Source organism: Elaeis guineensis, chromosome 10 (genome assembly GCF_000442705.2).
Source record: "Elaeis guineensis isolate ETL-2024a chromosome 10, EG11, whole genome shotgun sequence".
Lineage (NCBI taxonomy): Eukaryota > Viridiplantae > Streptophyta > Magnoliopsida > Arecales > Arecaceae > Elaeis > Elaeis guineensis.
The window spans coordinates 2,695,577-2,831,634 of record NC_026002.2 but is presented as its reverse complement, the minus strand read 5'-3'; the positions used below and the strand labels follow the sequence as shown (position 1 = coordinate 2,831,634).

Sequence of the window (136,058 nt, the reverse complement as noted above, 5' to 3'; positions counted from 1 at the left end):
AGAAGGTAGTGCCATGAGGACAGAAAGGATGTAAAAAAAGGAGAACCTGTAGCATGAAACAATGAGGTTTGCTTCTTTCTTCTGTCTTTGCTTCATTTTTTCAAATCCATTTTTTATTTTTTAACTTTTTTTTTGATCCAAGAACTATGATGAATACATGTTAATTTGTTCTTCATCTTTGGATTATAAATCCCTAGAATTTTGATTTCATTTGCATATATACAACATTAAATACAATCCATATTTTGTTATTTAGTTTTAACAATCTTTGTAACTTGTCTCTAACCACTCCATCTCTATAATTTGTTTCACTATTTAAACATTTTTATTATTATGTAAAAAGAATGAAGCATGTTGGATTTTCTTACCTTTCTCTCCCAAATAAACAAAAAAGTTCCAGTTACAACATTATAACACAAATGAATAGGTTTTCCTTTCATTTTTTTAAAAAATCAGGTGCACATAAAATGTCGATACACCCATATAATTAAAAATATCAATAAATTTTAATTATTTGAATATTTGATACAGGCTCCCTCTGGGTAAAATCCTGCATCCGCCCCTACATGTCCAATTCATATTTATGGATAAAAAATGGTAAATTTATCATGGCTTCAGTTGGCCTATCAGAAAAAAGTCCCACAATTGCAAACAGGATTTATTCATAGATGGATAAATCAGACCTCCTTATAAGCAGACGGTATTCAAAGAAACCTTGTTGCTAACTTTGGTCCCATTTCTAAGACAGAAAATATGATTTTCCTCATGTAATGATGCAAAAGAGGTGAGGGCTAGCTTTGGCGCAACAATAAGGTTGGACTATGGTGCCCTGGTTGTCACGAGTCCAAAACAAGGAAATAGCCTCTCCACATAATAGGTTAAGGTTGTGCACATATGACCCTCCCCAAACCTAGCAATGTCAAGAGCCTCATGCACTAGGTTGCCCCCTTTTTCTTAACAAAGCAGAAGAAAGGCCTTCGACATGAAAAGGTTAGTAAGTTTGTTTCATCCATGGACCAGCTGCTACTTGAGGCATACCACTGCTCAACTTCAGATAGTGAAATCAAGAAAACAAGTACACTTTATCATTAGACATGCAAAGAAAACCAAATGCCTCAATGCATGAAGTAAATTTTTGGAGGAACCAAGAAGTTATCACAACAGGGGCAGGTGACCATGCTATTGGAAAAGCATACCTGAATTTATGGGACTCCATCGTTGGAAAACGAATGGAGATGACTTATTGAGAGCTGAGTTGGTTGCACTGTTATTCCTAAAAAGTGGGAGATATGATCTCTGGAAAAATCCTGGGGTCCATTTGCTAACACAAGATAGTGCACCAAGCAAGAGTATAATTGACACCAAAAGAAGTAGAAGAAGATAAGATGGATTTATATCTGTATGGAATATTTTATAGCTCTGAAGATCAATGCTGCTCGACAATGATTGTCCAGCCTCTGCTAATGCAACTCCCAGTGTCCAAGTAATACTACCAGAACCAATGACCACTTGTTATCTTTGATCTGCAATCCCTCTCTTAATAGTGAAGCAATGTATGGTGCCCGAAAGCAATACTGTTCTATGAAAGGTTGTGGCACAACACTGTTCCTTGCAACTTCCCATGTTTTCCCACAGAATTCCTTACCCAATTTTAGGACATCATCAAGGGTAGCCTTGGAAGTTAAGTTGAAAAACCGAAAGACCACAAAGAAACCAGACATCGCATAGAATTTTCCATGTGGACGAGGTAAATTATCACCAAGAGCGCATGGCTTGAGTTTACAATCAACTGCAGAACTTGTACTAGACCATTCAGACAGATTAATGCTATTCTTGCAAGAGCACTACATTCTTCCAATTAGGAGCACCAAGCAGTTCAACAACCATTCCAGCCATTCCAGCATGCCCAGAACTGATTCTCCCTCCAATCAGAGGACTTCCTTCTTGATTAATTGTAGCACAACGAGAACAGGTATACTCCTCTCTGTCCGATCTGCAAACATGGATGCCTAAGCTCAAGTTTTCCATTACTAAGCCAGCGACAGCAGTGCCTGATAACCTTTTTGAGAAGATGGCTTACAGATTTGTCGAATGCATCATTTAGTCCATATCCAGACAGAGAATATGCACTTAAATAATGACTCACGGCTCCAATTCTCAAATTTATGCTAGTCTCATCATGCATTGGCTTCTCGGTCTCAAAAGTAACTTGCAATGATGAACCACCCATATCAAGTGCACCAAATGTCTTTTTACTTGGTGACGAACCTAGCATAACCCATATGATGATTAAGAGCTATCCATCCATAATAAGCTTCTTCCATGCCAGTTATGATCTTGACCCAATCTCTCTTACACAAAAATGATGAACTTTTCAAAATATTCCATGCCCTGTCCAGAAGCCACTCAGAATCAGAACTCAGTAGCCTGCGAACCCCAGCTGTAGCATAAAGAAAGAGAGAGGCATTTCTGCGAGCGCGCTTGGGTATCTGTCTCTCAGCCTACTGAAGAAGTGGCATTATTGCAGCCTTCAACCCAGTTTCGTTGTGGACAAGTTTATGAAAACCAGGTTCCGTTTCCATACGCTGATAAGCACGGCCACTTCGTGCACTAAATTTTCTTTGCGGACCTTCAGGTAATGATCTCAAGACAATAGGTAAGCTAAGCGGCCTTTATTTCCATTAATAGACCACTCATAGACATAAACTCGAGTACCAGTACTTCCGCAATCAAGTATGATGATACTCCGATGTTTCATGTGACAAATAAGTACTGAGATATCTTGAACATATGTAAATGAATAAATAATAAGAGAATAGCAATAACACCTACAGCTGCCCGTATCCATTTCCTTCTTTTAGTTGGGGTTGCTAGAGAGGACTTCTCCTTTGAAAGGCTATATCCAGTAGCACCCTCTCTCACTAGAGCACGAAGAGGTTTTGCATGGCCATAACTTCTAACAGTTTCAGGGTCAATGTCACCCTCCACCGGATTTACTTTCAAGAATGTTGGCAGTTCATGGAGATGATGAAAGCCGCATGCTGGTTTTCTCTTGTGGTTGAGTGAAGCCAAGACTATGATTTTGGCATGCTAGGACAAGAAATTACATGGAGAAACTAGGAATCTTGTTGGATTGCACTTGTCACAAGCTGATTTTCTTCACTCGATAATCGTCTAGAGAAATTCCAGAAACTCGTATTTGTATGTCTGAAAAAATAATGAATCGGGACACGTGGCACAAAATATTATCAGCATTTCCTCTATCCAGTAAATACTAACAGCAGTGACTAAAAAAATGACAAACAGCATGAATAAAATTCAAATTCCTGATAGCATTCAGAAACAGTAAATAAATGCTCTGTCAAACAAGCAAAAGTTTAATAGTGCTTGACTAGAAGAGTTATTCGTTGGTACATAATAATGCAATCTAAAAGGTTAAAAATTTTTTCAAAGAATGCACCTGTAACTGCCACTCAGAGAAGTAAACAATAATAGTGAACCAACATCAGATATAATATTTTGGTCAAACAATGGATTACAAGCATAGAACAACATAATGCATAAATCAAGTAACATAAATTTCACAAGAAAGCCTAATTTCTATATTTTGAGTACTCAAGCAATAATTTGAAATCTAACTGTTCAAATGCAGTTAGACGCCTCGAAGGTAATGCTGTCTTATCAGAAATATCGATGAGACACCAAGAGGAGCATCAGGGGACAGCTGGCTACTCCATATACTCAATAAAGGTGTCATTTCCATCATGGAACAGGTTTTAGAAATGAGATGATATAATTCTCTCTTATGAGAATATGGATGAGACACCAAGGAGGAGTCTCAGGTGGCAGCTGGCTATTCCATAAACTCAATAGAGGTGTCACTTTCCACACAGAGCAGCTTATCAAATGAGCTTCCATTATCCTTGGGTTCAAAGGCTAATCATAAAAGTGCTGCAAATATAGTGCAAATTTGTAAACATAGCATACAGAACTTTCCATTTTCAATTCAAAAATCAACAAAAGGCCACTGGAACAAATACAAACAAGCTCTCATGGTTAGGCTATCAACAAATAGTTTCAACTGCTCTCTCTCACCTTCATCTACCTTATCACCCTCACCTGCTGACATCAGCACATCAACAACCTAAGTTTATGCAGGCATCATAATTTGAGGCATAAACATTGTCTCCTGAAAAAGAAAAAGCAACTTTTATTTCTTCTTGAGTGGTTAAATTGCCTAATTCACTTCCCTTGCCAGGCTAGCTAGTGGAGAACTAATGCTGGATTGGCAGTTGGAATAAAAGAAGTCATGAAAAATGGTATGTCTAAAAGATTCCCTAATTAGTGAACTCTACTTAAGCACATTCTCTTCATCCAAAACCCTAATCCTAGATTCCATAAACCTTATCGAGTCTGGAACCTGAAATCTAGGCCTTCTCCTATTCCAGATTTAGCACACTGCTCTAGCGTATCCAGTATACATATCTTGATACAGGTCTATAGCATTTATGAGCCCAGAACTTGTAATCCACTACCATAATCAAATAGTGTCAACTCCAACCTTTGTCTTAGAAAAGATGGCAAGCTATCAGTTGTTCAGTCCCTTCATCTATTTATTCTCTTTCTAGTTTTATTTCTTCTGTTTATTGCTTTGTTGAAAACCCTCTCAAGAGTTTATGCCACCACTACCTCCCTCGAACACAATGAAGCCCATCTCATCGGCACATGCATGAATTATCATGTAATTATGTAGCTAAGCCCCATTCATTTATTTTACCTCTCTAATTGCTTCTTCCATTACTTATCTGTTGACAACCCCTTAAGGTTTTATGCCACCACTAACTCCCTCCAACATAATGAGCCCCTCTCATTAGCACACTTATGCATAACATATGTATGAAGTATCACATAATTATGAACTTTCTAATTTCTTTTTCCTTTTATTTCTTTGTTTGACAACCCTCTTAACTGTTTCTACCACCACTACCTCCTCCAACATGGTGAAGGCCCTCTCATCAGCACACATATGTGGAATTGCATAATCATGTAGATTTGGTGCCATGCTTGAGTATACGTATGTTTAGCTATAGCCAGTTCAATACTTTGCTGTTTCACTTTCCCTGTTAATCACATCAAGAAGCATCAGCATGAATGTCCATTTTGTCCAAAAATCACTCATCACCCATTGGAAATGGTACATTCCATTCAAAAATGTATTTCTTAGAACATCATATACATGATGCTATGACCATGGAGTCATGGGCCAAAGGACAACAATGACATCAATGTCTTAAATCCTACAAGACGGAGGTATCCTGATTTTTCCAAGGAAAGAAATGCCTGCTATCAAGCCGCTGTTGGGCATCTATCTGGTCAAGCATTACGATAGTACCCTCTATCTCTCTCCCATCTTCTTTACTTTGTTTCTTTCTTTTCTACCTTTTTCTTTTTTTTCTTCCTTACTTCCTTTCTTTGATTCCTTTTTTTTTTTTCTTTCCTGTCATCCTTTCTTTTCTTCTCCCTTCCTTCCTTTCTTTGTTTTCTTTTCGGCTTCTTTCTTTCCTTCATTCCTTCCTTTCTTTTCTTCTCCCTTCTTCTAAGTCTCCTTTCATTTTCATTCCCTTCATTACTTTTCTGTTTCCTTCTCCATTCCTTCATTTCTTTTCTGTTTCGTCCTTTTTCCTTCCTTTTATTCCCATTTCTTCTTCTTTTCCCAGATGGATGGATTTTAGAGTCCCACCCCTATCCCGGTACCAGTCCTATTTTCCACAAAATGGGACGGGATGGCCGGGACACCCGCTATCTATTCGGGATTTAAAATATTGATTGGCACTATATGAGTCAAATGCTGTAAATTCTCCTCCTTCTACCTATTCTTCTTGACCAACAAGTCATGGGACATGCATCTTAAAGGTCTGTACTCCCACTTTTGAGTGAGCTAACATTAAGTGCAGGATACAACTTAGCCACAAATTTCAATTCAATCATTTTTGCATCTCTCGATACTCACAAAACTGTTGATTTGATAAATCCCTCGGGTAACATTCAGTACAAAACCCAGTCAGCTTTCCAATTACGAGTGTAACACCTTCAGGCAGCATCTCTGCCACGGCATTGTCCGCCACTACCACACCTCGCCAAGGTGAGGACATTAAGCACTACTATTCCCAACAAAATTCAAATGCTGAAGCAAAAATTATTAAAAAAATAAAAGAAAAAAAAAAAAAAGGAAAAAGAAACGACCAACAATGCTTACTATCTGTTTCATCATAATTCTTTGTTCTCGACACCACCATACTTTTTCCTCCTCTGTCCTGTCAGCGGTTTTCTCCCTCCTTAGCATGAATCCCTGCCAGATATGTCTCAAAGCCCAGCTGTGAACTTACACCACCATCCTTCTGTTTCATGCTATCCCAGGCCATTCCCAAACTCCCCGCTCATACGCAGCCTAAGAAAACTAAACTGAAAATGATAACATGTAATCTTTGATCTCTTTTTTCATATACCATCAATGATCCAATGTATCCCAGAACTGCTACTGCAAAACCTAGAACATTCCTTTGCCCAAGCTATGGATCACATTCGCAAAGATCAGCAGATGTGCCTTCTAACCAAAATCCAATTCACATCCAAAATTTGAAACTTACAAGGCTATCTAGTACTGTATCCTACCTAATACTGTATCCAATCTCACTCTCCCTAAATCCAAGAAACCTATTAAAAGAATTCATCTTTAGGTCTCTCAATCCTCTTATCAACAAAAAGGCTCTTCTGAATACCATTAGTACACTGCAGATTCGAATTATCCCTCCATTACTAAAAAAACTAACCAGATCAAGGGCCGCCCTGCATTACCCAGAACACATCTCAACGTAAAAATCACGTTCGAGATCTAAAGAGGAGTAATCTCTAGAACCAAACTCCAACCAAACAAAACGAGAGGCACCGTCGATCAAATCCTGGACCAAAGCAAAAACTTGAAGGGATAACGAAAAGAACATTGTCGTTTTTGCGAATCCTTGAAGAACGACGACTGACCTGTGCCTTTGGATCAATCCGGCGGCAGGGGAGCACGGGCAGCGACCGTCCGCGCAGCTGGTCGAGAGAGAGAGAGAGAGAGAGAGAGATGGGTTGGTGATCGATGGGGGGAGGACGGGAGTAGGAGTAGGAAAAAAGTGAAAAGATTTAGACCGAGAGCAGCCTTACGGCGATCTAGACGTGAAACCAAAACAGACCCAAACCATCGTTGGTGGGCGGGGTTCGTCTTTGGGTCCCTAGGGCGAGGTCTCTGTTATGCCTCTGCTCTCCACCGTATCTTCTTTGCATCTAACGTATACCCTATATAGTATCTTTTGGGCGGGGTTCGCCTTTGGGTCCCTAACGTATCTTCTTTGCATCTAACGTATACCTTATATAGCATCTTTTGTTTAAGATGAGATTTGATGCATTGCATAGGTAATATTATTATGATAATATGATTGTAAAAAAAATATAATTATTTGATAAAATTATAAAAAATTTTATATTATAGTGTTTGATATGTGTAATAATATTGTTGTAAAATTATAGAAAATTTTATATTGCAATATTTAGTATACAATTTAGATTACATGAAATATAAATTAATTTTTCTAAAATATTCTCATACTAACTTATTGATTATTATTTATTTTTTAAAGAAATAACTTAATTTTGAGATTAATCATTTTTCGTGATATCACCCATTATGTTTTCTTTTCTATTTTCACCAACTGAGATTATCCATAATTTATTTTGATGAAGATATTTTGGTTCTAACATTATGTTATTCCAAAATTGCAAGATTGTAAGATTATATATAATTACATAGCCACCTCCTTTTAGACAATCAAATTATCTCTTTTTGAGATAATACTGCATTACATGTAATGAAGCATTATCTGTGAAAGTAACGAAACAAACAATGTAATCTGTTTATCTGTTATAAATTACATGTAATCCTGTTAGAATTACATGCTACTAAATGCCCTCTAAGGATCATTACTAACTTGCATAATTTACTATATTTTATTTTTGATTTTTCTCAATATTAAACTATTATAATAAATTTTTATTTCATTATTTGTGACTTTTAGTTTTCATAAAGGCTTTTTGTATTTAAATCAAATTGAATGGATTTCTCACTTTGTTGTACTTGGTAAAGTTTATGCCCCATACTTTATTTGTGCTTTCTTAGATTTATTTTCTTTTGTGGACAAAAGATATAAAAAAAAAAGATATGTTAGCAATGTATAGACATAAACAAGCAAATAAAAATTTCAAATATAAGAGTCCATGCCCATTTTTCATTTATTGATATCAAATTTCCTATTTTTGTTAGCATAATTTTACTCTTTATTTACTTTTATATTAGTTACTTTTAAATCTAAGTTTACTTTCATATTTTTAAATATACATCATGCATTGTATGTGCTAATAAATTTAAGTATGTGATATTATTTTACTCGTAATGGAGGGGCACACCCAAATATAATAGGCAAGTTCAAGTACTTGGATACACCATCCAAAATTCAAATATGGATTATTTAGTTCTTGAAATTAAGGGATGTGACCATCAAGATAAAGCACGATTTATCAAAAAATAAAAGAAAAAGAGATTTGTTAAGAAATTTTAGATCAAGTCTATATCTAATTCGACTTAAAGTAGCCTTCAATTAAAAACCGAGACAAACTTTTATTATGTTCAAGTTTAATTGCAACTCCTTCGCAGTTGAATATAAGTGTACTTATATTTAAGCTAAATTCAAATTATTGAAATAACCTTTTATCAGATTAATCAAAATATTATTTGATCCAACCGGTTAAAAACCAACTTATAGAGACCTATTGCAAACCCTATTAGAGGTTAGATCTTGATTTCATTCATGTTCTTGAACCAAATGTCATAGCTGAAAGAAACAGAGAAGTCCATAGGAAAGGAAAAGAGGAAGAGAAACATAGTCCTAGTAACGTTTATTTCCTTTTTGAAATATTCAAATGTATGGTAAATCTGGAAAAGGCACATATTTAGAAATATATGAAAAATATAAATATAATAAATAGAGATTCTAGATAGCATAGAAAAAAAAAAAAAGAGAGAAAGAATTGTTTAAAAAATCATATATGTTGCTGGTATGGATTTTTTTACAAAAAAACCATGAATGGGATCAATTACCTGACATTCTTTGGTGCACATAGAGAGAACAAAAATATTAGATTTTCACCCTAAAAGCTATTAATTAGAAGATTATTTGAATGCAAACTTTAAAGATTTTTTAATAACTGGAAGAAGAAAAAAAAAAGTACAACAACGTATTATTCTTAGAGTTCTTCCTAGCAATTTGATATAATCAAAACCCTTGGATTAGTATTGGGACCCGTATTGGCCGGTAATCACTACAGTACGGTATTAATATATGTTGGGGGATACCCACCGACCGACCGACCGACTATCGGAGGGCCGACCGGCTGGCGGCCCGACCGACCGACCGACTATCGGAGGGCCCGACCTCGGGGCCCCGACCGACCGACCGACTATCGGAGGGCCCGACCGGCTGGCGGCCCGACCGACTAACCGACGGCCCGACGAACGACTCTGACTGGCCGATCGTAAGTCGGACGGCAGGCCAACGGACGCCATCACGGCTAACCACGACCATTCCACGGTCTATTCCCGACCGACTGAACCCAGAGGTCCGGTAGCCGACCCACTTGAAGCTCGCCGACCGACGGAGGAGTCCGACGCCACTCTGTTGGCCACCGACCTGGGTCGGCCGACTCCACCAACCGCCGTACGGCCGCCAGACGTTGTCAGCTCTGACACGGACATGCGGCACAGTTACCTAGGGGCATTGTCCCGCCGAGAGCCGGGTCAACCCTGGTGATTAGACGGCTACACGGCGACATGATGTTTTCACGGCGGCTCTGACAGCCTACAGTGAGTTGACAGTTCCTCACTTGTCCGCGCCATTAATGACGGCGCCATACCTAGCTCCACTATATATACCGGGGAAGGCAACAGTGCAAAGGGGATCCGCCCGTCTCTCCCACATACGCAGGCTCGCTCCTCTCTCTTCCTCTCCTCTCCTTCTCAGAGCTCTCTGTCTGCATTTCACTGTTGCCCAGTCACCTCCTGACTTGACCGTCGGAGGGTCCCCGCCGGAGCCGCCTCCGGTCAGTGCGGACTTCCTTTTGCAGGTGCACGCTTCCCGGCGATCGGGCGACGAGGCGATTGGCCGCAACAGATTGGCGCGTCAGGTAGGGGACAACATGACAAAGACAAGAGCTCAACAATCGAGAATCACTGGGTCGGCAAGGCGTTCTTCCCGCCGGGAAGAGGCCTCTCCACCACCACCGACGGCGGAGCCTAGCTCTCCGCGCCCTGCAGTGACTACGGAGGCGCAGATTGCGGCCACTGTACGACAGATGACCGTACTGACCGACGCAGTCAAAAGCCTCCAGCAACAACCGGCGGCCCGACCTATGCCTTCCAGGAGCAGCCGCCGACGGTCGCGCCGACCCCTGCCGCCTCCAGGCGAGCACTCCCAACAGCGCTCCCACGGGGAGGAGGAGGGTCGACCTCGGCGCGACGACCGACGGTCCCAGCGGCCCTCTCCTTCCCCGTTGGAACGGGCGAGGAAGGAAAAGCGGCCGCGCACACCGTCGGCCTCTCCTTCAGAGTCTTCCGGAGGCTCCACTCCTGGGGTCTCCCAGCATCGACGAGCGGATGACTACGAGCGACGGTTCGAGGAGATCGACCGCCGACTCGCCCAACTGCAAATGGACGGCCAGAAGTCTTCGAACGACGTCGACTTCCAGACCGCCCAGCCTCTCTCTCGACTGGTCCTCGATGAGCCGATTCCCAGTCGGTTCAAAATGCCGAACGTGGAGCCATACGACGGCTCCACCGACCCAGTCGACCACCTCGAGAGCTACAAAGCTCTCATGACGATTTAAGGGGCAACCGATGCTCTGTTTTGCATCGGCTTCCCCGCCACACTTCGCAAGGCTGCCAGGGCTTGGTACTCCGATCTTCGATCGGGCAGTATCCATTCCTTCGCGCAGCTCGAGCACTCGTTCGTGGCCCATTTCAGCACCAGCCGAAAGCCGCCGCGAACGTCGGATAGCCTTTTCTCCCTCAAGCAGGGGGAAAACGAGGCGCTCCGACACTTCGTGGCGTGATTCAACGCGGCCACGCTCGAGGTCCGGGACCTCAACGAAGACATGGCAGTTTCAGCCATGAAGCGGGGCCTGAGGTCGTCCCGATTTACTTATTCTCTGGACAAGACCCTCCCCCGAACGTACGCCGAGCTACTGGAGCGCGCATACAAGTATATGCGCGCGGACGAAGGAGCGTCCGACCGACGCCTGGTCAGCCCAGGGGTCCGAAGGAGAAGCGAAGAAAAGGTCGGGAGCCCGCCGAACCAAGCAGGCCCCCGGCCGGTAGTCGGCTTTCTCCACCCCGACAGATCCAAAAATCACCCCGCCGACAGACTCCGAGGTCGGTGCGTCCCAGGTATGACTCCTACACTCCTCTCTCCGCTCCCCGTGCGCAGATCTTGATGGAGATCGAAGGGAAAGAATACCTGCGACGGCCTCCGCCTCTGAAGGCAAAGGGCCTCGACCATCGGAAGTACTGCCGGTTCCATCGGAGCCACGGCCACGACACCGAGCGATGCATCCAGTTGAAGGATGAGATCGAAAATCTCATCCGCCGAGGGTATCTCGGCAAGTTTCGAAAGGGTCCGCCGACCCGACCGACTGCCGATCGACGCCCCCAGCCGACTGAAGAGGCACCGACTAACCAGCCGACGGCTGGAGTCATCAACATGATCTCCAAGCGGCTGGGCCCGGGGACGTCTGCAGGAGGAGAGCCGACGAAAAAGCCGCGCCCGGACGACGTGATTACCTTCTCGGAAGACGACGTTCGGGGCATCCAGACTCCCCACGACGACGCTGTTGTTGTGTCGGCGACAATAGCCAATTATGATGTAAAACAATTTTTGTTGATAATGGAAGTTCGACAAATATTTTGTTTTACTCGACCTTCTCCCGAATGCGACTACCGACTGATCGACTTAGTAGGGTTCCACGCCCTTGATCGGCTTTGCCGGAGACACCGTCACGACAGAAGGAGAAATCACCCTGCCCGTGACGGTCGGTACCGAACCACGGCAAAGAACGGCTCCCTCATTTTCGCGGTCGTCCAAGTTCCTTCGGCCTACAACGCCATACTCGGGCGACCCGGACTGAACGCCCTCAGGGCGATCATCTCGACGTACCATCTCCTTGTTCGATTCCGACCAAAAACGGAGTCGGGGAGATGCGCGGAGATCAACAGCTCGCCCGACGATGCTTTCAAATCTCCGCCCAAAGCGACGAGACAAAGGATCCCCTGGCAATTGACAAACTGGATCAACGGGAGGAGGAAGAGCGGGGTTCGCCGGTCGAGCAGCTCGAGGCGATCCCGATAGGAGAAAATCCCGACAGAAAAGTTTGGATCGGGTCTCAATTGCCCGACACCGAGCGACATCGACTGGCAGATGCTGACGGCCAACGCCGACATATTCGCATGGTCGGCAGCAGATATGTCGGGCATCCCTCCAGAAACGATTACTCACTGACTCAACATCGACCCGACAATGAAGCCGGTGAGGCAGAAGAAAAGATCCTTCGCCCCAGAGAGGCAGAAGGCCATTGACGAAGAAGTGGACAAGCTGCTCGAGGCGGGCTTCATTCGGGAATCCACGTATCCCGATTGGCTCGCCAATGTCGTCATGGTCAAGAAAGCCAACGGGAAATGGGGATCTGCATCGACTATACCACCTCAACCGAGCATGCCCGAAGGATAGCTTTCCACTCCCGAAGATCGACCAGCTGGTGGATGCGACGTCCGGATTTCGACTGCTCACTTCATGGACGCCTTCGCCGGGTACAATCAGATCCGGATGGCGCCTGAAGACGAGGAGCACACCGCGTTCGTGACCCCCAAGGGCCTCTACTGTTATCGGGTGATGCCCTTTGGATTGAAGAATGCCGGCGCCACCTACCAGCGACTCGTCAACAAGGTCTTCAAAGACCAGATCGGGCGTAACATGGAGGTGTACGTGGACGACATGCTGGTAAAGAGCACGCAGATCCCGGACCATGTTCAGGATCTCGAGGAGACCTTCCGCACCCTTCGACGACACCGAATGAAGCTCAATCCGACCAAATGCGCCTTCGGGGTGACCTCGGGGAAGTTCCTCGGATTCCTCGTTTCTCAGAGAGGGATCGAGGCCAACCCTGAGAAGATAAAGGCGATCCTCGACATGCGTCATCCGAACACCAAGAAGGAGGTCCAACAACTGAACGGGAGAATCGTCGCTCTTAGCCGATTCATTTCCCGATCAGCTGAAAGGTGCCTCCCGTTCTTCAAAACCCTGCGCCAGGCGAACGGTTTCTCTTGGTCGGATGAATGCGAACAGGCCTTTGAAGACCTGAAGAGGTACTTGGCTTCCCCGCCGCTGCTCGTAAAGCCGCAGATCGGGGAGACCTTGTATCTCTACTTGGCCACATCTTCTGAGGCGATCAGTTCGGTGCTCGTTCGGGAAAACGAGTGCCAACCCATCAGCCCATCTACTACATCAGCAAAGTGCTCCACGGCGCCGAAGCCAGATACTCGGAGACGGAAAAGATGGTCTTCGCCCTGACCGTATCCGCGCAACGGCTCCGACCATACTTCCAGGCCCACGCCATCGTGGTACTCACCAACCAGCCCCTGAGGGCCGTACTGCGCCGACCCGACACATCCGGACGACTCGCTAAGTGGGCAATGAAGCTTAGCAAGTTCGACATTCAGTACCGACCAAGGCCTGCCTTGAAGGCTCAGGTCTTGGCCGACTTCATCGCCGAATGCCCGACGACCGACCAAAGGTCGGGGCTGAAGGCCCGGGACGAGATTCGGTCTCTGAGCGGGACCCGATCTCCACCTGGGTACTTCACATCGACGGAGCCTCCAACGCTCAGGGAAGCGGGGCCGGGCTCCTGCTCACGAACTCGGATGGGGTAGTTACCGAATACGCCCTCCGGTTCGACTTCAAGGCCTCCAACAATCAAGCCGAATACGAGGCACTCCTCGCGGGCTTGAGGATGGCGAAGGAATTGGGCGTCGACAGCCTCCGGGCATTCTCCGACTCTCAGCTGATCGTGGGGCAGGTCAAGGGCGACTTCGAGGTGCGAGATCCGACCATGATCAGGTATCTTCAGAAGGTAAAGGATCTCGTGGCCCGCCTCGAGTATTTCGAGATCTCCCACATCCCCAGGACGGAGAACGCCCGTGCCGATGCTCTCTCCAGATTGGCAACGTCGGCCTATGATTCTTTGGGTCGGACGTTTGTCGAAAACCTCCAACAGCCGAGCATTGATCGGGTCGAAGAAGTGCAGCAGCTAACGTCCGAACCAAGTTGGATGGACCCGATCGTCCGGTACCTGTCCGACGGGACCAGTCCCGAAGATCCCACGGAGGCCAAGCGACTCCGATGGTCGGCGTCACAATATGTGATCATGGACGGCCGACTCTACAAGAGGTCGTTCTCCCTCCCTCTGCTCAGGTGCTTGGGACCGACCGACGCCGACTACGCTCTCCGAGAGGTTCACGAAGGAATTTGTGGGAATCACTTGGGGGGCAAGTCCTTAGCCTTCAAGGTCTTGCGACAGGGCTACTACTGGCCGACCATGAGGAAGGATGCGGCAGAGTTGGTCCGAAGGTGCGAGCCATGCCAGAAGTATGCCAATATTCACGCCAACCGGCCAGCCAAATCGCTCCCATTGTCGCTCCATGGCCCTTCGCTCAGTGGGGAGTCGATATTCTGGCCCCTTCCCACCGGCGTCGGGCCAAAGGAAGTTCATCGTTGTCGCCATCGACTACTTCACGAAGTGGGTCGAGGCCGAGCCCTTGGCGCAGATCACCGAGCGGAAGATGGAGGACTTCGTCCAAAAGTCCATCATCTTCAGGTTCGGATTGCCGCACACCATCATCACCGACAACGGACGGCAATTCGACAACCAAGACTTCAAGGACTTCTGCGCCAGGTTCCACATTCGTCATCGACTAACTTCAGTCGGGCACCCACAATCCAACGGCGAGGTTGAGGTGACGAACCGAACCCTGCTCCATGGACTCAAGACCCGACTGAACGAAGCCAAAGGCCTCTGGGTCGACGAGCTGGGCTCCGTCCTGTGGGCTTACCGAACGACCCCCCGCGTCCCAACCGGAGAGTCGCCGTTCAGTTTGGCCTACGGGACAGAAGCCATGATCCCGCTCGAGATTGGCCTGCCATCTTCAGGGTCGAGCAGTACCGCGAGCCGGACAACTCCGAAAGCGGAGAGCCGACCTAGATCTTCTCCCCGAACTGCGAGATGAGGCTCAAATTCGAATGGCCTCCTACCGACAGAGGGTTGCCCGGTACTACAACGCCAAGGTCAGACCAAAGCTCTTTAAACCTGGCGACCTAGTCTTGAGGAAGGCGGAGGTGTCGAAGCCCTTGGACCAAGGGAAGTTGGCTCCCAACTGGGAAGGGCCCTACAAGGTTGCTGACACCTTCGGGCCGAGGGCTTACCGGCTGGAGACCCTTGAGGGGAAGCCCATTCCCCGGACTTGGAACGCCGACAACTTGAAGCTGTATTACCAGTGAATTCTGTAATTCAATCGTTGGAATACAAGTTCAGTTTGAAAAATCGGAGTTCTAACTCTTTGACTACTGATCACGCTCAGCCCCGACGCATCGACGCGGATCTGGCACCGACGACACATCGGCCCTTACACGGACCGATGCATCTGCGATGACGGGAGTTTATACTCCTTCTGCGGTCGAATTTTCGGGCAGAATCCATCGGCCGACTGGCCGATCGGGCCCCGACCGAAGAAAGGCTAAAAGCCCGCGCGGCTATTGCCGCGACTTCCGACCAGGCTACGGCCGGTCGAGGGATATTCGGCTTACCACCGTCTATCACATGATGCGACCTCAGTCGCACCCACTACTCGCCGACCGACCTACGGCCGGCTGGACGACACTCGGTTTGCCACCGTCTGTCGAAGGACATGAGAACCCGACGCAAGAGCTTGGGGATCCGACTTACTATCGCTCCCCCGACACTGCGCCGGTCGATGTTCGACTGAACGCATCTACGGAAGTCCGACTACCGAACCTTTACCAGGTTCGGTCGGCTCCCGACTTAACAGACGCGCCCGAATGGCGACTACGATTACTGGAAACCGACCTAAAGTCGGGATACAAGCTACTTCGGAACTGTGCAAGCCGGTTAGGTCTTACCGACCTACCCGGGTTGACGACTTCTCTAAGTTGGTGACTAGGGTTCGACATTACAGCGATAAGAAACATTGCAAACAAGAAGCAAAAGAGAAGACAATTTCACTCATTGATCAAAAAACATTACAAAGTCGGGCCGAAGCCCGATTACATGTATTTTCAAAAAAGACGAAATAAAGATAGTCGGCAGCGCCGATCACCCGTCCTGATCGATCTCTTCGACCGACGGAGGATCAGGGATGATCGGCGTCTCGGCCATAAGCAACGATTGATCGGCTGCCGAGAGATGGGCTTCGGTCGATAAAGGAACTTCGGTCGGCACCTGCTCCGGGACGGCTTCCTCCACCACGATGACGCCTCCCGACGGCTGGTCGGCCATCTCTTCCGTTCCTTCTTCTTCGGCTCCTTCCTCGGCGAACAGCGGGACGACTCGGCTGACGTCCACCTCCGGGTACAGGGCATGGACGGCATCCCGACCATCCTCGAACCCGACCCGGTAGGAGGCGAAGCCCGACTCGAGCATCTCCTCCTTGTACCGGTCGGAGGCCCGGAAGTCCTCAACCGCACGATCGGCCGACTCCCTCGCCGACCGTGCCTCGTCCTCAGTGTGGGCCAGCTCCTCCTTTGCCAACTCCGCCTCGGCCCTGGCAATTTCGGCGTCGATTTGGGCGATGGACAAGTCCTCTTCGGTTTCCGCGAGCTTCCCCAGGCTGGCCCGAAGTTGCTCGCGTTCCCCTTGGAGTTCGGAGGTGGCACCGTCCCGTTCGCGTCGAAGACGACGCACGACCCGACCTTTGTGCTTGGCCTCCTTCTTGGCCGACTTTAGTTCGGCCATGAGCCGGGAGACCTCGTCCGTCAACTTGGCCTCCCGGTCGACCGACTCCTGCAGTTGGTCGACCAGTCTCCCTCTCTCGGCCTCGGCCGCTGCCGACCTTTCCTTGAAGGCTGCCCGAACGTCGCCGAACCTTCGGTATCCGGCCTCCAGCTCGGACATGGTGAAGATCAACTGCCGACAGAAAGAAGCTTTGTCAGAATTATGTGGCAAACGAAAATTCTTCTAAGGTAAAAGGTGACGCGAAGCTTACCTCCACCATCGACGGGTAGAACCGCGACAGCATTTCGGTCACTTGCCGAGACCGCAACGACTGAACGTCGGTAGGGAGGAGGATCCCCTGGCACAACCTCCTCGCAAGGTTGTGGTCGGCCAAGGCCGACGCACCCTCAGGGTAGTATGCGCTGGGGGGCATTGATCTCTCCTCCTCCGAGGGCTCCATCGGGGCTTTCCCCCGATCAGCTGCCCCGACCGACGGGGCTGGCAGCGATGGGACGCTGGAGTTCGACCCGGCGCCCCCCGTTGCGCCAGCGGACGCCTCCGGACGATGTTCGGCTTCCCGAACGACATCCGGCTCCACCCGCGGCGGCGAAACCGCCGACACCCCTTCGGCCACTTCCTCGGTCGGCCTCTCCTCGACTCGGACGGTCGGAGCCGCGAGGGCTATGATTGGCTCCGACCCCTCGGTCGCCGACGCTTCCACGGTCGGCTGAACTGGGGCTGGTCTCTTGGAAGGGCGCGAAGGGCCTGCCCCCGACGCTGGCCTCTTCCTCGCGGCGGCAAACTGACGAATTTCGGCGTCGGTCGGCCTCATCCTCGGCGGTGTCCCTGCAAAACCGACCAGTGTCAAAGGCCGGACCGGAACTACCCTAAAGCCGAACAAAAAGAAAAGCTAGGGGATCGGGCGATACCTATTCGGGGGACCAGACTCAGGCCGGCATCATAGAGAGCTTGCTCGGTAACAAGCTCCCTCTGCTTCGGGACCGACATATCTTTGAGTCGGTGGAAGTCCTCCCGGTCGTCCACGTCGACCCGACTGTTGTCGTTGGCCTCAGTTCGGGGTACACCCCAGCGAGAAGGAAAGCCCCAAGAGGAGGAAGAGGAAACAAAGAAAAACTGATTCTTCCATCCATGAATGGACGATGGAAGACCGGTTATGAAAGCAAGACCCTTCCGGGGATTGAAGAGCCACCACCCTCGGGCTTTAGGGTGGGGTCGGAGCACAAAGAAGGCCCGGAAGAGGGAAACGCGAGGGTTGGTCGGCAAGAGCTGACACAACAGCGCGAAAGAAATGATTAGCCGGACAGAGTTCGGCGCCAGTTGCGCCGGACAGAGTCCGTAGTAATCCAGCAGATTCCGGACGAACTCCGGAATCGGAAGTCGAAGACCCGCACGAAGGTCCTCAACGTACAGCGCCAGGTCGCCAGGCGGAGGGTTGTTGACCCGACCGCCGGCCCCTGGGGCGAGAGCCGAAACTGCTCCGGGATGCGATAGTGCTCCCGAAGCTGATCGACGTTCGGCCCCGAAAGCGAGGAGGCCTCATCTTCCGGAGCCGATCGGGTGTCGTCGGTCGGGTTCCCCGACCGAGCTCCCTGAGTCGGTTTCCTGGTCATTGTGCAGGACCGAAAGAAGAGAAAGAAGAGAAGAAAGCAAAAAGGGGAAGGAGGACCACGAACCCGATGGACCCTCCGGAGGTAGAGAAGAGCTCTGCCCGCGACGACCGAGAAATCGCCCGGACAGAGTTTCCCCCAGCAAATGGCAAATGTGGGTCAGGGTCCGGGAGGTCCTATATATATAGGGCCGACCGACGGCCGAGATGCTCCCGCGCCGACCAAAGTCCTCCAGATGCGCGACGCGTGGCGCCCGCCGGTTGGCTGAGGATTCGGCGCGCTTCGCCCGGGACGCCCGCACCGCCCTATTAAATGCCGGAGCGGACGCCGGCCAACCACCATGACACGCGGCGCGCGGGGTTGGCTCCGCAGTCGGCCGCCCGCGCCGGTCCGCGTTCCCGATGGGACGCCTCACCCACGATCGGCGCCGAATATCCGATCGACTGACGCCGTATCGTCCGGCACCCGATCTTCTGACACCGACGTGACGGCTGACGACGACAAGACGCGGCGTCTGCACCGGACGCCGGCGCGACTTCTGCATCGACTAGACGTTCGGATCACTTGGGATTCGTGAGGTGTCAGACAACGGATCAGCCGGCGGTACGGTCGGATCTGCACATGCGACAAATCCACTCCCAGTCGTCCGGTCTTGCTACCCGAATGAAGGCATCGGCCAGCTCTCCACCCGACTTAGGAGTGGAGGGGGCAACTGTTGGGGGATACCCACCGACCGACCGACCGACTATCGGAGGCCCGACCGGCTGGCGGCCCGACCGACCGACTATCGGGGCCGACCGGCCCGACCGACCGATCGACTATCGGAGGCCCGACCGGCTGGCGGCCGACCGACTAACCGACGGCCCGACGAACGACTCTGACTGGCCGATCGTAAGTCGGGCGACAGGCCAACGGACGCATCAGCGGCTAACTGCGGCCATTCCACGGTCCATTCCCGACCGACTAAACCCAGAGGTCCGGTAGCCGACCCACATGAAGCTCGCCGACCGACGGAGGAGTCCGACGCCACTCTGCTGGCCACCGACCTTGGGTCGGCCGACTCCACCAACCCCGTACGGCCGCAGACGTTGTCAGCTCTGACACGGACATGCGGCACAGTTACCTAGGGGCATTGTCCCGCCGAGAGCCGGGTCAACCCTGGTGATTAGACGGCTACACGGCGACATGACGTTTTCACGGCGGCTCTGACAGCCTACAGTGAGTTGACAGTTCCTCACTTGTCCGCGCCATTAATGACGGCGCCATACCGTGCTCCACTATATATACCGGGGAAGGCAACATGCAAGGGATCGATCCGCCCGTCTCTCCCACATACGCAGGCTCGCTCCTCTCTCCCTCTCCCTCTCTCCTTCTCAGAGCTCTCTGTCTGCATTTCACTGTTGCCCAGTCACCTCTCTGACTTGACCGTCGGAGGGTCCCCGCCGGAGCCGCCTCCGGTCAGTGCGGACTTCCTTTTGCAGGTGCACGCTTCCCGGCGATCGGGCGACGAGGCGATTGGCCGCAACAAGCTCTACATTGGCCGGGCATAGTAGCATACAATGCTACATGCTTTTCTCATGACATTGTATCGGTCTTCAAGAAGCATATATTATATGGATTGGCACTTCTCAAGGCTTGTGTCGGAAAGAAGATCTCGGTCTGAATTTTGATGGAAGCATTTCCACTCTATTTCCCACAAAAGAATATTCAAGCGATGATGCCGGTGGCCTAGGTGCACCGAGTGTTATTAAGGGTGCATTTGGTTAGCCATTAAAAAAATATTTTTTTTGCTTTTTGATTTTTAAAAAACAAAAATCAAAATGCAATGTTTGATAACACCATGAAAAGCAAAAAGCAAAAATCAAAAAAATCAAAATAATTGCTTTATATGCAAAGTAAAAATTTTTTGCTTTCCAAAACTTGCTTTTCTATTTTTTTTGCTTCCGCACATCTAAAACGTCAAACCAAAAAGTAAAGAGCCCGAACCCTTCTCCTTCGTCGAGCTCTTCACCTCCCCACCCCCTTCTCCCTCCATTTTTGAACCTTTCTCCCTTATCGAGCTCTTCACCTGCCATCCTGAAACGTTGCTTTTTGCTTTATAGCAACGTAGTTACCAAACATACTTTTTACTTTTTTATTTTTACTCAATAGCAAAAGTCAAAAAAAATAAAAAAGTATTTTTTAAAAATCAAAAATCAAAAAGTGTAACCAAACGCACCCTAAGTGTCTTGAGGCATGTTTGTTGCAAAGGCACTTACCGAAGTGCCCAAGTGGCTGTCTGTAACAACATTGTCATGTAACTTCAATTTAGTTCTGCTGAATTTTTAGACTGTTATCCTGTAAAAACTCTAGATACTGGCAAAATGGACCAAAGAAACCTTGGGGATCAAAAGGATCTTTATATTGTTTCCTTTTCTTGCAGTATTCGTCTTTTAAAGAGCACCTAGGCTTTTACAAAGTGAATTAGAATCTAAAAAGTAAAAAGCATCTTGTGTGACAGGAAAAAAAAATCACTTATAGGTACAAGTTGCTCTATACACCTCCATGGCACAAAACAAAAATAGCCCTTTAACACATATATTGAAACAATGTCCCAGTAATGTCATAATTCTGTTATGATGGATCTCTCCCGAATTGCTATTCATTACTATTTGCCTCAATCCGCTAGATTGGAATTATTTGGAACTAAAATAATGACCATCATGCAGTTGTTACCTGCTTTTCTAATAGAAAATAATAATAACAATAGAAAATTTATAGCATTATTTATCCAAATCTTTGTTCACCAAACAAATTTTTAAATAAAAAAGGTTATTTAGTTGAGTTATGCAAGCGTTGAACAATAATGACTATTTCCATTAGACAATGATCATTGTAGTGGGATATGAAATTTCCCTTATTGGTACATTTTACATAACATAACAGAGCCCCTCCAAAATTGTTTTAAGACCATTCTAGCATTCTGACAAGCATTTTAGACCTTTTGTTGAAATCCTAGTCCCTCTCTCCAGTTACTATTGCCATTTAAATAAATGTTCTATGTATAAAGAATATGACATAAGGTCATAATTCATTTTTAATAAGCTGTCTCCTTGCTTTTAGAAGATCCCTGCACAGCTATTTTGCACAGCATTGGATCCCTTTCCTTGGAAAACACATTTAAGCAATAAAAAATTTCAAGTCAGACCCATCAAGGGACATGTGCAGAATTCCATATATGCTCAAGGGCATGATGGTGGAATGAAAGTCCAGGATGAAAGCAAAAGGGAACAATGCAAAGCAGATTCCCTTGTGGCTTTTAATATAACATCATTGATAGTCTCTTCAAGATATTGTTTTCTATATATAGGATCATAAGATCATATGAATTATTTAGATTCTTGTAGTTTCCATTGTAATCCACAAATGTCTTGACACAATTTCAATCAGAATATTTTAATTTAGTTTGTGTGATCCATCAAGTATGTGGCCAACATATTTACCTGTTATGGCAGAGCAGAATAAAAGGAACTTATTTTTCCAAAGCCTTTAACTTCTGCCACCCCAAAAATGGGGGATAAGAATGGTTGTTGAGCAATTGATTGATTTAAACTTTCAGTTATTACTTTACTAAAACATGCCTAACATGCATCCTGTGTCATACCTAAGGACATAGTATTTGTACTAATGAAAATGGGTGGCACATTCATTGTCTCACTGATTAAATTTTAATCATATATTATGCCAAAGATCACTTAATATGTTGAATAAGGTTGACTTTCTAAAGGTTGGAATTTAGAAAACTAAGCTGTAGTATTTTCTATGCTTAAATTGGTCATCATTCTGCTTACATCTAAGAATCTTTTGTGTATAACAAGTGTGTAGCAAGTGTCAACCCTGTAGTGAAGGCAATGAAGCAATTATTTCCATTTTTCTGAAGACCATTCTGAGATGCTGGCAGTCCATGTAGATAGATCAATACGATCAGAGCGTATGGAATTTAATTTTCTGGGGCCACTCAGTATTACTATGTGGTCAGTATAGGGAGAACATCATTATCTAATAGTGCCAATGATTGTCCAAAGCTTGGATAAAAAGGTGGAGATATGACATCATATTAACATTGATATGTGAAAATGGAGCTAAGAAATGAATCCTTAAGGACATAGTTTGCTCTTCATTTAAGGAGTACATTTTCCTTAGTGGTTCTTCTGCTTCTTGTTAGTGTTATTATCTGGTGCATCTTCTCCAATTTACTGTTGTATTGATTACCAGATCTGGATATTGTTTTATTTTTCATTTTCTTTTGTACAGATGCTTCAGCTATGATAGTACTGGCTTCTGCAGATGAAATGACTGAGGTTTTCTTTGGCAAGAAGGGTGTAGTAAGAGGTCTATATTTATATCTATATCTATATATCTATATCTATATCTATCTATATCTATATCTATTTCTAGTTATCTATATCTATATCTATGTCTATATCTATATATCTAAATCTGTATACACACATGCACACACATATTTGTATATGTCTTTTAGCTCTGAGCTGATTTACTCCATTTGTTTACTAAACTATTTCTTTTTTTAATTATTTTTTAGGATTGTGTAGGGAAGCTGTTGTCATTCTTCAATCAACATTATTGCCAAGTCATATTCAGAAGCTCGAGAAGAGTCTCTCAGGCATGCAGATTTTGTTTCTTAATATTCTTATTGTTCTTATGTGCCAACTTTGATAGATCACGGTTGTTGATTTGTCATAATCTTAAATAAACTATGAGCAATTTTCTATAAGCAACTGTTTCTGATATACATTCAGCAGTGTGCAAGCATATGCCTATGTGTGCATTTATGGTTCTCTGTCTGTTGCATGTCCAATGAGGTTTAGGTATTTGTAGCATGCATCAATGCTGTTGATCTGGCAAGAGCATCATAGTTCAATAAAACTGTACAATATTGTTAGAAGATGAGTGTGAGCCTTGGTGCAACAGTAAGGTTGCTCCATTGAGACCTCCATGGAAGCAGCTTCTCTGCATGTGGAGGTTGCTCCATTGAGACCTCCATGGAAACAGCTTCTCCGCATGTGGAGGTAAGGCTGTACATCCAACCCTCTCCAAAGTCCAGACTCCAGACTCTACAATAGTGGGAGCCTTGTGCACCAAGCTGCCTTAATAATGCTTACAAGATATGTGCTGCAAACAATTTGAGTAACTAATGCCTAATCAGCCAAATTCAATAGCATATTAATGAGGTAAATAAGAATAAGTGTAGTAGGTGCTAGTGTTGATAATATAATTATAAGCAAGGTATGCCGTCTCGGTACCAAGCCCTGCACCAAGGGCACACTATTACCATGTTGATATGGGGGTGGCTTGGGGTACCAAGTGTTGGTACGCCCTTGGAACCACATACCAGTAAGTTTTCTTCTCTACCTAAAACCAAATACTTGTTCTAATTAGTTACAGTCTTCACCATTTGTATCCATTAGGGTCACTGTCAATGCCTCAATGGATCTTCTTTCTTTCTTCGTTTCAATCATAATTCACATTTCCATGTCCTTTTTTTGTTATGTCATCAGATTTGCCCTCACTTAAAAGTATACTTTAGCCATTCATGCCGATGACAATTTTATTTCATTTGGTGTGCACTTCTTTCTTGCGTCTTGTCAACAAAGCTAAGCATTTTATATACTCATCTAGCTTGAACACAAGTTTAATTTGACATTTGAAATTCTTGCATTCAGTCTGATGTTCATACAAACGGTTTAGAGTTTAGATTGACTTTATAGTCAGGACTTGGAGGTTTAGTGATCCCATCTGTGCTGATAATTTACATATTATGTCTGAGTCTTTCTCTGATGTGGCTTTAATTTGGATCTAGAAATTATTCTTTCATAACTTAGGATTAGAAGACATCTCAATTTATGGTAAAACCTGTCTGTATGTTTCTGAATTCATTTCATAATCATGTTTATGGCTGGTCCCAGGTTATCCAGACTTCCTGGTGGTATATTTATGTAACACCAACATAAGCTATTTTACAAGACAGTAAGAGACTCTATGATCATGATTTTAGTTTTCTTTCCTTACCAAAAGTTTAAGTCTTAGGTCTTCTTAAACTGAAATTTCATATCTGATATGTGGCATCTCAATTTCTGCAATATATATGGTTCTGTTTGTTTGCATAATAATCTTGTCTCATCATTTAATATGCATGTCCCCTCGATTGAATGTTCCTATGTGTCAGACCAAATATCTGTATTACATTATTGTCCATATTATCCTCCTTACCCTTTGCAAAGCTGCAGAATAAATCAAGTTTATCTTGACAAGTAATTATTTCTATTATCTCAATTTTGTTAAAAATAAAAACTTTATTAAAATGAGAAATAGAGATGAAGGTGGGGTGAAAATTGAGGATCATGAAGTTGCTAAGGATAATAATTTTTGGCATTTGGGATTGTTTATTTGTAAAGAAGGAGAAATTGAAGAGGATGTTATGCATAGCATCAAGGAAGGCAGTACCATCCTGAATCATATTGGGGGACCAGTATGGTTCTGCCCTTAGTTTGATAAATCTGGTATGTGGGGGGAGAGAGAGAGGCTGAGAGAGGGAGGGAGAGGGGTCTTTCGAGTTCCTCACTTAAGAACTTTGAAAACAAATTTAGGGGTGGAGCCCACCACTTCCAGAGGATGAGGGCTCGAAAGCCCTCTCCCTCCATCTCTCGGCCTATCTCTCTCTCTTTCCCTCCTTGCCTCCCTCTCTCTTTCTCCTTCTCCCTCTCTCTCTCTCTCTTTCTCCCTCTCCCCTTCCCTCATCGGTTCTAGCTCGAAATGTAACGACATGGTGCTATACCTTATCGTATCGCCGGCCAATTGGTATGGATCCCGATACTGGCAACAACGTGTCTCGCATAGGATAAGGTAGGTTGGATAAAATGGAGAAGTGCAATTGGGATATTATATAATTATAGTATACTTGCCAAGTTATAAAGGAAGAATTTATAAGACAACCATGAGATCAACTATGCTTTATGGTATAGAATGTTGGATAGTAAGAAAACAATATGTGCACAACATGAGTGTGCCAAAATGAGAATGCCGAGATGGATATATGGTAAACATGTGCACAACATGAGTGTGCCAAAATGAGAATGCCGAGATGGATATATGGTAATACAAGAAAAGATAGAATAAGAAATCAAGTCATTTGTAAAAAAAAGGTTGAAGTAGCATCAATTGTGGACAAATCGAGAGAAGGATGACTCAGATGGTTTGGACATGTACAATGTAGACTGAGGGATCTACGAAAGAGAGGTAGAGGTAGACCAGAAATCATATGGGATGAAATAGTAAGGAAGGGTTTGTTATCTCAACATAGCTCAATATCTTTTAGAAAGTATGGTCCTAAATAGAGTGGAATGGAGGAAAATGATTTATATAGCTGATCCCAACTAGCTTGTGTTAAGGATTAGTTGAGTTGAGTTGAATTGAGCATCTCAAGTTTGTGTCTTCTCAAACTTTTGGTACAGCAAAGTTGACACTTGATCCTATTTAGTTCAATCCATATGTGCTGTCATCTTTTCCTGGCAAGAGATAGAAACTTCTAACTTGTTCTGAAATATTCTATCTTAAGGTTTGGTGTTGACTAAATGCTCTTGTAACGACCTTACATCTTAGATTTTTATTGTATGATTTTTCTGCTCTTGTCATTTTATCGTGATGTGACAGTGACTCAACGTCTACTCTGATCCTCAATATTTCATTCTTCTTCTATTTTTCTTGCCATTCTCAACACCTCATTTGTTTATTGCATGGTATATTTTGTTTTCTTTGAACACTCTAACATGAATTTCTTTTCAATTAGTTCCATTCTTCTCTTTCTGTCTATCTAGCACATTTCAGCTGTTGTCATTTAACCAGGTAACCATCATATTGTTCAATCGTAACCCCTCTGGTCTTATTCTCCCTGCTGCTGTATGCTGCTATTCAATGTAATCATCATTTTTTCTTATGTGTTTGTGCTTTTCTTGTTTGATGGGATTGTCAAATTTGTATGAATTTAACAATCTAATTCTATTCTTGACATCTGGATGTATGGTTAGAGCTCAGGATACTGGTTGTTGATGCTAGAGAGCAAGTTCAGATATGACAATAATATCTCATTATTGTTATTGCCTGATTGGAGATTCAAAATAAATTGCAACGGATGCTTATTCTAATGCATATATAAAAGAGTTCACACATTTTGCTATCAATGTACTTCTTTCACAACATAATGTAATCTTCAGTTTCTTTCATGTGCAGATGAGGCAGGGCATCTGGTTCTTGTTGATTCACAAGTTTTTCAAGGAGTTTCTGAGCCTCTGAAAGGGAAGAATATTGTGAGCTACATGAATTGCACTTATCAAGTATCATTTATTGTTTTTCACTTCACAAATGCCATTTAGTGACATTGCTGACACTTCTGGTCACATTTCAGGTTATCGCATCGGGAAGCCCAATTGCAATGCGGAGGGCTCAACCTGTTCTGTCTGGTAGAATCAATTCCAACACCAAAATCATGCAGAATTTGTAGGCTGAAAAGTTAAAATCTTCATGCTTTCATCTTTTACCGTATCTTAGCTATGTATCTGACTATTGGTTGATTTGAGCAGCTATCAGTGAAAAGGTTTTTTCATTTGAAGGTGAAGTTAGTGTGGGAAGGTATTTTCATTCTGAGCATCAGATTACATATTCCTAATATATCCTTGGCCTATGTACATATATTTTCAGGCCAAACATTTTGGTTTTCTTTTATCTTTCATTGGGATGACTGTTTGCCTAGTTGGACCTGCATGGGCCATTGTTTCTATAGAAAAATGACCATTTGCCTAGTTGATAAATTACGGCATCTTATTTTTACAGTTAAATTTTTTGGTCCATCTCATTTTTTTTTAAAATTTTTTGATCCATCTCAAAATTTTCTTACTTTCTCCTTTTCTTGCAGAAAGATTCGAATGGTAAATGATCTGCTTGAGGGTATTCATCTTGTTGCTTCGGTGGAGGCAATATTTCTTGGTGTTCGAGCAGGAATTCATCCATCTATTCTCTATGACATAATCTCAAATGCTGCTGGAAGTTCTTGGTAATTTCACCAGATTTACTGTTTTATGGCTTTCTTTGAGACACAGGTCCTACTAGACTTTTTCTTTCAAAGAAAGTTATAATGAATAGCAAGAATCCAAATAACATTCTGTATCTTTCCAAATACAAACCTCCACGCTAAAACTTAATAAAATAGAGAGTATTCTTCTCCCATTTCTTCATTCAAAAGCAATACATATAAATTGCTTGAACAACTCCCACAAAATTAAGGAAATGTTTGAAAACAAATCCCTTAGTTATGCCGGGGTTATGCTACTACTAATTTGAGAAAAATCCCTGTATCCATTAATGCTGGATCTGGTGTCCAATCTTCCCATAATTGAATCACTACTTGGTCAATGCACAGTTGGATTTTGGATTCAATAAATTTTCTCATTTGGAGCAGTCTTGGTGTTATCAGTTTCTGTTGATCTGACTTGGTTGAACCATGTTAGAAATATCTTCATCACTAATTATTCTTTTGTTAACAAATCTAAGGTAGGAAATTTGCCCTATTGGGCTATGGGCCCCCTTTAGTGATTTTATCGTCACATACTTCTCTTCTCCACTGTTATTACGAAGGTAGCAAAAGACCAACACCATGCATCTCAGATTAGATTTCATTAGCTGTTATCATGAATGCAAAGTAAACGGCTGTATTCATTTTTGCTAAATGTGAAACCTTTTTTCCATATCTAAAGTTTACGTTGTAATGCTATCTTAAGGGATGGGATAGATTTGGCCATTTTAGGTGTTTGTTTTGGAATAGTTAATCTCTAGGTTTGAAATATTGGTGGGATGGCTGGGCATCCCACAATCCTAAGTGTTGGGACGGACTGTCCCATGCGTCCGGATGGGATGAATCAGGAAATGGACCGGGATAGAATGTGGGTGTTCTGTTCTATGGAAAAACTATGATAGGCCCATTGCATGATATCTAAGACCTTGATTAATCTCCTTGTCCCTTCTCCATATTCAGGATACTTTCTAACTTAATAGCATCTGCATAAGTTCATAACCTATAAAGGACAGAAGTCAGAAAATAGCTGTGGCAAATTGTGAAGTTTGTATTGAATAAGAAACCTACATGGCACAAGTATTGAATAAGAAACCTACATGGCACAAGATTATGTTATATAAACATGGTGGAAATATAAAAATTAGACGATGGGCTAATGATTCTTGGGATTTTTTGTCCGAGTTCATGAACTATATGCTCATGGGAAGTAGTGACACTACATGTATGCTGTATGAAACATAGGGATATGTGCATGGTTCGGTTCGGGTCGGTTTAGGATCAATCTTAAAACCAAACCAACTTGAATCAGTTTTCTAAAACCGAAAAGGAAACTGAACCGACCACATGTAAAATTCAGTTCAAATTGATCCCAAAAAATCAGTTCGGTTAAGTTTACTGGGTTGTGGGCTATTGGGCTTCTATCAAACGGGCAGCTTATGGAATAGGCTAAATGGGCTGTTATCTATTTTAAGTTCTAATCATGCTAAATGTACAGCTTATGGATGGGCTAAATGGGATAGGACTACAACCTCCTTTGAGAAAATAGGGCAGCTTATGGTTTATTATTCATCTGTACACACACACACACACACACACGCACACACACACACATACAGGTTGGTTTGGTTTAAATAAGGTTTTTCAAAATTCAAACTGAAACCAAACTGGTTTCCTCAGTTTCTAAAATTTTTAAACTGAAACCGAGCCGAATCTGAAAAAATCTGGTCCAAGCTGAACCGAAATTAGTGGTTCGGATTGATTTTGCGGTTTGACTAGTTTGGTTGCACACCCATAGTTGAAGAGGCTCGAGAGTCTAGACTATTGAGCGGTTTTTCATTTTTTACCTCTTTTATGGGCTATGATCTTCTTATCAATATTGTTCTCTTTGAAGGACAAGCTTTGGAAAAACTTATAGGCTTTGTGGCGATGAAGAAAATATCTAGTGATCCTCACATATGGAATTGGTTATGACTATTGTTCGGATGTGCCTATGATTGTTGAAGGAGAGAAATGTGATGATCTTCCTTAGTTGGGTTAGTTCTCAGTCATTTTCATAAGATGAGGATACTGGGTTCATCGACTTTTCTGGCCTGTTTCTGGGGTCTTCCGACATGTTGGATGGTAGCTAAAGTGCTGAAGAGGGGCTTCTTCCTCCTTCACTCCATGTTTATGACATAATCTGATGACTAATGGGCATTCTTCTTCATAGGACCAGCTATGTTTATAAGTATTGGACATTGACTTCAGGGATCAAGCCTCTTTCATCTGTTGGTTGTGAATCAGTTGTGTGATGCTAGTTTTTTGTATTTTTGTTTGGTTTCTGAGGGCTTCTTTTCCTCCCCTTTCATGTATATGCCCTTCTATTCATTCCTTCCTTTTCTCTTTTCTGTAGATTGGCAGTGGGCAATGTCTTGGTCTTGCTTATTTCCATTTTACTTTTTGTATAATGAAATTGGATGGTGCTCTTTTTGCTCATGAAAGAGCAAACATTGGGGCATAAACAGAGTAAATTATCTAAACTAGAAGACTTGGCGAACCTCTTGTCTAAAATTTTCTTCCAAAGTGATATTTATTATGCAAATTTATATTTTGGAAGACAAAAGTTGCAATTGTAATTTTAAGTCATAAATGATTTCAGGTCTTCTTACCTTTTAACCAGATGTCTAGGCTTATCCCCAACACTTGCCAATAGTTGTTTGGCCAGAAATTGGACACTAATTAGGAGTTAATGATATCAGGTTGAGAATTTGTTGTAGAGCATTCTCAAACATTCCTTGATTCATAAATAGGACTGCATCTTAAAACATGAAGCTTGCTGCTTAAAGCTAGTCGAGGCTATAGTATCCCAAAATTCCGGCATTAAATTTTAATTCAGTGAAGTAGGATGAGATAAACTAAGGCTCCATTAAAGTCAGCAAGATGCTCCAAGCTGATGTACCATTTTTCTAGGATTTGTTCTCTTTCTTTTGCTATGATGCTGATTATGTAATGTTCTTAAAAAATTTTTTGCAATCACTTCAAAATGCTATGAGACAAATGCCTTGTACTTGGCTCATGAAAGCTTCTCAAAAATTGATACACGAATTTTCATAATGTCAAATGAAGAGATATTAAGTAACTTAAGTTGATCCTCTTATAATTTATATGTAGAATGTTCATCAACTTGATGTCTCTGCCACTTCGGATAGCCACTTTTTTGTAGTAATTTATTTAAAAAATTGGTTGGTACCTAACTTATTGCTAGAGAAACCTTGTAGTCAATGTCAACATGCTTGAGGTTATCAAAATAACTAGTTTTGTGCTGTATCTATTTTATCTCTTTAGATATTTTCATTCACAAAGATTTTCAAACACTTTGGTAAGTTTGCTTGTGTTATCATACATGAATTGTATTTGTGTAGGATCTTTGTGGAGACTGTTCCCAAATTGTTGAGTGGTGACCACTTATTGACAAAATCTTTGAGCACTCTAGTAAAAAATGTGGTAAGAATTCATTATCTAATTATGTACCGTAGATGATTTTGAAATATAATAATATTGCCTTTAGTAATCAGATTTCTTAATGCTCTAGATGATGGTCGGTGTTTTTTTTTCTTGTTTAAGACATTTGTTGCTTGTCTGCATGGTGTATGTGTTTTCCTTTCTTTCATATGTATGTCTATGCTGATTGAGAGTGACATAAGACCATACTTATTTGTGTTCCACATATCTTTGCCTTTCTGCTATAAGGTACCCTATGTATTGGATTGGATCATTGTGTTTTTAGTATGTTTGACTTTTAGTTGATGTAGGCCATAGTCTATTTATTTCTCAAAAAGAGCGGTATGTACCATTTGTTGGACATAATTCCTTAATCATGATTTTTTAATTACTGATTAATATTGGGTGGTATGAGGTGTATTCTACTGACCCTAGAATCAATGTGGTACGAAGGCTTGGCATGAGGTATAACATGCCATACTGTATCAGTATGTTACAAGTATGGGACTTGATACCAAGACTTAAAACATTGGCCCTAACAAAGTCGTGACTTGATGTACTAGATACACAATAAGATAATGTTGTTTGTTTTTCCTCTACTATGCATATACAAGCATTATATTTAATTTATATATAACAAGGCATAGAGACATTGGAAGAATCTCAGTTGGTTTCTTTGGGCAATCGAGAGAGAATTGAGATTCTAGTATCTCGTTCCTTAAATTTATCATATTTATGGATATGGTTAGGAGATCTAATTCATGCGACTACCAACTGTGGATGATAACTACAACATAATGGAAACCTTTCATAGTTGTTGGAGTAGTGACTCCATACCAACATTTAGGTGTCTCATGACATTGACAGGGTGACCTGAGAACATATCTGATAAAACTATGCTGTTAGAATGGACTGCATTCTCAATATGTGATAGCCTTTTCATGTCTTGTGATTTGCGTGATCCATGTGAACTAGTGTGAGTTATTGTCACTATGATGGCCAAGCTAGGTAGGTCCAAACAGAGTTTGTTTAGTGGTTGACTGGATGTACATGATTCATGTAGAGGATGGGTGGAAGCTAAAAAGGAACCACTCCCTGACATGAGAATAACTTACTTGAGTGATTAGCATGGATTAGACATTTAAATAAAGAGTTCTGATGAGTTTATTGTTGGCTAAAAATGAAACAATGATTAATATGAATTTCATTTTGAGAAATATTTCTTGGAAAAAGAGTTTTTTCATTGTTTGATTGAACCCAAGAGTCCTTAGATGCACAATATCAAGGAAGCCGGAATCAAAACCGGTATTCGTGTCGGCCAGTCGGTGGTACGAGGCGGTATGGGTCTGTACCAAACCGGTGCGAACCGATACAGGGAGAAAAAGGGAGCCGAGGAGGAAAAAAGAGAAAGAGAGAGGGGAGGAAAGAAAGAAAAGGAGGGGGGAAGCCGCCGAAGGGCCACCGGCTGGCCGTGGTGGCCGCTGGACGGCATAATCGATGCCTGCAATGCTGCGAGTGTGAAACAAGGACGATACCATCGGGTGTTTCGATAGCCTCTTCGCTAGCTGCACGCCCCTCCGGTATCATCGCTTTCCCTCTCTCTCTCTCACTTTCTCTCTCGTTTAAACATCCTTTTGGGCGATATCGAGCCACGGAGGCCTCCACGGCCCTTCAGTGGCCTCGGCAGGCCACCGCCGGCCTTCGTGGTGGCGTCCCATCTTCCCCTCCCCTCTCCTCTCTCTCCCTTCCTCTTTTTCCCTCTCCCCCGTCAAGTGTTTCGATTTACCTATCCAAACCGTCTTGATTTGCCACGGATACGGCTTGGAACGCCTGGAACCATCCGGTTCGGGATGGTTCAGTGAACGGTGCACGATATAGTTAGTGGTTTAATAATATTACCATTTCTTCACAAGGACTATGGGATGTTACTATGTTAGTGCAAATGCTTGCATTTTCACATAGAGGGACTTACATCTCATGATCATTGCAATGCTATTTTCACATGTGTCATCCAACTTAGTTGTTAGGTTACATGAGGTTCGATAAATCCAGCTAATTTAAATTGATCATCTTTACACCTCATAACCCTTTGAGGCTTTGACTATGGCATCATTTCTAGCGAACTGCTGTGGTCTGGCCCCACATGCTTAGTATATATCCAGCTTATGTGTCAATCTAGGGCATGAATGAAAAAGGCTAGGCGGAAGTAATTTGTACACAATTGATGTGGGACTAAATACACTCTTATAAGGTTTTAAATACTGGTTGGAGTCTCTCCATCTCAAGTATCGAGACAGGATGAGTCAAGAAATGGTTTTGGATGGGACAAGACTGACTTCATTTTGAATGTCATGTGGAAAGGTTTTAGTCCTATATTAATTGTGCACTAGGAAGATCTTGGGTACTTATGATGTGCCAAGAAATCTAAATAATATCTTTTGGCTAGCCTTTTTGGGTGAGGCCTTAGGTTGTTAAAGACCGTAAAGGAAGAGGCTCAAATTTATTTGAATTTTGAAAAGTCAAAATAGAGAGGACGAAGACTTGGGGATGTTCAAATGGAAATTCTGGAAAGGCATTGTGACAGGTCGCTTTGGTTTAGGTTTTAGTCCTTGTGGGGAATGAAGGGCTTTAGCTTCACATCAGATTGATGGGAATCATGGAATAATGCTTGCTGATGGCAACCATATTAATGGTTTTCTTTTTGTTGATAGTATGGATAGGTAATGGATTTATGGTTGCATACACGCACAGGCTTCATATTTTCACTCACTTGTGTGAAGTTACATTATTATTTGGGAAGTGCATTGTACTCCTTGCATGTCTATTACTAGACTTTTTTTTTCTAAAGAAATAAGGCTGTATGCTGTGCATCTATTATACCTTTCTTTAGACAGTATCGGTAGCACTGATAATTAATAAACTTGTTATCCTGTTATGAGAGTTTGAGATATAATAGGGATGCTTACTGAGTGCATCCTTTATAAAGATGATTAAACGTCTATCTGAAAATGCGTAATTTTATTCTACTCAATTGGCTGATGAGACTCGAAAGTAGCAGATGAAAATTTAAATTGTAGTTCACCAGATCCCTAGAATAAGTCTACGATAGCCTAGGTAGAATGTTAGGTGGAAGTTTACAATGAAGATAAAGAGAAGCTTCTATTAACTGTGGACCACTTTGAAAAAAGATTGCTTTCTGAAATAGGAGTCCATTGTGAATGTCCGAAATTGCCATGATTATTAAAATAATTTTTTTTATTCAATAACTTTGCCTTATGAAAAAGTGTATGTTTTCTAGAATTTCTGTTTGAAAAAGGTTTAGGGCTTCTGTAGTTATAGGAAGGTTTTGCAAATTTTGGAGCTATCTTGGTTAGGAATGTTGTGGTTAAAATCTTAGGATTCATGATCCAGATCTACAAGTTGTATCAGTATGGCCTAAGTGATCTAGATCTGATTCTATTGAGAATTGTGTCCTAAAACCACTCGTGTGATGATTGAGTTCGTTTTTGTATATGAATTATTGATTAATGAATAATAGTTATTCTGGTATTTTTCATCATAAAGTTACATCTTCCTTGAACTCTTGTGTTGTGATGAAGTCTTTAGAACTATGTTAGTGCATGATAAAGAGAGGATTTATCGTATAGTTCTTAAATATATTCGCGACCAAATGATACGTTATTACAGAACGATGACGTTTATCGAGTTGAGATCGTTGTGTGCCATATGGGTTGATTGTCCTCTTAACCAAGGAGTGTGGTGACATTGGTATGGCATACAGGTGAGATGTAGGAATACATCATCACTGAACAGGTGACTCACCTACTGAGTGTTCTGCTGTCAACAACTGCTCGCGAAGCACATGAGTATAAGTATTCTTCAGACCTGAGATCACTATAGTGACTTGCAAGCAACTCACTGTACTTTGGTGCCGGACTATTTGAATTTTTAATGCAGTGACAGAAGGCTACTGAGTACAGTCAAGTACTTGCGAAGTCTGTGTATGGATCAAGATGGGATTGACCCCTTCGGATTATTGGAGTTGATGTATCGCTGTATTTCAATTTAGTAAAGTCTTGGCCAGGGTAATCCATGAGATGGATTTGAAAGATTGAAATACAATGTGGATGAAGCAATCTCGGTTGACAGTTAACCTGAGACCATCCTAGAGCATTAAGGGACAAAAGGATGAATTATGCGGTAACCATGTGTATGGATTTTGGAATATTTCTTTGCGATAATTCGATCTATCTGGACGTCGGGAATCATTACTAGATGATATCTCGATTAATGCAGAAATCGGTTTCTGTGCTACTGGCTTAGTGTTTGAACCTCTGAAGTCACATACACAAGTCGGATATCGTAGGAAAGTATTGGCCTATGTTTATGTGTCCAATTTGGAAGTACTTGACTTGATTGAACGTATAAGCTAACTTGATTGAGAATTAAGTTATGGATCAAACGGGATTAAAGAGTTGACTATGTCTAGCTAGCACTACACATGAGGTTCAGGTTCAATTCCGGAGATGAACAGTTTCTGATCTATGATCTATGGAGTATATGAGAGATTGGATTTAAGTGCTAATTAATTTTCGATTAGATTTGAATTAATTAGGCTTAATTGGATCCAAAATCTAAGTTAAACTTGGTACAAAAGTCCTAAAAAATTTGAGATTAACGGTCTTTCGAAATTATTTCGAACCAGCTTCGAATTGGATTCGAATCGGATCCGTTTTGGATGAGATATAAGAAATCCTACTTGTACTAGGATTCTCCTCTCTTATGGGCCGACCAGCAGCTGGAGCTTTCCTCATTGTGGGCGTCCCATATGGGTGAGGGATTGGATGTAATGTGGTTGTCATATGTGATGGCAATACTATCTCATGTAGAAGTCTTTGTTTCATGAGTATTGGACTGATTCAAAGCATGTTTGAGTTAGGAGTCCTATATTTATTGGGTTATGGGATTCATCTATAAATAGAGAGGATCTCTACCTATGGATGCATAGCAAACAAATCAGATTGAGAGAAGAGAGAAAGAGAGAGGCATGAGAAGAGAGAGGTCCTTCTCCTTGGCCTCTCTCCTTTGTTGCCGCCCCTTCTCTTTTGGCATGGGCCCTCCTTAGGCACCTCACACCAGCACATCTCCTCCCTTATTTGATTGGATTGCGAAGATCGGAGTTCATTCCGCTTTCTTATGGCGTTTGGCATGTATGCGAAGTAGATGGTCTGCACATCCAGGCCTCCGCGAAGGATTGTTTCAGCTTTTTGGAGATTTGATCTCTGGTTCCGTTGCTAATCAAGTAAGGATTTGATCCTTATTCATATAGATTAATAAAAAAATTTTAGATGCAACCTGGGCTATCTGAAGAGAAACAGTTTCTCTTTCCTTCAATTGGTATAAGAGCATGACTGAAATATATGCATGCATATCTGAATTTTTCTGGATTAATTACATATTGTATGTAATTGGAATTTAATGTTAGACATTAACTCTGATTTAAATCTATTTATATAAAATTTTTGATTTGATTTTAATTGGATTAGATGAGCTGAATCAATTGTTGATAAATGTTGTTATAAGTTTGTTATAATAGAATTTTGCTGTTGCTGAATTTTTGATGGAATAACAACGTGAATTAAAATCTATTTTAAATTTGTTTTAACAGAATTTAAATGTTGTTGTTTCCATTATGAAGTAGAGTTTATTTCAGATCTGAATTGAATCCATTTTGATGGATATTTAGATCTGAATCCTATCGGAATTCAGCACTATGCGAAAACAGATTTTACCAGAAATTTATTCCTTATGTATTCATGTTTGCATCTAATTAATTTTTTATATGATATCAAATCTAAAATTGATATTTTATAATCAGTATAAGATGTGTTTCAGATCTGATATGATGTATATGATACATCGAATCTAATTGGATTAGATAAAGAACATTATTGATAAGATCAAAGACATATTCATGACAAAAAATAGTTTTGTCAATAATTGCATGTTGATGTGATTACATATAAAATTAGATTTCAGATCTTAGTAGTCTAGTACTCGGATTGATGAGATCACCAGACCGTCGGATCATAAGAGATCGAAGAGATTAATCTCTCTTTTGCCTATTCGATGGGTTCTCTTATGACGTGTAAGAGTGTCGTGATCCAATTTTATGAAGAAGAAAAGCGAACAAATTTTTGTATATTGTTTTGATCATAAATATATTTAGATTAAATCTAAAGTGATTTATGATTCATTACAATAAGATAAAATTCCGATATAAAATTGTTTTAAATCTGAATAGCATGTTACATATGATGTAATTGATATAGATTTAAAAGTTATCATGACGCATGAGATGTATGTGTGAAGTTTAGATCATACCTATATATGTTTAATTATTAAACATATTATAAAAATTTATTTTTATGAGTTAAAACATATGGTATGCTTCACTTGAAATCTTGGTTGAATATTCTACAGACTGAAATATACGTTTTACACACTTAATTTTGAATTAAGTTTTGAATGATCTAGATTTGAGAATTGAAGATCATTAAGACACCACATAAATCGATGGGCAAAGGGTTAGCTTGAATCAGATCCTTCTAATGGGTTAGACCTAGGGTTAGAGACACATATGGATCAAGTAGAGAAATTGATTAAATCTAATCGAGTGTTGAATTAGATTAGGTTAGAATTTTTCTAAATCAATCTCAATAGTTGAAGTTTGATCAAGTCCATGTGTTTGACCCTGATAAATGGACCATGATCATGGCTCCGTGGTTGAGCCCGAATCTTCTGGTGGATCAAATCAAAACTAATTAAGCAGTTGGTGTCTAAGATAAGTTTGACGGATTCAATCAAGTGATTTTTAATTGGGAGCTATTTACCTAGATGCGTCTATAGTGAGTTAAGGACACATCCCTCCCACTGATCTCACTTATTTGGCCAACATGGTAGATTATGTTTTGATTAGGTCACTAGTCGATTCGTGCAGACCCATGCCATTAAGGTGAATCAGTGTGACTGATTTAGATATCTTTGGACTAGCTTGTGATTAAACTTTTATATGACCTGATGAAGTCAGTGGGAGGATTTGCAGCTTGTAGGTCATCTTCTCTTATTCTCAGGTCAATGAAATCAAATCCTCTAAATTATTAGGTCAATAAAATGATAGAATTACGAGATAATTTGGTGATAGCCTCCCATTAAGGTGCGTGATAATGAGTCCAATTTTTTAAATAGGTATTGGAGGCGTCACACGCCTGATGTCTATTACATATTGGAATTATCATTTATTATATGACCATCATGATATGCTTTCAGATCAATGCTCAGGTTGGCCGAGCCACACTCGGACCTGGATATCCGTTTGTTGGATGCACTTGGTGTTTCATGCTAATGGCTGGACCTAACTAAGATTTTCAGTGGAAGCGCCACATGCCTGCTGAAGAGATGTCTGGGGCAAAATCTAATTGCTAGAAGTTGTTTGGAGAAACAATTGATTATGAACCTATTCATGGATGCACTAGGGTTTGCCGAGCCACACTCGGGTCTGAATGTAATCTGTATGGATTCTAGTACCTGCTAAGGAATTAGTGTAATTCCTCGAATTGGAGTAAAGGCTACCAATTCGTAAAAGTAATAGGAGGATCTTTAGACTAAAGTCCATGTCTTCAGGGTTAAAAAGTAATTCATATACTAATAGGCTTATATTTTTTTTCAGTTATGGCCAACATACTATCCTTTCGTTCGCTGTTGGACAGTGACAAGCTCATCGGACCCAACTTCGATAGTTGGTATTGAAAGTTGAAGATCGTGTTGGAGTACGAGAGGATTTTATACGTTCTTATGGATGAGGCACCTGAAGAACCTGCAGCCAACGCTCCTCGTGCCGCGAGAGATACTTACGTGAAGTGGCTCAATGATCGCACGACTGTGTGTTATATGATGAGGGCAGCTGTGAACGACGAGTTTAGTCGTAAGTTCGAAGATGCGTAGCCAGAGGAGATCATTCAAATATTGAATGAGCCCTTCGGCATCTCTGAGGATGCGGAGAGACATAAAACTTTCTGCGCAGTATTCAATGTCCGTATGCGAGAGGGGGTTTCAGTCACCGATCATGTATTGTACATTATTGAGCAAATTAAACGCCTTAGCAAACTTGACTTTTCGTTGCATGAACAGTTAGGCAAGGATGCTATCTTCAATTCGCTACCGAAATTCTACCTATCCTTTCTTAGTCATTATAGAATGATGAAGCTTGTAGTGAACTACCATGGTTTGCTAGGGTTGCTGCAGACTTTTGAGAAAGATCACCAGCTCCAAAAGGAGTTAGTGAATTTAGTGGGAGGATCATCTGTAGGGTGTCGATCCTCTAGAAGAGGAAAGAAAAAAAGGTGCAGAAATCTTGTGCCGTTGATCCTAAGTAGAGCAAATCGTCAAAAGTTGACGAAAGCTAGGCAGAATACTTCTTCTGTAAGAAGTTGGGTTATTGAAAAAAGAATTATCCTGTTTATATAGCCACCCTTGACCCAAACAGACCTAAGAACAAGAGAAAGAAGCAAGCGGTTGCTTCACAAGGTACTTATATGATAACTCTTTATAATTTTTCTATTTGTGATACTACTACTTGGGTATTGGATACCGAAAGTCCTATTAATATATGCAATTTGTTGCAGGGACTGCAGGTAAGTAGGAAGTTTTGAGAGGGCGAGCGGTTCCTTAACGTTGGAGATGGAAGTCTTGTTCCAGTTCTGGCCTTGAGAACTTTGTAGCTTGTCTTCGAGTCCAATAGTGTCATGTTAGATGATTGTCATTATTGTCCCTCCTTTTTGATGAATGTTATCTCTGTAGGCCTTTTGGCCAAACTTGGTTACAAATTTATAATAAAGGATGATTTTTGTGATATCATTATGAATAATACTGCAATTATGCGTGGACAATTAAAATACAGTATATACATAATATCACGGTCTGTTAGTGTAATATACACATCCATCAAATGCCTTAGATTAGATAATGTTAGTGAATCCTACCTTTAGCATTGTAGGCTTGGTCATGTGAACAAGAATAGGATTGACAGGTTGATCAAGGAACGTATCTTTGAGATAGATGATTGTGAATCATTATGAACCTACGAATTCTGTTTACGTGGTAAGATGACTAAGTCACCCTTTAAGGGAAAAGGTAAAAGAGCCAGCGATGTCCCAGGTCTAATACATACTGATGTATGCGGATCTATGAACATAAGTGCTAGAGGAGGATACTACTACTTCATTACGTTTATAGATGACCTATCGAGGTATGAGTATGTCTATTTTATGAAGCATAAGTCTGAATCATTTGAAATGTTCAAACGATTCCGTGTTGAAGTAGAGAAACAGACTGTGAAGAGTATTAAGACCCTTCGGTCAGACTGAGGAGGTGAATACCTCACCAGTGAGTTCCTGACATATCTGAAAGAGAATGTGATTCTCTCATAGTGAACCCCTCTTGATATACCACAACATAATGGGGTGTCTAAAAAGAAGAATCGAACTTTGTTAGATATGGTTCGATCGATGATGGACTTTGCAATGTGCTAATCTCTTTTTGGGGATATGCTCTAGAGTAGAAACTGCCTGCTATATTTTGAATAGGGTGCCAAGCAAGTCTGTCGATAAAACTCCATATGAGATATGTACTGGGCGTAAATCGATGCTCTCACACCTTAGGATCTGGGGGTGTCCAACTTATGTCAAGCGTTTAAAGACAGATAAGCTTGGACCTAAGTCTGACAGATGCTTGTTTATAGGGTACCTAAAGAAAACTAAAGGATGCTACTATCTCACTGCAGAACAAAAGATGTTTGTCAGCAGCCAGATAGTCTTTTTGAAAAAGGAGTTCCTTGATGGAGCTAATGCCTGTAAAATTGAACTTAATGAAATTCATGAGGTGGAAGGATCGACACACACAGAATTGGATTTGATTGGTGAATCGAATTCGGAGCCAGTAGAGGCGTCATTAAGAAGATCCGGTAGAGTACTGCATCAGTCGGACAGATACTACGATTTCTTGGTCCAGGACGGTGATCCCATTGAACTTGATGAGAACGATGAGGATTCGATCACCTATATGAAGGCCATGCAAAGACCCAACTCTCAGAAATGGTTTGAGGCCATGAAGTCCGAGATGGAGTCCATGGAGATCAATGGTGTATGGACACTAGTTGATCCATCAGAAGGGATAAAATCCATCGGATGTAAATGGATTTTCAAAAGAAAAAGAAGAGCGGACGGGAAGGTAGAAACCTATAAAGCCCGTTTAATTGCCAAGGATTACCGTCAGTGTTATGGTATTGACTATGACGAGACGTTCTCTCCTGTGACAATGCTCAAGTTCATCCGGATTATGCTTGCTATCGCTGCATACTTAGATTATGAGATCTAGTAGATGGATGTCAAAATTGCTTTTCTTAATGGAAAGCTGGAAGAAGAGGTGTATATGATACAACCTGAAAGATTCACATCCACAGATGAGTCGAAAGTGTGCAAGCTAAATAGGTCTATTTATGGACTTAAGTAGGCGTTTAGGAGTTGGAACATGCGTTTCGATAAGATGATCAAAACGTATGACTTCGTTAGGAACGGAGAAGAGCCTTGTGTCTACAAGTGGACTTCTGATTCTGTAGTCATCTTCCTTGTGCTGTATGTGGATGACATACTGTTACTAGAAAATGACATCCCTACTTTGCAGAGTGTAAAGCTGTGGTTATCATCACAGTTCTCCATGAAGGACTTGGGAGAAGCATCTTACATCCTAGGGATGAAGATCTATAGAGATAGATCTAGAAGGTTGCTTGGATTATCTCAATTTACGTACATTGATACCTTGTTGAAACGGTTCAACATGGATAATTCCAAAAAAGATTATTTTTCGATAAACTATGGAATTACTCTTTTCAAGAAGAATTGTCAGACAATTTTTGAAGAGAGAGAGCGTATAAGTAGAATACCATATGCTTCAATAGTGGGATTTATCATATACGCTATGATGTATATGAGACCGAATGTGGCCTATTCACTAGGGATAGTGAGTAGGTACCAGTCTGATCCGGGTGAGAAGCATTGGAAGATTGCGAAAGCAATTCTTAAGTATTTGAAAAATACTAAAGATCAATGGCTTATTTATGGAGACATCGATCTGAAATTTGTGAGATATACTGATTTTAATTTTCAGTCAGATTGTGATGACAGCAGAAGCGTGTCGGATTATGTATTTATCTTAAATGGAGGAGCTGTTTGCTGAAAGAGTTTCAAGCAACATATAGTGGCCGATACTGTATGTGAAGCGAAATACAATGCTGCATCGGATGCTGCAATATATTCTGTATCGTTATCACCTAGTGCGAGAGATCGTGAATTGAGGTGATGCCGACCTTCAGAAGATCGACGGAAAGGAGAACTTAGCCTACCCCTTCACTAAAGCTATCGAGATCAAAGAGTTCGATGACTTTAAATGAAAGATGGGTGTAAGATACCGTCTTGATTGGCTTTAGTCCAAGTGAAAGTTGTTTAAAATTGTATCCTAAAACTAATCGTGTGACGATTGAGTTCATCTTTGTATATGAATTATTAATTAATGAATAATAGTTATTTTGATATTTTTCATCACAAAGTTATATCTTCCTTGAACTCTTGTATTGTGATGAAGTCCTTAGAACTATGTTAGTGCACGATAAAGAGAGAATTTATCGAATAGTTTTTAAACATGTTCGCGATCAAATGATACGTTATTACAGAACGATGACATTTATCGAGTAGAGGTCATTGTGTACCATATGGGTTGGTTGTCCTCTTAACCAAGGAGTGTGGTGACACTGGTATGGCATACAGATGAGATGTAGGAGTACATCGTCACTAAACAGATGACTCACCTATTGAACGTTCTGCTGTTAAGAACTGCTGGCGAAGCATATGGGTATAAGTATCCTTCAGATCTGAGATCACCATAGTGATTTGTAAGCAACTCACTGTGTTTTGGTGCCGGACTATCTGAATTTTTAATGTAGTGATGGAAGGCTACTAGGTACAGTCAAGTACTTGCGAAGTCGGTGTGTGGATCAAGATGGGATTGATCCCTCCAGATTATTGGAGTTGATGTATCGCTGTATTTCAATTTAGTAAAGCCTTGGCCAGGATAATCTATGAGATGGATTTGAAAGATTGAAATATAATGTGGATGAAGCAATCTCGGTTGACAGTTAACCTGAGATCATCCTAGAGCATTAAGGATCAAAAAGATGAATTATGCGGTAACAATGTGTATGGGTTCTGAAATAATTCTTTGTGATAATTCGACCTATTTGAACGTCGGGAACCATTGCTAGATGGTATCTCGATTAGTGTAGAAATTGGTTCCTGTGCTACCGGCTTAGTGTTTGAACCTATGGAGTCACACACACTAGTCAGACACCGTAGGAAAGTATTGGCCTATGTTTATGTGTTCAATTTGAAAGTATTTGATTTGATTAAATATATAAGATAACTTGATTGAGAATTAAGTTATGGATCAAACGGGATTGAAGAGTTGACTATATCTAGCTAGCACTACACATGAGGTTCAGGTTCAATTTCGGAGATAAACAGTTTCTGATCTATGATCCATGGAGCATATGAGAGATTGGATTTAAGTGCTAATTAATTCCAGATTAGATCTGAATTAATTAGGCTTAATTGGATCCAAAATTCAAGTTAGACTTGGTATAAAAGTCCTAAAGAGTTTGGGATTAACAATCTTTCGAAATTATTTTGAACTAACTTCGAATTGAATTCGAATCGGATCCATTTTGGATGAAATATGGGAAATCCTACTTACACTAGGATTCTCCTATCTTATGGGCCACCCAGCACCTGGAGCTTTCCTCATTGTGGGCGTCCCATATGGGTGAGGGATTGGGTGCAATGTGGTTGTCATATGTGATGGCAATACTATCTCATATAGGAGTCATTCTTTCATGAGTATTGGATTGATTCAAAGCATGTTTGAGTTAGGAGTCCTATACTTATTGGGTCATGGGATTCGTCTATAAATAGAAAGGGTCTCTACTTATGGATGCATAGCAAACAAATCAGATTGAGAGAAGAGAGAAAGAGAGAGAGGCGTGAGAAGAGAGATGCCCTTCTTCTCCTTGGCCTCTCCCCTTTGGTGCCGCCCCTTCTCCCTTTGCGTGGGCCCTCCTTGGGCATCCCACTTACTGGTGTGAGGTGTCACACCACCACATCTCCTCCCTCGTTTGATTGGGTTGCAAAGATCGGAGTTCATCCCGCTTTCCTGCGGCGTCTGGCGTGTATGCGAAGTAGAGGGTCTGCACATCCAGGCCTCCGTGAAGGATTGTTTTAGATTTTTTTAGATTTGATCTCTGGTTCTGCTGTCAATCAGGTAAGGATTTGATCCTTATTCATGTAGATTAATAGAAAATTTGTAGGTGCAACCTAGGCTATTTGAAGAGAAACAGTTTTCCTTCCTTTCAGATTCTTGGATTGAGATCACTTAATGCTATAAGATCTGGATCCATATTACAAAATATTCAATCCCCTGAATCACAAGTTCGAGCTTGATCATGTTAGTTACGTATTAAGCCATGTGGAAGTCCACTATCTATAATTTATTTGGCCATATTATTAGAATTATCTGTTTATCACCATTAGCTTAGAGCACAAAAAAATTGTAAGCCTGGCAAATGTTTTTAACTTCTAAAAACTTGAGGGAAAAGTTTTGAGTCAAAAGCGAAAGGAAAATTTCATATTTTGAAACCATTTGTTAAAGTCCAGTTCTTTTCTTGAGATAAATATTCTATATAATTTTAATTATAAGTAGTAAAACAAATATCATGAATAAGTAGACATGTCATTTGTTCCATTAGGCATGCTATCACTATTATGTATGGTTTTATGGAGGAAACATGACTTGTTATATATATGGCATTATCCTTTATTGTCTAAGGATTCTTTTTTCCCCTCCAATTTTCACATTTCTTTTGTATTTTTATAATTTAGATGGAATTGGAAAAAAGATCTTACAACTTGTGATTCAATGCATGATTAAATTTGATTTAACCCCCTCTACTTTTATGACATGACAAAATAAAAAAAAAAGGTACTAGAAGGTGAATGTGTGTGTATATATATTACAGATAGAATCCAGGGAAGAAAGAATTGGAGTAAAGCAGTAAATCTGGTCAATGGTATACATTTTGTGTTTCATGAGTGAATCTCATTCAATTGGCCATTTCTCAATTTTCGTTTTTCATCTCTTTCCTGATCTTTACAACATTGGTTAGGAATAATTTGAGGAATAATACAAGAATTACTTAATCCTCTCAAAGTTACAGATTTTGTTTTGGACAATTCATAATGTTCTAAACTTCTAATCGCGCTTTGCTGTGCCGGTATTGGACCTTGGACCGGTTGGCCAGCGGTATGGTTTGGTATTCCCCCTATACCATTCCGTGCTAGACCCTAACCAGCATAGCTGAGAAGGGGAAAGGGAGAAGGAAAGAGAGGAAAAGAGAGAGAATATAGATGCACGTAGAACTTTTCAGGGTTTGTTAGTAGCATGACATGAAGCATAATCTGCGAATATAGCAAAAAGAAAACATAGTGCAAAATTAATTTAGGAACGGATTGAGTTTATACAGGTGTGTGTATGCATGTGAATGTCTGCATGTGTACTTGTGTGCTTGTGTTTGTGCATGCATGTCCAGATTGGCCATGTCCACCTAGGTACTCTCAGCTATTAACATGGTGGCTCTCATATAAGTTGAAATGGCCCCATTTTTGACTGTCATTAAAATCGCTAATGTCGGCCATCCAATTCTTTCTTTGCGGAAAAATTAGTCTAAGGTTTTAAAGGATAATATGTGGGAGATGGGTGTCTAGGTGCATGCCTAGGACATAGGCATTCCAGGCACCTAGGCTGGTGCTCAGCATTTTAATGCTACAACAGCAGCATCTACCACTGCTGATAGAAGCAGCCTAGCGGCCACACCTTTAGCAGCAACTGTTGTCAACTGCAGCTGCTGAAGATAACAGCAAAGGCCACAGCTGACAAAAGCTGGCATAGCAATAAATCCTAGTGACTGAAGTAAAACAAAATGGAGAAGAGAGAAGAATAAAAGAAAGAACAAAAGGAAAAAAAAAAAAATCTCAGGTAGTCAGTCCTCCCTGATGGTTGCTGCAGCTACTAGTGCCATTACTATCTCCTGCTTTGCTGACTGCTGCCCTGCCCATTGGTGCCACTGCTGCTGCTTTTCTTCTCTTGGAAAAATTCTGTCCTACTTTCCTTTCTTCTTTTGGACAAACTGAGGATAATACTGGAGAGGAGAGGTCAGTGGGGGGAGTTATAACTTAAGTTAGATGAATCAGACACTGTTAGTCAGAATTGATCAGTTATTAACCTGACCCGTTCTCTCAGTTCAGACTAGTTGGGCCTTCCCTAGATACTCATTTAGGGCTAGGCAGCTGCCCAAGCACCCACTAAGATATGCTAGAGAGTGCAATTCAACTCATCATTGCAGAGAAATGCTTGCTATTTGTGTTAATTCAGTAATCCCTTGTTGTGGAACTAGATTAGAGTGGTACACACCTTGAAACTGATGGTCACTTACAAAGTTATTTACATTGAATTTCAAATTGCCAAAAGTATGGGATTAGTGTAGGAAAAAAATCAAGAAATGTGAAATCTGGCTGCTTGAATTTCAGTTTGGAGATCAAATTTTTATTCTTCTTGTTTCAAAAGCTTTTTAACAGCTTTGATTCCAACATGTAATTGTGCTATGAGAAAAGTATTATAGCCATTTATAAAATGTATGTTATGCCTGTTAGCTGGGTCTTCTACTCTTTTAATAGATTCATGTTGTTGCCCAGTAAGTCGGCTTGTTTACAATTTTACCAAGCTGTATACATGCGAGTGCTTGTTGCTTAAGGTTGATAACTTGATATGTTTTTCTGCTTAACTCACTCTTTTTTTTGCATTTCTGATGTGAAATAAGGGGTTTGTGATGGAGATGGCCAAAGCAGTCACGTTTCCTCTTCCGCTTTTAGTCATTGCAAATCAACAGCTAATACAGGGTACTGGATACTAGTTACTAATCAAAGCTGAACAGAGTTTCTTCAAATGCTTAATTTCAAAATCAAACATGCTTATGCATTAGAATTTTCACTTGTCCACCACATTTTTGCAGCCTCTTCATCTAATGGTGGAGACATTGCTTCTGCTTCACCATTGAAGGTGAATCACAATATATTCGTTATTTCTTTTCGAATAGGCTGTTGAATTTTTACTTGAATTTGTTGGGTTGTCAAATATACTCTTGTATCTCTAGTCTCTCATAGTCTCATAACTCTTACACAGATCTGGGAACAAATGTTTGGAGTTAATATTAGAGATGCAGCTAATCAGAAGTCCTACAACCCTGGTCACCTGGCAGAGCAACTTTCTATGACATCAAAAGCTGTAAAAAGAATTGGTTTTATTGGTCTTGGAGCAATGGGTTTTGGCATGGCAACACATTTGCTAAGGTCAAACTTCTACGTCATTGCTTATGATGTAAGAATTCTATTTTTGTTAATTTTTTTTTGCCGATTTCCTAAGTAGTTTTGAGTTTCTGAGCTGTTAGGAGCCATTGACTTAAAATATGTTGATGCTGCAATTTTTATTTAACATTTCATATAGATTCTTTTGATTGTGCTTAGGTTCAATTTAGGTGCTTTAAATAACATTAGCATAAAAACAAGGTTTTGTACAGAGGGTACTTCAAACATTGCACAAGGGATGATCTCTCCAATGCAATCAATGTAACTAGTGTCTAGTGCAATACATAATTAACTTATGTATGACATATGCGAAATTGCGAACTAAGAACTAAGATAGACAGTCATTTTAGTTCAATATGACTTTCTCTCTCACACTGTCTTTCTCTTTTTAAATGCACCTTATAATTATATTATATAAGATGATTTTTGAACAAACTTCTGTGGTCTTAAGTTTATCTCTATTCTTTCTTTAGTATTTCCTATTTTCCTCTACATTGACTCATGGGAATTATTTTGCCCATCCTTTTTATATCTATTTTATTTTATAATTCATTTTAATTTTCTATTTTCATTTTCTATACTACCGAGAAGAATAAAGTAATTCTCTCAACCTGTTGAACTTGAATCTCTTAAGGAGATCTTGGAAACATATAAAACTTGGTGAAAGTAGGGTCTCATGTGCTCTTTTCTTTCATCAAAGAATAACAAGCTAAGGTACACAGCCTCTATTTATGCTAGCGAGTCCATCCTTGCATAGTTCGGGTAGAATTCCTCTTCTAGCTGAAAAAGGACATAGCTTTCTCAAAATCAACATAATTAGTGAAAATAATCATGAAAAAGCTAAAACCCTGTGGAAGATAAATTTCGACTTCTACATCAACCTTGCCTTCAATTGGTCCACCTAATTTTCTTGGATTAGAAGATATACTTGGTCAAAGTTTTTCCCCAAAGGGAAACTTATGCTTTTATTGGCCATTTTGGACCTAAATGATGGAATTTAGTCCTGATTGCTTCATGTGCAGTGCCAATATCCCTTTTTTTTTTGGGTTGGGGTGGGGGGGGGGTTGCCATGTTGAACAAGTTAGAGTCACCCGATTTCAAAAAAAAGAGGACCTTAATCGGATATAGTATGGGCATGTTACAGCTTGATGAATGTTGGCATGCGATTCTAGCTTTTGATGTGGCGGATCTCTCTCTTGAACCCTATCCAGTCCTCCTGTGGTGGCTTAAGTGGTCTATATCAAGTTGATGATCCTCTTGGATCATGACATCCTTGTTTGATCCAAGGATTCAGGTCCCAATGGGACATCGGGATGGAGTATTAGCCCATATGTTAGGACATGGTGTCCTGCTAGCATCCCAATCGGTATACCTTCAGACATCCTCTGTCCTAAGTGTCAGGACGCGGCAGGACGGCAGCGCGTCACGTTCCATAGAAAAATCGGGACAATCCCATCCTATAGGATTTAAAACCTTGGTTTGATCCATCATTATATCTCTCATGGGTCTTGTTCCTTAGAAATTTTGACAACCTATAAAGACCTAGTGCATGGCAGCAATTCTATTCATGCTCAAGCCTCAAGTTACATGATACTGCTATTTAAGTGGCTTAGCTGCTGCCAATTCTTCAAATCATGCAGCTGTCCCAACATACCATTTTACTGAAGCTTTCTTTTTTATTCTATTATTCTTGTTTCAATTTACCATGTATATCTTTCATTTGTTTCTTGCTTTTCCCTTTAATCTCTTCTAATTAACAACTTCAATCATCAAGCCTTTTCATATCGATATTGGCCTTTAGTCCATTAAGTGAATGACAAGTGGATCCACTAATTTTCAAGAATATTCTACAAGTGCTATCAACTTTCTATCAATCATTTTGAATAGGTATCATGTTCCTGCTAAGACAACTTTGGTCAAGAGAGGAGCCATTTTTGGAACCTAGAATGCTAGTTGCTTGGTAGGGATGCCTATTTACTATTTTTTTAGTTTAACATCATGCATTTGTGAAGCTTTGAAGCATGTCAAAATCACCGAAAATCTACAAAGTCGGCCAAAACTGAAACCAAACCAAATTTTCAAACCTTGATTCAATGGGCTCCACTAAAGTACTCCTAAGAATGCTCAAAACAACAATAGGGTCTGTCAGATAAAGGAGACCAGCTGATTGGATTCTCTTCATATAGTATTCTTGTATCCCTAATAGATCGTATTTTTCTAGGATTCATAAGTCATCTTTGCACTTTCTCTTCAGTTAAGAGCCTGTTAGGCTTCTATGCTATTTCCATCCAAGAAATTCTTTGTGCATCGCGGGCGGTGTAGAAAATCCAACGTGGAGTGATCGCTTTATGTGATCGGTCCACGTAGTCATCACCTCCCAACATGCATTTAATGCTTGCAGTTCTACTTTTTTGTTTGAAAATTTTGAATGATGAAAATATCCATGCTCTTTGAAAAAAATTATGATATCTTATGTCCACATTATGATATTTTACATGCAGGAAGTCATAATTTTGATGCAGGATGTCATAAATCATAATATGCCATAGGATGTCATAATTTTTTCCAAAGAATAGGGGCATCTTCGTTGTTCAAAATTTTCAAACAAAAAAACTAAATTGCAGGCATTAAATGCGCGTTGGAAGTGGTTGGACAAAAATGTCCGTTCTATATTATGACATTCTGAACTATATTATGACATCTAAGGTCATATTATGACATCCTGCATACGGAAAGTCATAATTTGATATAGTATGCCATGGATGTCATAATTTCTTGGGTCATATTATGACATTCTGCGTATAGGAAGTCATAATATGCCACAAGATGTTATAATTTTTTCGAAAGAGCAAGAGTATTTTCGTCATGCAAAATTTTTAAACCAAATAGCAGAACCGCAGGCATTAAATGCACATTGAAAAGCGATGGCTACATGGATCAATCACATAAACGGTGCACTCCACGTCAGATTTTCTACACCGCCCGTGGTGCACAAAGAATTTCCCATTTCCATCCACCCATTTTCTCTCTCTGATTTTTTCTTTTGGAAGAACATTTGTGTGGGAAAAGGTCACCAACATATTAATCTCTTCTGTTTTAGGAAAAACCGAAGTCATAGTAGCTTTAAGATTTGGAGATCACACACATGAAATTTTGAATATTCTAATATTAAATATATAAAAAGCATGAAAGTACAACATAGAAAAGTAGGAGTTTTGTTTATCAAGTCCAAATGAAGTAGGCAATATCTGAGGACTTTATAAGGAGGCTTCTCTATTGAATAGATACAACCCTCTTGTTTGCTGTAAGATATAGATATAATAAGGTTGCATGCTAAGAGAGCTATCTGTTTATGAGTTATCAAGTTATATGATATTAAAATAAAAAAGCTATCATGGATCTTATAGGATTAGAGCCCTCCACGAGGTTTGTTGTGCCGGTGCAATGCTTTATCTGGGTGTACTTTATCATACCAATATTGCATGGAGATTCGTTATGCTGAACTAACCCCATATTTGGTGCACCGATGCTATAACAGCATGTTACCAGTGCAGGGTCTTGTATCGAGATGGCAAACCTTGTTCCATGCATTATGTTAACTACATATTTTTGATATAAAAATGCTGAAATGCCCTTAATTCAATAGTTGTATGAAGATCTGGGAACCGTCTAAGTTTGATACTCCCTTGCCCCCACTTGGGGGTCCTATCTTAGGTCTCATAGCCTTGATAGGAAACCAAGGTCGCTGTTAAAATTAGCATACTAGCCATCCAACAGTCAGATCCAGTGTTCTCCGAACCATCCCGAACTGGATAGTTCAGGGTGTTCTGAGCCATATCGGCTGCAAATTGGAATGATTCGGCCGGTCAAATTGGACACCAGACGAGGGTGAGGGAAAGAGAGGAAGAGAGAGCGAAGAGGGGAGGGAAAGAGGGAATAATGTTGTGGAGGGCTGGTGGTAGCCCATCGAGGGCGTTGGAGGGCCACAAAGGCTTTTGTGGCTCTGTATTATCCGATAGGATGTTTAGTCGAGACAGATAGAGAGGGGGGAGCAAGGATATCGAAGGGAGGTGCAGCCTGCAGAGAGGGCATTGGAGGGCACCAAGTGGTTGCCGTGGTCATGGACGGTGGAAAAGATGTAGGTGGAGCTGCGGCCATGGAACGGGGGCGACTGTCTCTATTCATTGTATTTTTCTTAAAATGATGATAAATACTGAAGCTGATAATGAGTTTGTCGGCTTCACTTAAGTAAAGCCATCAATGAAAACTGTTTCAGAATTTTTTTCAAAAAATTAGAGAAATAGTGAAGCTGGCAATGGATGTGCTAGTTTCACTTAATCCATTGTCAGCTTTAGTGTGGTCGGATTTTTTTAAAAAAATTCCGTAAAATAAGGGCAATCGCTACTGTTTCATGCCTGTAGAGCCGCAGGTCATGATTCCATCGTCCGACAGCCATGGTGGCCAATCGGAGGCCCTCTAGTGGCCTCTCCATCGGCTTTCCCTTCCTTCTTTTCTTACCCTCCCCTCTCTCTCTTTCGGTCGAGATTTCGCGGAGGAAGTAGATGCGTTGGCGGCCCTCCAAGCGCGCCTGCGGCTCACCTATGGCCATTGCCGGTGTCTCCTTCCCCCTCCCTCCTCCCTCCCCCTCCCTCCTCCCCCTCCCTTCTTTCTCTCTTTTCTTCCTCCCTTGTTTCTTTCTTCGCTTGCGTGTCGGTTCACGTCGGTCCGGTCCAGTATGGACCCTTACTGCCGGCCGGCCGGCCGGCACGGATTTTGGTTTCGGTTCTGCGAACCTTGGTCAGATCCATGATGGAATTCTTTATGGATGGTTGTGGGGTGCATTATTTATTAATCATAGCTGATTTCACTATCCTAAATGCTTTATAATGTGGCAGCCCCACAACTGCAGATGGTGTGAGGAGAGAAAATAGTTCTAAGAGAAACACTACTGAACCAAACTAGCATAAAATATATTTTATCATTTAAAATGCAGGACATGTGGGCCTTGAGGGAAAAAAAGAGGCTTCAAGCTCCACAATCAGCCATATGTGACATTTCCCATTATATATTAGTAGATGGTCTCAAGGCAGGTTGAGTGAGATGTTTGGACTTTGGAGTAGGCATTCCGTAGAAAAGCTCCTTATGTAGCCAATTATTTGCTTTGCACTTTCTACTGTTAAATACATACATCTAGAGTTGTGCTCGGTGATCTAATAAGATATTTAAAATTTGCTTATTGTCGTGGAAGATTTGAATCCATTATGAGGTGCAATTCTGCTACAGCATATTCATTAAATCCCAAAAGGTTAACCCTTGGTTTGGTGCCCTATAATGTTAGATGGAAGTGGAGTACTTAATTGCCCTTTAAGTTTGTTTTGCATTGGCATATACCATGCTGAGTAATTACTAGCAAGGTTTTAAATCTTGTGGGATGGGGGTGTCCTGGTTTCTCCATGGAACAAAATGCTTGGCTATCCCACTCCATTTCGGCACCGGTCTCGGTCATGCATGTTAGTAAATATCCTCTATCTCCCCTTCTTCTTTCCTTTCTTTTTTTCTTTTTCTTATTTTTTTTCCTTTTTTTCTTTCTTTTTCTTCTACCTTCCTTTCTTTTCTTTCATTTTTATTTCTTTTCTTATCCCTTTCTTTCTTTTCCTTTTTCTTCTTCTCTCTTTCCTTTCTTTTTCTTCTCCCTTTCTTTCTTTCATTTGTCTTCTTCTTCTTTTCTTTCACTTTTTCCTTTTCTTCATCTTTTCTTCCTTCCTTTCTTTCCTTTTTCTTCTTCACGTGGATGGGTTTTAGAGTCCCAACCTTGTCCCGATTTTGTTTTCTCGCAAGAAAGGGATGTGACAGCCAGGATGCCTACCATCATGTCGGGACGTAAAACCTTATGCTATTGAGAAAAATAATGACATATAAATAGTAGTAAATTTATGCTCTCTTGTTTATAAAACATTTTATTTTGTATCATCTGTATTTAATCTATACACTCAGCATGGACAACCTATTATGTGTAAGTCATCAATAATGTGCTACAAAGCCAGTACAATTTTCTGATACTTATGTACTTTTTATTGAAAGTTTTCTACTTTTCTTAATCTTACTAGTTTGTGCTTGTTTGATTTTATGTTTGTAGGTGTATAAGCCAACTCTAAATAGGTTTGCAGATTTAGGTGGCATAGTGGGGTCCTCTCCTGAAGGAGCAGCTAAAGGTATCTTCAACAATAGACCTCTACATATAGAATCTACATTAGAAAGAATGAAAAAAAAAATCTGCTCAAGCAGCATCATTGTCTTATTATATAAGGTTAACATTACTGTAGTCACTGAATGCATTTTATAATTTACATTACTGAATTTATTTTTTTGAAATCTTCTTACTGGACTTCGCTAATGCAAAACAAAATGGAATCCCGTGATCTATGCAATGTATGCATATGATATTTTCAACTATATGTGAGATGGTACTCCAAAAATATCATTATTTTTTTCGCAAGTTTTTGGTTGGCCATTTTAGTGTATTTGATTAAGAGATATCTTTCTGACTTGCAACACAGGAATTGCTCTTTGGAATAGTATATCATAAAAGCAACTTAGCATTCATTTGTGTATATTTTCCAGATGTGGAAGTGCTTATTATCATGGTCGCAAATGAAGCTCAAGCTGAAAGTGTTCTATATGGAAATGCTGGTTCAGTGTTTGGTAATTTAAGTGTTTTCTTTGTACTTTTGTAATTAAACTGTAGTAATTTTGTTTTTTTGATTTCAGTATCCTAACTTACACAATATTTCATTCATTTAATTCACTATGTCTTTCTAGCACTTCCAGCTGGAGCAACTATAATTCTTTCTTCTACAGTCTCCCCAGGTTTTATAACTCGTGTTGAGCAAAGATTAAAAGGTTGAGCTTCTCCTTTTCATGGTTCAATACTTCAATTAGCTGCAAGGAAGTAATATTAGTAGAGCATACATATGAACAATATGTTTTCTTATTCTCATTTATGGTGGCATCATAGTTTTACAAGTTTTCATGATCTGCTCATCACTGTTAAAGTTTCTAAATGTATTAGTTACTGAAAAAGTTGCTATGCATTTGTGGTAACTTAGTAGTTGTCTCCAACTCTCCATTATAAGATTATGATTTTATATGCTTTTCATGATTATGCATCAATTCTTTATGAGATAAAATATGATTATTTATTTGAGAAAGGATATTGATGGGTTAGTTAGAAAAATATTGGTAAGTACTTGCTGTTGCATGTGATATATGGTTTTGAATGGGTAAAGAAATGGAAGGTTTCTTAGCTTTAAACAAATAGGTTTAGATGGGGCTCTTTATACAATATTTAGTGATTAGGCATGTTTATAATGCAACTAAAAGATAAAGTAGTTGGAATTTCAGACCAAACTGCACTATCCTATCTATTATGCTGATGAGCTGGAGAAAAAAAGGGAATCAATTCTGACTTGATATTTTTAACTGCCTGAAATTTGAGGTTCTTTTTGGTATTCTGACCCTTCTGTGTGTGCTTACTGCTATTCTATTGGTCAGAATTGTAAAGGTAATTGAGCTGTGTTGTGTCTCATATAGAAGGAAAGGAGAAACACAAGGATAGGCAGCCAAGTTTTTTCTGTGTCACGCACATTTTGGATAAATGCAGTTTATGTACTTCATATCATTTCTCCTTTTGTGATTAATGTTTATTATTTAGCACCAGATTATATCTGTTCAGGACTGATACAGAAAAATTTCAAGTCATTCATATTTTAAATTTGTTGTCAAATGTTTCTTGGATTTTCACTCTTAATAAAAGAAACTTTAAAGTGCAGACAACATTCCAGCAGCTGGGATTCAAAGGAGTGCCACTTTAATGCTAAAGAACTGTTTAACATGATTAAATGTTAAAATGAGTTCTGTTGTCATATTATAAAAGGAACAACTAAATTTCGGCTTTGGTAAACCAGGGATATCAACATGGTTTTAACCATAAATCAGCTTCTTAAATCTTAATGATTTCTATCCTGGTCCTGCAATGTTTAGTTTCTGACTGAAAAATCTTCCCCAGAAAAGGAAGAAAAAACTGTAGATTTGTTCTAACTATGCAGTGTATGTGAATTGCATATAATACTCTATTTATAACATCCAATTCTGATCCCAATATTGCTCTCAAAACTAAACTTTACCATAAGCTGGAGGTTTTGATACTTCCAAAATGGAAAGCATCATCCTACCAAGACTCCTAATAAAAACTAATACAACAAAATAAAGAGACAAGTGGTGCAACAGAAACTAAAAAAAAGATAATTGCTTCTCATGACTGAACTAGATTTCAGAGACCACAAAAGTGACAAGAAGAAATCCCACTAAAGGGATGAAAGCTCAAAATTTTGACCAGCTTGATAGAATTTTTATCTGGAGCAAGGATCTAATTGAAGAATGAGTAAATGTGGTTTAAGGAGGTAGAATAAAACTTGATGACCCATTCCATTGCTATCTGATTCCAATAAGGAAAATAGAACCTCTATCAGTTTCAGAAAGATTTTTAAAGTGTGATCGAGAGAAATATGAAGGAAAGGTTACCTGAATTTCTAAATTAGCTGCATGATGATGAATCTTCAAACAGTTCAATAATGCGATGAGGTTTTTGAATGATGGATCAACTTAATCTATGAAAGGTCTAATTGTATTGACATACTTAGCCTATCCATTTAGCAAGTCATGGCGGAGTAAGGATTTTTGAGAAGAAATCTGCTTATTTTTATTAGCTTTACATGTGAAAGGTATGAATGGTGAATTTGAACAACATGATTATGATAATTTTACAATCAAGGAGAACTAGGACTCTGGTTCTTATTCATTAAAAATGTCATAGTTATAGGTAAGGTGAAACTTCATTCAAAATGGCTGCTGGTTGTGGATGATAAATTTTATTTTGCATATTAAATAAATATGTTGTTTGTTCAAAGTTTTCCAAATGCTTTTGGAGAAATAGTTTGTCCACTCTCCAATGTCTGATAAATTCTAGAGCCTGATAGATGAGTAAAGGATTATGAGCTTGACATAGTCCCTTTCCATTCCCAAACACCAACATCAAGTATTGGACATAATGGAGGGAGAAAGTTGCAAATTATCGTGTTTACACAAAGGGATTAAATCTCAAGATGTTCTACCTTAGGTGATTCACCGTCCAACTCTGAAAGAAGTAAGCAAGAAAAAATTGAGTTCAGCAAAATCATGGGAAAATGCATTAATAATGAGAGAAGAAAATGATTTACAAAAATACAAAAATGATATCCGGAGGCTTGAGCAGCAGACTGCGCAATTGCGGCTAATGACATACTTCCCAGAGTTTGCAACATTAAAATGGGGCACGAATAAAAGTTTTGCATCATGCCTTTCTGATGGAAGAAAGAACAATAGTGCACAGTAGTTGAAGAAGATTTTTGCCCAGGACTTGGGATCTGATGACATACAACCCGAATGGGAGTGCGTGATGTGCTTGACTGAAGAGATGTCTGTTGTTTTCCTTCCTTGTGCCCGCCAAGTTTTCTGCACCAAATGCAATGAGCTTCACAAGAAACAGGGTATGAAGGATTGTCCTTCATGTAGGGCACCCATTCACCAAAGGATGTCTGTAGTGTATGCTCTGCTGACTCTTAGCTTGCATATACATTCTGCACTCAGTTGAGTTAAAGAGTTAGAAATAATTATATGTGAGACTTAAAAATGAATAATGCATCCTTGAACATTTTACGTTGGATATGGACAAACAATTGTTCAACAAATTCCGATCTTTTTTTGGTACATCTATTGTTCCTTCCATATTCTGATATTTATAAGTAGTCGATGCCTTGAAGAGGATAGAGATGCCAGTTGCAACTTTTCATTATATAGAAATATCATGCAAAAAGCATGGCATATGCTGGTAGTTTGGCATGATTAATTCTTTTAGATATCTTAATTATAACATCATATTTGTTAGCAATGCCATTAAAAATCATCCAAGTCTGGTTGTTCTTACTTTGTGCTGTTATATTGACATTATTCCTTGGTCTTCTTTCCCCTTCCCGTATTATTCGTTGTGCCAACAGGTATCTCAAGACCTAGTGTTTTATGTTTTTTATGGCAAACTTCACTCATTCTGATTTACCCTCTTGAGGAAGTGGTGGTTCTACACTTGCATCTGCTTTGATGTGCACACAATTGTATATGATCCTTATCTTGCACTAGGGTACAAATGACCCTTTGAAAAGTTATGTTTATATAATGATTAGCATGTGTTTGTTATTTGAATTAAGATGTGGATTTGAAAGTATAAGGGATCTAGAAGAGTAATCCATCTGAATTTTTCCTTGGTGGATTTAAACAATATTCTCAGTAGTTCCTCTGTTCTGTTTCCTTCCAATTTTTGTTGTCAAATACTAGGATTTGGGCTTCAATAGGAACCAGTGATTCATAAATCTGACCTTCAGATAGGTGAGAAATAGCATAATCAATTATGTCAATCCAAAGAATAAAAAAGAGTTATGGCTTCAGAATCAATATCTAGTTGTAATCTAAATACTAAATGAATGTCTCCATAATTTTAGTCTATATATGGATCTTTAAAAAAAGCCAATAACTGTTACCAAAAAAAAAAGGCCAATAACAAGTAGAGTTGGAATCGGCTAGTAGCAGTCCCCTTGGGTTTTATTTCATTATAAGATCAATACCTAGAAGTTTGAAAAATGTCATAATAAATGGCTGGTAGGGTCTAGGGCTTACGTAGCTGAAAACACAAGGGGGGAGAAAAGATGAAATGACTCAAGAAAGCAAGCCTTAGGTTCATGATACTGATCATCAGTTATGCATGTCAGTTTGATTCTACTGGACTTTCGAGAAAAAATTGCTTAAAATCAGAAACCCCATGACATATTTTTTCACATTTTCCTTTATAGTTAGAACTTTATGTAATAAGTGAAAGGAAAAAGGAGTGATAATGTACTTGATTGGTGTCACATGACATGGAAATGATTGTTATGAAAAGCAGCTCAAATAATCCATTAACATGTAATGCCAGGGTCCATTTTTCATAATTAAACTAATTGAATTTGACGTTTCAAAAAGCTGTGCGAGTTGACTAAATAGAATTTCCCATGATTTAGTCAAAATATAATGACAAATAACCCTTATGGAATCATAATTAAAGTAATGAGCTGCATTTTTCCAAAAATTATCAGTATATAACATTATAACTCATATATGACAATTAAAATACATTTAAAGGAACAACACCTCTCTTGAACAGTAAAAAAACTAATTGTATGATGACATGTCACATGTACACGTTCAACGAGTGGCATTAATCATGCATTGTTCATTATGGAAATGAACTCTAGGGCACAATAATTTGACTTATAGGAAACTAATAAGTTCAGAGTCTTTATGAACACACAGTTAAACAGACTGAAAGGTTATAGGTTTCTTTTCGGAGATAATCCATAGCAAAATGTAAAAAGCACATTCTATGCAACCACTTTCCGTGAACTCTTTCAATTACAACAACCGGTAGCCCCAAAGACACTCCATTGGTTCTAAATTCAATCCTAAAAACCATTTACGATGGTGTTTAACAAGATGCATCGAAATCTGTCCCTTGCCTTCTAAGTTATAAACATGTAATACTTAATCTCATCAACCATCTGGCATATCCTTTTTAATATTTCAACTCCTATGGATGACTTCCTAACATTTAAGATTCCTAAATCATCCCCAACAATCCATAAACCTCAAGGCATTTTATGAGTTTACAGCTATAGGAAACATAACTAGTATAGAAGTACTCTAAATTTGCCAATCCTGGTAGATTGAAACAAGGTTTGCCGTCTCGGGCCGGTACACCCTGTACCGAGCCGGACCCGCTTGGTAGATTGAAAGGATTTGTGCAATTTACCAACTTAGGGTAAGATTTTCGAGCTGAAATCAGATATGGAAATAGTTCATGTGTGTCTTAAGATCTCGAGAATTTGAGGTCAAATCTGAATTTAGGATAGGCAAACAAGGTCCAAAATCCACCTCAAGATGAAAATTCCAGTAACTTCTTGATATGCTGCAAACTGAAATTTGCGAACACTATAATCTCACATGAAAATATTTAAACTCTGAAATTCTCTGGTCCAAAAGACCTGTATTCGATCCTATTGCATACTAAAAATAACACCCTAGCTCAATTTCTATATCATGACACTAAAGGATTTAATGCACGGCACCTAGAATTGTCTTCCTTGTAGTACAACTCTAATTATCATCCATGTTTAACACCTCTAGAAGTAGAACTAATTCTTGGTTTTCTCCGTATTTTAATATCTACAAGTGGACATTTCAACCACTAAGGGCCTGTTTGGATATTCCTATAAGCAAAGTTCGCCAAACTGGTACCGGAGGGTGTACTAGCCGGTGACCGGTTCGACACAGTGCCATTCCAAGGCATTTCAAGTTTTCATTTTTTTTTTTTTTTTTCAAATTTTGAATTGAAGTTGGCAGATAGTTTGCCGACTTCACCAAAGGAAAGTTGGCTAATGGTTTGCCAACTTCAATTTGAAATTTGAAAGTAAAAAAAGGGTTTCGAAATAGAGAACCGCAATTGCGATCCTTTGCTTTGTTTCCTTTATCCCTTGTTTCGCAAATGACAGAGGATGCGTGTGGGGGGGGTGGGGGGGTAGGAGAGAGGAGCTTACTGGAGGACCCAAGGGTGATTGTGAGTGGGGAGGGCATGGAATTGAATCGTGAGAAGAGGAGAGCACAAAATTGAGTTGCGGGGGAAGGGAGCGTCGGAACCAAGTCGTGAGGAGGAGGGGAACACAGAATTGAGTCTTGAGGGGGGAGGGAGCACCAGAACTGAGTTAGGAGGGGGGAGGAAGGTCGAATTGTTTTAAGAGGTGGAACCGTGCTAGTCCCTGATCGGTCTGGTTCAATACATCCTAGAACCATGCTAGCAACTGGTCCTAAGGAAACACATGAATAAGGAATTGGATTATCTCATTATGGCCAAAAATGGTACATATCATGCATCATAAATGAATTGTGAGATGTTTTCCCAAATTTGAACTTGCCTCTAGTTAAAGCTGCTGATATTCACAGTTGACCTGGTAGGACTATTACACTTTGTGCTTCTTTGATGTCAATACTCCTGTCACTGCTTCCTTTTGCTAGTGCTTGTTGTTATGTGAAGTTTTATCAACATTGTATAAAGTACTGAATCCTGTAACAGGTGAGAACAAGAGCTTAAAATTGGTAGATGCACCTGTGTCTGGTGGTGTCAAAAGAGCAGCTGATGGAACACTTACGGTAATGTCTAGTCTATCTAATTCCTGTCTCATGAATAATTTTCTTATTAAGTAATAAATATAGGGAGATTAGAGATTAATTTCTATACCTGATTAACTGAAACTGCTCTTTTTAAATTTCCTTTTTCAATAGATAATGGTTTCAGGAACAGATGAAGCTCTCTCATGTGCTGGTTCTGTTCTCTCAAGTAATCATCATATGGACCATTTACTGCTGGAAAAGATATTATCTTTTATTCTTTTATATTATTTACATGAAATATGGAATGCGATGGGTTCTTATCCTATGTAAATTACAGCACTAAGTGAGAAGCTGTATGTCATTGAAGGTGGATGTGGAGCTGCAAGGTAAGATGTTTTAACTTAACAAGCCGGATAATTCAGGGATGTATTTTCAAATACATTTTTAGCGAACTGTGAGGAGTTTTAACTACCTTTGTTTTTCTTCCAGTTCTGTGAAGATGGTTAATCAACTGCTTGCTGGAGTTCATATAGCTGCAGCAGCAGAAGCAATGGCATTTGGAGCTAGATTGGGTCTAAACACCAGAATGCTTTTTGAAATAATTAAACATGGAGGAGGTTATTCTTGGTTTGTCTCTTATTCACATTATCTTGCCCATATGTTATATAAAAATTGGTTTATGATTTTTGCTGCAACAGACATACTCATATCCTACCATTGGTATGCTAAAGTAAATTAGGTGTGAACATCAAATAAGCTACTATAGAGCTTAACTTGATATGCAATGTAAAGACTTCACAAAAGTTTCCTATTCTGTATAGTTACGGAACTTTATTTATCAATGGATAGATGGCTAAGCATCATAGTGAACATTTTGTATTCTTTGTTAGATGAAATGTTTGGAGATTTAGTGTTGATGAACCTTCTGTTGACTATATCTCCTGTCACACCCCCGACCGGAGATTATCAACCAGAGGTCGTGGCAACCGCCGCATACTCTTGGAGAACTCTCCCTACAAGCATGCAAGGCATTTCATCACGATATCATAAAACAATAGCGGAATAAAATTCAAATAATTGATATTCAACTTTAGTTCAAATAACTAAATCAAATATCTTACAAAATAAAATTTCACGGTCTTGGATCAAATTTCAATAAATCCTAATCTAAAATAAAAATATTAAAGTCTGCCTTTAGTTTGCTCTTTCATAATGAATCCCCGAGTCAAGTTAGTCCTCTGAATCTGTAAAAATAGTAAAATATATATAGTAATGAGCTGATAGCCTAGTAAGCAATGAATACTTTAGCCAAACAAATTCAGTAATAATAATATTCTGAAAAACAAGCATGCACGGTGCATCAATTCAAATATATAGCACTACTCAAAATAAGATCCATGCAAATTCAGTCTTCTCAAAATTTATTTTGATTCATAAATCAATTTCTTTCAAAACATCCGATTCACCTCGACAGCCACGAATTATGATCATACTTTGTAGCTAGACCAGATGAGCTCAACATAGCCAAAGTGTATAACTCTCACTGACAGGATGTCGATCTACCAGGGCATATAACCCCACTGACAAGGTATCGATGTACCAATGCACAACCTCCATTGGTAGGGTATTGATATATCAACGTACAATCTTGACTGGCAGAGTATTGATGTACCAGCATATAACCCCCATTGACAGGATATCAATATGCCAACATATAATTCCTATTGACATGGTTTTGATACATAGTCAGACTGCGAGTTAAAATTCATTTCGAATCCGATATCTTTTTCAATAAAATTAGTTTCATATTTCTATCGAACCAAATAAAAATCATCCAAAATTAAAATCAATCGATTTTAACTCCATTATAGAATCCATGCATTCGATAATGCATTAAATAATATTCTATAATGAAGTAAATTTAACAAATAAATATCATGCTTTATATTCATAAATCACAAATAATATTACTCAAAGTTCAGTGATACAAATACTATACAATTTATTGATAAATCTAGAAAAAGAGTCACATTACTTATAAGCGGAACTAATTAATAAGTTGAATTAATTCTGAGAATCTTTCTTGGATTCTGTTACCATTGATCGGAAGTCTGCGCATCTTATTGCGTAAGAGCATAGACTCTTCCTTGGATTCGAGGTTTCATGCTTCCATCCTTATTTTGTTCAACTAGCATGGTAGGTCAATTTTTTTGTTCTTTGTAGGCAATTAGCTATTTTATAACCACGATCAAAGTATGCACCAATGTTCCAACGACAATTACTAACTGCATGATTTCCACCACATCAGGAGTACTTAATATTAATCAGTCAATCCAGAGTTGTCACTCACTAACCTCTTATTTGAACAGTATGTTTATTATTCTATCCTTGAGATTCATTCGATCTATTTCTTTTCTTTTGATTTCTTTCCCTTTTAGCTTGTTCTTCATTAACTTTTCTTTCAATTATGAATGCTTTATTCATCACATCTGCATAAGTAATTAATTCATATAGCACCATTTACTTTCTAATTTCTGTCCTCAATCCTATATCAAATTTATACACTTGGTCACGCTCATCCTTGACCAACTTTGGAACAAACTTGACAAGTTCCATAAATTTATCTTCATATTCTACAACTATCATAATTTTTTGTTTCAGATAAAAAATTTTTATTTTTTCTGAGTCCTTACACCCAGAGGAAATATTGATCATAAAATATCCTTTGGAATCTCTCTCAGATAAGTTACTCTCCATCTTGTTCATATTTATGTTGCAGTCTCTGCCACCAGTTGAATGCTTCATCTTGTAATAAATAAGTTGCATATCGAATCTTTTCATCATTATGGCATTCCTAGACAGTAAATGTCTTCTCCACCTCTATAATCCAATTGTCGGCTTCCAAAGATTCGATAGTCCCCTTGAAAGTTTGTGGAGGCAACTTCTTAAATTCTACAATATTACTTGTTGATCTTGATGCTCTCCATGTCCTTATGGTGGCAGTGTTTGTTTGTGCACTTACTGTTGTAGTAACTATTGTTACAACTGTTGTTGCGATTGCACCAAACCAACTAATGTCTATATTATTCAGGTCATGTTTGGTTCTTGTTGCTCCATCTAGGTATTCCTAGTGGGATTGATGATTCCCTCCTGTTGAGGGGTGTTACCAACTTGCAGAGTACCACCATCCTATTGGTTTGATATCCATTTAATGGCAACCCGAGCAGCCTTTTTTATTTGACGTGAAGCCATCTTAATCTTGCATGATCGACAAGCTTCTGGAATTTCTCTTTCAAAACCTAATATCCAAAATCATACTTTTATCAAAATTTAATGATGATTATTTTTCAAATAAAAATCCTAAATTTCAAAATTCTCATAAGGCTGGTCATGCAATAGTGCTCGACATCCCAGTCAGTTCAATCTAGAACATCTAATTGATCAACTACAATTCAAGGATCAAACTAGGTTGTTAGGATACAATCGATGCTCAGTTCGATTAAGAGGGGGGCTATTAGGCTGTTCGATAGTCAACAGTCAAGATCAAAGAAGTTGGAACCGAAATCGATACCCATGCCGGCCGACCGATGGTATGAGCCAGTATGGATTTGTATCGGCTCGGACTAGCATGAACTGACATGGGAGAAGGGAACCGGGGAAAAGAGAGAGAAAGAGAGAGATAGAGAGAGGACAGGAAAGAAAGAAAAGGAGGGAGGAAAAGCTGCCAGAAAGGCCATCAGAGGGCCATCGGCTGGTTGTCGTGGCTGTCGGATGGTGTAATCGATGCGTGAGGCTTCATGTCCCTATTTCACAAGTTTTTTTTTTGAAAAAAAATGGCTTTACGTTGAAACCGGCAATGGATTTACTGGCTTCACTTAAGTGAAGCCGGCAACCGATTTGCCAACTTCGACGTAAACTCTATTTTAAAAAAAAAAACTCGTGAAACAGGGGCGCGCCGTTGTTTCACACCTGCGGTGCCGCAGCTGTAGGCATCGATTACACCATTCGACGGCCACGATAGCCGTCCGATGCCCTCCTGCAGCCTCTCTGCCGGCTATACATCCCTTCGGTACTGTTACTCTCCCTCTCTCTATCTTTCTCTCTCGTTTAAATGTCCTATCGGATGATATCGAGCTGCGGAGGCCTTAACGTCCCTCTAGCAGCCTCGATGGGCCACCGTCGGCCTTTGATGGCATTGTCCCATCTTCCCCTCCCCTCCTCTCTCTCTCCCTAACTCTCTTTCCCTCTTTTATCGGGTTTCTTGATTTACTTGTCTGAACCATCTTGATTTGCCGCCAGTATGGCTCGGAACGTCCGGAACCGTCCGGTTCAGGATGATTTGGCAAACAGTGGTCAAGATTCTTTCACCATGATCTATCAAGGATATTAGAGGGTCTTTCTAAGATCTAGAAAATCTAGAAGAGAGACGTAATCTAGAGAGAGATACTTTTAGAGAGAGCAAGTGGAGAGAGAAGATGGGAAGAGAGAGGAAGAGAGAGAAACTCTCTCTCCTTTTTTTCTTTTCTTTTTTTCTTTTTCTTTTTTCTTCTCTCTCTTCTTCTTTTGTTTAAGCAAAATAGGGGATGTTATTTGAATCCCCTTCTCCCCTGAACTCAAGGAGAGTCTTATCAAGAGAGGATGGCTGGGGGTGCGGTCTACGACAGTGCAACCATGGGTCCCCGGTCCAGTGATCAACGGCGATGAACGATGCTGGATTCAAAGAAGACATGGGAAGAAAAATAGGGGAAATAGGGCTCGATTTTTTTATGGAAAATCCGGTGATAGCCGGACAGAATCAAGTATTCAAGGGATGAGGAAAAGGGAAAGGACGATAACTCAAAAGGAATCTGGCATCTTACTTGCTTTTCCCAGTGGTGCCTGGCCTCCGATTTCGGCGAACTCAATGAATCAAGTCCTTGGTTCTAAAGAAAATAAGGAAGAAGGAAGGCCGAGCTTGGGTGATTGATCTTAAAGAAGTGTTAGAGCCCTTAAATAGGTGCTAGTGGGAGGATTGGAGATCAAAAATAAATTGAATCCCAATCAAATTGGGTCTCCTTTCAGCCGGAGAAGAAGAGAAGAAAGAACTCCTTCAGGAGTTCTCTTCCTCCCATCCATCAATATCTTTCCAGCACGTGCAATGCACCTACTAGCTCACCCCCACCCGCACTTTTTTTTTTTTTTGTTATTTGGTCCGGGTTCTGGGTATTACATCTCCCATCAGTATTTTCTGTTTATTTGTCTGCAGTAACTCCAAGTCCGAGCAACATGGAACTTGTCACTACATATTTGGGAGTGCTTTGTGGAAGAGATAAAAGATAATGTATTTTGGGCAGGTGAAAATGGAACACTAATGTACATGCTTTACACATTATGTTCAACTGTCATCTTTAACAAGGAAGAAGCATGTGTTATACAAGTAGGAAATTGGACTTCTATCTTAAGGTGCCGAAAATCTTACCTGTTGAAAATGGACAACTAATTGTTGAGATAAACAGACAGTGGATGCACTTTGGATTCTCAAAACATTAACCTCCTGGAGTTCTGCTTTGAGCATCATATTTTATTTTTAACTCATGTATCAGCATAGGGTGGATTGCTCAGCCATCTCAAACTGAGGCCTTGAGGATTACGTTTCTTTTGTTTGTGCTTCTTATCTGGTATAAAGAAAATTCCTGTGCATAGAGCCATGGATAATAAATAGTGAATTGGTGGTTGTCTCCTTGGTGACTGGATGCTATCTCTATTTTTATTTCTCTTTTCTGTTGTCTTCTGCATATGGTAGAAGATACATGGTGGAGTGGAGGCCTTTATTAAACCTTGCTGTGTTCTTTTGTTCCACTTATTTCTTCCCTATTAGAAAAGTTAACTTCAAATGATTTTGCTTTCTATTTGATTGGAGGGTGGAATTATCAAATTTGATCAAACTACACTAGAACATATTTAAATAGCACAGCATGGTGCAATAAATGGTATTATACTTTGTGAGCCATGGACTACCATGGGTGTGGCAGTTGGTAAAAAAAGGGCATTCCACTGCACGAGGCTCCTGTCAATGTGGGGTTTAGTGAGTGTCACCAGTATGCAGCCTTACTCCCACATGCCGAGAGGCTGTTTCCATGTCTCGAACATGTGATTCCTAAGTCCCAATTGAGCAATCTTACACTTGTGCCAAGGCCTGCCCTGAAATGTAACAATTGGTAATTGATCCTTAAATGTAGCTTCCATGAAAGTATGTTAGAAAAAATGTCAGGCATGGCAGATGTATTTGATTGATAAATTGTTGTATTAGTTTCATAAGACAAACTTTTGACCAGTTACTTTAGTATCAACAATCATGAAGTGTAAACTATTACATGTCAATTCTTAGAATCTTTGTCTAGAACAGGTTGTTTTTGTTTTATTAACAATTGTTTTAGTGCATCTATTTTTTATTGGCAGGATGTTTGGAAATCGTGTGCCACACATGCTAGAAAATGATTACACACCATACTCTGCAGTTGATATCTTTGTTAAAGACCTTGTATGGATGTCTGTCCACTCATTATGATCATTCTACTATATCATATTGCTTCTTATTAACATTTATTTTCCTTTTTGATGTTATTCAGGGCATCGTGTCTAATGAAAGCTCCAATCTTAAGATCCCACTTCATATTTCAAATGCTGCCCACCAGCTTTTTCTTTCAGGTTCTATATCTTCATTTTGCATACTGCTTTTTCCTCTACTTTTTGTAAGTTTGATGGATATCATACTGTCACAACATGTCAATCATTGTTTGTTGAGATTTGAGAAAGCTTCCTATGTTCAATTCTTGTTGAAGGTTATGATTTTTGTACTTCATTACTTTTGTGTATTAAAGTCATTTCATTTCAATTCATCATGTTAAACTTGATAATCTGTCCTCTCTTTGTAATCTTTGTACCATTCTACTATTCTGATTTCACATAATATTCAACTGAGATTGCCTCATATGTTTATTGACCAGGTTCTGCTTCTGGCTGGGGTCGATATGATGATGCTGCTGTCGTTAAGGTTTCATTATATTGTGCTTTATATTAATTTTTTTACTTGTATTTAGTAGGTCGCTGTCGTATCAGTCTGATGGAACTTACATGATCGCATAGTGAAACAGAAGGAATGTTGCTACAAGTTCCTTAATGACCTGCTCATAATGTCTGTGATTTTCATTCTATGTATCGCAATTACAAACTCTACATGGTTGACGTATGTTTTGATGATTTCCTTGTTCTCTTATATAAAGGTCATCTATGTATCATGGATAAATATATAATTATTTAATTTAAAATAAAAAAATTAAGGTAGTTTTATGATCATGAAGCTCATCGTTGTTCACTTTGATTGTTTGCTTGATCGATATTACATCTGATGTTTGTAAGAATTAAATTCTTCAAGTCATGTTCTTAGAAGCCGGGTTACTTCTGAGATTAGTTTGATACAATGAAAATGCTTATATTCTGTTTTCTAGAATTCTAGGTAATTACTGGAAAGTGCAGGTTTATCAATAAGTTGTTATATATGTATCATTATTTTGTTTCAGAAAATAATAAGGATTAAATTCCTGAAGTGAGATTAAACCTTGCCAGCTAACAAAAAAAAAAAAAAAAATTCAGTTAGCATAACGAAGGTCTTACATATAATGTTGTCTACCACTAGTAATCTAGTATGGCCAACACAAACTTAAGGTGTAATAGTAATATAGTGCAATATAGTATTGTTTTATGGCCTATAATTTCAGAGTGAGCTAATTATACTATGCCAAGAGGCTCAAAACAACTCACACGAAGTACCTATGAGTAATGAGTTCATGGATTACATAAGCTGATGTGAAATTCATATTTGTACATGTGATTGTTTGTTGATCACTCACAGCTCGGTGATGTCCTGACAGGTCTATGAGACATTAACTGGTGTTAAAGTTGAAGAGAGAGCTTTTCTTCTTAATAAAGAAGACCTGTTAAAGTCTCTTCCATCTGAATGGCCAGAGGATCCAATGGAAGATCTTCATTTACTGGAGTACCCAACTACCTCAAAAGTTTTAGTAGTTTTGGATGATGACCCCACTGGAACTCAAACTGTTCATGATATTGAAGTCTTAACAGAATGGTACTATCCAGGTTTCTTTGTTGTTATCTTGTTATAAGATTAAGATGAAGACAGGAAAAAGTATTAGCAATTTATGATCAACCATGATTAGCATTTGTTTTATTAGAAAAAACAGATGATTAACTATGATTAGCATTTGTTTTATCAGAAAAACAGTGTATTTTGATGAGCATGTGCTTTCTCTATTTGCCGATAAAACTCATGATGTTTCCTCTTTTATTTACTGTTATCATAGATTTGTGTTTTAATGAACTTACAATAATTTTAAGATAGAAAGAAGAATTGACATTTTATGAGAAAAAGAAAACATTGTATATATCTTGTTTTCCAGGTAGATTTATTCATCTTAGTGTTTGTGCAATTTTTAAAAATGCAGGAGAATTGAGACACTTGTTGAGCAGTTCAGCAAAAGGCCTACCTGTTTCTTTATTTTAACCAATTCACGATCACTAAGCACTGAGAAGGTAGACACTTCTCAATGTTCAATAGTGTTAACTTTAAGATTTTAGCAATGGTAATTTTTTTTGCAGCTTTCATTATATTCCATTCATCTGGAAAAAGGTAGTATTGCTAAGAAATTTTATTTTTGAAACCACAAAATATTCGTGTTAAATTCATGATAATTTATTCTTGTGTTCTGGAAATTCCACAGGCTATCTTGTTAACAAAAGATATCTGTAGAAATGTAGACACTGCAGCTAAAAGAGTTACAGGCATTAATTACACAGTGGTGTTGAGAGGTGATTCAACCCTTCGTGGTCACTTTCCAGAAGTAAGTTATTTGGGCTTTTTGGTTTTTGTTATTTTTATTAATCTATCAGATTTATGAATCTAGTACAATAGTTCACCTTGAAAATTTTTCCCATGTTAAGCTGAATCCTAATTACTAAATCTTTCCAGGAAGCTGATGCAGCTGTTTCAGTATTAGGCGAGATGGATGCGTGGATCATTTGTCCTTTCTTTCTACAAGGTGGACGTTACACTATTAATGACATTCACTATGTTGCAGATGCTGATAGGTAAATAGTGATTTGCACATTGGAAATGTGAGTTCTTACATATACAGAATCTTTGACTGGGAGCTTGATCTGTTACATAGGCTTGTACCTGCTGGGGAGACTGAGTTCTCCAAGGATGCTGCCTTTGGTTACAAATCTTCTGATCTCAGAGAGGTAAAATGAATTCTAATCTGACTGTCTTGTACATAAATACAAGCAAATAGCACAGAAAAGATATATGTGTGAGTCCTGATCTGAATATACAGTGGGTTGAAGAGAAAACAAAAGGGCGAATTCCAGCCAGCAGTGTTTCATCAATTTCTATTCATCTCTTGCGTAAGGGAGGGCCAGTTGCTGTTTGCAAGCATCTCTGTAGCTTGCAAAAGGTAATTATCTAATTTTCCTGCTTGCTCTCATTTCATGCATTAGAGTCACTACAGAACTCGGATTTTGGTCAAGACAATAAGCAATTCACTTTTTCATGATGGAGATCGTGGATAAGGGAAACCATCACTACCATCCCTACTAAGGTCCGCCAAACCAGTATTAGGTGCCGTACGGGTCGATGATCGGTACTAGGTGCCGTACGGGTCGATGACCGGTATGGTAGAGGACCAGTTCGGTGTGGTAGTATGGTATAGTGTACCGTTCATCAGATCAGTAGACTATATTCTTTTTTTTTTGGTTTTTTGTGTTTTTATTTTTTTGTTTTCAGTTACTATTTCAATTATCGTGGTTGTTTAATTTAGGATTTTGATGTTGTTTCCATGTTTATTTGTCATCAAATGGATGTGATGTGCAATGAATGCAGTTGTAACATAATTAAATGCTTTAGTACATACAATTGAATAGACATAGTATCTTGAATGGACTTGATGCATAAAATACAAACCGACATATAAAATTTTGTAGAGTATCTATATCCCTTGTAGATGTCGATATCATGGTCATAATCCGGGCCTGGGATATTACTCCAACTTTATAGATAATTTACCCCATATCCCTACATTCCATAAGCTGTGCTTGCTGGATAGCCACCCTAATGCCAATCCTCTGTCTGATATTGGGCAGGCCATCCGAAGATCATGGCAGTGAAATCTGACTCGTAAGCTGTTGAGGCTGTGGAGGGTGGTAACCACTTATATACGATGCGTTAAACAAAGGATATCCATGCGGGTCTAATTATTAGTAGCTGAATCAAGCAACACCCATTCTATATTAAAAAACTAATAGTTTTGGATTTCAACATATTCCCTTCTAGATTTTGTTTGTCAACATTTTAGATAAGTATGCCCTTAATCTTTTTCAAACTACTATTCTCTCAGCAACAAATCTTAGAAAAAATGTAGATCCATCCAATAAACAGATGACTTCCATTTTTGAAAAAATAAATGAGGCAGCATATTAGCTCTTTTACCTTTAGTTTTTTTCTATTTAAATTATTTGATTCATGCATCTCCAATCACAAACCAATTAAACTATTATAGATTAATTGACATCTAAATTGTAAATGTTAGATTGATAGAGTTATTCAATATGGAATCTTTCTTCTTCATATGGTAATATTTTCCTTTTAGTCTAAAAATGTATTTTTTATAATTATTCAATATCTTATTTAAAAATTAATTATTCAATAATTTATTAAATTTATTTCTTTAGTAATTTGCTCATGATGTAGTTTAGAGTTTTGTTTTCATTTTCCTCTTTAAACATACATTGCATGTGCGCAGTTGCTGGTAAATGAGGAAAAGACAGGTAAATCAACATGACAAATAAGGAAACAAATTTCTCTACAAAAACATGGTGGCCTCAGGTACAAAAAGTGTTCAAATTTTTGTTCATCAAAAGGTCTCCAGAAAGGAGGGAACATCTAAAGCTATCACGGACAGAAGTTGTGAGAAAGATATCAAGGAGTTTTTTATGACATTAAAGGTAGCTTTAACTCGGAACAATAGGCATAGAAGAACTCACAAAGCCAACCCAGCATAGCTTAAGAAAAGACCTGTTGGTTATGGTTATGGATGCAATCATTAAGAAAAGCTTAGAAAATGTTAAGGATCATAAGAAACCTGAACATGTTGAGTCAAAGTATTTGTTGGACTTTATAGTAACAAACCTAGAACTTGAATTTCTTTAATTTTTAGGATATTTACAAAGTTACTACAAAATATATAGAACGAATAAATATATCAAAAAGATATCAATTAAAAGGAGAAATTTGAGAAAACTCACAATAATTCATGAAGTATGCTGCAAAAGTATTGCAAAATACTTATTTAAGTTGCCAAAAATTAAATAAAATGTGATTTTGTTCATTAAGATTGTACAATCTTCAGCAAATAATTTTTTGATGAAACTCTGATAATGAATAAACTCAAAGAATTTGGTATTAGGGTATATCCTACCCTTTTGTATTCATAAATCATAAATATATAGTATTTGGGTCTTCATTTTACCTGCATGATTTTTTAATTGATTTGATGGACTTTAATGCGTCATAATTTTCATGTGCAAGAAGGTTTTTTTTTTTTTAATATAAAGATAACATGGTCTTCACTTTCATAAACTGTACTGGTATATTGTCAGTTCATCATCGATATCCATTTCTTGCTAATGCATATTATTTTTGCGTGTTTAATAGGGGTCAATATGTATCGTTAATGCAGCAAGTGAAAGAGATGTAACTGTATTTGCTGCAGGAATGATCCAGGCAAGCCAGCTTGTTGTATATTCTAATTAAAGTTGCTTAGCATTATTTATATATTGCTCAAGTATTTTATAATTAATCTCCTGACAGGCAGAAATGGAAGGAAAACGTTTTTTATGCCGCACTGCGGCAAGTTTTGTATCTGCTCGAATTGGAATCAGGGCAAAGCCTCCTATCTGTCCAAGGGATCTTGGCATAACTAAAGATAAATTTGGAGGTCTCATAGTTGTCGGTTCGTATGTTCCTAAAACCACAAAGCAGGTCTGAATTCCAAATTTTTGTCATTTACTTGTCTTATTCCCTTTCTCTTGATATGAATTGATCTTATTTAGTATGATTATGTGCTGCTTAGGTTGAAGAACTAAAAGGACAATTGGGCCATGCCCTAAGATGCATAGAGGTGCATTACTTTTTCAAATGAAATTGAAAATTTATTACTGGAAAGATGGATAAAACCTCCTATTTATATTTGTGATTACACATTAGCTTCTTTTTAGATGAAATTGTTTTTGACTGTTGCACCATAACATTTTTTAAATTGTTTTATGCTTTGAATTGTTTGTCATCTTTATTATGTATTTGAGTTCCTGTTCCTTTTTCTGGAGTAGGTGTCTGTTGATAAAATTTCCATGAAGTCGACTGAAGAGAGAGAGGAAGAGATTAGTCATGTATCTGAAATTGCAACTGCTTCCTTGAAGGCAAACAAGGATACTCTTTTGATGACCAGCAGGCAACTCATTACAGGAAAATGTTGGTTTCATCTTTTCTCCCTCTTCTTTTGTTCAGATGCAGTTGATTCAATATATGTGTTAGAAATTTCTTCATGAATGGGAAATCTTTCCACGTATGCTAACCATGCCTTTTAGACTGATAAATTGATAATCTCCCTAAGCATCCTCATTTTAGATGGAGAGGTATTTGTCAGGATGAACATAGAAATGATTAAAGAATCTGATCACCTGAGATTTTGCACACTTTACCATAATAACAAATATTTCTCTGAGGATTTTTAATAAATTCGTGATTCTTTCATTATTCAAGTGATTGTTAGATTGAGGTTATCTAGATTTTATTCAATTTTTTAGAATTTTTTGTGATTTATCAATTGTTGATTCATATCTTATTCAAAGAGGACTAATTGATTACATGTTAATAATGCTATGATTGTTGGACATGGTGCAACTTTTGCTACTGTGTAATTATTTTACTTGCTTTTTTTTTTTTTGCTTTTTTTGCAGATTAGTCCTTGACATCTTCCATATTGTATATCAATGCCTATCTTTTCTGTATTTGCATTTTAATCCCTGAATCTTGTAGCATACATCCTTCATGTTAAGTTAACTACATTTAGCAAAGTGAGCAAGAAGAGGCCAAGCCCCAAGTCTCATTCATATTTTAGGCCATGGGTGCTTTTGTCCTTATACAATCTTGGTAAGCAAAAGGACTGATTTGTGTAAACAATGAACATAGAAAGATTTTTATATAAATATGAAAACAAAAGGGTTGAAAATGCATATGCTAGATTGTAGGGATTAATCTACCAAAAAACCCTTGTTAACCTAAAAAAAATAGATATGTCAAGAGTTTTATAGTGTTGCATAGATGCAGGCACAAGAATCAAGTTTAGACATGCACCAAAGCATAGTATTCCATACCGATCCGAACCGGCCGATACACCCCATATCGTACTGATGGAAAATCGACACGGTTTAGGCCGATTTTTTGGTACATGGCTCAAACTGGACCGTACCGGTTGGTTTGGTACGGTACGGGTTCGAACCGTGCGAAACCAGATGGTTCAGTCCGATTCGGTGCTGTACGGGTCCAGTTCGATACGGTTCAGCATGTTTTTTTTTTATTGGTGGTCGGTGGAAATTTTTTTGATTTTTTTAAAGTCGGTACGGATCGGTATGGTACCATACCATACAGAGCAGAAATCGATATGGGTCTCGGTATTGATTCCTGAAACCTTGCACCAAAGTGTTTGACTTGGCACAAGGATGAAAGAAGGCAAGGGGATAAGTAGAAAATATCAAATGATAGTATTTGTTAAGATCCTATAATATGTATACTTATCCAAACTTCCAAATTAACTTTAGGATTTAGAAAATGATATTTTCCAAGTTATTTTAACATCTATACAAGTCTCTGAAAAGAAAAAAAAAATCACTTCTAACATGATTATAGTGTGTTGAATGAGTTGCACTACAATTAAATGAAACTAATTAGAATCCAAGTATCTGATGTGTATCCACTTTGGATATGTATTTGAAAATTGAAACACATTCTCGGACCGGAGGACACAAATGTCCAGGTAACACAGGTTTTACATTCTTTGTACCTTTTTTTACAATTACTTGAATTCCTGCTAAACTAGTCAAATCTCTGCAATTTCTTGGGATTGTGAATTTTACTCCCTTCCAAAAAGTATTAGATATCTAAAGTTGGGAGTGAGCAGTATAAACAGCTCAGAGAATCCTAAGACAGGCATTTGGAGAAAAATTATGCAAAACTGCAGAGAACATTTTCTGTAGATAAATTAGGTCATGAATAATATATCTAAAGAGACAAGGTGGGTAATACACCAGGACTTTGGCCAAGAGAAAATTGCATTCAAGTTAAAAATAATTAAGCACGAGGATGGTGGAGCCCAAATTTAAAACATTTTGAAGCCTAAGGAAAAATTAAATAATTCAGAAATCACTGCCTTTTAAATATCTTTATAGGGGATAATTAAGTCACTGCCTTTTAAATATCTTTATTTTAAATTTAATTTCTTAATCGGAACTCTATTTTGTTTCTTTTCCTTATGCAGCTCCAGAAGAAAGTTTAGAAATTAACTACAAGGTCAGCTCTGCACTTGTGGACATTGTTAGGCGAATTAATGCTCGACCTCGTTACATCCTTGCCAAGGTATTAAATAAGCATAACATAGATGTGCCTATTAAATTCATTATGATGATCGGAATTGACCAAGTACTCCATCACATGCTCCTATGGTCCTGCATTTTTCTCTTCAGAGAAGAATTAGCTCTAACACCTAGAGGCTAGAGCTGTTGGAATGGGAATTTGCTCCCATTAGTATTTTTCCCTTGTTGTTATACACACACACACACACACACATATTTCCCCTTGTTGATAAAATTGGCACATTATATGCTAATGTAGAAATTCTTACCTATTCTAGATTTTGAAACTTCAATGCTTGCCCTGTAATTGGTTTTCACAATGTACAACAATTTGAAGAAAGGACACAATGTATAAGATGTGATTTGGATGGTTAATGTTGGTTTGCAATCTAAAGAATCAAAACAAACTACTGAAATTAATGCTTATATTGCCATGCGATGTTTTTTTGGAGCAAGACTGCTTTCTTCCTAAACTTCTTTTACTTGATTTTTGAAAAAGGTATAGATTTCTAGTTATGTTGTTATGCTGTTGGATTAAGGCTTGATTGCTAATTATAAACTATGAATCAAGGTTTGCCGTCTTGATACCGGATCCTAGTACAGTATCGTATGCAGTACGATATGAGATAGCGAGGTGAACCAAGTGTCAGTATAGTATGAGATTATGTACCCATTCTGTCTGGTTAGGTATGGTACGGTACATTCAGTATGGTATAGAACCCACCGGTACAGCGAACCTTGGATGTGAGACTACAAACCACTTTTCTTTGACAAAAATTCATAACTACATCACAATTATCCACTTTGATATTATATTCTCCATATTAGAATGCAAATCTTACATGAGGTGTACATAACAAATTTATGGAAACAACCTCGAAAGAAAGGCTAATTATACAATAGTTTTAACTTTCAAGTCTTTAGTTTTATGGTACAAATACAATTATGGATCTTCATAAGCAATATTTCTAAAGGAGGTTTGCCAAACCGATACTGGGATCCATACTGGCCGGCTACAAGCTTAACACCATACTAGTACATACCTTCCCAACCGAGGTGTATCAAAACCAAGGGAGAGGGGGAGAGAGGAGAGAGAGAAAGGAAGGGAGAGAGAGAGAGAGAGGATTTGTCAGTGTCATCATCGATGTCATTGATGGTGGTGGCAACAAAAAGCTGAAAACTTTAGCGACAAGGGTCTTAACCTCAGGAAGGATCGTGAGCAAGAGGCTCGCACGAGGCAAGTAGGATCGAGTGGGTGGATTTAGAGGTATTTGGACTAGTTCGGCTCTCGAACCGAGTCAATCTACTCAGAGTTGAGTAGAACCAGGTAATTCAGCCCATTAAGGACTAGTACTAGTTTGCACTAGCTAGGGCGCAAACCCATGCTGAGACCAATAACCATTCTGATTCAAGATTGATGCAGTACAATACTGCCTAAACTAAACGATTCGATTCGATAATATAAGCCTTGGTTCTTAACGTTAATCTAAAACCTGAAATGTGATACATTTTCTATCACAAATTGATGCCAACATCATTAAGTCCTAGACAAGGATGTTTACTTGGTCTAATAAAAGGATTTTACTGTAAAGGAGATGGAAGCTGAACCATAGAAATATGTATATATTGTAGAACTATAAGCAATGTTAATTAAATATATTATGAATTTTTTTCTATTATAGACTTCATAATGTGGTTGCTTAGATCTATGTATATCATAATTTTAGTTAAGGGGTAAATCTACTTTGCTTTAAGTCTATGTAGGGATTTTTCCATTTTGCTTTTTCTTTTTTTGGCTTTGGGCCCGCGGGGGGGTGGGGGGGGGGTGTTTGTTGGGGGCAAAGTTCCTTTGTAAATTACATGCTTGCAATAGTGCAAAGGTGCTCAAGCTATTACTACTGTGTATAAACTCATAGCAATGCATATTACTAGTCCATACAAAAAGTAGTGATATTTTCTAGCAGAATATATGCACATCCAAAATATAACATTGGCAAACTATACTATAAAGATGAGGATTCTCTCTTCAATGCCTTCATAACCGGGAGGAAATTCCTCGAGAATATATTGCATCAATGATCAACATGTAGGATAATGGATTTTTTTCTACAAATGATCACGTAATCAATATCATTGATTCTACAAGTTAAGGATTTAGGTATAGGCAGAATGGTTTAGCACCATTGGTGTCATACTGTTCCAAGAGAAAAGTGGTTCCCAGTACGAATGTGGAATACAAGTATGTTATTAGGTCAGGACATCCTGCTTGTCCAGGTCCGGTCCAACTAGTACCAAGGATGGTTTGGCTGGTACCAGGTGCAAATTGATCATGTCGCATGTTTTCAAGAAAGAGAGCGAGAGAGAGATGAGCCGGAGGCCATGCTTTGTTTTCTCATAGGTCATAGACGGGTATGCAAGATAGAGACAGAGACCCCGGGGGGGTGGGGGGTGTGGGGTGCGGATGTGTGGAGGAGGGAGAGAGGAAGGGAGAGGAATAAGGAGGGAAAAGAGGGCAGATCTCACTTGCCCTTAGTGCAACCTGGCATCCTTGATGCTGAAATACTCGCACATCCTGTAAGGCTTCACTCCCTGTTTTTCTGGCTGCTAGTTTGGCCGACCATGAGAAAAACAAGGGAAGTGATAAGTGATGTTTCAGCTCTATTTATTGGTATTTGGTGATCTTTTAATTTTATTCAAACCTCAATACTAGTATTGGCACCATATACCCCATCATTGACTCAAAAACATACTGATATTCCCTAAAATTTTATTTAAGATTAAAAGTTAGAAATTAAAAAGTAAAGAAAAGAATAGTTGGCATCCCAGTAGTGTTCCATTACCCATATGGGGCTTGGTTCCCTTTTTCTAATCATTGCTAGAAATGCTTAGTTCCCCTTTGGCATTTTGTAGGTAGTTAAGCTTTTTCCTGTGGAGCTTTGCTTAGTAGATCTTTCACCAGTGGAACTTTTAATAAAAATTGCTTGCTGTTTGGTAACTACATTTCTAAAGTGCAGTGGAACTTTAACATCTGTTTGGGTCTTATTTGATAGCTTGATTATTATTGTGGGACCTGATTCATAGCAGGTCCAGATATATGTTAATCAAGCACAATCATGTTCTAGGAGATCAGACATCAGGTGGAGTTTATAATTACTACAAAGAATTAAATGGTGGAACATCATGAATTAAACATCAGAATGAAGATCAAGTTGATGCAGCATTGACTAAAAGAACTTGAGGTTAGTTCCTATGCAGCTACAGTGAATGATGGAGATCAAGGTTACGTCATGATGCATCAGATGTCTGCAGGACTTAGTTTTTCGTGTTAGATTTATTTAGTTTCAATTTACTGTGTTTTTCTTTTTTTTTTGGTTATTCTTAGCTATTAATGGGTTGTTTTGAATCAAGGGCAGAGATTAAAAGATCTCTGTCTTATTGAACCTTGATGGGCTCAATTGTTGTAAGTGATTATTGTTCACTGACTGCTCATGCTATAGTTACTTTGAAGTTTGAACAGTAACTTGTGTGGTTTGGAAGGTATTTTAAGTGCCTAAAAGTCTCCCTAGGGTTCTCTTTTTCTTTCTATATGATATTGAGTTATATAATCAGAGGTTTTATAGACGATCAATGAAATTTCGGATTTCTGTTCTCCTTTCATGTGATGCTGCTGGACAAAAGTAAGAGTTGCAGCCCTCTGTTTGAGGTTTCAGAGTGAGTATGGTGTTGTCTTTCGTCTCCCATTTACTCTTTTCCCTAAACTTTCTATGTGCATTTGAGTTTGTACCTCTGTACTCTGTTTCCCTAATTTGGTTCTGAGTTCATCAAACTTGGTGTTATTGATCTCTGACCAGCAATTTGATTAAGCTTTAAACCCTGTTCCAAAAATCATGATGGCCCCTTCAAGTCTTTTGTTTCGTTTTGTTTTATATCTTCTTCTACTAGTTGAACTCTACTTTCATTCATGTTCTTTAGCTTTATCACAACATTAGTTATCAATCTTGTGCTGAATTTCCAGCTTTCATAGTTTAATTTTAATTAAGATTCATGTCTAAGTTGAATTTTCCAGCAACTGATAGATTAAGTTCAACCTAAACCCTATTATGTCCCCTTCCAAAGATTGTTCTACATAAATATATGATCTTTGCTCCACTAGTGGAGGAGTCTTCTTTTTCTTTTCTGTTTTTTTTTTTGGGGGGGGGGGGGGGGTTGGTGTTGGAGGTGGCTAGACCAACTTGGTAATCTGTTTGAATGGCAAGTAGGATTTTTCACTGATTTACTATAATTAAGGTAACTCTAGACTCTATACTTCTAGATTTTAAAATTATCATAATCATGTCAATTTTTTTTGTTTATTTCAATATTTCCATTATAGGACTTTTCTCTATTTGCCTATGATTAAGGTAACTCTAGAACTATTGATAATACTGTTTTAATTATAATCATGAAAATGCTACTTGTTTATTTTGATATTCCAATATTGGTTGTAACAATGTGGAATTAAAAACTTGGCTTCAAATCCAATGAGCTTATTATAGAATATTAGTCAGCCTTCTAAGCCTATGACCATGGACTACTCAAGTTCTTGAATTTGGTTTTTCTAGTGCTTGTTGTTTCACTTATTTGTATCATCAATGATCTTGAAGTGCAAAGAAATACAAACTAGAGTGAAACATGGAATCCGCAAAATTTGATGTGTATTCTATGAGAGCCCATGCATGTGTGTGTTTAATTCCATATCAGTTGTATGCTAGGTAGATCTTAAATACTTCTATAGTGCAAGGAAATCCAAGTAATTTCTTCTAGCTAGTCTTTTTGGGTGAAATCTTAAATAGTTACAAATGATATCAAAGTAAATGTAGCCTATGGCTCATGTGGACTAGAGGACACTATAGCACAAGGCGTTTTGGGCTGGTCACAAGCTGATTGTGGTGTTTGTGATTGGATTTGATTAAATTTGGATCCTTAGACTAGTGAGAATTTTCAGACTTAAACGAGGCATGTCGTTAGTCCTATATTGCTTATGCATCGAGTAGATCTTGAGTACTTATATAAGGCTAAGAAACCAAAATAATGCCTTCTAGTTAGCTTTTTTGAGTGAGGTCCTAGGTTGTTATATACTCATTAATTTTTTGCAATATAATAGTGATGCGGGACAATCCTAAAAAGAAAATCAATCATAATAATCAAGCTCTCTTCTGTTCATCAACAACAAATCACGTCCGGCCAGGGGCTCATTATTCCCAGGACAGACAGTATAGTTGCCTATACTCTGCTCAGGAGGCGTGATTGATTGATACGAGACTAAAGCGAGATCAATCTAAATGATACAGACGAATGCCATTCGAGAGATCAGTAAACAATTAGTAATAGAAAATTTCATAAACAGATAGCAGAAATTAAACATGCTCACGAGTAGATGCAAAAAAAAGAAATAAGAATGGAACGAGAGAAAATAAAACATTAAACCCGTGAGAAAATCCAAGAAGATGATAAGAATCCGGATCGTGGTAGTTAAGAAACTACTCTGATTAGGGCTCTTAATCTTTTAACCAAACAGATCCATCGATAAAGAACTAGGTCTTTACCAACATCGGATTAAAAAAAAAAAAATAATCAAAGATCAACTGTTAAGGAACGAAGGTCCTTGACAGCATATGATCTGTAGAATAAGAAATCACTCCTTCTCTCAGCACGACAGATAAAATTCTGGAGGAGACAGATCTTCTCTTGACGGAATAGGCTTGCGTGGGTAGATGGTGGAGTCGATCAGAGTCGCAGGAACACTGAATCTTAAGTAGAAGGAATAGGATAGAAAGTGGGCCTCACACCCTCCCTTGTGGGGCGATTTTGGGTCTCACACCCTCTCCCTCTCGGAGCGATTAACACAAGTATTTGTGGAGTTTGTAAAATCATTCATTGTTTTTTTTTCTTTCATGAAAGATACAAGGATTTATATAGGACTCTAAGGGTCCTATTTGTTTAGGAATCTCTTATTTTTACAAGGAAGAAATCAACCCTCCACAAAAAAGTAAAGCATTATAATCTACCATAGGAAAGAAATCAGCCTTCAACAAAATAAGTAAGTAGCCAAGAACTCTTAAGGAATTCTAAGGAAGAAATGGAATTTCATGTGGGTGCTTGATGCTTGACACAACTTGGCATGAGCACGGCATATGCTGGCATGCATATTCTTCTCTTGGCATGTGGAGAGTGGTGGCTCCAAAGGTGACGTGGACAAATCCAAGTATGGCCCTATGGACCCAAAGCCAAATGCATTAAAATTTATTGACTGAAAATAAATAACTGAAGTAGAATCAATTTAATGAGGCTTCTTCGATCCAAATCGAACTTAAATTATGTTGCCGATTTTTGATGGCTCTGGTGTCCGCACCAATTCTCCCGAGGTGGGAAAAACTCGACCCTGTCGAGTGTGGGTCGATTTCGCTCTGGTGACGCTCAAGTAGATCGGGATCAATGCGTTGCAGCTCTTCTCGAGTGATCCAGGTATCTTCAGACTCCGGTCGACCTCGCCATCTGACCAGATACCGCTGATAGCCTCGACTCCGGGTGGAAAGGATCTGCTCATCCAAAATTCTCTCAATCTGATCGTGTTTTGCTGACATTTTGGCTGGTGGACACTCAGGGATAGGTTCGCTCTCAAAGGTTGGTTCAGGCTCAAATGGCTCACTAGGTATCCGAGTTGGTTTTTTATAGGCGACAAGATCTGTAATGTTAAAAGTAGAGCTAATTCCAAAATCAGAAGGTAGGTCCACAACATACGCATTTGATCCGATTTTCTTTATGATCTTAAATGGACCTGCTCCTCGGGCATGTAACTTCTTCACGGTTCCGGGAGGAAACCGTTCAGGCCTCAATCGAACCATCACATAGTCTCCCTCTGCAAACTCTTGAACACGTCGATGAGAATCTGCATTCTGTTTATAAACTTTATTACTCATACTAATTTTTTTTACTGATCTCTTTATGCAGACTCTTGACATGCTGTGCAAATGACTCTGCAGATTCGGAAATCCTAGCATGCATGGGTAGTGGGATGAGGTCTATTGGTTTTCTAGGTTGATATCCATGAACTACTTCAAAAGGACTCATGCCAATGGACCTATTAACAGAGCTATTATATGCAAATTCGGCTCGGGGCAGCAAAAGATCCCAGTTACCCATATGTTCCCCAATCAAGCAACGCAAAAGATTTCCAAGACTCCTATTAACCACTTCGGTCTGACCGTCTGTTTGCGGATGATAGGCAGAAGAAAATTTTAGTTTTGTGCCTAAAAGATGCCATAGGGTTTTCCAAAAGTAGCTCATAAATCTAACATCCCTATCAGAAACAATGGTTTTAGGCAATCCATGTAGTCTAACAATCTCATCAAAGTATATCCTTGCAACTTTCGACGCATCAGACGTTTGGCAACAGGGCAAGAAATGGGCCATTTTTGAAAATCTATCTACAACCACTAGAATGGAATCATGCTTCCTGGCTGTCCTAGGTAATCCCAAAACAAAATCCATACTAACATCTTGCCAAGGACAGTCTGGTATAGGTAAGGGTGTATATAAGCCGGTGTTTTGTTTTCTCTGCTTGGCCACGGCACATGTTCTACATTGGGCAACAATTCGGGCGACATCTCTTTTCAAGCTTGGCCAAAAGAACTGGGCTTCTACCAACTCTATAGTTTTATTCCTACCAAAGTGTCCAGCTAATCCTCCAGCATGTAATTCCCAAACTAAAAAATCTCTCAAAGATGTACGGGGGATACACAGCCTAGTTTCTCTAAATAGGTAACCATCCTGAAGGGTATATTCACTACGTTCTCTAGATGGCCCCTTACGTAAAGCGGTAAGTATGTCACCAAAATCTGGACACTCCTCATAATTTTCTTTAATCTTATCAAAACCAACAACTTCTATACTAACGGTGGACAGCAAAGTATGACGACGACTCAGGGCATCAGCAGCACGATTCTCTACACCTGCACGGTGTTTCAAAACAAAAGTATAGGCTTGCAAAAACTCGACCCACCTACCGTGTCTATGATTCAATTTCTTTTGAGAATTCAGGAATCTAAGGGCCTCATGATCAGAGTACAAAACAAATTCTTGCGGTAGCAGGTAATGCCTCCAATATCTTAAAGCTTGAATTACCGCATAAAACTCCTTATCATAGGTAGAATACTTGAGTTTAGAATCGTTAAGTTTCTCGCTAAAGTATGCTACCGGATGACCTTCTTGACTAAGGACACCACCAATCCCAACTCCTGACGCATCGCACGCTACTTCAAAAATCTTAGAAAAATCAGGGAGACGTAAGATCGGGGCATGAGTCATCTTGTCCTTAATGTCTAGAAAGGCTCTATTGGCTGTCCTAGTCCATTCAAAATTTTCCTTTCTAATGCAGTCAGTGATGGGAGCGACTATGGTGCTAAACCCTTTTATGAACCTACGATAAAAAGTTGCTAATCCATGAAAACTCCGCACGTCATGCACACTCTTGGGCACCGGCCACTCAATTATTGCTCTAATCTTTTCAGGATCAGCAGATACACCATTGGGGGTAACAACAAAACCTAAAAAGATGATATGGTCTGTCATAAAAGCGCACTTCTTAGGATTAGCATACAAGCTTTCTGTTTTAAGAACTTGACACACTCTTTGGAGGTGATCTAAATGGTCTTCCCTAGTTCGACTATAGATCAAAATGTCATCAAAATATACGACTACAAATACTCCTATAAATGGTCGTAGTACTTGGGTCATCAACCTCATGAAGGTACTAGGGGCATTAGATAATCCAAATGGCATCACCATCCACTCATATAAACCATTTTTTGTCTTGAAAGCAGTTTTCCACTCATCTCTCGGTCTAATCCTTACTTGATGGTAACCACTCTTAAGATCGATCTTAGAAAAGATAGTGGATCCGGCCATCATATCTAACATGTCATCTAACCTAGGGATGGGAAAGCGGTACTTAATGGTGATCTTATTAATGGCACGGCTATCTATGCACATCCTCCATGTACCATCCTTCTTTGGAGTCAGTAGTGCAGGAACCGCGCAAGGACTCAAACTCTCCCTCACAAATCCTTTTTTTATCAGCTCTCCAACTTGTCTTTGTAGCTCAGCATGCTCATTAGGGTTCAACCTATAGTGGGGCAAGTTGGGTAGGGTAGATCCAGGAACTAAATCAATGGCATGTTGAATGTTTCTCATAGGCGGTAAGTAATCTGGAAGATCCTCAGGAAAGACATCATGAAACTCAGCAAGAAGGCTAGCTACTTTCTTAGGATAATCCACCTTAGAATCCTCACGAACTTCTCTAGCAACAAGCATCCAAACTGGTGATCCTTCACTCATGATCGTCTCTAATTCTTTAGCACCTATCAAATTGAGGCTTTTCTTCTTAAGATTTTCTTTTGGTCCATCGCCTATCTTTCTATTAGTAGCCTTAGGTGGGGAAGGATTAATCGTGATCTTCTTACCCTGATGAGTAAAGCTGCAGGAGTTGGTACGGCCATAAATCGTAACATCATTGTCGAATAGCCAAGGCCGACCTAATATGATACTTCCGACTTCCATGGGTAAGACATCGCACCACACATGATCCTGATAGGAATGAAGCTGGATAGGCACACGACATCTAAATTTGATGGGAATAGAGGAGGAATCAATCCAAGACACACGGTATGGACTAGGATGATCTACAGGAGTTAATCCTAATCGCTTAACCGTGTCGGTGGAGATGGCGTTGATACAGCTACCGCTATCAATGATCACCTTACAAATTTTATCGTCAAATTTTATGAAGGTATGGAAAATAGAGGTCCTACGCCAGTCTTCACTTTCCTTAGTTTGGGCTAGGACATACCTAACGACTCCAAGCCTAAGGTCTGACTCAGGTGTGGCATAACCTAGGATGTCCTCAGTACTCTCAAATTGCTCGGCTAAATCTGGATCAGCTTCATAAACTTCCTCCTCAATATTTTCTAGAGTTTCTCCTTCTAATTCTTCTACGAATAATGATCGGTTGGGGCATTGTGCAGCAAAGTGACCGTAACCATGGCACTTGAAGCAATGAGATCGAGAACTACTTCCTTTTGATAACTCTCCTATAGCTCCTTTTCCTTTATCTTCTTTTCTCCCAATAGGATTTGTAAGTGGAGGTCTGTTACTAGGAGTTTGATTAATATTAGGTCTCGATCCAGAAGGGGTTACTCGGTTGGGTTCAGGACGACGGGGAGTCGAATATCTAGAAAATCTTTTAAAATCTAAGGCAAGTTGATAAGCTTGTTCCAATGTGGTTATCTCTCGCAGAAAGAGCTCACGCTGAATATCCTCTCGTAATCCAGCTCTAAATCGAGATAAGGTAACAACTCTATCTTCGGCTACTCCACATCTCATGAGGTATTCATCAAATCTCGTGATATACTCGGTGACTGATCTATTCCCTTGAGTAAGCCTCTGCCATTGATCTAAAAGTCTTTGTTGGTAAGAGGTGGGGAGGTACTTCTCTCTGAGTTTTTCTTTCATCTCATCCCAGGTTTCTATCGGATCTTGTCTTCTCTGATTGAGAAGACGCTCTACACTTTCCCAATAAAGTCGGGCTTGCCTCATCAATTTCATCCTAGCAAATCTAACTCTCCTTGCTTCAGACATTTCATACCATCCAAAATAGTGGTCCATACCTGATTCCCAATCTAGGTACTCTCTCGGATCTAGACAACCATCAAAACTTGGGGTTCGACTTTCACATTCCTAAGAATATGCTCATCTTGATCGAACTGGTTATGGTGCGGACGTGCCCCTATAGGTCGATCAAGTTCTAGATTCCTACCTCTTTGTCCTATAGGTAGTCGGAGAGACTCAGGTTCAGGTTGTTTCTGCCTAGCTTCTTCTAATACCACTATTCTCTCATCCATGGCTTTCATAAAATTTTTCATGTCATCAAACTTTTCAGTCAGAGCATTAATTATGGCTGCTATATTGGGATCCATATTGGTGTTGGGTGGGGAAGTAGGATGTTGGTACCAGGTACCTGATCTAGTGGTCATGCAACTCTAAGATGCAGAAATAAGGTGCAATAAAATTAAAATGCTTGAAAGTAAAGTACGAAATTTAGAGTGCGAAAATTTAACTTGCGAAAATTTAAATTGCTGAATTTAAACTAAAGCCCTAATCAACCTGGCTCTGATACCAAATTGATGCGGGACAATCCTAAAAAGAAAATCAATCATAATAATCAAGCTCTCTTCTGTTCATCAACAACAAATCACGTCCGGCCAGGGGCTCATTATTCCCAGACAGACAGTATAGTTGCCTATACTCTGCTCAGGAGGCGTGATTGATTGATACGAGACTAAAGCGAGATCAATCTAAATGATACAGACGAATGCCATTCGAGAGATCAGTAAACAATTAGTAATAGAAAATTTCATAAACAGATAGCAGAAATTAAACATGCTCACGAGTAGATGCAAAAAAAAGAAATAAGAATGGAACGAGAGAAAATAAAACATTAAACCCGTGAGAAAATCCAAGAAGATGATAAGAATCCGGATCGTGGTAGTTAAGAAACTACTCTGATTAGGGCTCTTAATCTTTTAACCAAACAGATCCATCGATAAAGAACTAGGTCTTTACCAACATCGGATTAAAAAAAAAAAAATAATCAAAGATCAACTGTTAAGGAACGAAGGTCCTTGACAGCATATGATCTGTAGAATAAGAAATCACTCCTTCTCTCAGCACGACAGATGAAAATTCTGGAGGAGACAGATCTTCTCTTGACGGAATAGGCTTGCGTGGGTAGATGGTGGAGTCGATCAGAGTCGCAGGAACACTGAATCTTAAGTAGAAGGAATAGGATAGAAAGTGGGCCTCACACCCTCCCCTTGTGGGGCGATTTTGGGTCTCACACCCTCTCCCTCTCGGAGCGATTAACACAAGTATTTGTGGAGTTTGTAAAATCATTCATCGTTTTTTTTTCTTTCATGAAAGATACAAGGATTTATATAGGACTCTAAGGGTCCTATTTGTTTAGGAATCTCTTATTTTTACAAGGAAGAAATCAACCCTCCACAAAAAAAGTAAAGCATTATAATCTACCATAGGAAAGAAATCAGCCTTCAACAAAATAAGTAAGTAGCCAAGAACTCTTAAGGAATTCTAAGGAAGAAATGGAATTTCATGTGGGTGCTTGATGCTTGACACAACTTGGCATGAGCACGGCATATGCTGGCATGCATATTCTTCTCTTGGCATGTGGAGAGTGGTGGCTCCAAAGGTGACGTGGACAAATCCAAGTATGGCCTATGGACCCAAAGCCAAATGCATTAAAATTTATTGACTGAAAATAAATAACTGAAGTAGAATCAATTTAATGAGGCTTCTTCGATCCAAATCGAACTTAAATTATGTTGCCGATTTTTGATGGCTCTGGTGTCCGCACCAAATAGTGTATTCCAGTTAGCTTGACATTACTATAATGCATGGTTCACTGCAATGAGGCCTGTTTTGAGAAACTCTGTATCAATTGAACTAGCATTGTTAGTACTGAACAAATCCAAGTGATATGGAGTATATTGTACCCAAGAAAAAGCAGAATCGAAATCGAGTCCCATTATAGCAGGGGTGGTAGGTTCAGTATGCTTCAATATCAGACTGTACCGATCCCAAAACCGATATGGCAAAGAAGCTAAGGAGAGGGAGAACTGGAGCAGAAAAGAGGGAGAGGGGGGAGAGGGAGGGAAGGAAAAGGAGGTCAGTGGATATGCTGGTGGTGGCCACTGGAGGGCCGTGGAGGCCTTGGATGACCAAACCATGGAGGGAGAGGAAGAGAGAGAGAGATAGAAACGGAAGGCGGGGGCCGCGGGGATCCCGATAGTGGCCGTCGGAGGGCCATAGAGGCTAGGAGGAGATTTTGAGGGCCTCCGCGGCCCTCTGGCATCCACCATCGGCCTCCCTGCGGTCTCCCTCTCCTTTTGTTTCTCTCCCTCCCCTCTCTCTCTCTTCCTCCTTTTTTCTTTATGGTTCGGTCATCTAAGGACCTCGGCAGGCTACCGCCAGCTATTTTCGAATTGAACGTCCGAACCACATTGATAGGCCACCGGAATGGTTGGACATGCCCTGAGCCACCCGGTTCGGAATGGTTCGGCAAACCCTGACTGTACCTAAAGGAATGCAATGTCATACCAAACCATCCATATCAATCAAGATTGTATTGTACTGACAAAAAATTGGGATAGTTCATTGTCTTTGTATGGGATTTTGCCCGAACCGGTGTGAACTGGTCCTTGCTTTGCTAAACGATTGGGAATCGCTTGGTTTTAAGAAGTTCGGCCTAATAAAAGCCCCATACAGGTTTGGGACCTCAATGAATTGGGACAAAAGGGATCTAGCACCCTTTTCTCCTTCTATTTCAATATAAGAGAGAAGAAAGAGAGGATAGGAGGGAGAGGGATACAGTGGAAGGGTTGAGCTATTCCTTCAATCCAGGTATTTCTCTCTTTCATTTTCTTTTTCTGTTACATCCCATTAATGGATAGAAATTGAAAAACATATGGGAAAATCATACAAAAAATTTATATTTTGATTTTTGATCTTAATTTTGTTTTTATTAAAGACTAAATTAGGAAACTTAATAATCTTGAAAGTAAAAAATATATATGTTAGCAATATGATATGGTATGTTACTGGTATCACATACTGTTCCAGTCTCCTACCAATATGCAATCTGTTTTTCAAGATTATAGCCTTGGTTGTATCAACCTTGTAAGTGTAGGTACAGGGAGCATCCCGTGGCATACCATACCATACTAGTAAGCTACTACTATGGGACCTGGTACAGGGACTCAAAATATTGAACTAAATCATTCATTGGATGGTAACAATTTTCAGTTATATGCATTTAATTTTTGTCAAAGGCAAATTTTCTGGCATCATATCGTTAATCTTATCTTGTACTAATGAAACAAGTTGCACCTCATCTATCATGGCTTCAAACAATGGTGACACTAGACACTGACATGCCTTCTGTAACAGTTTCAAGTCCGTTAAAAATATACCATATATGATTGTGAAATTACTGGATTCTAATATTTTGTCGAATTGGATTCAGGGTGGAATCACTTCATCAGATCTTGCTACGAAAGCTTTAGAAGCCCAGTGCGCTAGGGTAATTGGACAAGCATTAGCTGGTGTGCCCTTATGGCAGTTAGGACCAGAAAGTAGACACCCTGGGGTTCCATACATTGTTTTCCCAGGTGATTTGAAACTTTCACAGTTTCAGTAATTGGTCTCATAACAGATTGTAACCTTAAACTCCTCAGCTAATATCTACTTTTCAACAGGTAATGTTGGCGATCACACAGCACTAGCTGAAGTTGTAAAAAACTGGGCCTATCCTCCTAGAAGCTCAACCAAAATTATTCTTCTTGTAAGTCCTTATAAATGAAGGTTTTCATTGTATCTTTTCATTTTATTGAAGTATTTTCATCTTGAAGAATGCAGAGAAGGGTGGATATGCTGTTGGTGCTTTCAATGTTTATAATCTCGAAGGGGTTGAAGCAGTTATTTCAGCTGCAGAGGTTGAAAGCAGTCCTGCTATTTTGCAGGTGAGCAATTGCTGGTCATCCAACAGTTAACAAATTTTTTTCAGGCTTCTTTAATAGTAGATGTAGAATTTGAGTAGGTACCTCAAGTTTCAGGGTTATGTTATATGTGATATATATTGTTGTCCATCTTACTTGATCAATATCATTTCTACAGTCTGCAACCACATTAGTGGATCCATGGGGTTAAATGTGGGGTCAATTGACCCCACAAAAAAATAAAAAAATATTAGATATGTATATATGTTAGTGGAAAAAAATCAAAATTAATCCTACCAATTTTATGAATTGACCCCATATCTCATGCAAAATTTTGAAGAAGTAAAGGATAAAAAGGACCATGTCAAAAGAGTAATTATGACATATATTATCTCTCTTTAATGACTCACATGTCCTACTTCTCGCTTCCTCTCTTCCTCTCCATCTCTTACACTACTTTGACCTCTCTCCCTCTCTCTTTCTCCTTCTTTCTCTTTCTTTATTAATTATTTTTTTATTTATTTTTTAATAATCCATCTCAATCCCATCCATCCATCTCTTATATTTAGAGAATGGATCTTCTATTGTGCATCACCTGGTGCGGTACATAGCACGCACCATCCATCGCATAATGGATGGTTGCGCAGGGCCGCACGGGGCCATGCACTATGCGATGCACGTCGCCTATGGCCACGTCAGTCATCCATAGTGTAATGGACAGTGCGCACGATGCTCCTTTATAATATTTTATTATAAAGGATATTTAAGTTATTACACATTATCATTTTTTATAAATTTTATTATTTTTAAAAAATAATATTTTATTATTATTATTATTTCTTTCTTTCTCTAGATCCTCTACTTCTTTTATTATATTGATCCCACAAAGCAAAATTTTTGGATTCGCCACTGGCTACATGGGGCCATGCACTATGCAATGCACGTCGCCTATGGCCGCATCAATCATCTATAGTGCAATGGACGGTGCGCACGATGCTCCTTTATAATATTTTATTATAAAGGATATTTAAGGTATTACACATTATCATTTTTTATAAATTTTATTATTTTTTAAAAAATAATATTTTGTTATTTTTTTTCTTTCTCTCTCTGGATCTTTTACTTTTTTTATTATATTGACCCCATAAAGCAAAATTTTTGGATCCACCATTGTGCAACCATGTATCAGTTCAGACCAATACATAATGGTATGGCTTGTACTTTACCTTCTTTTTTTGGTACTGTATTTGACCAACTTGAACTATTCCCCTCTTTCCTTCCCTTGGAATATTTGAAGGCATAATCTATGCATTAGACTGGTCACCACAAATAAATCATTTAACAGAAGGACAGAAAGGGTTGAGATCTTGGAGATCAAGGTGACCAATCAGTTGTATACTTCCATATTATACAAGCATTAAATGAGCTTCTCACAATACCCAACATGTGTCAGACTCAGCATCTACAATGTGTTGTTAATTTATATCTAAAAGTATCTCCTTGAACTTATCTAGAATGTGAGGGAGCAGTTTTGTGGTTCTGTTCTGGCCTCTGATCCAGCCATGTCATCAATAACTAAAACTAACGAAGGCCTTTCCCTTAGGTCCCAGTGGTAATATATTGTTGGATGGATTTATCAGCATCATGCTTAAATTAAGGTTTTTCAACTCTGGCCATGAATTGCATTGGCAACTTTACCCCACCGATGGGCATAATGCACCTGAGTCTGCATTCCCAAAGGGTCAAGGCCGTAATAAATAAGTTGAGATGATCTAATGCAGATATTAGAGACATAGACAGCAATCAATATTGATTTTTAGAATTCCTCAAAAAAAAAAAAAAAAAGATTTTCAAGATATATACTTCTATACATGCTTGCACATTGTCTATCTTTTGAATCTATCTTATGCAGAAGTAAGCTTGTACATGGCATTCAATTTGATTTATTGATTTTGACATTAATTCATCCTCATCATGGAACCTTACTTAACTGGTTGTATTCCCATAAAACTGGACACTGTTGTTTCCAGGTTGAGCTAATCATCTCAAGAGAATCCATGAGTACTTAGTACTTACACAAAGATACCATTATAATAGATATTTATTACATTTCAAATTGAGATTCATGCGATTCTCTGTTTAGTATTGTTTGATTTTTTTTGTGTACATGCTGAGTTTGTAGAGTTGTTTTTATTTATATATTTTTAATATGTAATTCAATGTATTGAGTTAATTTCAATGGAATATAATTTTTTTCTATTAAATTCACACAAGCTTTTTGCATAAGAACATTTCATAAAAACAGGTGCCCCACATTGCATGTCATGTTGTTGATTTCTATTAATATTTTCCAGCTTAGATTTTAAATATTCAGATATCTAGGTTAACAACTTCTGTATTGTGTGAGGGTTTTCATTTTTTGATGGCTTGTGCTCGGTAACTTGAGTTCCTTTTTTCCCGAAAATATGTATCATAACTGTTTTTCTAGTTCTTCTTGTATGTGATATATGCTGGAATAGACTCGTATAGTTATATTGCATTTGCCTCATTTAACATTTAAATTTTTTATTTTGAATTATTAAATTTTGTTCTATGTTTTCAGGAAGTGCAAACTAATAGGAGCAGCATTTGCTGAACCATCCTAAATCGGATGGTTCAAGCTGTGTTGAACCATACCGACAAGATACCGATTTGGTTTCGACGTACAAAATGGCACACCGGCCATCTTGGAGGGAGGGAGAAAAGAAGAGAGAGGGGGGGAGAGAAAGAGAGGGAGAGGAAGAGAGGACCTCCGGCGGCCGCCAAAGGTCATCCAAGCTCTTATCGAGCTCGATAAGGGTGGAGAGAGGAAAGGAGAGGGGGAGACGCTTACCGGATCATCGAAGGCCCTCGGTGGTGTCCGGACAGACGGTGACGTTGCCACAACCTCTCCGATGGCCGGTGAGCCAGCACCAAGAGAGGTTGTGGGCGGTCGAGGCTGGAGGGCCTCTGCCCTCCTCCAGTTCAAAACAGGGATTCGCCCCTATTTCGTATTTTTTTTGCTTTTTATCGGACGAAGTCGGCAATTGGGTTGCCGACTTCTCTCGAAACTATAAAAAAAAAAAAAAAAATATGGTGAAGTCAGCAATTGCGTTGTTGACTTCGCCCGATAAGAAGCAAAAAAAAAAGGAAACAGAGATGAATCCTTGTTTTAAACTAGAGGGCGGAGGCCCTCCTTCGGCCTTGGCCGCCCTCAGTCTCCCTTGGTGCTAGCTCGCCGGCCATCGAAGAGATCGCAGCAGCATCGCCGTCTGTTCGGAGGTCTTTGAGGGCCTCCGGTGATTTGGTAAGTATCTCCCCCTCTCTCCTTCCCTCCCTCTGCCCTTACCGAGCTCGGTAAGAGCTTAGATGGCCTCCGACGGCCGCCGAAGGCCCTCTCTTCCTCTCCCTCTCCTTCTATCCCTCTCTCTCTGTCTCTTCCTCTTTTTCTTCTCCCTCTCCCCTGCTTTGTCTTTTCGGTTCGACGATGGACCAGCATGGACCCATACTGAACCATACCGCCGGCCGGCTGGCAGGGGGTCCAGTTCCGGTTCGGCGAGTCCTTGAATAGGAGGATTAGAGTAATAGGAAGTTGGTGAAACTGATGAGTGTTTTATATATTATAGTTTTTGCATGTATATTTATTGTCTTCTACAATCCAGGTACATCCAGGTGCTTTGAAGATAGGAGGGCTCTCTTTGCTTGCATGTTGCATTTCTGCTGCTGAACAGGCCAGAGTAAGTCTTCTGTCTTAACCACCTGCATTATGTTAGAAATGCATGGACTCACTGACATATTTCAAAAAAAAATACCGATTGTTTGGGCTTACATTTTTTAGTTTTAGAAGTTGCTCATGGCACCTCTCAGATTAATAGGTTGTCAGCTTATGTATGTACACACGTATGTACATGAACATATACTATACATACATTGACAGGCATTTATTTTGATTATAGTTCATTTTAAATGTGATAACTTCTGAGAAATTTTAGAAATTTTCTGTGGGGAAGAGTTGAACAGCAAATACAAGTGCAAGGTCTGTCATGTTAACTTGATGTGCATTTCCATGTTTGGATTATCATCATCAGGTTAAGTTTTCTTGCTTAACCCATTTACTGCACATCAAAATGCAAAATATCTAGTTACAGCTCTTTTTTTTTTTGGGGACATATCTAGTTGCAGCTATTTAAGAAACATGTTTTGTTATCCCAAATGTCCATACATTTCTTTGAAATATAATTCTGTCTTATAAGCTTCTCCTGTAGTACAGTATCTTTCCTTAATGTTTGAGAACTGCACTTGGTCCCATCACGTCTCTGTCTTGCTACTCAAGAATTCTTAAGATGGTCACACTTTTCTTTGTTCATCTCATTAAACTTCTATATGGGTTTTATTTACAGCCTTTTTTTGGCAGGTGCCAATTGCTGTTCACTTTGATCATGGAAATTCAAAAGCTGAGCTGCTTGAAGCTCTTGAGTTGGTATGTATTAGTGAAAGATGGTTTAGTTGCCCTGAAGTCACTCAATACCCTAATAGTAGTGTGTAATTTCATCGAATGCACATCCATGTCTTCAACTTCTATTGGGGACAAGTTGATCGTTTAATGTATTGATCAGTGTGCCACTTATCTTGGAATCATACAGGGATTTGATTCAGTCATGGTTGATGCATCACATCTTCCTTTAAAGAAGAATATATTGTGCACAAAGTACATATCACTTTTGGCGCACACAAAAGGACTGCTTGTGGAAGCTGAACTCGGGCGGTTGTCAGGCACTGAAGATGACTTGACAGTTGAAGATTATGAAGCCAGGTTAACTGATGTCACTCAGGTATATATAACTTTTGCAAAATTGGGCAACTGTTAGATGTATCTTACTTGGGATTTTTACTATTAATTTTCGCATATTTGTTTTCAGGCTCAAGAATTTATTGATGAGACCGGCATTGATGCTTTAGCAGTTTGCATAGGAAACGTCCATGGAAAATACCCATCTAGTGGTCCCAGTTTAAGATTTGACTTGCTCAAGGTAAGATATCTTTATTCAAGGCTTTCAGGTTGTTATACATCCAAGCAGACTTCCAATAGGCCTACCGTACTTTGCACATGAGAAGAAGCATGATGGTTGGCTTTGAGCTCAATCTGATTCAAGATTTACAAATATACTTTTTTTAACTTCTCTTGTTTCTTTCTCAACTAGAATGCATTCTATTAAAAAGAGTTTGTTTACCGAAATGCCCTTATAGGCATGGTCAAATTCCCAATCCCCTGAGAAGTCTTTTTTACAACATAACGGAGATGAAATTACGTTTTGAAAGGATTTGTGCATTTAAACATATAATATTTCTTGTTCATATCCAAACTGATGATTCTGAGTTTCTAGCATCTGCAATTCTGCATGTTCTTGAGTCAGATAGGTTGGAATCTATTTTAATCATCATACTCATGGAAGGCTTTACTTCTACTCCAATAACACAAACTGGAAAATTAGATAAAGGAACTTTTACAGATTGATCCCTTTTCTGCAGCCCAATTCCAAAACAATCCTCTTTGTAATAAAAAGAACAATGGTCCTGAGCTTTTTATGAATGGGACCAAATAGGCCCTACAATCCAGTTTGTGAGTAACTCCCTTATTATCTATATGTTAAATGATAAACGTAATTGCTTTAGTAGTCCAAGTTTTTACTCTCCTTGTATAAGGTTATTTTGGTGGAACTCGGGCTAAAAATGAATTAGATATAGATTAGATATTGACATATCCAAGGTTTGCTGTAATGGTTAATATTGTAACATACCGGATGTACCATGCTGTATTGGTATCGAACTGATATGTTTCGTATCATATGTCACTCGGTACGCTTCGCCATCTCCTACTTTACTGCATATCAATACCGTAATAGGATGGTACTAGTATGGGGTCTGATATTGCAACAGTAAACCTTGGGCATATCCGTATTTATGTTTGTTTTTGTTTAACAAATTCCAATGTGGATATGGATATTAGTCGAATACAAAATTCATGTCCATATTTGTTCTGAATGAATATGGATACAAATCGGATATCAAAAATATGGATATAAATACGGAAATAAGTCAGATAGTTAAACTTAGAACCACTAGATCAAAGATATAACCAATGGAGGGTAAGTTGATACCATGTTAATATGGCCCTTATTTTTCTTCAAAATTCATGAATTCTGTATGAGATTAAACAAGATTATAAGTACAACCAGATATTCACAGGGCTTGTCATGTACTACTATCACAATTTCAATAAAAAATGTGTTGACACTCATGAATCATGTCACTAATGATTGATATTTCATATTGAAGCATGGTCAAAGAATCTATTTTGTAGTTGGTTTTGCTTTTCTCTTTCTTTCAAAGTATTGGTAACTCTTTGATTTTGTAACAGAAACTACGTGCATTAACTCTCGAGAAAGGAGTATGTTTGGTTCTCCATGGAGCATCTGGTCTGCCCAAAGATGTTGTAAAGGTACTGCTATGTTTTTCAGTGTTACGTCAGTTTTTGAACAATTTATTCTCAGGTCTGTGAAAGTTTTCAGTTTACATATGTAAGGCGGTGCCTTTAATAATATTATATTTTGCAATGCTACAAGAGCCAAAAGCATCTCTACTCCTATATTATATCATCCGAATGCTTGTTAAACATATTGAGTCTACTAGTAAGGCCCAGTAGGTTATATTCATTTTTAGAAGTGTCTTCATGGTAAAAGGATATAGAATATATAGAATTGTCTTCGAGGATGATAAACACTGAACTACAAAGGAATAAAATATCTATTGTACCTTCAATTTATAACAGGGAGATTCACACACACTGTCCGCAAATTTTTATTCCATTTCCTCTGTTAGGAAACAAATTGGATTTACATTTAAAGTTTAAACAGTCTGTTTAGCTCACTATAGTCTCTCATTTTAATGTGATAAGCTTAGCAGCATAACCAGAACCATTGCAATTTGATATGCATGCAAATGCACAGTTCCTCAGACTCAAGTAATTTGTTCCAATAATCATAGTTTTGTCCACTGCAAACAATTGTCTGGATGCTCACCGATCATGTGAAGATATCTTTGTACTTATTGATTAATCTGTCTCGGAAGTTGGAATGATAAGATAGTTCATTTCATCACAATGCAGGATGATTGCACAATATATGTAAATAATGCTTTTGTGGTCATCTTAGGAGCATGCTAGCAGTAAAATAACCCATTTGGATATAACATACATCTTAAAAGTCACGGATAAACATAGAGAATTAGTTTGTCAAAGAGGAATGTGACTGTTGATTGTGAGATTCGGTGTGGAAAGTCAGGTTGTTGCAGAGTGAAGAAAAAGAAAGGTAAGGTGATTCTACCACTGAGACTTATATTGAACAAAGTGATTGAATTCTTGTTAGAGAGAATGCATTAAATCTGATTAAGGAATTCAAACTAGACTCTCAACCAACATGAAAGCCACCACAAAAGGAGGTTTATATATGAACGATTCCTTGAATTACTTGAATGTAGTCAACAGATACAAATTAGAAGATGTGTTAGAAATATTATGTCTTCTAGATTCTGAAGGCTACAGCCCAATACTGACTCCTAGATAAAGAAGAGAGATCCTACATTAACAAGATAATTCAGAACTTTGATGGACTATTAATACCAAAGGACTCAGCATAATTAGCCTCTAAAATATCAATTGAGTAGACTATTGATCAATAGAAGAATAGGGCATCTCATTCATATATCAACTGTATAATTCCACCCCTTGAGATCAATATTGTCCTGAAGGTTGGAATTGCTTATTCCTTTTTCACTCTAGATTCAAATGGATCAAACTCATTCAGATACATATAAAGACCTGAACCAACGATGGACCGGTAGGAAGCATCAGGGTTGGTTCCTTTTATCAGCCCTTGTATGTTCTCTTAGGGACGTATTTAGTAATTTTGACAGCAAAAATAGAGAGAGAGAGAGAGAGGTGTTTAGAAATTTAATACCTTACAAAGAAACATGATTATTTGAAATCGACTTGTGAGCAACATGATGCAATCTTTCTATACATATTTCTCAATCCCCAGTACTTGCTATATTTTCTTTCTTTTCTGCTCTGTAAATAAAATAAATATTGGGTCAAAAGGCAAAATATGGTTGAATAACAAAAGAAAGAAATCGAATGCCTGAAATATGACTAATCTTTCGTATCTTTTTGGACAGGAATGCATAGCATTAGGTGTAAGAAAGTTTAACGTGAACACAGAAGTCCGGAGTTCCTACTTGGAGTCTCTACAAAAGCCCCACAAGGACTTGGTTCATGTGATGGCATCTGCAAAGAAGGCCATGCAAGCTGTGATTGCAGAGAAGATGCATCTGTTCGGTTCAGCAGGAAAGGCATGGTAGTAGTCACAAGTGAAGGAGCTCATTCTGCTTTCCTACGTGTCATTTATGTATTATCATTGGGAACCGTCTGGATGGCATTGACTGCTGGGCTGGGTGCATATGCCTTTAAACGTCGCATTGTATCCTTAGCAATAAAAATTTCTTGCCAAATTGTTATTTATTGTCCTTCTTATCGACCGTTTGATCTGCATTTTCGTTAATTGTTCCTGTCAGTTTGAGGCTTGGCTTAACCAATACTATTCAAAAAGAAAGTTACATTAAACATACAAATTATAAAAAAACAAAAATAAAAAAAATAAATAGTGGTAATTCATTGATTAAAACGTTGTTTGGATGCAACTGTGCATGTTGTGTTGGCTTTTGCAGTTCTCTGAACTCTTGTTTGTCTGGAAATGTTTGGCAAATAAATGGACCTCCAGTGAAAACAGCCGAATAAAATCAGAGCTCGGTGTCGTAGCCATTGAGTGCCTTCATGGCCATTCTTGTCTGAGAAGAGCTGTAACTGGATCTTTCCTCGTGAAAATGTCAATAAGGCAAGTTTTTCAGTTGGGTCATTTGCTGACGTTTCATCTCCATGCAGTTTTGTTCTCCAAAAGCAACAACAGACTAGTTTACAGCAATGGAGGTTATAAACAATATGCTTCATAATTACCAAAAAAAAAAGCCAATATGCTTCAAATCAGCCTCTGCACCATTGATCTATGGTTATATTGCATGTCAGGTGGATAGACGAGGTGAGAGAGATACTCTTCTCAGAATCTTTCACCAGATGTGCCAGTACACAAATCTTTGAATATAAGAATGGATCATGTTCGCTTAAGGGAGAGAACTAAGTTAATCAAGATAGGAGCCGATAGTTTAACCGAATAAAAAACAATCCACTCCTAAAGAAAATTCAACCATCTCACACCAAAGTGACCACAGGAATGCTTTAACGTTGACTTTAAATACCATTCTTTTCCTGAAAACATATGCAGCAGAACATCATTACCATTCGTTCCCACCCTTTATAACCATCAGCCAGAACAATCGCATGATCAGCGATGACAATGTAACTGCACCACCAATCTTCAACAGCCTATTAAAAATCAAATATTCCAAATTCATAGGACAAGAATTCAGTTTCAGGGGACTTGTATTGGATTCATGTTAATTACTGTGCATAGGATTCATATGAGACTTCTTTGAAAAATAAACAAATAAACTCGAAACAATTGCTCTACTTGGATAAGCTAACATTAGAAAACAATGGATGTACCACTGAGTGGTCTCTGATATGTTTTATATTAGATACTAAAAAATACTAATGTTTTCTCAAAGGGACCGGGTTGTATCTTTTGTGCAAAAGAAGGATTCACCTTCCTTCGCATGAAACCACCATTGGATCACCCACCACACAGCTCTCAAAGCGAGAAGCCAAGCTGATGATGAAATGGTGGATTCATGCCAAGGCAAATCCTTTCGCACGAAATACACCCCTGACCCTTTCTCAAACAATTTTAGAATGAAAATTTCAAATGGAATATGTCAAATGGAATATTCAATACAAACATGGAACAACTATTTTTCCAACTTTAGAGAGATTTCATAGTTCACAGCTTCTAGAGAAACCATATATTTGCAAAATTATCAAACTTCTGATATCTGATAACACTGTCATGAACAGGATGCGATCCTTCAAAACTTAAAAAGATAAAATAAAACGTTTAAAATTTGAAAAAATAAATATAGAATCAGACCTACTTATTTCCAGCATAAATTACAAAATAGCTCTTCCATTAGATGATTACTTCCAAAAATGTTTGAAATTTTAAATTTATGAGAATTATGGCCTTCTAGAATATATGAGAAATACTGCAATTTCGTGCAAGTGAACATAGCAAGAAGCAATATCAAGGTATCAACATTGTGAGGTTTCCCCATTATACAACTAACCATCTTATGTTCCAAAATATCCTCATATGATGCCCAATGTCTGACCCCTTCCTCGGCCTTCTGGCTAAGATCAAGTGTAGATATGCAATGTCTTACCATTATAAAATCATCTCCTCCACCTCATACATGCATTGCTATTTCTTTTAAACAATACAATAATTATTACCAGTTTCACAAAGCTTTTGACCCAAGTCACGATCCAAAAAAGGAGGCACAAAGCCCTTGTCCTTGACTGAAAATGGCAAGGGGCAAGGTCAACAAGGGCCACTGCACACTTCAACATGAAATAATATATCATATGAAATAATATATCATATGAAAATTTATAAAAAATAGAGAAAAGTGTAGGAAAATTATAGAAGTCAGGGAGAAGTGTAGGAAAACACACTACATTTTATAGTGAGCGAAAAATTTAGCATAACATGCTAAGCATCCATATAATTTAAGTTTGGTTCATAATTACCCACAATATGATTCAGGTAACTCCAAACATACCAAAAAAATGTACCATAACCTTCTTCGATTTTTGTTTCTAAAACCAGGAAAGAAATTGCTGAAATAGCCAAAATTGTTGAAAAGAGAATTCCATGTTGGGGCTGAAACCAAAATTGAGTTTTATAACCTTGGTACCCTCTTTAGAAAAATTGGAAGCTGGGAATAATTATTGTGCCTCCTTTTTTGGATATAGAGGGCCACTGCCAATAAATTAATAATATAGATCATATGAAATAATATATCAAGCATAAAACTAGCTATTCCTGCAAATATGAACCTTCAATCAGAACCCAAACAACATCAAGCCAAGCTCAACATGCAAACTTGGTGGTGGAAATTTAGAATCCAAAAAAGTATCCAAACTGATCCCAATCCACAAAACAGTCTAAAAAGAATACCATGCTAAAGTGGCACAAAAGAATCACAACCAGAATTCAGAAAGAAATTAGACCTTAGGAGCAATCTGCTCATAATCAAGGATATCTTTTGTTGAACAACGTAGGCACAAAAGTCATGCAAGTTCAAACCTCTTTCTGGAATTTGGATTCCAAAAAGTCCAGGAACTCATGCAACTGACAGTGCATACTTCCCACCCTCAAGGCATGACTTACAATATATACTTCCAACATTCAGTTACCACTTCCAAGGCATGAGTTAACTTATTTGATATAACATCTAAAAGATCAGCATTCCCATGTTTGGATTTCTTTAACTAAAATTTTATATCTACACTCAAATAGAACAAAATGTGTTTGACAAAAATTAGATGACTAGAAATGATTGAGCAAGTTTGATGGAGGTTGAACATAACTGAGCATTTCATTATCAACATTCTAAATAGTAAAGCTTTTGTTACACCTATTTCTAGAACTATAACTCAATTTAAGGAACTCACATCCAACAAGTTTTCACAGCTTTCAACCAATGTAACCAGTTGTTTTCATTCAAGACCTTGTTGCACAATTTTTGGAAGGGAAACTCAACAAAAAATGAAGAATAAGGTCCCTACACCTACTAGAGACGTCATTAAATTAGAGTAAAAAAGAAAGAAATGAGATACATATTACCTTTCTCTCAACACATCCAGTAAATGTGGACATGAGTTGGCTGCATTGAAATCAATTTTACTAGCTTGTACACTAATTAAATATGTATATATATAAAAGAACTCTTAAGTCACTAATCTCCATAGTTAAGATTAGAAGGTCCAATCAAACAAGATCTAACAAACATAAAACAAACTATGGAAACCAAAGCCATCACAACTAGAACACGATGAATAATTTGAAACATCAAATACCACCCACAAAATTTAAGCCTCAACCATCAACATGCAGCTCAAACCACCAAATAATTGTTTGTGTTTGGATCAAGATAAAATTCCATTCTGAAATCCAGTCCAATTATATGCAACTCAAACCAACCAGTTACCTTCATTAAAGAGCAACTGCCTAAATTAGTTCTAGGCAAATCAACTTAAGACCACAAGTTCGACAAAACAATCACTGTGATTCCACACTGAAGAAAATAAGAAAAAATTTACAGCATTAAAAAAAAGAGAGAAAGGCACCTTCAGTAATCATCTACATATAGTAATACAACAATTGAAGATAAGCTTTTATGAAGTTTCATGAAACAACCATGAAATTTTAAAGAATGTAGAATATCAGCTCCATACAATGCACCATGGCTAAGAGTGCATGTCTGGTGTCATCTTACATGAAGTAGTCCTTTAGACTATAATATGTATTATCACAAAGAGTGAATAATGAGCACATAAAGTGCAAAAATTAGAAGCTATTTGGAGTTCATGCTAAAGGCAACACAAGAACAAAACATTATCACAGAGCAACCACCAATCAATCATTTATGACAAAAAGTATCACAAAACATTGAAATCTCTTCAATTGAATTGGTCCATTACTGATGTTATGCTATTAAACAAATCAAGGTCCAAATACAAATTTTGGAGCACCTACTGCATTTACACCAGCTCAGTCTCCACATGATGTCCTTTTTAGAAACTCATCAAGAAGTACCATGTACAAGTCTCCTGAAAAGCAACAATGAAAAATTAATCTTCATACTTGCAATCAATTCTTACATGCAAGACCAGCTCTCAAGCTGTACCATTTTTCTCTCCAAACAATCACTAAAATTACTATTAGTTTCTATCATCAGAAGAATAATATGAAATTAGTCTACAACAAGCATCCCATTTTATCATTATTTTTATCAACACCCATAATACAATTATTTGGAAAACCTTGTTTTTTTTAAAAAAAAAAAAAGTTGAAATCTTGGACACAGCTAAAAAGCTAAAAAACTAAAAAACGGGATAACCACCATTAATTCAGTCAGTCATTTTCAATAACACAGTCAACAGGTACAGCTACCACAACGTACATACAAATTACAAACACAACAACGGAGTTCATCCATCCATCTATCCATTCTAAGAACCCCACAGCAGCAATTAGAGATGAAAAGAAAAAGAAACAGCGAACAACAACAATAAGTTTAGAGCTCTCATTAGCGGTTGACCTCCCCTAAGACTGCTTCCTTCAGGTTAGGCCTCATCGTTCGCCACCACCGGCTTCGGCTTGGGCGGCCGGCCTCGGCCCCTCTTCGCCGGAGCACCATCGGAAGCCGGAGCGGCGGCGGCAGAGACTGCAGGCCGGACCTTCTTGGGCGGGCGACCGCGGGCTCTGGGGAGGCCTTTGTTGACCTTGGCGACGGCGACGGCGAGGGGGTCTTTGGGCTTAGGGGGGCGGCCGCGGGGGCGGGGAGGTGGGAGGACGGTGCCCGGGGGGAGGACGGGCTTGGGCTTTGGGGGCCGGCCGCGGCCCCGCTTGGGGGCCGCGTCGGGCCCGGGCTTCAAGTAGTTGTTCTTGACGAGGAGGAGCTCGCCGCTCTCCTTCATCCGGGCCAGGTGGGCCGTCAGCAGCGACGAGTGCGACTGCGGCAGCTCCCCGTACGACGACTCGATGTACTTCGATATCGCCGACTTGCTGGACCCTTCTTTCTCGTTCAAAGCTGCGATCGCCGCCAGTATCATCTACAGTCCCACACATCCAACCCATCAACCAAAAAAAAAAAAAAAAAATCCCAAACCAACACAAAACCAACTATAATTGTTTCAAACTAAATAAAGATGGTTAGGATGAAGGAGAGGATTTCTCGTTTTATAAATTTTTTAAGTATGTGGGGGCGTACCTCAGGATAAGGAGGGAGATTGGGAGGCTTGGTGACTTCCTCAGTAGCCATGGGGAGTGAGTGTGGGAGAGTCTACTTTGGGGTTATGGTGGGATGTGGGGTGGGTACTTAAAAGAGAAAGGGAGGTTTGGATGGATCGAGAGAGAGAGGGAGGAAGAAAAGAGTGTGATAATAATAATTTAAAAATGAAAAGATAAAAAACAAAAAGGGGAGGAGATGATAAGAGAAGGGGAAAGAAGGGAGGTGCTTGTTGAGGCGTGGGTATGGACGGATGGGATGAGGGGAGGAGGTGGAGATCGGAGCGTGTTGAGTGGTGGAGGAGACATGACACGGATCGCTGAAGTGGATGGGACGAGCGTTGCCTTTCGTTTTGGTTTTTTCTTTTCCCACCCTGTCATTGTTGGGTATGCTATTATTATAATAAGTTGGGAGGCGAAATGCCACTGACGTTGGAGGGATTAACTTCAAATGCCACTAATGTAACGTTTTATTTTTAAATTATTAAACGCCATTTCCCCAATAACGGCCAAGCCAATAGGATTTGGGTTGCATCTTTGGCACCAAAGAATGATTGGTCTAATTGGGCGACATCAACAATTAGATCAAGCATCGCATTGCTTTAAAGTGCTCCAACCTCTTTTTTTCATAGTACGGACCATATGGTCCAAATCATGTTTTAAAAGGTGTATTATATCATGTTTTCAAAGATGTGTAATATGCGATTTAATGATTGACGATGTGAAAAATGATCAATTATACTCTCGCATGAGAGATACAACTCGACTCCAAGTTAATATATTCGACATCATAAATATTGTCCATTATATGCCTAATTTAGTAAGGAGATGAAAATTTTGGGAATAAAATAAATACTTGTTATAACGACCATTCACGCCATTATATTGGCAATTAATGAAAAACACATCAAGTGCTATTTATTATCACTATTCATATGATAAACTGTTATACATGAGGATTTTTCATGATAATTATCACAATACCTGTTCATTGCCATTCTATATACCGTTAAGTAGTGACAATTAATAAAATATTACTATTATTTATATCTATTCATATGATGAAATATTAAACTAACATGAGGATTTCAATTAATAAAATTATTTTGCTGGATGACCTTTAAAAATGTCAAAGAGTTAAACTTATTGTCCAAGCATGATGGTTGTTATAATAAGATTATAAGTGAATAATGATTACTATCTAATTTTTCATTCTTTTTAAAGAAAATATGATAAGACTTTCAGAACCATCAAAATAGCTTCAAAACCTTTGTTCCCCTTATCATTATACCATCTCTTATGAGAACAGCCATTTTTCCCTTACATTTGTTGTGAAAATAGAATTTTTCACAATGCCCACTATAGTGGATGGTTGGCCAGCCTCTTTCTTGTTGTTCTGTTCTTGAAGCTTGCTAGTGGCAGGCGGCATGGGAAGCAATTAGATATGCTGTGCAGGATTTTCAAGCCAATCGCTTATGGGTTGGAGGCGATTCCACAGATATTACTTCATTACTTGATACAAACAATATGGAGGATTTTCAAATTCATCCCCTACCGTAGGATATTCATATATCAAGTGACTTTTGCTTTTAAAGCTACACGGATAAGAAGACGAGGACATGAGGTTGAAGGCTGGGCAGCAGCTCGAGCACTTAAGGACAATTCAAGATCATTGTTCACTGTTATGTTCCAAATATTTTCACTCATCTATAATATATATATTAAAATAAAAACATCAATCTCCATCCGTTATATGTATAATTTTTCTCAAATACCGTCTGTCACGTGTCCACTCTATCCATAGCTTCCGATCTTATGAGATAGATTATTTTATTTTTTATTTTTGCTTCGAACCTCCCACCTCTTGCCTCCATTCTTTCCCCATTCTATTCATATAGTTTTCAAACCCATGCTGCTGACCTCAAGCACCGTCCGTCAAAAAATATGAGGTGGGGAGGAGGAGGGGGGGCGATCAAGATGGAGGGCATAATCGGAGTCGGCAGGATAGGTACCTTAGAAGTGGGCCATAGCTTTTGAATCCATGCCGTCTCCATCATTGCCGCCAACCTCAAGCACTATCCACCAAAAAATACAAGATGAGGAGGAGGAGAGGGGCACAGTAGAAGGTGGTGTAAACGAGACAAAGGGCACGATTAAGATCTCAATTTCTTCTGCATGAATCGTAAAGCAAAAAAAAATTAATTTTCTCCCACATGAATCGTAAAGCAAAAAAAAAATCAATTTTTCCCCACAAATCGTAAAGCAAAGAAAAAAATATATATATATTTTTGAAATCTCATGCACTGTGTACGTGAGGTAGGGAAGGAAGATTCTCCATAAGAGTCTTCATCTTCTACATTTATGACTGAAAAAAAAATCTTAGAACAACCAAATCCTAGAATCCTAGGTCCATAAAAAGTCCCCTCCTCTCTTCACCATTTTATCCCAAAACTCCATCATTAGCGTGATTTCTTCGATTCTTTTAAATTTTTCATTGAGCATTTCTTGATAACTCACCATTGATTCTTTATTAGAGTTGAGGTAATAGACACTAAGTTCTCTCCTCCTCTTTTTTCTGATCTCAATGATATTGTTGTAACCTAAAGTTCACCGGCAATTCACAAAATTTTGGTGGAAAATGACTTTTCTTATTTTTCTCTTTTCTTCCACCAAACCGGTTGCCATTGCTGGATGCGCCTACGCTGAGACCGCTGAAAGTCGGATTCACCCCTGACAGAGCTCTCCCAGGGGCGTGTCGGTGATACCCACAGTCTTTCCTCTTTGAGGGCTTTGATTTATTCTATACCTCACCTGATTTGTATATGATTATCACACTCTTTTTTGCTTTTCTTTTTTTCAAAAACGCAGATCCATTGTTTAACAATTAGATTTCTTGATGTTCCTCTTCATTTACATGAAATTAATTTTAGGTGCATCAATAAGAGGTAAGGATGGATATATAAATTCCTATGATACTTTCCTGTTGGATTAGCGAAGTGCATTAGATGTGCCAAAGTATTGGTTAACAACAATGTCCGGATCCTAAAGTTATCCATAATAAATTGCTTCCAGGACCTCTAGCAGTGCATAGATGTTACAACATTTCTATGGCCTATCCGTAGAATAGAATATTAGAAATTTATTGATATTTTGATATGGTGAGGATAATTTATTTACAATATTATTGCATATGACTCCAATCTCTTCTTTGTATTCCCATGACATTTCTTACCCACCTTGTGGATCAATTATCTTGAGTCATATCAATGGGCCACCTCGAAGCCTGTAATTTATCCTACGAAGGGAAAAAGGAGAGAGAGTTTCTATTTTCTCTCTTTATTTTTTTCTCTATAAATTTTACTCTCTATTTTTTTTAATTTATAGTATTTTTCATTTGTTGTCGATTGTTATTGTAATTATCTTTTCATATGTTATAGTATGATGTGTAACTTCATTATCTTATTTTAGTATGGTTTGTGCAGATATGATTATTAATAATGATTTTTAAATTATTTTTTATAATTTTTTTGTTATATCTGTACTGTACTTATTTTATTTTTTATTCAATTTTATTGGTTCTTAATTATATATAATGTCATATTTCATATTGACACTATTAATTTTCTAATAAAAGGAATGTTAGTATCAATTTTTTTGAATATTATCAAAAACTTCTAACTTGATTTTTGATGATAGAAAATTTTTTAATTATGAAGTTAGAAATTGTAAGTTTGATAATTTGGAGATGACAAATATTTCTGCTATTTTGGCAGCAGCTATGGATTCATCTTGTATGTAAGACTTAGAAGATAGTTAATATTATTAGAGAAAAAAATAAAAATCTTAATAATATTAGAATACAATCGGAAACTTCTGATTTTATTTATGATGCTGATTCTACTTTGAGATCGGGGCTATTTGCATCTTCCCCTGATATAGATAATACTTTATTGAGATATATTTTCTAACATATCTGAGATTGCTATGGATTCATCTCGCTATACAACACTAATTTTCTTGGACACTATCAAAAGCTTCTAACTTGATTTTGATGATAGAAGAATTTTCTAATTGCGAGTTTAGAAAATATAAATTTGATAATTTGGAGATGACAAATGCTGTTGCTATTCCTACAGTAGCTATAGATTCATCTCTGTATGCAAGACTTAGAATACAGCTAATATTATAGCGAAAAAAAATCTTAATATTGTTAGAACACAATCGAAAACTATTGAAAGTTAGTTTTTTTTTTTCTCCTATTTTTTTCTATCATTATATTCCAACAATTATGTTTAGTTTTTTTAAAGTCAAATCTTATATACATTACTTTTTAGAAAGATTTATTCCACCTTAAAATTTTGGTAGGCCCAACTATATACATGAACAATGTGATGCTATTATGTAGTATGAAGAGAGAATAATAAAATTTAGAAAATCTTCAAATCTTAAATTCTTTCTACATTATTCAGATGGTAGAGTGAAGCTATCATTTTTCAAAAATATATATCAAGCGCTTGATGAACTGCTTACTTATGATGGTGGCTGAAAATCAATAGAATTTTGAAAAAATATAATAATATATAATTTTATTTTTTTTATTTATTTCAATAGAAAAAAATATTGATAACTCTATTAATTGAGGTTTAGACCTTTATATCTTCCATTTGAATGGCCAAAATCATCATAAGATTGGGTTATTATTACGTATTGAGGGCAACAAACTTAAATTTGCTCAATTATATATTTATGATACTGATAATGAAGTCTCTAATAGAGTCAGTGATTTAGGAATGAATTATGGATCAAATTCTCTAGATCCTGATATCTTAAAAGATTTGATACAAATGTTAGACAACTACAATCTTTTAGTTCGATCTTTCTAAATAGCACGTGATAGATTTTAAGATTATGATATCATTAAGATCAGACTTTGACTCTTGAGTGATAGAAATATAAATACAAAATAATATAATAGCTTTTTATGTTCTAAGATTGCTGCTTTAATTATTGATGATTTTGATATATATTCTTCTGACTATGATATTATTATTGAATATCAAACTAATGGTTTATATTGTATTAATGAACTATATCCCAATTTTATATTAATACAATATCCTTTACTTTTTCTATATGGTGAAGATGGTTTCCATATTGGTACTATAAGAAGAAGTGTTGCTGGAAAATAACAACAAAAATATCAAAATATGAGTATAAAAAAATTATATATATATTGAGTACAATATTGAGCATCTGAAGGTCATATATTATTACGAGAAGACAGACTATATATTTCAGTAAAATATTATTGATTGCTATACTTGTATTGAAGAGAACCATCTTTGTTGAGTTAGAAAGAACCAACCTCAACTTCGATTAGAATTATATTGTGGATTAAAAGATGCTATTCTTAGAAGTGATACTAAAACTTCATCTGTTAGTATTGTATTGTCCTCCTCATTTACTGGTAGTCCTAGATATTTTATATAGAATTATCAAAATGCTATAGTAATTTATTGATGGGCAGGTTATCTTAATCTGTTTATTACATTCACTTACAATCCTAAATGGTCAAAAATTTATTATTTTTTAGAAAAGATATCAAGTCAACAATCTTCTGAATGTTCTGATATTATTGTTAGAAAATCAGATAGACAGTATGTGTATATTTCAAAACTCTTTTGAACGCAACGAAAAATAAATAGATTAAACCCTTTAACTCCACATGCATAAGATCAAATCTAATTCTACCCAAGCTCAAGAGAAAAACAAACATATAATTTAAAATTTAAAAATAAGTATGAGATCGAATCTTAATATCTTAGCGCGGATAGATATTCATCGCTATCAATGATCATGAATTCGTAGATGCTTGAGCTGCACATGTGTCCGATCTCTACGGATATCCACCAGGATCAATCTCGAATCGATCTTCTCATAGTAGATTCTTCTTCTTCAAGTAGAATCTCAGCCTTAGAACTTAGATCAACTCTTTGATTTAGACTGCGGAATCAACTCCTTGATTTGCAGTCTTCTTCTTCTTCTCCTCGTTCTTCACTCTTGAAGACAAATCACCTCTACCTTTTGATGTGTGGAAAGTGGGACGCCCAACCCTTGGGCGTGGAAGAGAAGAGACGGAGGAAGGGAGGTGTGGAGAGGGGAGAGGAGACTTTTTGTTTCACCAAATTCATCTTAGAAATCCTAAAGACCTTATCTTTATATAAGCTTTGCCTTAACTCATAAGAGAAATCCAATTATATTCAAAAGATACATCCTTATCTCATAAGAATACTCTATTTTTTTAATCCAATTTTTTTCAATAAAATCAGATATAATTGGCATATTATCAACCCCTTTAGGTAGGTACAAGGGGTGCCCTACTTCATATAGGGCAGGTAGTTTGGGGCGCCAACACTTGGTGCCCCCTAGGGGTTTCTTGACATATGAGAGGGGGCGTGGCCCCTCTCTCTCCTCCACGCCAATCCACAAGAAGGGGGTGGGTCCCTCTTGTTATATCCAGGGGGTTGGGGTCCTCTGATCTTGCCAGAAAGAGAAGCAGACGCCTCCCATCTTTCTATCTATTCCATATGCACACTTAGAGATAATTAGGAGATAATGAAGAGATAATATTAGGATAATTTATGTCAACTCATTGATATTATCTAATCCTCTTGGGCTCACAATTAAGAGCTCAATTAAAATTCAAATGGTTTAGGTTAGGCTCAAGGCTATAGACTTGATCAAATCGAAGTCTCGAAAAAAATTAGGTTTAATCATATGCTAGTATGATTTAATTAAACCTAATAGGATTTCAATAAATCCTAACCTAATTAGAACTTCATAAGTCAATTGACAAATTTAAGATTAAATCTCTTAATGTGTGACCCCATAGGTTCTATTCTATTTGGTAATAAGATATATTGTGATCTCTATCATAATATCATCGAAACTCTTTTTGATGGATTGAAACAATTTCAATTCTACCATTCGAAGATCATCGATCATCAAGATGACGTCCGATGAGTCTCACAATCCACTAGTGACACCTAGCAGTATATAGTGACAACTCAGTAGAATAAAAGTACGAACCCCTAGTTACAGTTATCGTATGATTCAGTTCTTCTATCATGAGTTCCGACTTGATGGAGGTCATAGAGAACTCGTCAAACTCCATCGTTAGTCATATGCTAGATTGGCTCGACTCGAGTTTATTTGTGAATTTTGTGAAATTTTTTTTCAGTATTTATACTTGCTTTGGCCAAAGACTTTCTGAACTCAGTCTCACAAATCGCATAGGACTTCTTCTTTTCTACCAATGTTGATAGATTTTTTTTAGGTGTATCCTACTCCAAATAGTGAACCTGAACTTACTGAAGCCAACATGCACAGTAAGGATTCAAATAGCTAGGGATCAAAAAAATGTGCAGTCAAACTCAGTAGCCTCGCTGCGAATAGACAATGATACCGCAAGTCAAATGACCACTCACACTATTGTAGCATCGAGAAGATCACTGATGAGTGAGTAAACATCCATATGGTTTTCGTGTTGGTCATGCTCAGTGCAAGTTGTTCTCTAACAACTACCCACACCCTCATCCCAGTATTCTTACACCACAGATCCGAGACTCATCTGCCCACAAAGGAGGTGAACCATGCATCGATCTCGAATGGATTGATCACTGTCCTCTATGATGATCTTTTGATCATGAGCATTTAAAAATTAATTACTAATTAATGTATGTCTCAGATTCTTAATATTTTAAGAATATATAAAAATTATTTTTATTAATTTTTAAGATAAATCATGGATACATAAATATAAGTGGAATGAAAAAGTCTTTTATTGATAATAAAAAATTATAAGTATAAGTTTAAGCCTTGGAATTACACAATGCGTCAGCCAATAATTGATTTTTAAGGCACAAATCCAATCATTATTTCACAGATTCTAAAAATAAAATTGGATGGGCTTCTTTGTGATTTAAAGTATGAGAAAATATTTGGAAGATTTGTAGCGTATTTGTGTTATCTTCCTTTTTCTATCAATTTTTTATTATTGATTTTCTAATTCTATTGATATTTTTTATTTAGTTGTATATTCTACTGAGTTTTAGAAGAGGGATTTCCATATGCTTATCTTCTATTTATTCATGATAATGATAAATATCCTTCTGCTATAGATATAGATTGTATCATCAGTGCAGAAATTTTTAATTATAAATTTGAATCAGTTGCTTTTGAAGCTATCCAATAATTTATGATTCATGGACTTTATGGGGTTGTCAATCATTCTTCTTCTTGCATGATCAATAATAAATACATATAATACTTTCCAAAGAAGTTTAATAAAATAATAATGCTGGATAATGATAGTTCTCCAATATATCGACGAAGTAATGATGGTAGAGTAGTTGAAAAAAATAGAATATTACTTGATAATCATTATATGATTCCTCATAATATTGAATTATTGATAACATATCATGCTTATATTAATGTTGAATGGTATAATTATTCTTGATCAATTAAATATCTATTCAAGTACGTACGGCTAATAATTTTTGACACGACCCATTGACATGGATACAAACGATACGTATTTAGATGGATTCGATTTTGGAATAAATAGGTTCGGATCATAAACGGATTGATCCGTTGATGATACGACAGATTCGTGTCTTAAGCGAGTTGACCCATGTAATCCATTTTGATCCATTTAACTAAACGGATTAAAACAGGTTAATGGATTACATAGGTTAAAATAGGCTAAAACAAGTTAAATAGATTAAAATAGGTTAATAGATCGTTAGGTAGATTGTTAGGTGGGTCGTGTACCCATTTAACCTGTCAACATGATTATTAATTATGTTAGATGGGTCATATCGTGTCAACCCATGTATATTTGTGCCATGTTCGTATTTCACAGGTCGATCTGTTTAATTAAATGGATCATGTTTGGATTGAGATAACCTGTGTTATACCTTCAAATGACACGATCTATTTACAATCTGTGAACACGAATTACCAGTCCTAAAGTACGTCAATAAAGGCTCAGATCAAGAAACTATAATCTTAGAAAAAATTAGAGATGATTCTAATTTGAACAATGAGGATCATAGATCAATGGTGGATGAGTTTAAGTAATTTTTAGATTGCTGTAATATTTTAGCTTCAAAAGTATTGTGGAGAATATTTAATTTTGATATTAATTATCATGAGTCTGATGTTGAGAGACTTAGTTTCTATCATTCTGATCTGCAGTCCATTACTTTTCATGACTTTGCTAACTTACTTAACATACTAAATCAGTCTTAAATTGAAGATACTATATTCACAAAGTAGATGAAGATGAATCAAATATATGAAGATGCACAGCATTAATTTATACTGAATTTTTAATCTATTGGGTATGGCACAGTAATGTGAAGGAATGAAAATAAAGATTATCTGAAAGATGTATTGGAAGAATATATTATGCACATTCTATAAGTGGTGAGAGATTTTATCTAAAAAAATTATTAAATATTATAAAAGGACCTACATGTTATAAGATATTTGTACTGTAAACAGTACATATATCCAAAATTTAAGGATGCATGTTTGTTTATTAGATTCTGACAAAAAATAAAATAAATATTTGACAGAAACTGATTATTGGATAGTGGGTCCATAAATAAGAGTTCTATTTATTATAATACTTTTATTTTGTCAAGTATTGGAAGTACTCTAATTTTGAGAGAATAATTAAAAATTAGTTTCTAAAGATATTGTGTACAAGCAGAAACAAATTCTTCAATTTGATCGATTGTACTTATCCAAATCATAAATAAAAAAAATTATGCTTTTTATGACATTGAACAGCTATTGATTAAAGATGGTAAGTCTTTAAATTTTTTTTTTAATTATCTTTGCCAGATGCAAGTCTCCTTGATCAAAAACAAAATACTTAATTCAAAAAAAAAATCTTATAATATTGAAGATGTTATAGAAGAACATCAAAAATTATTTGCTATTCTTAATAGTGAACGATTGGTTGACTATGAAATTATTATGGGGACAATTTCAGTTAATAGTGGTGGTTTATCTTTTATTTATGGATATGGTGGCATTGAAATTTTTTTTATAGGACTATTTTAGTTACAGTTAGAGTTGAAAAAAAAATTGCATTAGCTATTACATCTTTTGGCATTATTACTTTACTTATATCTCATAGGAGAACTGCATATTCAAGATTTTTTATTCTAATAGCTAGTAATGAGAATAAAATATGCAAGATTAAATTTGATAGTTATATTGCAAAGTTAATGGTAAGTACGAATATTATTATTTGGGATGAAGCTCCAATAGCTTATGGGTATTATTTTGAAGCTGTGAATAAAAGTTTAAGAGATATTTTATGTCACATAGAACTTAAGAATACATATAAATTTTTTGAAAAAAAAAATGATACTTCTCGATGGAGATTTTAGGTAGATTCTGTCTGTTATTTCTAAAGATCGAAAAGAAAATATTGTTTAAGTTTCCATTAATAGATCATATTTATGAAATCATTGTTATATATTTAAGTAAAAATAAATATGAGATTGATGAATGTAAAACTTCTATCATGAATATTCGAGATATTTCTCAATTCAGTAATTGAATATCAAAAATTGATAATGATGATATTGGTGAGGGGGATGGGGACTACTTAGTTGAATTTTCATCAGCTTTAGTTATCATACAGCAAAATGATTCACATAATGATATAATCCAAAATATTTATTTTGATTTAAGTTTAAAATTATTTGGTAAAAAATATTTAAAAGAGAGAACTATTCTTACACTTATAAATGAAATTGCTAATGTAATAAATGAGAGAATACTTTTTTCAATATCTTCAGAGGAAGTTTACTTAAGTATAGTTCAATTTGTAAAACATCATCTAACTATATAGAAGAAGATCTTTGGTATTCTATCAAATTTTTTAATTCTCTAAAATTATTTAGATTCTCAAATCATGACTTGATGTTAAAGATAGGAATACCAGTGATATTACTAAGAAATTTGAATCAAAATATCGATTTTTGTAATGGTACTAGATTGATAATTATAAAATTATTTTTTAAAATTATAGAAGCTAATTATCAATAAAAGTAACATATATGATCGTGTGTTTATTCTAAGAGTAGTCTTATCTCCACCCGAATCTAAATGATCTTTCATATTGAAGCGAAGATAGTTCCCTCTTTCTGTATATTTCACTATAACTATTAATAAAAATTAAAATCAAAATTAAAGTTAAAATATATTTATCAAGATCTATATTTAGTCATGGACAGTTATATGTTGCACTATCTAGAGTGACTAGCAAACATGGTTTAAAAGTATTGATAAACAATGGTGAAAATTTTAATGATTATTATTCGACGAAGAATATTGTCAATAAGAAGATTTTTTTTAATCTACCTACTATCCTTAATATATAAGATTTGTAATAAATTACAATCAAACATAGAAAAATTATATGCCAATATTTTTATCTCAATTTTATATTTATTTTAATTATTGTTTGTACATATCAATATATATTTATTACAAATCATTAATCAACTCAAAGATGTAGTGTAATTTACTAAATGAGTTAATAAATGAGAGAGATAACAGGAAGATAAAGGTTAGAATTGATAGAATATGAAATTTAGTTAACATAAAAAATAACAAGGAGCTTATAAATTTGGACATGCTCATTATTGATGAAGAGATATCTTTCCTCCTATGTTCAAATATTTTTTACTCTTATATTTGCTAAAAGTTTCATATAATAATTATTGATATTATATTTTTTAATTTATTTATTTATAAGGATAATCATAGATATGTTGTAATAAAAAAAAATATTATGTAAAAGCTTCATATGCTTATTAAAAAAGTGTATATATATCTGATTACTAATTTGAAAGTTGTACATACTAATAGAATGTATTATCCAAGAAAGAATGATAAGAAGATTTTTTTCTTGCAGACCACAAAATTGAAGAAAATATTGAAATATGAGATATGTCCATCTCTACATAAATTCTAATTCATAAATTATGATGAAATAGTGAATCGAGTAGATAATTATATCTATATTAGTGGTAAAAATAAAATCTACTCTTATATTTTTCTTAATCTTTTGATTATTTTATTCAACTTATAAATATTGTTTATATCTATATTTTGCAGATGTTATTAAAAAATTAATTATTATTGGATAGAGAATATTTATGTCAACTTGGATATACTAGAAGTGAAAAGTTTTAATTATAGATATTGTTTACTTATTCATTATCTTACTATGAAATTATATAGGACAAACTACTAGCTAATTTTGTAACTTTTTTCAATAAAGATTTATCATGTATAAACGATGTTAAAGAGATTATATCTCAAAGTCAATTGCAAACTTCTTTTACTGATTCATTATCTATTAAAAGGATGATAATTCAAGAGATAAAATTTATTGAGTGGGATTATCATGCATAGATGATTGAAATTATATGATACTAAAATTTCATTCATATATCATATAAATTTCTTAAATTTAGTATTTATATTTGAAGATATATAATTATAATTAAATATTCAATCATTTGATGTATAGGAAACTATCTTTAATTGTGAGATTTTAATTAGCGATATCGAAATAAAATTTGGATGGTGCTATACGGCTTGTCAAATTTATCAGAGAAAAGTGAGATGCACTGATGTTAGATTTTGATATGGTTGATGTAATATAAAGCCTAAGTACCTAATGCTAAAATTTATTTTGTATTTAATACTTAGAGTTCATAGATAATTTATATACTTTAGATAATAATCTCTCTCTCTCTCTCTCTCTCTATATATATATATATATATATATATATAATACTTTAATATCACATCTTTTACTCATATCCATTATAACTTTTTCATTTGTTAGTTATAAAAATTTTGATTTGGTTCTATTCTATTCTTTTCTTTAGGTACTGATTACAATTTCATATTGAGGATTATATTGGATTTGTATTATTTATTCTTTTTGATAAAATTGCTCAATGATTAATAGACAAATTAGCTAAAGAATTATATATGGATAAAATATATGCAATATATATTTCATATTTTATTCATCCAATCAGTTAGTTGATAATATAGAGTTATGTGTTTCTCTTTATGTAGAAAGATAATGGTTCTATTATTCTTGTAGAAATCGAAAAAGCTATAGAAAAAAATTATATCTTCTAAATTAAAGTTGATAAATATAATCTCAGAGAGGGAGGTCAAAGCTACACTATTCTTAAAATAATTTTTAAGATGTATATAAGAAATTAGAAGATAAGAAAAATTGAGAAAAATACAATGTGAGTGATATATTTTTATTATTTTATATATGAATAATTATATTTATGTATTTTTCTCTAATAATTGATAACTAAATTTTTTTTATAAATTGAAGTAAATAAAAATGAAAGTTCTATTATTGACAGAACTATGAGGAAAAGAGATATGTATGGAAAGCAAATAAGTGATCGTGCTTTGATTAATGATGAGCATTCTGAAAGAATGGATACTAAAAATATTATTTCAATAAATAATTTTTATATCAGCAAAAAGTAAAAGTGATTATGTTATTTTTTACTATCATGCTATTTAAACAATATGACTTTATATCCATATTTAGAATACTTATTACCACCTATGATGTCTTTTATATTATATTAGCTTTTTAATTTATAAATTCTTTAATATTAGATGCATATGAGATTTAGCAATCAACTTTCATCAGTATCTATATGTAGTTTGAACAAAAATATTTAATTCAAATTGATTTCTATATGATGAAATTGAAAAAAATAAATACCCCATGCATCATGGAGGTAATATGCTAGTAACTTGTATAATCATATACATACGATAACAAACTTTTAAACATGTATTCTCTCCTCATCGTATAAATAAATAAATAATATAATAAATATATATATATATATATATCTTTTTATTCATTACAACAGCCATCATGTCACCGAAAAAATAGTTGTTGTTAAATTCTTTCACCATTTGGGATGCTAAAAGTACATATCTTTAGGATCTATTTAGCATCATATTATTTTCTATTTCTGAAAATAAAATCAAAAAATTTAAAAAAAATATGATGCTATTTTTTATTATTTTTTCAAAGTCACTTTCATTATTTTTTTGAAAATATGGAAGTGAAAAGTTCCTACTTTCTATACCATAGCTAATATGGCCATTATAATAACTATTTTTAGAAAATTACTTAACTAAGAATTAATATTTTATATCATAATGATAAACAATGGCTTTGGAGGGAATTTGAATATTTGTAGAATAGATATATTAATTAAACAAAAAAAATTGGTTCCACTGCCATTAGAAGTTCAAGTACTTGGATGCAGATGAGGCCATCTTAAGTTATTGCGAATATCTTACCAGACATGATCCATGTAGCGATCCAAAATAATCAGTCAAATCTTGTCAAATTAGTGTATGACCTTATGCATACATAAGATCAAGAAATATAGTAGGCTCATTTTGGAAGATAACCAACATATACCGCAAAACTGTCAACATGCACATGATATTGCAAATGCATGCAAAATTCAAAATGAAAGATACTTGATAACACAAAAATCCCACACAAAAATGAGTAACATGTTTTTACATAGAAATCATTATTGCTAGATGCCTTTTATCTTAAACCATCGAGATTATTAGCAAGCAGAGTAGCAAGATATGATAAAATTTTATCCGTTCAAATAATATAAGAGATTTTGAATAGCGGCAGCAAATAGGGATAGCAATAGGTCAGATCAGTCAATATCTAAACTCATTCTATAATTAAATATTTATATTTATATATCTTACATCGGATAAGTAGAAGCATGAGTCGGTTTGGATTGAACCGAATAAGAAACTGATAATATAAATATTATAAAATAATTATAATTAAAAAAAATTAGATTAAAATTATATGGATCGAATTCGGAGCCAGATATACTATTATATATGCCAGATTCGAATCTCTTTTAGATATATTTAAAAAAAAATCATATCTATCCTGAATTTTTATGGGGTTTGGATAATATCTTTTCTATTTAAATCGGGTAGAATCGGATATTCCATCAGTTAGGTGAAAGTAGTGAGCGTAGAATCGGATATTCCATCAATTAGGTGAAAGTAGTCAGCGGCGTAATTATTTCCAAAGCAAGTGGCAGTACGGGCATTGAACGCCGCCCTTGGTAGCTTGTAGTTGTACTCCAGTACGACATGTTTCAAAATTCAAAATTCGAAACGAACGAGAGGGCGAGTTGCTGGTTTTGCTTCAGCCGGCCATATCTTTTATATATTCCCGTCTTCGAGTCGAGCCTTCGCTCCCGGCCTGGATTCCATCTTTGAACGGTAGAATTCGCGGTTGGCGGTAGCCTGGGCTTGGTGTGCACGGTGGGATATCCTCTGACCTGACCCTGCACTTCGGCACGCAGAGCGAACTCAAGTACGTCACCCTGGACCTTGGCTGACTGACCGTTGAGCGCCTTTGACCCCAACCCAAGGGAGAAAGGTTGCAATGAGGTCAATGTCCCCAACAAAGGCCCCGGTGTCGGCATTGTATCGACGGATGTAACGGTAACAACACATCTGTTATTTGTCGGACAAGAAATATTTGGGAGTATGTGAAATGGTTGTCAAAGCACCGCTTGTTTCACAGTATCGTAAGAAAAATAACAGCAAGTGATTGGTGCTGGCTTCGCAAACTATGCGCCTATTGTATCAGGAACATCAGTCTGGGTCGAGCTCGGGCTGGACTCTATAGCCTAACTTAGGCTTAGGCCCATGCCTATATCCAAACTTGGCCCGATCGGAACACCGAGCTTATATTCTTGTTTAGACCCGACCTAATCTTAAAGAGCCGATCCTTGGCCCACCCATCAGGACTGATTTTTTTTTTTTTTTCCTTCGCTATAATACAATGGTATATTGCAGAATCACATCTAAATCGTACATTTTAGCCGAACAATATAACTAATTTATTTACAATATGATAATTATTGTTTCATTATAAAACTTGTAATATAATATCTAATCAATAAATATAATTAATATATAATTAATTTTTAGATTATGCCTTTTTTTTTTTGCCCAATTATGTTCCATAGGCCAAGCTCACTAAATCTTGGGCTAGGTCCAGGCCTGTGGTCAGCTCCAGAGGCACGAGTGGTTGGAGATTTTGCTTCAATCATTGTTTACCAAGGCAGGACAAAATCTAGCGGAAACTGGATGAGGGCAGGTCTTCATTCTGGGCCATTTGATGTGGATCGGAAGCAACGAGAACTAGGAGTCCGACTACAAGGCGTCACGACTCCAGATAAGTAGACGGAAACAACAAAAAAAAAAAAAAGGCAATAAGCTTCTTAATTATGGCTACTGAAGTGTTGGATTAAGGATGCATGGGAGTAAACGACAACATCAGATAGAAATAACTTTAACAAAATTTTTAGTAATATAAAAATAAAATAATAATTTTATATTTTATCAACAAATATGGCTGAAAAACTAGTTCAAAATATAACACTTAATCTGAAAGATAACTAGAAAGTAAGAAGATGGAAGCACCAAAAATCTTGATTGATATTGTATTGATCGGAACTAGCTTTGGCATGTGTTGTATTGAGGAACATACTGCAAAAGATGAAGATAGGTACATGTAGATATTGTGGCCTTTAATGGTCTCCAAATTCTAGCTTAGGGTTTTTATCATCTTCTATACTTTTGCAAGAAATATGATAGAAAAATTGTGTTAAAATTGTCAGGGTTTCCTATGCGCATATATTGAAGTCATTAGCATGCATAAATAAATAACCTACAAAAAAAAAAAAAAAAATCGTGCATGAATAAGATACATCATTACAAGAGTTGTAATTTCAAATATAATTGAGAGATGTACATGTTAAAATAAGAAACTAGAATGAAACTAAACAAAGAATACATTCATAACATCACCTAACAATAGTAGCATTCACAACTCAATATCAATCAGATGATTATTATTATCCTCAACGATGATATCATACTGCAAGTACTCGCTTGCTTCTTCATACTATTATCCACTTTTATTTTATGAATTTTATAGCATATTTTACATGCAAGTACACCGTAAGCTGTTTCTTAGAGCATTCACTCGTTTCTTTTTGTGCGTCAACCTATCTTCTCTTTATTTGATGATTTAATATTATTTAAATTTAACCTCTTTGTACCAAATTGAGCCTCTTTGTATGAAGGAGACCTCAGTACGGTGTGTACAGAGAGGCATTTCTATTCGATCTTTCAAACTTCGCTACAAACTAATTCAAGCAAGGATAAACTAGTTCTAGTCTTATTGAACAAATCTTTCAATCCAACCAAAGCGGCACCAATTTTTGCTCAAGCTTTTTACATCATTAATATTGCGCTAGCTTTATCAAAGCTTTATGGATTATACTCGAAAAGAAGGAAGCCCTTTGGGCTTGTTCTTTTAAGAATAAAAAATTTATCAGAAATCTATATTTTTCTGAATAAGTATATCCCAAGCAACATATAGGCAGAAAATAATTTATCTATATTTTTTTATATTACTTATTTTTTAGATAAATTGCTAAGATCTATCTATATTTTTCATAATATATTTTATTATATAAATATTATTATATATAATAATATAATATAATATATTATTATGTTAAGATCTTATATTAATATAATAATAATATAGTATAATATAATATTATATAATATATTATTTTATTACTATATGTTATTATATTATTATAATATTATATTATTTTAATATACTATAATATAATATTATTATATATGATAATATAGTGTAATATATTATATTATATTAGTAGATATTATTATATATATAACATGTTATATTATTATAGTATTATATAAATACTATTATATATAATAATATAATATATTGTTATATTATTCTATTATAATATATTATATCATATTATGTTAATATCTTATATTAATATAATATAATATAATATATTATTAACAATATATTATTTTATTATTATAGTATTATATTATTATGATGTATTTAATATGATATATTATATTATATTAATTTATTATAATATAATATTCTATATTATATTATAATAATATATTATATAGATATTATTATATAATAATATAATATGATATGATTATATTATATTCTATTATTATTATAAGGTTAAGAGTATATTAAGAATGAATTAAAGAAGATATTTTTTTCAGCTGATGGAAAAATGATTTAGCCACCTTCTAGGTAGGTAAGATTTTTTTTTTTTATTTTATGGGTCAATGCTATCTCTGGGAAAGTAGCTTATCCATTTTGAAAAATATGAAAAAATGGATAAGTTGGTCAATAAAAAAATTGATCAACTTTTTCATAATATTTATCCATAAAAGAATAGGCCTTAAGTTGCACAAAGATTGCAACACAGTCACATCATGTTAGGGTAGAACACATCATCAAAAACACTCATAAGAGAGCTTCTAGAAAACTTTAATTCAATTCATTATTGATATAAAAGAAGTGAGTACATTAGTATTTATAGTATTTTTGGATCCTTGTACTAATAGAGACTCGTGACGATTTTAGAACTAGAGTAGGTGGAAGGGATTGTGTAATAGATGTGAGATGGATCCAGAAAAAAGAAAGTTAATTCTAGTTATAATCCAGAAATAGTTTGTCTATATATTTTTCTTAAAATACATCCAAATAGGTACAATAACGGTTTCAGTATGGATCGAATAGGGATCGAGACAGCCAATATCTATATTCATTTTACAATTAAAAATTTTATAACCATATCCATCCTGTACCTGTTTCAGATCGGGTTTGATAGTGGTGCGGATTGAGTTAGATAGATAAGATCGGATCGAATCAAATCAAGATAAGAAACTCATCATACAAATATTATAAAATAATAGTAACTTTAAAAAAGAAGATTTAGATAAAGATTACGTCTAGTCGATTTTAAGGCAGAATATATCATTATCTATATCTGACCGAACTTACTTCAGATATTTTATCTGAAATTTATATTCATTCCAAATTTTAGTCATATATGATAGAATGGCTAAAATTGCTATTCCCGACATTCAAAAGTGGGGTTCTAGAAACTAATTCTATGCCTTGAAGTGCTTCTAATTGCAAAATCTAACTGAGGGCACTGACTTCAGCACCATTAGATCAGATTGAATTGATGGCAGCCTAGGTACCATTAATCGACATCTAGTTTGATAAGAACTCAAAATTTCTTTCAATGATAGGGTATTTGCTACCGAAGCTGAAATCAACAACCTATAGGGATATTAGTCTCAACCACCTGTTGATAATTTGATTACTGCCATCAATTCACATACTCGGATTGCATTGATAGAGCTTTAGTATTTTGTCGATCGCTGGCTGTTTGCTATTCGAGTCACTTAGAAAGCTTACTTGTTATGGGTGTGATAGAGTAGTTTCATCTCAAAATTCTAGCTATATTATTTTTAATGAATTTAAATTTTGTTGATATCCATGGGGTATCGTAACCTGCAACTAATTAAGCTTAAGAACAAAATTCACCCTCTCTAGGGGTTTACAACGAGATCATTCTCAAGATACAATGAACACGGATTAGCCCGATCCTCCCATAAGGAGTATGATTGTGTGGGAGGCTAGATTCGATTGACATTCGATTGGAAGAGATTAAGACTAAGAAATTTCTAAAAAATGGATAAAAAAAATATTGGAAGAAGAGAAAAGTAGCAATCAGTCACCAAAAAATGGAAAAAAAAGAGTAGTTGCCATCCCTCGGGCTCTTGGAGCAGTAGCGCAAGGATTGCGGCTGTTGTGTTGTATTCAAGACCTATGAACCATTGGGGAGGTCCATGAAGGCGTCAATGGCTCTCACAATGAAGGCCTGCTAGAGCCAGCAGCACCTCATAAAAATCATACCCTACGGTGTGCTAATTAAAGATATAGCCTTTTTAAATTTCTAATTAAATTTCAAAATCAAAATTAATGGATTTTAAATTTATTAAATTTGATGAGGTGTGTGACAAAACTTACCAATGATCCGTAACGACTGACCGGCTGAGCGCATGTCTATGGTCACCAATCCACCATGCTTGAAGCCTAACTTGGACTTGAATAAACCGACATCTTTAAGTGCAAGGGTATTCGCATCTAATCATCCAATGTGGGAATGAGATTATTAAGATTAGAATTTTAAAATTTTAAATTATGTTAGAAAGGATACATTTAAACTTTTATTTAAAAATTTAATTTTTTTTTAAAATGAAAATGAATACTTTCAATAATTTTCAGATAATTTATCTTTAAAAATAAATCTACACTCACGTTAATTATCAAATTTCACCTCCATTTTTAATTGCCATTTCTTTCGCCCGCGGTGCACAAAGATTTTCTCCATTAAGAAAATGCTGCGCAGAAGCAGACACGCACCTTCCTTCTCCCTCATGCTAACGCGGCCCCAACAGGAAGACATATAGAATAGAATAATATTTAAAAATGACAGTCGAAACAAAAGCGCATCGTGTTATAGTGGTAATGCATTAAGGACGGCTAGGCCACAATCATCCAATGAATTCAAGATGAGATACAGCATGTAGAGATTTATTCACTGCCCCGTGGCATTTGAAGGTTCCTTTGTTATATCATTATGTACGGTATTTATCTGATATTTTTTGAAAAATAAATAATATTATGAATTGAGTCATATTTTTTATTGCTGAGTAGTCAGAGATGGAACCTAGTGTCAAAATGATAATTATCTTCAGATTTTGCGGGACATTCTGTATTTTGGTTTTTTAAATTATATTTATATTAAAATAATATGATGATTTATTTAGATCAAAAAAATTGATAATATATTTATTATAATTTATTTTATTTGTATCTCAACATACCGCTGATAGGATGGTAGTAGAATTTTTTAATTTAAAACATGGATGTGACACTTTTGTATTGATTTTATCTTTATAGGCTGAGTCTAGCATTTTCAGATGTCATTAACTCGTTTCAGAACCCGTATGAGCTGAGAAACGGGAAATTCCAACAATTACGTAACTTAAACACTTGAGGTACGATACTACCACGCATGCAATTAGAGTGCATCGAACGTACGGAAACGCTTAACTTCCACCATTTATTCGACGCAATCTTTACCATTCACAAACTATATTAGCATCCACTATGAGTAAATCTTATCCAACCCCTTTGGAAGGCCAGGCAAAGTAAAAGAGCAAGGATCCCTTGCAGTGCTGTGCGGTGTAGTATGTGATGCATTCATGGATGGCATCCATCACAGGATGAAATGGTCATGCATGAATGCATACTGTATGATGTATATTGTGCATGTTGTTTGACGATGGCCATCCATGATGCACTACCCTCTCCAATGTCTTGCGCACCCTTACGCAAGATGAAATTTCTAATGCTGGTCCCTCTCCACGAGTTGCACTAGCTGTTCATCGACGCCTCCGTTTGCTCCTTGCTCAGCCTTAGGTTTCTCCAATGCTCCGTCTATTTCTTTTATACTCAATCCGCCTTATTCATATTATGAATCATTCACTCACTTATCATACATAATTGGTTCAATTCCTAGTTAGGTTTTCTACTTGCAAATAGAATTTCACTTATTGCTTCCAAGCCTCATCTTTATTGGGGCGTAATCTCCATGACAACCAACCACCATTTATTTTTTGCACATATATTTGTTGTTTCATTTATGCAAACTAATGAGAAAGGATGAGTGTATGTAATACATGTGACAAAATTTGTCTATTTTTACTTAAGTATAATTAAGTTGGTTATATGCTATATGTATGTTTGACTTATGAACTTATCTAAAGAATTTCTAAGTGCTAATATTTTTGCAAATGTAAGCTCGAATCTCAACTAAGATAAGTTGAGGCTCAACATGAGAGAAGGATCTCGAAAAATCTATCTACAAAAGTATATGGCAAAATGACTATCGACATATTTGAAGTAAAGGGCAGAATACTTTTAGCTTGTGTTTGATGCATTGTCAGACAGTGATAATTTGAATTACCTTATAATCTAGATTACCTGCAATCTGGATAGATTGTCAGTAATGTTAATTACTGTATTTGATACACATAGATAATGTTGCAGTAAAATTATTAAAAATCTTAATTGACATATTTGGTATGACAATCAGATTACTGGTAATGTAATATCAAATTTTCAAAATATTCTTAAATCAAATTTATTAAAAATCACACCCTATATGCAAAATTTTCAGTTTTCATAATAAAAGAACAAAAATTTTTTATATATTATAATATATAATATATATATAATATATATTATTATTATTATTTCTTTCCTTCTCCTTCCCTCGCATGCCACAACCCCCTAACCCCCAACCCCTCCGCCCTCGGCCCCCGGTCGTCCACCCCCGACCCCCTGGCAGTCATGTCTCCGGCACCGCCTCCGGCCCTCCGGCCATCCGCACAATCCCTTGCACCATCTTCTGACCTCCCGACGAACCTGCACCCCGCACCCTCCGCAGTCGCCTCCATCATTGTCTTCACCCACCCACGCCATCAATCTCTCGCACCCCACCCCCCACGATCGTCTGGCATGATGCCGCTAGCGGCGACTGGTGTCGCTTGATCTCCACTAAGCTTGATTTTCCCTTTCCTCACATCAGACAAAAAAAAGAGAAGAGAAAGAGACCACCGGCTCCTCCATGCTGTGTCCTCCTTCTCCACACAATAACCGTAGGCCGTCGTTTGAGGAGGCGGTGGCGACTCCGACGACAACATCTGGGTAACCAATGGTGCCGGATGCGGCTCGCTGGCAGCCTGGTTAACCAAACAAACAAAAAAAAGGGGGCGTGGAGGGGTCGTCGGATCCTGCCTTAGCTGATATTTTCTCCTTGTTTCCCGATGGCTACCGACGGCCGACGGTTGGAAGACAACGGCGGCCCATCGATTCACCGATTTTGGGGTCATTGCTGGTCGGATTTTGTGGAGGAGGGCACTGATTTTGACCCCTCTCTTTTCGCTACCCATCGTGAGGAAAAAGATTATCCAGATTTTTGAAGATATTTTTTTTAAAATAATTATTACAAGATTACCAAATACGTAATAATTTGGATAGCCATTCCTCCCTTTGGTAATCTAGATTATCTTATAAAAGATAATCTGGATTATCTAGTAATCTGGATTGTTAATCTAAAAAGCATACGTAATAAAATTCTTTTAAATTATCAATAATCTGAATAGATTGTTAGCTATCAAATACAATCTTAGTTACGTGCAACCTTCCAAGTCACCTATCATCTATATTTAGGATCATATCTCAACAGTTAATCCCATCATAATGAAAATGGGAAGCTATAAAAAGATCATGAAAAGGACGGACCATTTAAGGGCCCATACAATTAGAAAATTATTTAATGCCATACATGCTTACTTTTTAATTTTTTTATATATTTTATTTATTTATTATTAAAATAATAATATAATTATTTATATTCTTGCGGTCAAGGTTTCATATATAATTAGAGATAGGCGATGTGAGCGAAAAAGTCATGAGAAGATATCAATAAAATATTTTAAACAAAGAAATCAATAAAATATTTTAAATAAGTATAATATAAGTTAGACTTGTGTTTTAAGGAGCATGATACTCTGGAAGAGGCACTCCAAGACTTCCCCATGGCTTTCTCAAGAAAATTGAAAAGATATTTTTGGATGATGCGGAATGATGACAAGTTCAACGTATAAGTTTCTACTATTGAAATTTCATTGATGTTAATTTTGTTGCTTTGGTATAAAACATATGAACTTATAAGTTCTAATATGTTTTGAAGGAAAATATGCTAAAAAATCAGGAAAATTAAAAGAAGATGAATAGGATTAAGCTCTTCCATCGTATCCAATATTAAAAAGGCAAGAGATAGATGTGCAATAAAGATGAAGAGATTTACGTAAGAAAATATGATGTTTTATAAGATAAATTTTATATCATCCTACTTGAGATGTTAAACTAATATATATTACCTTTTCTTTTTCCTAAAAAAAATTGATAGAGCTACGGTCTCTAGCCATACTAGAGGGTAAGGCCTCTATAAGTCCTAATGAAATATACTACCATATCTTTAGGACAAGATTACAATATGTTGAAGGCCTTGGGGATGGTTCAAAACCAATTAGCTCCACTTCTTTCAATTAAAAGACTTTGAAGTTGGAGAAAATTCTTCAGGGGACTCGGGAGGAATCAGATAATTATATTATAAAGTTCAACATGAGCTGAGAGATAGGATACTAACTTATTGGTCCGAGCTGGAAAATGTCTTACAATAGATGGTGGCTATATAGGCTCTCTGAGATAAGCATAATTGTATACTCACATATATAGCTACCCATGCATCCTTTCCATGTGCCCTTCCGTGTTCATGACAAGATCTAAGCAACATACTATTTTTGAACTATTGTTTAATAATATTTCCATATTGTCCCTTTGGTGAGTTATATTAATGTATTTTTATTTAACTCCTTTACTATGATTCTCTAGCTCATGTTTGATATTTCATATATAGATTGACAATTTTTGGTGTATTATTGTTATGATGATTTTTGAATTTTATTTAATCATGACAAACTCTATTCATTTTTTTTTTATCTCTAAGTAATTAGGCATTCTATACTGGACATTATCTCCTCTTTCATAGATGATATTAAGTTTAGAGCAATTATGGATGTTATAGATATTGATTAGCTTTATATACATGGACAATGAACATTGGTTGAAGATTCTTGATAATTTTAGAATCAATGTCTTGGTGGTAGATTCAATGCAATGAATTGTATTGATCATAAGAAAAATTTTGAAAATACATCCTCAATTTTACTTATATTCTCTCGACTTTAAATATGTATCAAGTTAGTTCTTTAAATTTTTGAGATATTTCAAAATAATCCTATTGTTTACCTCTGTTAACGGAATGATATCACATAACTATCACATGATACATTTTTTCATAAAATAACTAAACTATCCTTATCCCTCGCTCCTCGCTCCTCCCTCCTTTCCAATTGCTCCCCTCCTCCTCCATCACCGATGTCCCTCTTTCTTCCTCTTCTCCTTCCTTCCCATTTAATTCTTTTTCTCATCCTCCTTCCCCTCCAAGCTCATCCATGAGCCACAACGGCTCCCTCTACCTCCATCCACTCCTCACCGATAATAACTCCTTCTCCCTCCTCCCCTTCCTTTTCATCTACTTCTTATCATATTTTTTCTCCTCCAAGCTCGTTCTTAAGCTCTTTTCCTTCATAGTGGCTCCCTCCATCTCCATCCATTCTTTGCTGGCAATCCCTTCTCATCTTCTTCTTCATCTATTTCTCCTTATTTTTCTCTTTTAAGTTTGCCCATTAGCCCTCCAATTCCATAGCGACTCCCTCCATCTCTGTCCCTTCTCATCGGCAACCTATCATTTCCCCTCTCTTTCCTTCTTACCCCCTTCTCCTCCTCCAAGGCCGCTCACAAGCCCTCCTCTCCACAATGATTCCCTCCACCTCCATCCATTCCTTGCCAATGGACCCTCCTTACCCCTTCTTCTCTTTCTCCTTATCTATTTCTCTTCCTTATTCTCCTCCTCCTCCTCCAAGCCCATCTATGAATCCTCCTACTATATGGTAGCTTCTTCCATCTTCACCCTTCTTGCCAACAATCTATTCTTCCCCTTTTCCTTTCTTCTCACCCCCTTCTCCTCCTCGCAATTATCTTTCTCCTTCTCCAAGCTCGTCCATGAGCCCTCCTCCTCCACGATGGCTCAGTCCATCTTCATCTCTTTCTCATCGGTGATCCCTTATTTTCCTCTCCTCTTGCTCCTCACCCCTTCTCCTCATCCTCCTCCTCCAATCTTACCTATGAAGCCTTCACACTGCTTTTTCTCTCTATGCTGACCTTCATGACCTCATGATCCTCCTTCTCCTCTATGGTGGCTCCCTCCATCTCTAACTCTTTCTCGCTGGAGACCCCTCCAACACGAGCAAAAAATATTTTCATCCATTGAAATGACAAGTTAACTGTTATAGCCCAAACCAAGCCCACTAAAGCCCATTAAACAAAAAAAAAAAAAGAAAACAGAGCAGGAAGACTCCCGATCGGAGTCTTCCTCTTCTCCGATCAAGAATCGGAGTCCTAGGGCCATTGAAAGACCCTAGGACGAGCTCTATAAGAACCCTTCCCCTCTCCTCTATGGGTAGACCCTTCCGTCGCCGTCGATTTGCCGGAGATTTTTCTCTGATTTTTCCGTTTGAAGCCGTGACTCCTCGACCCGTGTTCGTCGCGATTTCTCGCCGGTGGTGGTCACCGGAGGTTGTGGTAAGGTCTCTCTCCTCTCCCTCTCTTCTCTCCCTTCTTTCCCGTGCCTGTGTGCACGATGGCCGGCGACGGGTGTCGCCGGATTTAGTTGGAGAAAGAAACCCCCCTGTAAGCCGCCTCTTTCCTCTGATTTTCCGGCGCCGACGGTCACGCCGACCGCCGGCCCTGGTCTCTCCGAACCCGGGAGAGTCGGCCGTTGCCGCCAGCCACCTCCGGCCATAAGATGGTCGTGATCGATCGATCAAGGCATGGGGACCTCTAGGTCCCCTGTTTCGGCCCAATGAAAGCCCGGGAAGAAAAGAAGAAGAAGAAGAAGGAAAAGAAAAAGAAAAAGAAAAGAAAAAAAAAAAGAAAAGAAAAAAAAGAAAAAAAAAAGAAAAAGAAGAAAAAGAAAAATAAGAAAAAGAAAAGAAAAAAAAAGGAAAAAGGAAAAAAAAAAGAAAGAAGAAAAATAAAATAATAATAATATAATAATAATAAATAGGATTTTCTCTTCTCTCTCTTCCATGAAGAAAAAGAAAAAAAAAAGAGAGAAAGAAAGAAAAAAGAGAGAGAAAAATAAAATTAATTAATAAATCATGAGATAAATAATAAAATATGAGAAAGAGAGTTTCTCTCTTCCCTCTCTCTCTTCAGCTTGAATTAGTATTTTTCTCTCTCTAGAATTGGATTTTCTCTCTCTACTTTCTCTCTCTAGAATTCTCTCTCTAGATTATCTCTCCTAAGATTTCTAGAATTTTGAGAAGAATGATGATGAATTTAAATGATCCTCGTGATGGATTTTTGATCCGTGATCGTCGGACGGTACACCGACATCCACTTTGATCAGATCAAGTATTTTTAGATTTTATTTCTCATGATCTTATTTAATTATCCACATGATAATTTTAACATGATTTGATATGATCAATCAGAATTTGTTGAATCATATTGTCTGAAGAATTCAAGATGGATTTTCTCTCTCTAGAATTTTCTCTCTCTAGAATTTTTTCTCTCTAAAATATTCTCTCTCTTGATTGATTCTCTCTCTAAAAAAGATTAGTGAATGAAGAAATTTCTTTTAATAAGTCTGATCTGATTCTAATGAAGAACCTTGATCCATGATTGTCAGACAACGTACTGGCACCCACTCTAATCAGACCATGAATCTTTAGATTTGATCATCCATGATTTTCGATCTAGCCATGACTTGATTTGATCACATTGATTTCACCAATCGAGATATTGGACCCATCGTAATGTTGGATTGTGTCACCTGATCAATTCGAATTGTACCTCATGAATTCTCTCTCCTCTGATTTTCTCTCTCCACTTGATTTTATGAAATCGATGAAGAAACCTTGGTCCTATCACTTCGAATCCGATTTGATCTGATAGTCAAACTTTGGATCGTTTAGGTCCTAATTAGATTTTGATTAGATGAAATTAGATGATCGGACCCAATCTAAACCGTTGAAATATAAAATTCGTATTCTTTCTAATTATTCAAATTGATTCTGTATAGGATTGTGGATGTTTGATCATGGGATATCGCGATATGATCTACGAACAGAATTTTTGGAAGAAAATTTATAGAATTTTATGGATTTATTGGAATGCGTTCGAGGTAAGTAATGTTTCACCTTTTCTAGATTCATCGGCAAATTATAGTGTATTCTTCTGATATGATTTGTGAAACGATGCATGAATTGGATGAATGGTATTTTTGTTATGAAAATATCTTATTTGAAATGTTATGATGAAGCATGATTGAATATATTGATTTCATGATGCATTATATTGATTGATTTCGATACTACATGATTATATGTTTTATTATCGAAATTAGAATATGAAACATGATTTATGAAGAATTATGATATAAGAAATAATAAGAATTGACAACCTGACTATGTTGAGGACCCCGCCAATGGGGGCATATACGTTGGCAATTGACTGTCCTGAGGATTTGTGTCGCCAGTAAGACCAGCGACATGTCGCCAGATAGACCAGCGACAAAACCGCCAGTTAGACCAGCGGTTCCAAAGGACTTGGCTGCCAGATGATTCGCAGCCCACCGCAAGCAGATACGCGGTATTATGACCCTGCCACAGGGATAATGTGGTCATAGCTCATGGTTGACGAAAAGAAATCGAAGAACAAAAGAAATTGAAATCCCGAAAGAAACTTGAAATTTCGAAAAAGAAATGAATTTGACATGAATTATATTGCATAATTGAAATTGATTTCGAATTGATGAACTCTATATGCTTATTTTCTATAAATGATTATTTACTTATATGCTTGATGAAATCTGTTGAGAAGTGATCGTTGCTTACTGGGCTGTCTAGCTCATTACCTCTTATTTTACTGTTTTTACAGATGTTGAGGAATTAAGATGATACAAGATATGAATAGAAGAGTGATCAGAAGCAGAATCTTCGTATTTTTATTTTAGGTTGGAAGGCTTATTGAATTTGATGCAAAGCCTTTGAATTATTGTTGAATTTATTGAGATATTAAAGAGAAAAAAAAAATTTAGGTCGTTATGTTTTGGATTTAAATTATTGAATAATTATTCCGCTGTTGTTTTAGGATAGCATGATAAGATGCCTTGCATGCTTATGGGAAGAGTTTTCTATGAGTATGCGGCGGTTGCCGCGACCCTCGATTCACAAATCTCGGGTCGGGGGCGTGACATTAACACTATTTGTTGATAAGTGAATAGCATAACTCTTTTAAAATATCTCAAAAATTTAAAGAATTAATTTGATACTTTTTAAATCGAGGAGGTATAAATGAAATTAGACTATTGAGAGAATATTTTTCTAATTTACCCTTAATCATATTACTAACTACATCTATAGAAGAATTTGTCATAAGTAATAATTGGGGATGAAGTATGTTTTTCACAAAATTTAACTTTCACTAATAAAAATTAATTCATGATAAAATTATATTAATATTTCATGATAAAATATTCTATCACCATAATTTTGTCATGGATGTAACAGTACTATTGATGGTGAAATTTATTCTTGTGAATTCAACATTTGGTAATAGAATTTGCTTATCACTTAATCATTATGATGTTTAGTGACAAAAAATTATCTTAATATGGTTATCAAAAATATAATATTATAGTGAAAAAAATTAGCTTATCACCAAATTCAATATGTTATGATGAAATCTGACTCATAACAAAATTATGATAGCATTCATTGATGAAGGCTTTTCATGGCCAAATCTAAGCTATTACCTTTGTTAAATCTTTTAGCGATGCACATATATTTTTTTTGTTGATGATTTTCTTTATTTTTTATAATAAATTAAATTGTTAGAACAAAATACCTCTTTGACAATGAATTTATTTATGCCATCAGAGATTAAATCTTAATCTTAAAAAATATATTATATCATGATAAAATTTTAAATTTTTTATAATGAAAAATATCATAACCAAATATTTTATTATTTGGTGATAAATATATTTTTATCACCATCAATAATATATTTATTGATGAAACATTTCAATTATCACCATATAACTTTAGCAACACATCTTCTTATAATGAGTGTTGTGCTAATTTTGTTTTCACCACCAAAGATATTTTTATGATGAAATTGAATTTTTGGTGATGATTTTTTTGATAGCCTAAGACAAATAAATAATTGGTGATAAAAAAAATTATCATAAATATTTTGAAACCATTGGTTGTGCAATTGCTTTGTCACTAAATACTAATCATAGATAATTATATATAGTGATCCAAAATTTTGCATTATATTTATGGTGACAAAATTTTATTTGAAAATAATTTTCATTACAAAATAATCAACAAAATTCATTATAGTGATGAAAATCTTAATTTCTATCACAAAGAAGTTTTCCTCAATATGGAGAGTGCAATATTTTGGCATCATATTTATGGTGATAATTTTTTTTACAAAATAATTTATTTTATTAAAGATATCTAACATAATTTGATGACAAACCTTATTTTCATTAAAAAAATTATAGGTATTGGAGATGCAATTTTATCTCCAATGACAGCTATAGACAATCTACACTTTTTAAATAATAATTTTATTAATATTTAGTGACATAATGCATTTTATCCTGAATTGTATGAATTATTAGTGATGATAATTTTTTTATCATGGCATAGTGACAATCATCAAAGAAATATTTTCTCAAAATTATGTGAAATTAGAACCATACTTGAGATGATGAAATTATTCTCTGAGTATAGTTTGTCGATAAGTCTTTATTATCATTGCCAAAATCACAATCATTGTTGTGCTATCATTTTCTTTGCAAACAATAATTATAATAATTTTTAATCTTTGAAATAAAATAAGAATAGTTGATAAGTAATTTAAGTGATTAAAATCACAAATATTTAATGATGCAAGATATTTTATCACAAAATTAATGAATTATTAGATATAATAAATTTTTTAAAAAAATTCTCCCTTTATGGAGTGAATTGGTGCCAAACTTTTAATGATGTAATTTTTCAATAAAAATAATTTTTGTCATAAAAAATCACTGATTCTATGAGCATGATGAAAGTTAATTTTTATCACCAAAGTTATACTTTTGTGATGATTTTTTTATGATTAAAAATTTTATCGTAAATAGTCTTTTGATTGGAATGTCTCTCATTTTCAGGTAACTTTATATATTCCTTTTGGCATGAGTGGATTTTGAATTTTCCAATATAATTTTGGAATAGTATTGAGGATTGCACTTCATGAATCTAATATGTGTTGTGTATTATAATTAATTATAGCATAGAATAGAAAATATAGTGAATAAATATTTTCATACAGTAATATCCTTAATTAAAGCATAGTAGTGTATGGAGCCATGAGATAGAGAAGAAAGCCATATAATAACCTGCACATGCATTTGCTGAGAATGAAATATAATAAAAGAACTAGCTTAAAATCTCGT

At 37.4% G+C, this 136,058-nt stretch overlaps 3 protein-coding genes and 1 pseudogene across 9 annotated transcripts; 1 reads left to right on the top strand and 3 right to left on the bottom strand.

Annotated features, from left to right (window-relative positions):
- Positions 1–1,179: 1,179 nt before the first annotated feature.
- LOC140851979 (probable apyrase 7) lies at positions 1,180–3,040 on the bottom strand (annotated as a pseudogene).
- A 13,380-nt stretch (positions 3,041–16,420) lies between these two features.
- On the bottom strand, positions 16,421–18,615 carry LOC140851907 (uncharacterized). Its single transcript, XM_073244047.1, has 2 exons — positions 17,414–18,615; positions 16,421–17,334 (listed from the first exon to the last, which is right to left on the bottom strand). Exons 1-2 carry the CDS (start codon positions 17,972–17,974, stop codon positions 16,525–16,527), a joined length of 1,371 nt encoding a protein of 456 aa, XP_073100148.1. The 5' UTR covers positions 17,975–18,615; the 3' UTR covers positions 16,421–16,524.
- Positions 18,616–22,987: 4,372 nt separating this feature from the next.
- LOC105053205 (uncharacterized) lies at positions 22,988–99,179 on the top strand. Of its 6 annotated transcripts, none has more exons than XM_073244287.1 (40): positions 22,989–23,141; positions 23,353–23,433; positions 27,057–27,133; positions 27,232–27,286; positions 27,407–27,455; positions 27,739–27,876; positions 31,296–31,377; positions 47,411–47,489; positions 47,603–47,649; positions 47,773–47,967; positions 54,091–54,166; positions 54,576–54,656; positions 54,774–54,854; positions 61,204–61,280; positions 61,413–61,467; positions 61,579–61,627; positions 61,731–61,868; positions 67,680–67,761; positions 67,850–67,928; positions 68,228–68,274; positions 69,152–69,366; positions 69,743–69,830; positions 70,019–70,138; positions 70,267–70,385; positions 70,466–70,538; positions 70,631–70,750; positions 73,006–73,074; positions 73,162–73,332; positions 73,424–73,471; positions 73,680–73,821; positions 75,887–75,984; positions 90,115–90,259; positions 90,347–90,432; positions 90,500–90,610; positions 94,267–94,341; positions 95,019–95,084; positions 95,248–95,436; positions 95,524–95,634; positions 97,023–97,103; positions 98,837–99,179. In XM_073244287.1, exons 1-40 carry the CDS (start codon positions 23,075–23,077, stop codon positions 99,017–99,019), a joined length of 3,945 nt encoding a protein of 1,314 aa, XP_073100388.1. In that variant the 5' UTR covers positions 22,989–23,074; the 3' UTR covers positions 99,020–99,179. The 6 variants fall into 6 exon arrangements, 5 of the variants coding, with proteins under 5 accessions (XP_073100390.1, XP_073100391.1, XP_073100388.1 ...); XM_073244286.1 differs by having other exon boundaries at positions 27,057–27,160; XM_073244288.1 differs by lacking the exons at positions 22,989–23,141; positions 23,353–23,433; positions 27,057–27,133 and having other exon boundaries at positions 27,232–27,323.
- Positions 99,180–103,329: 4,150 nt separating this feature from the next.
- On the bottom strand, positions 103,330–104,847 carry LOC105053206 (HMG-Y-related protein A). 2 transcript variants are annotated; one of them, XM_073244291.1, is made up of 3 exons: positions 104,666–104,847; positions 103,994–104,507; positions 103,330–103,502 (listed from the first exon to the last, which is right to left on the bottom strand). In XM_073244291.1, exons 1-2 carry the CDS (start codon positions 104,714–104,716, stop codon positions 104,019–104,021), a joined length of 540 nt encoding a protein of 179 aa, XP_073100392.1. In that variant the 5' UTR covers positions 104,717–104,847; the 3' UTR covers positions 103,330–103,502; positions 103,994–104,018. The 2 variants fall into 2 exon arrangements, with proteins under 2 accessions (XP_073100392.1, XP_010932593.1); XM_010934291.4 differs by lacking the exon at positions 103,330–103,502 and having other exon boundaries at positions 103,777–104,507; positions 104,666–104,845.
- Positions 104,848–136,058: the final 31,211 nt, after the last annotated feature.

Bases quoted from the DNA above. Each gene is read 5' to 3' on its own strand.
- LOC105053205 (XM_073244286.1), top strand. From the start codon at position 23,075: ATGATAGTACTGGCTTCTGCAGATGAAATGACTGAGGTTTTCTTTGGC. The intron at 27,456-27,738 runs GTATTTTCATTC...CTTTTCTTGCAG, and splicing joins GGTGAAGTTAGTGTGGGAAG to AAAGATTCGAATGGTAAATG. The intron at 90,611-94,266 runs GTGAGCAATTGC...TCTACAATCCAG, and splicing joins GCAGTCCTGCTATTTTGCAG to GTACATCCAGGTGCTTTGAA.
- LOC105053206 (XM_073244291.1), bottom strand. From the start codon at position 104,716: ATGGCTACTGAGGAAGTCACCAAGCCTCCCAATCTCCCTCCTTATCCT. The intron at 104,508-104,665 runs GTACGCCCCCAC...GTGGGACTGTAG, and splicing joins ATCTCCCTCCTTATCCTGAG to ATGATACTGGCGGCGATCGC.
- LOC140851907 (XM_073244047.1), bottom strand. From the start codon at position 17,974: ATGAGGCCGACCGACGCCGAAATTCGTCAGTTTGCCGCCGCGAGGAAG. The intron at 17,335-17,413 runs GTAAGCTTCGCG...TTCTGTCGGCAG, and splicing joins TCTACCCGTCGATGGTGGAG to TTGATCTTCACCATGTCCGA.